Source organism: Euprymna scolopes, chromosome 16 (genome assembly GCF_053919585.1).
Source record: "Euprymna scolopes isolate OS-2025 chromosome 16, ASM5391958v1, whole genome shotgun sequence".
Lineage (NCBI taxonomy): Eukaryota > Metazoa > Mollusca > Cephalopoda > Sepiida > Sepiolidae > Euprymna > Euprymna scolopes.
The window spans coordinates 83,927,894-84,072,072 of record NC_136497.1 but is presented as its reverse complement, the minus strand read 5'-3'; positions in this window follow the sequence as shown (position 1 = coordinate 84,072,072).

Genomic DNA, 144,179 nt, shown 5'->3' with positions numbered 1-144,179 from the left:
CGATTTTTTATTTTATTTTTCTACATATTATGGTGATCTATATCATGTGCTTACTAGCCTGAAACCAATTTCAGATTTCAATTAAATTTGAACAAAACATGATATGCACACACACACACACACACAAACGCACACACACACACATATATATATATATAGTAATATGAACATAAACGGTATGGCTAATAAGCTACACAAAAACAATCATGATTCATCATAATATTAATAAGCACTACTTTCTTACTGACTATATTGAAGTAAATATTGAACTATATAATACATCACATTATAATATTATGTATGTAAATAACAGCATTATATATAGATATATATACCAGCATAAATGTATATTAATTTAAATATGTTACAGAAGATCAGAAAAATATCCGTACCGTTGGTTTCAAATCCAACGTAAAAGGACCAATCGATGCCCGTTTATGTTGGACTCTTTTTTTTATATCTGTTTCACTAACGAATCCTTACAGATGGTTGAAAACTCTGAATAACTGTATAGCTTATTCGCCACATATATTTTCATATTTTGCAATATATATATATATATATATATATATAAATTTCACATCCAAACAACGTCGCAGCCCACAAGAGCCATGACAGTCAAAGAACCGGAAGTCCAAGACTAGAGTTTCGCCCTCATTTGCGCTCATCAGTTAGACACATGCGAACTCAGGATTCGAAACCCGAGCCTCTTGCATGCAAGGCAAGCACTCTACCAACTGAGCAACCGCCCTGCACACAAGAATTTCAATTAACCAACACAGATCAAGCAAACCGCGCCGAAATCCGACTGTGAAATGAACCTACTTCGGCTCAACAAGGGACGCGGTCATCCAACCAGCCAATAACCCCAAGCTGATGTCTCACAAGTAGGAGTTTTAACTCGAAAGGATGATGCCATCCAGCAATACTAACCAACGAGCAACTTATGATAGGATTTTCAGAATGTGAGAGAGTGTATATAATAAATTCCACAGCCAAACAACGTCGCAGCCCACAAGAGCCATGACAGTCAAAGAACCGGAAGTCCAAGACTTCACTTTATGTGCTAATCAGAAATATATATATATATATATATATATATATATATAAATATATATATATATATATATATATATGCTGTACAGAAGGTCAGAGAAACATTGGTACCGTCGACTTCAAGGCTAACATAAGGGGAACTAGTTAATAGTAACTAATGTTAGGCTCTCATCAGCCATATTGTTTTCTGTTTATCTTTCTGAGGGAAAACCAGGACCGTACACATTATCTATAATGATGTTCATTTTTATTTAATTACAGCTTTCTTTCCCTATTTCTATATAATTTAATTTAATATTTACTTTTCAATTTTTTATTTAATATATTTTTGTGAATATATGTTTAAATTTGTTTTGTCCAACTCTGTTCTTAATTAGCATGGCTTCCTGTCTTGATCTTTTATTTCTGATAGGTTCAAGGAAGGTAAGTAATTTATCTTATTAATTCTTTAAACTTTCGATGCCCTTTTTTTATTTTTATTAATGAGGGGTAACTCATGAATCTTTGCTGTTATATTTTATTATATTTTTTGATATATTTCTTTATATATATATATATATATATATATATATATATATATATATATTTGATTTTTTTTATGCGCTTTTAATTTAATAATAAAATACTTGCAAAGATATATAACTTTTCTCAAGTTTCAAATTGAATAATTCTGTAAACTTAAATGAAGTATAAATATTAATACAAATATTTATGGGGGAATGAAAAACTCAATATTCGAGATAAAGCATAGGTAGAAGGAATAGAATTTAAACTCTCTAAATTAGAATTTACAACAAAGTTATTATTCGGCGATGAATTCAAGTTGAAAACTTAATTCTTTTTTCGTTATTCCATGAAGTTTCAACGAAAGACTCTTATCCCCAGAGGCAAGTAGTTAAACAAAGTGATATTCATATACAGACTATATTTTTCTGATTAGCACATAAAGGGAAAACTACAAATTATAAAAAAAATCAAAAGTTGTATGAAAGTTGATGATAACACAGAAATATATACGTTAAAAGAATATTTAAAGAAATTATTTACTTTCCCCAGCAAATGGGAGTATACGAGATTACTTCTCTTTTTGATTAGAAAAAATTCTTATTTTAGGATAAAACCGTTAAGTGAAACTCAATGGAATAAGGAAAATTTTAAATTTCTTAACTTGTATTCCTTGTCAAAGAATAAAGTTGTTTTAAATTCTAATTTACAGTGTTTCAATTTAATTTCTTTGTATTCTTATATATATACTAGCATGCCGACTGCATTGACCGGTCACAAAATATGCTTAAATATGATATTTTGATAAATGCCGAATCGTATTTAATATTTATTTAGTATTATATTATATTGGACCCAATACAAAGTAATAATTTAATAAGTTTTTTTTTAAGTGACTCGTGTGCCAACACCGAGAGTTGAAACTAAAACGATTTACTCTTTCTTTGACGTTAATGAGTGCCCTATGAAGACATGTTTTCTGCAAGGCTAAAACTTAAAACATGAACCAATAGATATTATGTTACACATGCATCCTCGTAAAGCTGTTGTTCGACCATCACCTGGCAAATTCCATTTTTTTTTGTTAATTTTTACACTTGCACAAATTTTCCCCGGATAAAATCCAAATATAAAGTTTCGCATGGGTTCGAATATCCCATATATAAAGTTTTATGTCTGTAGATAAAAATCTGATAGAGGAGTTTGGTAGACGAAATGCTTTAAACAAATATATATACGCATACATGAATATATATAGAGAAAGAGGTGTGTGTTTACTATAACTTTTTACGCAAATATTTCGCAAGTATAAATAATGTAGAGTATCTGCACGTAATAATTAACAAAAAATGAGCATCTCATAAGAAAACCGAAAAAATTCAATAATAGAATTAATTAAAATGAATGTTTAAAAGAATATGCAAATTAGCTAGGTTTTTTGCAGAATGAATGCAATTGGACGATTCATATATAACAAAGTTGTATTTTATTTTTAAATAAATGGAAAAATGGGTTTTTAATATGAATATAAATACACAAAAAAAACAAATTCATAGGAGTGTATATATATATATATATATATATATATATATATATATATATATATATATATACTAGGTAAAGTACCCGTCGTTGACTGGGTTAAAAAACAGCCTACAGAAAATAGACTCTGATTTATGAAAATATGATAGGTTATGAAAAGGAAGGGTTGTAAAGAGATAGCTTCGAATTTGGGGGTATCAAAACCAAAGCAAAATATGATGAAAGTAAAAATAAAATAAATAAACCCCATAATTTATTATACCATACCTGTTCACACTGAAACACTTATCACAATATTCTGTGGATTTATATTGAAAAACATTGTTAAACTTTGTGACATATTTCCATTCTATGGGGGTCAGGCGCGAACGAACACCCCATAATTTTATTATACCATATTTATTCAAACTGAACCATAATTATCAAAGTATACTTACGCAGATAGTTATGAAAAGTCCGTATAAAAGTTTGTGCCTATTTCCATTCTATGGAGGCCAGGCGCGAACGCAGACCCCACAATTTTATTATACCATCCCTATTTAAGTTAAAACATACTTATCAAATTATTATTATGTACATCTATATAAAAAACACTTGTAAACGTTTTTTTTTAATTTTTTAAATTGTTTATTTCCATACTTTGTGGACCAGGCGCGAACGCAGACCCCACAATTTTAATGAACCACCGTTCTGCCAGACTAAACATACCTATTTCTGTGTCTCGATGCATCTTTTATCATTATATGTAATCAGTTTTTTTTAAAGTAGTCAACCATATAGGAGCCTATTCGTGACCACACACACACACACACACACACACACACACACACACACATTCAGCTTTATATATATATATATATATATATATATATATATATATATATATATATATATATATATATAACACTGGGACAATTATACTAACAGTATTTAATAACTAACCAGAAACTAAATGAATAAACTATAAAATCAGAAAAAAGAAATTGAAAATAAAAATAATTCGCCCCTAACCTTCTTGAACCTACCTTTATTACAACAGAAAAAATATAAATACACTAAGCCTCTAGGGGAAAGAAAAAGAAACAGATAACAACAACAATCGCTCTAGATGATAATCGGATGCACCGATGAAAAGCGCTTTTTTACACAGAAATCACCACTTCCCGGAGGTCACTCGAGGATAAGGGTTAATGGGTATACAATAGTCAATGTGATTATTGCGTTTTTAACATAGGTAGTGGGATTTTTGTATGTTGGATTACATAGGGTTCATCAAGAACTGGTTTACATTGGACTTGAAGAGAATCAGATTTAGGTCACCTAGGAATCAGGCCAATTGAAGGGGGTTCCACAGGCGTGCAGTTCTAAGAAAGAAGCTCGGCTCATGGCATCTACATTTAGGTTTAGGCACAGATAAAGAGTGTGGGAAACTATTGGTAGTGGTTCTGGCTAGACGAATGTTTTTCGTGAAAGTTTGGCGAGGTGGGACCATAGATTGAAGCTCAGACGAGCATCTGCCATGGAAATAAGATAAAGCAGAGACAGGCTCGCGACGTCTCTTCTTTGGGAAAGAGGTTGCAGGGAGGAGAAAAGGGCAAGCCCCGCTAAGCTAGGAAGTCTGTTTTGAACTCTGTCAAGGCAGGATAAGCTGCTTCAAGCAGCTTCAGCCCAGATGTGGCAACAGTACTCCATCATTGGCTGTACCTGGCTTTTATATAGGTAGAGAATTGCATCAGGTGTGAGATATCTACTGGAGCGGTAGAAGGATCCCACCATCTTTCCAGCGACCTTGGCAACGGATTTCATATGTGTGTTCCATTTCAGATATGGAGTAAAGGCCAAGCCCAGAAAATTGTCAAAACATGAAGCCTCTCCAAGACGAAAGCCATTTATTTCAATTGAAAGAGCGTTAATGATGTAAGGATAGAAGCTTGGTTTTAGATGCGTTAAAAGTAACCAGAAACCTCTTTCCCCATTGTACCACGAACTCAGAATCCGAGGAGAGAAAATCAGAGAGAACTTAGTCGTTTTACGGTTTTTGATGTGCTACCATAGATGGTGGTGTCGTTAGCATAAATGTCTATAAATGATGTAGGGATGTGATTTGGAAGATCATTGATGTAGATTAGGAAGAGAGTTGGGCCCAGGATTGACCCTTGAGGGACCCCAGCGTTAACACCGAGAGCTTCTGATTTCTTCCCGTCAGCGACTACTCTTACGAACCTATCAGAGAGATATGATTTAATAATTGAGAAAACATTTCCAGCTATAGTACAGCTGGAAATCTTTGAAGTAAACCTTTGTACCATACCTTATCAAAGGCCTTTGATATGTCAAGAGCAATTGCCATGTAGAGGAAGTCTCCATCGAAAGATTCACTAATTCTGTGAGATAAAACTGTAAGCACGTCTGCTGTAGATCTAGCAGAAAGGAAACTATATTGCATGTCATTAAGAAGATTATTTTTGCTGAGATGGTTGACTACTTTTTTATACATATTCCAGTAACCTACTCATGACGCACAGAAGACTTATTGGTCTATACTGAGAGGGAGATGGACGATCACCTGAATTCTTCATCCTACTGATGATATCTTCCATTGGATTGGGAAATATGGCTTAACAACAATATTTGGGCTCTTTTTTTACAAATGCCGGCTGAAATTTAAAAAAAGACCGCTCGGTGAATGCAAAAGACATCCAGAAATATAAGAATAACGCTGTTGTGTTCAATCAGATGTGCTTGAATATATATATATATATATATATATATATATATATATATATATATATATATATATTTCAGAGGAAACATATGTGTTCAATCAGATGTGCTTGAATATATATATATATATATATATATATATATATATATATATATATTTCAGAGGAAACATAATTTAATTTAAATCAAAAAGATAAAAAAAAAACAAAAAAAACGGGCAGGTGGAATTGTTAAAATTTCCTTAAGGCCTTATCGTCTGACCCTCTAGGAGGAAACGTCAGAATGATAAATTAAAAGCTAAGAATCGAATGAGGAAAGAGGGAAAATGGGTTTTTAATATGAATATAAATGAGGGTCAGACGATAAGGCCTTAAGGAAATTTTAACAATTCCACCTGCCCGTTTTTTTTTTGTTTTTTTTTAAATCTTTTTGATTTAAATTAAATTATGTTTCCTCTGAAATTTCTCCTTCCATTTTGCTGTACCAAGAATTTACTTATATATATATATACGTTTTATTTTTTATTACTGTATCTTTCTGTTAAGTTACATTATTGTTTCAGCTACCCGGCCGTTTTTTTGGCCGTCTGTAGCTTCCTCAGACTTTTAAAGAACAGTATTGAGCACTTTTTTCAGTTTGTATTAATTACCATTTCTACTATATATATATGCGTGTGTGTGTGTCAGTGTGTCAGTTTAATGTAAAGGCATTGGCTGTTTAGCTGATTCCTTTATTGTTAAAATTTTATTTAATTTTTATTCTACATTTTTTTTTTTGTCTTATGTTCTTGGCGTTTGAATATCTATATGAAACAAGTAAGGAACTGAACATTTTAATGGTGTGGTGCATTTAATTTTCCACTTTTATACCGAACAACATGTCTCATACGTCATTGTTTAACTCTAAAATATAGATAAGATAAAAGGATCTCACTAAAATACGTAATTCCATGCAAACATAATTGATTTAAATGCATTTTATTTTAGTCTGCTTTAAGTTATTTTATCTATGTAGATATGTGACCTAGTACAGTATTCACATTGAACAGGTTAAGCCATCTTTATTCGAAATTGGAAGTTTCTAGGGAATATTTTATTTACAAGCGATCCCTAATCACATATATAGGTATCTCGGTTAGGTGAGATAATGACGTTAACTTTGGTAGTATAATGCTTAATGAAGTTGATAGTTTGTTAGATGAATAATAATGAATATGATGAGAGGATTGAAAATGTTGAATGAGATGAATAAAATCTGATTGCTTGTGAGGACGGTTTATGACACTACATTTGAAAAAAATATTTTAGTGAACATGAAAGCAGTCCCGGTATGTTGTGTTCCACAAAAGGAAGTTCTTGAAAAGAACCTCTGTTCATCGAAATTCCGTTTGATATTAGGTACACAGAGGAAAAATGTAAGTTCTTTGGAATTATAACAGAAAGGCGAGTTTTTTGTTGTGAATGTCTTACAAGGAGGATCAAAAAATGTTAGCTCGATTGAGAACCTGGCTCCGAAATAAGGATAGAGTGGAGAAAGTTTAGCAATATCTCTTTCATGAGAACGCACCTGTAGTAAAGAGACAAGATCACGAGTCACTAGATTGCGAAACAGATTTTTTGCTGTGACGAGAATTGTATATAACTATTGTTTCTGGAATGCTTCATATTTCTAGATTCTTTTATATTCATTCTTTACCCTTTTAATTGGCTCAATTCAGTTATTATGCAGAGCACTGACAAATTAAGCATAATAAGAGTAGCAAGGACACGTGCTTTAAAAAATAAAACGACCGCAATGGTAGTTACGTCCAGATAGATTTGGCTAAAAAGATAAGAACTATAAAAAATAATTAAGTAGGAAATGGGACAAAGTTAAGTTTGAATTTGTTCGTATCCTTTATGACTACACGTTTACATAAGATTATTGGCTGATAACTGCCGACGTGTCATAAATAGAAACGCTGTTATATAGTCGACTAACACTTATTTAATTTTTTTTCAGCGTTTATATAATTTCTGGTTATACCTTTGTCAAGTGCGTGCAAAATCATATACACGCTGTTAGTTAAACTAAGACGGCAGACGCACAAATAACATAACTTAGCTTTGTTTACAAGTCTACAGACATCACTGAAGTGACGAGTGGTCAACATTGAGGTATGCGGTGCGTTGCACAAATATCTTCACTGCTCGATCGTTGTCGAATTTCTCCCTTGCTCTTTGTTATTAGCCTTCGTTTGTTTACATTTCATTAATCAGAATTCGATTGTTCCTTTGTTTCGCGTCCTACGCAATTCCAATACATGTTACAATGCAAGATGCCGCATTGTTTCCGTTTTTAAGGTATTTTCCAAGACTCCAACTTTCGATCTCTGGTATTGTATGTGTGCGCCTACATTCGATATTTTCCGGCGTTACACGTCACCTATTCAACAAGACCGAAGATGCACAGAACATTTTTTTGTTGCATTGTGGGCACACCTCTCTGATAGCTTTCAAGGAGTCGATCTCATGTGCTAGGAATCAGATTGAGGTTGCTGTTTAAGCTGATATGATTCGAAACCTGATTGTTTCGAATTAATTTAATGTTTTCTATTTGTTTTAGATTAATGCTTTGGTTCAAATCCAGAATGCATCCCTATTTGTTTTTTTAAATACAGAGAAAACCTTTATGATGTACGCTTCACGCGACGAAGATATATTAAAAAAAATCACGTAAATTGATAAAGTATTTTTTAACAAAGAAAAGTAAATATTATGAGGAAGTGAGTATGCCTCGGTTCGCCATCTTGGAAACTCCTTACTGGTACCCCCTCTTTAATCACCTCTCCAGAAACAGGAGATCAAAACAACCTTGTAATAGCTACGATATACCATTAATCGGCAAAAATCATAAGTTTTGATTTTCCTAGTTAAAAAACTACTCACAAACTATTACGTGATTTGGGGAATATGATATTTTCGTTCCCGGATGCGTACGTAGATTCTAAAGATTTTCTGTATTTTTTTCTATCTGGACTTGCAATTCTTTTGTATTATATTTTAATATTTTGCCCTTTATGTTATGCAACATTAGTATATCCGACTTGGCTTTATCCGGGAGTGACTACTTTTTTAAAAAAGTTTGTTTATTAAGTATTATTTGTAAATATCTTTTATGTTTTATTAGTAAATAAATTTAGTGTTAATGTATAAAATTCCCGAAGTTAAGCAATGTTAATCCTGATGAGTATTAAAATGGTGACAATTTGGAGATTCTAGGTGCTGTAGGTGCTCTCCATTTATCTCAGCATTATTTGCAGTCGTCCATGTCTTCTCGTTGCCATTAGACTTAAGCGGTGCCGATCAAGGAGAGCAGTGGTTGGGATTGCGCAACCTTGCCTCAAAATTACACGCGCAGCTATCATTATAGTGAGTATCCAATGTCTTTCGATTGAACGGAGTTTCCCTTTAATATTTAATTTATTTCCCGCCCTTTTCTTTCCTATTCAAGGTTTAATCTGCCTTTCCACCATTTTGAATTTTGATTTTTATCCCGTCCCTTACATTTAATTCAAAATTGATAGCCCAGAAATCAAAGCCATTAAAAAAAGATTAGGTTTCTTTTTCTTTTTTTTTAATGTTCATTTTGGCTTTTCTGCTTCACTTTATTTTTATTTCATCGGTTCCGTTTTGTTTGCTTGAAACACATTTTTTTTCGTATAACATTTATTTAAAAAAAAAACTTGCACGTTGTTGTCTTTTATTTTTCATTGTGTTAATTTATGGTTTGCACTGCTTTATCGCCTGTCTTCCCCATTTGTATATTGCCCTCCTATTCAATTATTCGAACGCCGTCCATAATAAAATAAAATGTCTAAAATAAAGTAAAATACTTTGAAAGGGGAGGAGGAATTGGAAAATAATTTACGTTTGTGGGAAAAATATTTTTAAATGAAGATGAATTAACTGTATGTTGACAACCAGAGTTCATTTTTTTTTCGTATGTCATCGTCTTTCTCTTTTCTGTTCAAATTTATTGAATTTTACATTAATTTTTATTTCAATATGTTTTGTAACATTTTTGCATGTTTTGTAACATTTTTGTATTAGCCTCAAGAAAAAAAAAGTTGGGGGGGTGTTATTCAAAGAAAATTGAGAAATGGGAAGCCTTCCTTCTGTATTTGTCAATTTAAAAATGTCTATTATTTCCTGTCATTTTGTTTTTCGTATAAAATTTTGTATCTTTTTTTTTTTCATCCATATTTTTGCCATTTGCTTACAACTGTATGTCTCCTGTCAGAGAAAAACGTCACAATTACAGTGAATGGATTTTATTTGGTTTTATTTCTGAAAAGGTTGAGTGAGTGTTGAATCATTTATGGTACGTCGACCCTCTCGAGAGGTTATATAATTTCAAAGTAAATTACCTATTGAAATAATTAATTAAATAAAAGTGCAGTGTTTTTTGTCAAGTTTTAAAGTTAGAAAACTTGTAAGACACACCCACACAAACGCACACACATATGTAATACAATAATATATATATATAATACATATAATAAAATAAAAGTGTACGATCGATCTCTCTCTCTCTGTGTATATATATATACATATATATATATATATATATATATATATATATATATATATATATATATATATATATATATACAGACATTTGCTACACTGACATGACAATATTTCGATGTATGCCTTCGTGTGGCAGCGGGTGTGAGGTAGACACGATTAGTGATTTCATGCAATTTCACTCAACATGATGAACCTTCAGTTCGGCTAGGCAGAGGATGCAATAAGAACATCCAGTTGTTCTATTTGTTATATCACATAGAAGATTTTCATCGGGAACAAAAGTTGTCTGTCAGAGAGCGTTTTGCTGTCAGCAATGACTAATTGAGAACTCTTGAGTTCGAAATTGATCATTGTTTTACCTACATTGACCGGCGTTCGATAAATCATCAACAACAACAACAACAACAACAACAACAACAACCAAGATTATAAACTGTTAACTAATCTGCACTTCTCTTGAAAAGTCTACCAATTCTTCCGCTAATTTTGGGTCTAAACACTTGAAATTGGATATACTGGTTCCTTTGTCATGGATCCAACTTTTACGCTTAGTTTGAGCCCAAAACAATGAATGTTAAGTGGTTACAATTGAAGTCAAATTAGAAAAAAATGAACTCTCAGCCAATTTTTGGTCTAATCATTTGAAATTTTACATAAATTGTATTCAGACATAAAGCAAGATTCTCAATCGTTTTTTAGCCGAGAATTTGGCTGTCACAGGGTCAAAGTTAAAAAAGATTTAACCGTTGCGGTCTCTAGCAAACTATTTAGCCAAATTTTTGTCTAAACATTTAAAATTTTACATAAAGTGTATTCAGACATGCAGCAAGCTTTTCAATCGTTTCTTGGCCAATCATTTGGCTGTCACAGGGTCAAAGTTAAACATATTTTACCCTTGCGGCCTCTAGCAAACTATTCAGCCAATTTTGGGTCTAAACATTTGAAATTTTACAAAAATGGTATTCAGACATGTAGCAAGCTTTTTAATCAGTTTTTGGGCGAAGATTTGACTGCCAAGAGGTCAAAAGTTGAAAGAGTTGACTTTAGCAGACTATACCAAACTCCTAAGCCAATTTTGGGTAAAACACTTGAAATTTTAGATGTAGGTTATCTGAACATGACTCAAACATTTTCATGTATATATCCATATGCACATAAAGTCATGAACAGTACATAGGGACCGAGAAAAGTCAGACTGAACTGCGAGTATATGATAAAAACGGACCTGAAAAGACCAAAAATCTCGGAGACGTTTTGCTCGTTTCATGTGAGCTTTTTAAAGAGTAAAATTGTAAAATGCACACTGAGAGGAAAATTAATTAGGAATATATTGAGAGAGCCTGCTTATTGTTAATTTATTTATTTCTATTACATATTGTATATACACATGTAAATACGTATAGTATACTGTCCTCTCCAGCCTTTATTTATATATACTTTTGATTAATCTTCTTCTCAGTGATCGTTTAATTTTTTTTATCTTTGAAAAAGCCTGAACTAAACAGGCGACACGCCGTCGAGTGTTTAGGTCTTTCCACCTCCGTTTAAATCATATCGTTGGATTTGTTATCCTATTTTAATCATATATATATATATATATATATATATATATATATATTGCATTTTGCATCAACCAGAGAGGTGGTTTAATGAAAGCTGAAATTATGCGCGCTTTTTTATATATAGAGTTTTGTAAATATCCAACATTTTTCTGCTTTTTATTTAGCAATTTATAACTACAATAAATTGCGGTTTCACTTAATGCCTTAACTAGCGAATTCCCGCATTGCTACAAATATTATTTGCTGATTTCTTTATGTCCTCTGGTGAGAATAAAAACAAGAATATCATTCTTTGAAACCCCGCGAAATAAGGACTTTGTAAATTGTTTTTTGGAGTATTCAGTCGAACAATAAATTTGGATTGTAAAGTTCAACTTACAGTTTTATTTTTTTTTTCGTATATATATATATATATATACATATATATATATATAACTATTTCATTTACTCACATAAAATTAATATACGAAAGTATAGATTTATGCGTAAACTTTAAGTATTTTCTTCAAAAGTGCTCAATACGTAGGTAGAGCAAGTTAGTAATTTATAAAATATATATGGCGATTAAGCTACACTGAATATTCGGCGTTTCATCCATTCTAGGATTCGTCAGGCTTATGCGCGAATTCTGTGGTTGTTTATCGTTTTTATATGGTCCTCTTCTATTGAGGATTTTAGTTAGCCAATCAGCTTTCCAGTATCCACTGCGCCCCTTCCTATCAGCCAATGGGCATGCATTTTATCGAACAAAGGATCTGTTTTAAAACTAGTTTAGTGGTTTAAGGCAAACATTTATATATATATATATAAATATATATATATATATATATATATATATATAAATATAGATATGTGTACACACATATATGCACATATATATACATATATATATACATACATATATGTGCGATCGTTTATGTATATTCATGTTTATTTAATTTATTTCTTTGTTTATTTTCTATTGTTTTTGTTAGTTTTAAACCTATTTTGTATCGCTATCCTAGAGTAAATTTTATTTCGTGAACACAGTTATTTGCTATTTCTCTTCTACAGTTTAATAGATTTGGGGGTTCTTTGAAGTACAGGATAGCAAATTTTTCATGAAGGCATAATTTATATGGGTCGTCTAAATGCCTACACGTGGTAGCTTGTCTTATTATTTTCCATTCGACTACCGGCGAATATCCGCTTTCTTTGGGTTCCCAGTATTTATTCGCTAGTGTTTATATATATATATATATATATATATATATATATTGATTTGCAGGAATGGCGAAGTAAAAATAACAATTTGGCAGGTTTTCCTCTAATTGACTATTATAATGCCCGCTTTTTCTTGTATTTCCCCATCGCCTGGGATTTTATGATTTTCATTTTTTTCTCAACTATTAGTACCGTTTTTTCTCTGTATCATTTGTTTGCAGGTTTCGTGTGTAGACGTTTACACAAGTGGCAATAGACTACCTTCTCCACATTGTTATATTCCTTTTAGTTTGCTGCATTCATTTATTATGTAGTTTACTATTTCATCTCTTTGTCCACAGAGGCGACATTTAGTTTTTTTTATTATGTTTTGTCTATCTTATTATTTATTTGTAGTTCGTTTTAATCCTGTTTATTTGTAACTTTTACCAGCAATTCCGTGGTTTTCCGTCACCTGTGTGTTTTTCTGCGCTATTTCTTTTGTTAGTCTTATAACCACTTTGTATTACAGCAACAGTTGTTAAATATTGAATTCTCACTGATAGCGCCCATTGACCTTTTCTTGAATATGCCTGGCGATTTTGAAATTATTATTGCCCTTTTTTTTTTTACTTGCGGTCCAACATTCCCTTTTTCCTTTCTTCTTTTAAAGGTTTTACATTGCGGTCATTTTAGTGGAGGTTTGGATCCTGCAGTCTCTCGCCAACCTTTCTATGGTCTTAGTTTATTTTCTGTAGCACTAATAATTTTTATTATTATTGGTAAATTGTTAAACTGATTTTCTTTTGAGTATCTATTGAATATTCGACATTTAAAAAAGTATTACACAGAACATTTGAAGTATCGACATGCACATAGCATTCTGTTAAATATTTCATCCGATTTTCTCCCAATATATCCACATTTTACCATTATTTCTGAATTCATTGTAAAATGCTACTGTTCTTTGTCAAATCGTTCAACTGTTTTGTTTTTTTTTTTTTAATTCGGGGGATGTTTCACAAATAATGCTTCTTAATGTTTATTTCGCCCGAATGAATGAGAGGGTTGAAAATTGCATTGGTCTGATGACTAGACTTATGCATTAATAACTTGAACGTTTCTGTTTCTCTATTGCAGATATTAACGGTGAGCAACCACTGACATGGATACACCCCTCACATTTCTACAGATATTTAAGTATATCTCTTCATGGGAAACACTGTACGTCATAATGCGTCTTGACCTTCAGGTTAGGTCATAATGTAGTATCCGTTCTGATACCACACTTCCATTTTTCTACCATCGGTCAGTATAGGAGAAATCCTTCATGATCGAGACAAATGTTATTTTTGTTTCTATCCAGAGCGCCCGGTTTGAGAAGCTGGATTTTCCCCACATTTAAAACCGACCTTGTGTCTAACTCTGTCCTCGTGGGCAGGCAAATAAATAGGAAGACTGTAGATCAAAACCAGGGGTGTATAATTAAATTTATGACAAACGCGCATTGAAAATTGTGGTGACTATGTGCAAAAATAAATTCTGGACCACAAAAAGCCTCTCATTTTAATGCTAAGACCGTCTTTGGAGCTCTTCACTTTTTTTATTAAAAAAATAAGAGGGTTACTTTTGAAACAGCCCTCATGTGACAGAGCACGCTCTGGGCACCCATGCACAGCCATCGTTCATCGCTGAGAAAAGTTAATTGAGAACGGTGGTGACTAGGAAATAAATACATTCTGAAGCGCAAAATGTCAATAGTTTAAATGATACTACTCCCATCTTCGTAGTTCTCCAACTTTTTTTAGTTCCAAATAAGAAGCTTTACTTTTGGGACGACCCTAGTATATAATTACTCTATTAGGAAAAAAATTCATTCAGGCTTTTGAAATGTACCTTATTAATAAACGTCTAGATTTACGAGAAATAAAATGTCAATCCCAGTTGAAAATGACATTCGTCATTTTGAAATATTCAATTAAATCGCATCATGCTTCTGTCTAATAAAGGCGTTAGTCTTAATTTTTCCAATATTTTGCTAGAGCTTTTCTCCTTTAAGAACCTTATTAGTTGTAGCATTCTTATTTGCATGCCCATTTAATTTCAATATGTTTAAATTTATTAGTATGTCTTTCAAAATTGTCTTTTCATTCAGTATTCAATCTTTATCTTTTTTTTATTTTCGATTTTATCTCCTGGTTCACTCGTTTATTTATTCTTTTCGTTTTTATCGTTTTTTTTATTGTTCACTTTTTAAATTTTTTTTACTTATTATTCTGTTTAACTCTATATCTATCTATCTATCTATCTATCCATCTATCTATCTCTCTTTTATTTATTTCTTCTTTATATCTCTACACAGTTTTCAATTAAATGAATTGCAGTTATTGCTTTTATACTAATTTTATGCATTGCTTCATTGTTTTGTGTCCCGTATTTTCGTATTATTATTTCCTTTATTTCTGTCTTCAGTTTTTATTTATATTTCACTCAATTCTTTTTTATTTTGTTTTACATATTATTGTACTCTTTTTTTTTTTTAAATCTGTCATTCTGGCAATTTCTTAATTTGTTTTAATTACTACGTATTTTATTGTCACTTTCTTTTTATTTATTCGGTTTGCTGTTATTTCTTTCAGTTTTATATTTTCTACCTTTCATCTACGTTTTCTTGTTTTCTTTAGTTTCGTATTTTGTATATTTCGTTTACTTTATTATTCTTTGTTTCCTGCTACATCTCATCCTTTTCCTTTATCTTATGCTAATGTTTTTTTCCTTCTTTATTTCTTTTTTTCGTTGTTTTTTTTTAGTTTCTTATTTTCTTTCTATTGTATTGTTTTTTATGCTATCTCTATTATTTTGTTATATTCTTTTTCATTCTTTTCTTAATTTCTTTCTTTTTTTAAAGTTTTCTTCCGTATTCATGTTTCATTAGTTTTTTCTTTAGTTTCGTTTTTCTATCTTTCATTCTATGTATCTATTCATCTACTGCTACTCTGTCACCCTCTCTTCTTTTTATTTTATTTTCCTTCGCCTATTCAAGCTATATTTATTTCTCCCTATTTTTTTCTATTTTTTTAAGCTTCGTTGCTTCTTTTTCTTTTTTCTTTTTGTTTCTCTCTTTATCTTTGTTTTATTTCTGTCCTTTTCTCTTGTCATATTCTCTTATCGTTCTTTCTTTTTTTTTGTGTGTCTTTTCTTTTCAACAATTGATTCTTTATGCTTTCTTTCATTCTCCCCGTCATTTCTGTCACATTAAATCATTGTTTTCAGTGGTGTTGCTCTGTTTTCTTTCTTTTTTCATTCATTCTCACTTGTCATATTGCCTTGTCATTCTTTATTACTTACTACTTGACTCCTTCTTTGTTTTTTTCCTGTCTTTTCAACAGTATTTATTCTTTATACGTTCTTCCTTATCTCTGTCAGTTTCTTTCGTACTAAATGTTTTCTTTCTTTCAGTTCTTTTGACTCTTTCCAGCATTTCTTTCTTTTTTTTCACATGTCATTGTGTTGTCCTTTTTTACTTTGCTATGATCTCTCCTTTACCTTTACCATATTGTCCCTCCTTTTTTCTGTGTTTTTTCTTTCTTTTCTTTCTTTCCTTCTATCTTATTTTCTTTCTTTCTTTTTTTTTCTCCGTCACTCTTACTCTTATTAATTATCTATTCGTCCTAGGTTTTTCTACCATTTAAAAAAATATTAGTTTCTTTTTACATCTTATCCTTTATTTATTTCCCTCTGATTTCAATCTTTTCACCACTCTCCTTATTATTTTATTTAGTTATTTACTTTTACGACCTTATTTACATTTTTGCAGTTTTTTTGTGTTTTTTACAATTATTTATTTTTACGGTTGTTTATATTTTTTCAGAGTTTATAAAATACAAACAACAGCAACAACGTATTTCTATTTTAATTGGTTTTTGACATTTCCCCTCTTACTGACAAGATGGCGTATCGCATTATTTTATTTTACTTTAAATTCCCCCATACCCTCTGTTGTTGCTACAATCAATAAAACATGCAAAAATAAATAAACCAATTAAAAAAATAATATAAAACATGCACTCTTAAATCAACAAAACCTTTAAAACATGAAACATTTCAATGAGAAAAAAAGTATGAAAAATAAAACCGAAAACAAAGTGTGAGTATTAAAGTGGAGTACATAAATTCTGAAAATGAAACGCATAAATAAATAAAAAATAATGTCTAACTTCCTTTCAAAGAAAGACATAAATAGAAAAAAAATATCCCCCTAAAATGGAAACCACAAAATAAAGTACAATGGAAAATTAAACGAAAAAAAGTGAAAAAATGTCTAAAATAAAATGAGAAAAAATCTAAAGATGGCCGACAATAGGAAAAGTAAGGGAGAAGTAAGATATTTCAATTAGGTTCAAACATGTTTCGACAAAGGTTGATTGATCATTTACAAGGGAAATATGTCGTGATTTTTTGACAAGGGTTTTGTCATTTCATATTCATTGGCGGTTTATTTGCCATCTTTGCAGTTAACTACATCTGCTGGCGAGTGTCGTAATTTGTGGGTGGAGGGAGGTGAAAGCTGAGAAGAGTGGATGAGATATGATACGGAGGAAATAGGGTAGGATAGTGGGAGACAGAAATAAAAGAGCCCTATAATGGAGATAACGATAGAAGGCAGACAGAAGGATCAAGGAAGGATGAGAAGAAAAATGAAAAAGGAGTGGAGAACGACAGAATAAAATTACGGGTGAGAAAAGAGAGGGAAAAAGGGATTACAAGAGAGTATGTATGAGATAAAGATGAAAATAATAAAAGAGTGAAAAAAAAAGGACAGGGAGATAAAAATACAGAAAGTAAAAAAGAAACACAATAAGAGTGGAATATGGAAGAAAGGAAATATGAGAATAAATAAAGAGAGAAAGGAATGAGAGAAAAAAGAGGAAAAAGGAGGCAGAAAAGAAGAATAAGAAAGTAAGGGATGACGGAGGAATGAGAAGGATGATAGGGCGATAATATAGATAGACGTATAGGAAACCAAGACGAAAAATGAGAGAAGAATGATAACAAGAAAATAACAGAGAATGACGTTAAGAAGAAATAAATAGGCGAGTAGAAAAGAAATAAATAAGAAAGTGTGAAAAAAAGAGAAAAATATATATGAAAAAAGAAAAGAAAGAATAAAAATTAAAACAAAATGAAAGAAAATGATGATGACAACAATGATGAGGAAAACATAAAATTAAGCAAATAAAAAAATGTAATGAGAAAGGAAGAAAAGGACAACAATGCAAAAATGAAGTAAAGACATCTGAGAAGAACGGGTAAGAAAGAAAAATGAGATACAAATTTTTTTTTTTAAATAAAAGAAAAAAACAAAGAAAAGAATGACGATAAGCAAGGGTGAAAGAATAGGCATAAGTGAAGGTAGGAAGAAAGAAAGAAAGAAAGAAAGAAAGAAAGAGTGACGAGAAATGAAGAAAAAGACGAGATATAAATATAAATCTGAGACGAGATATAAATATAAATCTGAGAAGTAAAATAAAGCAAAAAAAAAGAAGAAAATAGAAAATAAAAGAGGAAAGGAAAACTGACGCTAAGAACAAATAAAGGATTAATAGAAAGAGAGAAACGGAATAGAGAATATAATGAAGGCCGAGAGGAAATCAAAATAAGAAAAAACGGTTGCGAAGTCAGAAAAAGACAGACAAAAATGAAAACAATGAATAAAGAAAAGTAAAATGTTAGAAGAAAAAAATTACAAAGTTGATAAAAAAGAAACGAGAGAAATGGGAATTAGAGTAAAAACGAAAGAAAACGACTATAAAAAAGGAATAATTAATCGAACGAAAGAACAACGAAAGAGCTAGAAGAAGACAAGAAGCATAAAATAAGAAAATAAGAAAATGCAAGATGAAAGAAAAGAAGAATGATTCAAATGTAAAAAAAATAGTTCGAAGAGTGATTACAAACAAAAGAAAAAAAAAGCATATGTGAGTGAAGAAAGATATGAAGGACCAATTGAAATGAAAACAACAACAGGAATAAAAGGAAAGAAAGAACAAAATAAAAAAAATAATACATGCAAAGATTGAACGGAATACTGAAAAACAGAGAAAGGGTATGTAATTAGAAAGAACGCAGAAAATAAAATGTTAAAAAATGAAAGAATGGATATGAAATTGAAAGCAAATGAGAAAGAAAGAAAGAGACGAGAACAGGCAAAAAAGATATAAATAAGAAGGATAAAAATGTATGTGAAAATAAAATAAAGAAAGAAAGAGTTAAAGAAAAGGTGAAAATGAAAATGAACGATAGAAAAAAATGAACGAAACGTGGACAAGGAAAAACGATAAGAAAGAAGTAATAAAGGGAAGGTGTGAAGATAAAACGGAGGATAAAAAGATAAAAGTAAACGAGAAAATATAAGGAATGATGGGAAGAAAGACAGAAAGAACGAAGGAAAAGCGATAAGATGTAAAGAAAGAAAATACTAGAAGAAAGAACATGTTTCAATATTATTAAGAAATGAATGAAAAATGAATGACAAGAAAACAAATTAGCGGAACAGAATGATGATCCCCAGAAGGAAGAAAGCAAGCATACGAAACAAAGAAAGAAAGGGTGATGAAAGGAAAGAAAAATACACGAAATAAAAAATTCAATTAAAAGAAAAAAAATAGGAAAGTCATGACGAAAAAAGAAGTAGATAAACGAAAGAAAGAAAGAAAACAAAAAAAAACAATGGAACAAATAAGAATAAGAAAAGGAAAAAAAGAAAACGAATGCAAACCTGGAAAGGAAAGGTGTGGAAAAAAACAGAAAGATTAGAAAAAGAAGGAAATATAAAAGAGGAGAAAAGAAAGAGGCAGATTAGGCAGAAAGGAAAGAAGAACGAAAAAAGGAGGAAAATGGGAAAATTGACGATAATACAACAGGATACAAAGAAAAGGGAAATAGTAAGAACAGATAATGAAGGATAAAAAAAGTTAAAAGAAAAGAAGGGAGGGAACTAAGGAAAACGAGAGGAAGAGGTTGTAGAAAGAAAAAACGAATAAAGTGGTGAGTAGAAAACGCGAAGGAAAGAGAAAGAAACGCAAGAAAAGGACGATAATAAATAAAGGGAGAATAAAGAACAACTAAATATCAAGAAATAAAGAAAACAGAAACCAAAGATTAGCAGGAAAAAAAACAAGAAGAAAACGGTGAAGACAAAAAGAAATGGCGGAAATAAAACACGATATAAAAACATAACATCGAACACAAAAAGGAAAAGAACAAATGAAATTAAAGAGAAAAGGAAATTCGAAAAGAAAGAGAAACCACAAAGAGGAATAAAACAATAATTAAAAAAATAAAACAATTGTTTTAAGATTCTCGTCAAAACAAGGTCAAACATCGAGCGAATATAATGGCTTTCAATATATAGAAGTGTGAAAGAGGGCATATCGACCAGATAAAAAAAGATAAGATAAATATAAAGATAAACGTAAAGAATATTAATTTGTTGATGAATATAAAATAGTATTGGGAGAATAGACCTGCAGGGGAAGCAGTGTAGACAACAAAAAGTCGGGAAGAGGGAAGAACAAGCTTAAAAGATAGGCTCTGGGGTTTAGTTAAGTTAGATATAACTCTTTAATTGAAAAAAGCTTTTGAGGGAGATTGAAGGCGAGGAACTATGATAATGAGAAGGAAAATGACGTGAATCGAAATAAAAGGAGGAAACATGGCAATCAGGAAAATAAATGATGTAAAGTGTGAAATTTGAAAAAGAGATGAGCGAAAGGAATGTTAAATAACGTGTGACAAGAAAAAAAAAACACGTATTCGGTGAACGATTCAACTAATGAAAGTGTCCGTGAAGAATGAATTAAGTATTTAAATCGTTGCAGTAAAAATTAGTTATAATGAATAGACATGGGGAATAAGGAGAACGTGAAAAGGACAAAAAGAATGAGAAGAAAGAAAGGAGTAAGAAAAAAGAGAAAAAAATGAAATAAAGATGAACACAAAGAAAGATAAGAATAGCAAAGAGGAAAAACAGGAAGATATATGAGATACGAATAGATTGAAAGACTATGGCCAGAAAGGAAAAGAAAGAGGCAGATAAGAAAGAAAGAAGAAAATGAAGAAGAACAAATAAAGAAATATAGAAAAAGAAAAACAAGGAGAAAGAGGACAATAAAATGCAAAATTAGAAGAACAAGTAAAAAAGAAAATGAATAAGTATGAAACATATAATCAAAGTTAAGAGAAAGGACTAAAAGAAAGGAAAGACAAGAACGAAAAAAATAATGCATTGAAAGTAAAATTACATAGAAGGGGAAACATGAAATTAAAGCGAAGAAGAAGAAGAAGAAGAAGAAGAAGATAGAATAAAAACAACAATAAGCAGAAAAAAGAAATATAGATAAGAAGAAGTAGAAGAAAAAGTAGAAGAAAAATAAATAAAAGAAGAAATATAAGAAAATGAATAGAAGAAGAAATTTGAAAGGTAAGGGAAATATGTAGAAAGAAGAAGAGGAAAACAGGACCGACAAAGAAAAAACAAAATGAAGGAAACATAAAGAACAGAAGAAGAAAAAGATGGATGATAAATGGGAAAATGAATGATGCTTGATGATAATAATAATAATAATAATAATAATAACAACTAGAGGGACCTGTGGAAATTCCACAGCGGCATTTTTCATATGCAATAAATTCTTGGATATGGTACTAATTATGTCGATAATTTTTCATCATTTGTAACTCACCATTTCACACACCTTACTAAAATAATAACTTTGATATATTGTATAGGATAATTATTTCATTACAAACACATATTAATTAACTCACATTTCATCATTTTTCATTTTTGGATATGTTACTAATTTCAGCAATATTTAAAAAAATATTTTAAGCAACATTATCGTCCAACCTTACTAAAATAATAACTTTAATTTATTTGCTGGGTTGCTTATTTCATTACAAACACATCAATAAAATAACTCACATTTCATCATTTTTCATAATTCTTGGATATATTACTAATTTCGGCAATCATTTTTTATAATTAAAAACCCACATTATGCCCCCTCCTACTAATATAAGAACATAAAGAACTTTCATATATTATCTGGGCTTATTATTTCATTACAAACATACCAATCAAATAACTCACATTTGATTACTTTTCATAATTATTGGATATGTTACTAACATTGACAAGAATTTTCCTAATTTAAACCCACTATGTCGCTCCCCCTTACTTCAATAATAACTGTGAGATATTGCCTGGGATGATTATTTAATTACAAACACTTCAATCAATTCCAGGTATTCTCATAGTATATATGTTTCACCTATCTTATCCAATCCCGGGCGACGCCGCATATTCTGCTAGTATATATCCTTTACCTATCTAATTCGATCCTGGGCGACGCCGAGTATTCTGCTACTATATGTTTTCCACTTATCTCATTTAATACTGGGCGACGCTTTCTGCTAGTATATATTTGCGCTTATCACATTCAATCCCGGGTCTGACTTCATGTCCGCCACACCACTGTTAAAAAATTTACATGAAATAAAGAAATGTTTTAATCGTAAACTGTTTCAGCCATTTCCGGGACTGACTTCATATTCCCAACCCACTGCTGAAAATATACATGAAATAATGTAATGTCTGAATAGTAAACTGTTTCAGCCATTTCCGGGACTACTTCATATCCCGCACCCCACTGTTAAGAATATACATAGAATAAAGTACTGCTTAAATCGCAAACTTTTTCAGCCATTCCCGGGACCAACTTCTTATCTCCCATCCTACTGTAAAAAATATACATTAAATAACGTAATTTATAAAACGTAAATGGTTGCAGCCATTTCCTTGACCGACTTCATATACCCCATCCCACTGTTAAAATATACATTAAATAAACTAATGTTTAATGCGTAAACGGTTTCACCCATTTTCGGGACTGATTTCATATCCCCTACCCCACTGTTAAAAATATACATGAAATAAAGTAATGTTTAAATTGGAAACGGCTAAAGTAATTTCCGGGACTGACTTTATATCCCCCACCCCACTGATTAAAATATACTTGAAATAAAGCAATGTTTAAATTATAAACTATTTCAGCAGCTTTTCGAAATTAATACATAAAAACATTAACACGGTTAAGGATTAAGCAACCATTGCTTCAACATGAATTTCTGAGTGTAGTATCAGTCTCAGCATTCCAGTGACTTAAATCCCCCTTTTTTGTCTTGGTTAATGGAGGAGAAATCCTTCATTACCGATACAATTTTTATTTTTGTAAGTGATCAGAGTACCCCTTTTGCGCAGCTGGTTTCCCCAAACATTTTGAACCGACCTCATGTCCAACTCCGTCTTTGTGGGGGGAGGGCAAGTAAATAAAAAAAAATCAGAAGGGACATTTTCCAGGGCATCTTATAATTAATCAGAAGGGACATTTCCAGGACATTTTGTAATTAAACCAGAAATTACTTTTCCCAGCAACTTTTGTAATATTAAAACTTTGTTATATTAAACGTAGTCTCTATTCACAATGCCTCCCTACGGGACACATTAAGACACCAGAGTCGATTTTTTTACGTGGAGAAAAAATTGTCTTAGAGACAAAAGAATTTCTCTTCCACTAAGAGAGAAGAAATTGAAATGCAGCATCTGAAGAACAGATGGTATTTATTTGCTCCCCCACTGAGCAAATTAGGCACAAGGCCGTTTTTAATGTGAGGTAAAAACCAGCTCCCCTAAAAGTAGGCAAAAAGGGGGCACTCTGGTTACCAAAAATAATAATTGTCCCAGTATAGAGGGTTTCCCCTCCATTGACTGGTACAAATTATCTTAAGTGCAGCATCTGCCGGAACAGATACTACACTTTGATCTTGGCCCGAAGGCCAGGAAAGACAAATCATTTTTATTAGCTTTACGTCAACAGCGACAGCAATTTTTTTATTAGTATTAATTAGGAATCGGGATATTCCACTTTGCTTTTAAGTGGGTACAGGTTTTATTTGGAATATTGCACTTTCCTTTCCACAGTATAATAACGGACGGAGCGATAAGCGTAATGATACAAGCATAATACTAATAATCAGAATACTACTACTACTACTACTACTACTACTACTACTACTACTACTAATAATAATAATAATAATAATAATAATAATAATAATAATAGGAAGAAAACAATGAGAAGAAAAAAGAAGAAACGAAGAAGAAAAAAGGAAAAAATAGAAGAAACGAAGGAGAGAATATAAGGTTCTTCAGTAGAGGCATAAAAGGAGAGGGAGGGATTAAATATAGCTAAATAGGATTAGAGTAAATAATAAATTAGAAATTAGATAGAGAGGAAAAAGAAGAAGAAGAAGAAGAAGAAGAAAATTATAATGATGATGATGATGATGATGATGATGATCATCATCATCATCATCATGACGATGTAGAATTAGAACCAAAGAAAACAAAATTGCATTGCATGTAATGACATAAAATCAAAAGTAAGAAATTTCTCTGTAATAAATATTCATAGAATACGTAGTACAGAAATGTGGTAAAAATTAAAGGGAAATGAAATATGCAAAATCCGACATCAAGTGAAATAAAAATAGAAATTACATAAAGGTGAAACTGAAAGTGAAAGTAAAATTATGGCATATGGGAAATAAAGTGAAAGTAGAATGAAAAGACGCACAATAAAGTGAGATTAGGCGAAACGATCGGTGGAATCGGATGTTAAATAATGGAGCATTTATTAGAAACTAAGTGTAAGAAAGGGACGAAAGAAAGTAAAAGTTAAATTATGGATGATGGAAAAAGAAATTAAAGTACAATTAAAATAGTAGTGCGGAAAATAAAACTAATCAGAGAAGGAAAGTTGAAGCAACTAACAATAAAATGAACCACAAAGGAAATAAAATACGTTTAAATAATAAATAAAATTGCAAAAGTAAGTAGAAAAATATGGGAGATAGCGAACGGTAGAAATATGAAAGGAAATAAAGTAAATAAAGAAAAATAGAGAAACAAACACAAATGAACGAGAAAGTAGAATTGTGAGAGAAAATATTGGCAATGAAAATTAAAGAAGAATTATCAGAGAAAAATGGTTATTGAAGAATAAAATGCCAGCATGAAATGAAAACATGAGAAAATAGAAAAATAACCACATAATCATTAAAAGAAGAAAAATGAATTATGAAAATAACATGAAAATGGACGAGAATTGAAAAAAAAGAAATCTATCTAACTATATATATATGACAGTGAATGTGTCTGTGTGTCTGTGTGTCTGTGTGTGTACATTTCCCTACGTAATAACTCTGTCAATTTCCAGTCTACAGACTCAAAATTTGATATGCAGGGTACTGAAAGTTGGGAAAATCTATGTAATCCGTTTCCGGCCAGAAATTTGGCTATTATGGGGTCAATGTTCAACGATTTGACCTTTGAGAACTCTACCAAACTCCTCCGACAATTTTGGGTGTAAACAATTGAAATTTTAGATATAGGTTACTTGGACATGGATCTAACTTAATAACTTGATCTGAGCTTAAAATAATAAATGTAAAGGGGTCATAATAGGGGTCAAATTAAAAAAAATTAGACCTCTTCGGTCTCTAACAAATTACTCAGCAAATTTCTGGTTTAAACATTTGAAATTTTACATAAAGGGTATTCAGAGATAGGGCAAGCTTTTTAATCGGTTTGGGTCGAAAATTTTTAGTTACTAATATATAAATGTATGTATGTATGTACGTACGTATGTTTACATGTCTGCCTAAAACTTTCGACAGCGGCTTTTCCAAGATCAGTATCATTTTGAAGTCCGACCTTTCAGACGACAAATATAGAAAAATAGGCTAAAATCATTAATACTTCACCTTCAACTGGGCACTTTTCTACAGGGGGGGGTCCATTTTTTCGCCGATATTTTCGAAAGTAATCCTCTCCTTTCGATTGTCTAGCCTTAATTTAAACCTACGTCACTTCCGGTTTGGCGGTGGTCGTAACATCAAAGACGTCAGGTTTTTTCCTCGTTCTTGTCCCCCTTCTCGGTACGGGTTCGAGCCTACCTTGCTACTACCACTTTTTTTGCTCAGTATACACGTCCAAACACCCGGGCAACGCCGGGCTGAAATGCTAGTATATCCATAAAAATGAAAATGCCTTTGTGTGTGCGCCTCTTTGCATGTCTGTTTGTCTGTGTACATTTCCCTGACAAATACCCTTGTCAATTATCGGTTTATAGACTGGAAATTGGACATACCGGGTTATTGAGATTTGGGAAAATCTTCTTAATCGAGGTTCGGCCAGAAATTCTGCTGTTAAGGGATCAAAGTTCAACGATTTGACCTTTGAGAACTCTACCAAGCCCTTCTGCCAATTTTGGGCCTAAACACTTGAAATTTTAGATATAGGTTACTTGGACATGGATCTAACTTTTTAATTTGATTTTAATCCAAGACAGTATATGTTAAAGGGTCCAAATGTGGGTCAATGTTTTAAAACAATTCATCTCTTTTATTTTCCCCTATAATATGCTTTACTTTCAATTGTGTCGGTATTGTTTGGGATAAATTCATTATTATACAAATAATAATATTTATATTAAATTTAAGTTAACCTCTGATTATATATTATATCGAGTAAACATTTCTTTTCCGCTGTATTGATAGTTATATATATATATATATATATATATATATATATATATATATACATATTAAAAGATGTATGTACGTATGTATATATATATATATATATATATTACAATATGTATATATGTATATATATTACAAGATGTATGCATGTATATATATATATATATATATATATATATATATATTACTATATGAAATGCGGACGCTTTTGTTTAGCTTAATTTCTACAGATATATTTTCATACCTCATGCACACACACACACATATGCATATATATATACATATATATATATATATATGCATATATATAGTTAAAAAGGGATTATGTGGATACTTTATTGCACTTCCAATGCTACCTAATAAAAAGATCATTAAATATGAAATTAATTATTATGTAAATTGTTATCATGATAGCTAATGTTAATTTATAATGGGTAATATTAGGATCGGAATAATGATAATAATGCTCGTGACCCTGAAAAATGAAGAATTAATGACAGGGCGTAACGTGTGAGAATGATAATATCAGCGTTGGCGATCTCAAAATATGTTTTTCTTTTTTATTATTGAAATAATGATCTTTTCTAATAGGAATCATAATTAAGTACTAGAGTGGCCATTACACCTGCTAATAATTTGGATTGGAATCGTATTAGCAACAACAACAACAACCTTCGTGGAAATAATGGAGTTGCTAATAAGTGTAATGAAAGTTAATACAAGTCATTTACATTTGCCTAACTGACCTCAATTATCTCTGGCCCTGAATTATAATCATCGCCGGCTCATCAATGTTCCAACCAATTAAATCTAAAGAGGAAACTTTATGAGATGAGTCCCGTTCTGATTGGTCATTTCCCTACTGTTCATAGACTTGGGTTGATAAATTTAATAGACTATTTTTGAAAGACTGAAATATAAACAAATGCATTAAATTAAAAGGTAGTGGCGCAGATTGGAAACCAAACAAAAACCGAAGTGGTTTTTTTCCTTACCTTAAACTAACACACAATTAAATTTTAATAACCTTAAACAAATCATAAAATAACTTTAATATGGCATCTAAACTAACCCAAGATATCTTAACATTACCTTAACATAGCCCTTAACTAACCATATAATAACCTAAACATAACCATAAAATAACCCTAAAAATGTTAACTAACAATTTAATAACCTAAACATAACCTCCAAACTTACCCTAGAACATCCTTAACATAAACTAAACATCTAAACATAACTCTAAACAAATCATACAATAGTCTAAACATAACACGAAATTACTCCCAAAAATTTAAGCATAATCCTAATATAACCTTAAAATTACTTATACATAACTCTAAAACAAGCTTAAAACAAATTTAACATAACCCATAACTAACCCAACCTAAGCTCCATCTACGTCTAAACTAATCTTTGTGCGGTAAAAAACTTAAACCTCTCCTCTCCCGAATATATATAAAAAATAATCTTATTAAGATTAAGAAAAAAATCTTTGGACTATTAACGGCATAAACATTGATATATATATATATATATATATATATATATATATATATATATATATATATATATATGCATGCGTGTGTGTGCCTGCATGCGTATGTGTGCGTTTATTTGTATATATATTTATATATATATATATACATATTTATATATATATATATATATATATATACGTATATGTAAATATACATATGGGAATGAGAAGAATATGGCCTAAAAACAACAACTGCCCACTATAATATACAACATGTCAGCAAAAAAAAAAGACAGCTCGGCGAATAGGAAAGTTATCCAACAAATTCGAAAAAAAGATGTCCGACGTGTTCAATCAGTAAAGGAAATGAACAGAAGAGGAAATTTAAGCAAGTACAGAAAAAGAAAAAAAGGAAAAAAGAAAAAGAAATCAGAAAAAGTATAAGTAATCTTGCTAGAGTCCTAGTCATTTAAGAAAATGTAATCGAGATTTAGGACTCTGCTTAAGGAGATCCTCAAGAAAACATGACATTAAGTTTGCATGAAAAATATTTGCATGCATATCAAATAGCATTTACACGTGCAGTAATTATCCGACTATTGTGCACATTGTAGATGTTGAGATATTCAGTAGAGAACCTTAAATTCATCCAAAGAAAAGCTTTCTATATTTTGTAGGTGGCTGTTCATGTTAAGATTATATGGAACCAAAAGTTGAGTTAATAAAATATGTTTTAGATTAATAATGACGATTGAGAATAGACGAGGGGGAAATTTTAAACAAAAATGTCAGTGTGGCGATTATGAACGATCCGAAGAGTCTACAAAGAGAAAAAATAACGAAAATAAAACTGAGTTTTAAAAATATAAAAGCAAAATAAAATGAAAAAAGAAGAGAGAAAAAGGGAGGAAAATAAAGTGAAGAGATGGTATACAAGGATATAAATAAGGAATAATGAAAATGATGTTTGCTTTTCTTTAAATATTATTTCAGTCCTGAATAGTCTTGTAATTTCGGTAAAAAGTATTGTTACTCTGAATGAATATCGTAGTTCTGTGGATTCGGTCCTCTTATCAGAAGTTTGTCGAGCACGTGTTGTGTGCTGTGTAGGTAATATATCATTGTTGGCGATCTTAAATATGTTTTCTTGTTTTTTTTTACTGATCTTTTCTACACCAAATTATATTAATCACACACACACACACACAAACACACATATATATATATATTCATTTGCTTTACATTATCATTTATACGTAACTACACATTCATGAGCGTATTTGCGTCAGTCAGTAATAAGTAACTAGAGGCGATAATGCTCATACAAGAGTCTGTAATAAGAATTTTCATAACGGACTCTACTTCTGTATATATATATATATATATATATATATATATATATATATATATATATATATATATACACACATATATATATATATATATATATATATTGTTTTAACAAAAACCAAGACTTCAAAGAATAGGTTGATAGCAACAAATAGTGTGTTTCATCGTAAGTTACAATTGTTTCAAGATTATTCGGACAAATCCAAACATTATGTCGTTTGAAAATTTTCACTAGAACAGACTCTCTTCAGACTTATTGAATAAAAACACACATTAACAAAAAAACAATTATGGAAACCATTTCCTTTATAAGGAAACGAAAACAAGCGAAAGAAGTTTACTTATATCGCATCCTTGCAAAGTATTTTTTAAAGATTTATATATTTACTTATTTTCGTACTTCAATTAAAAAAAAATTAAAACAAAGTATCATACAATGTTACCACTAACCCCCATATATATATATATATATATATATATATATATATATATATATATATATATATATATATATATATTGCAGACTTTTGTATGAGCAGCATCGCCCGAAGAGGTTTCTAGTGACTTGAAACTAGCTGACCCAAACATGCTCATGGTAACATAAATTCTTATGTAAAACAAATAAAAAGTATATCTTGTCCTTCTTCGGTATTAGCATTTGTGTATGAAACTCATTTGAATTAATTGGTTGCCTCAACTCTGGAAAATATTAAATTGGAATATAAAGATATATGTATATATATATATATATATATATATATATATATATATATTCCAATTTAATACTTGATATATATATATATATATATATATATATATATATATATATATATATATATATATATATATATTCCAGTGTAATATTTTCCAGAGTTGAGGCAACCAATGAATTTAAATGAGTTTCATACAAAAATCCTAAATACCGAAGTAGGACCAGATATACTTTTTATTTGTTCTACGTAATGATTTATGTCACAATGAACATGTTTTGATCAGCTAGTTTCAAGTCACTAGGAAATTATTGATAGTGTTTCCAGCTAGACGAATGTTTCTTATGAAAGTTTGGCGAGGGGGGACCATAGATTGAAGCTCAGTCGAACACTTTCCATGAAAATAACGATAAAGCAGAGACAAACTCGCAACATCTATTCTGTGAGATAGAAGTTGCAGCGAAGAGAAAAGCACATCTCCCACCATGCCACGAAGTCTATTTTAAACCCTATCAAGGCAAGACAAGTCTTTTCGAGCAGCTCCTGTCCATATGTGGCAAGAGTATTCCATCCATGGACGTATCTTGCTCTTATATAGATAGAGATTTGCATCAGCAGTGAGATATCTACTGGATCTATAGAAGGATCCGACGATTTTTCCAGCAGCCTTGGCAACAGATTTGATGTACGTATTCCATTTAAGATCAGGGATGAAGGTCAAGCCCAGAAGCTTGTCAAAACTTGAGGCCTCCCCAAGACGAGAGCCATTCATTTTAATTGATGCCAGATGGGGCTGCCAGATGCGGATCAGAACGTTGATGATGTAAAGATAGAAGCTTAGTTTTAGATGCATTAAAAGTAACCAACCACTCCTTTCCCCATTGTACAGCGTGATCAAGATCAGAGGAGAGAGAATCGGAAAGAACTTGGCCGTTTACTGTCTTAGATGTGCTACCATAGATGGTAGTATCGTCAGCAAAAATGTCTACGAATGATGTAAAGATGTGATTTGGAAGATCATTAATGTAGATCAGAAAAAGGGTTAGGCCCAGCATGGACCCCTTAGGGACTCCAGCAGTAATACTGTGAGCTTCTGAATTTTGCCCATCAACTACTACTACTACTCTTATGAACCTATCAGAGAGAAATGATTTAATAATTGAGAAGACATTTCCAGCTATACCATAGCTGGAGATCTTTTGAAGTAAACCTTTATGCCATACCCTATAAAAGGCCTTTGATATGTCAAGAGAAATTGCCCTAGAAAGGTTGCCTCTGTCGAGAGATTCGCTAATCCTATGAGATATAACTGTAAGCACATCTGCTGTAGATCTACCGGCAATCTCGTAAACCTTCTTTCCTCCCTGTCTTTTCGTTTAGTTCTAACATTCTATAGCGATATTTTAGACAAGCAAACAAACATTAGCTGTTTCCTAGGTTGGCTGCTGTTTGGAGTGGGTTGTTGAGATATTTCCTTCCACTATATAATCGTCACAAACGGTCACCAACATTCACAACGTTTAGTGCTAAATCAGATATATTATTTATAAATCAAATGTGCTGTGCGATATACCGTCGTGGAAAAACAACCCCCAAAATAGCGTCAACATATTAGTTTAGTAAGCTAAGATCTGAGATAATTTGCCTGGTGAGGCATTAATGTCCTTCGGTTAAAGGCATCTTTTCCCGGGTTTGTCCCATTCTGCAGTCTACCTCACCCCACTCAGGTCTATCTCTATTTGCCCGAAGCCAAACTTTTTCGGAAACATCCCCGAGCCATAAATTGCTGCAGATATATTAGCCTAAGACGAAAAACCCGACCAGATGAATTTATATATTAGATCTGCATTGCAAAATCTTTCAATAATATAATTTATATACTGCACGCAATGTTTCAAGTTAACTTTAACATTTTTTGTATAAATAACTTCGTTAAAATCAAAGGCGTTTGTCTTTTAATCAGTCATATTATTTAACTTGATTGGCATGGATTAATTTGCGGTTTAATTACTTGAATTTCGTTGGCTAATGTTTTCTTTAGAAAGTTGTTTACTTAGACACAACATGGATTGGTTCAGCGTGTTTATATTTCGCTTGATCCATGTTTACCCTTTTCCTTAGACGTCTTTGTCCTGAACAATTAGCTGTGTTTGCCTTTTGTTTGCATAATAAATACCAACTGCAAAAAGTCAAACTTGATCTAAGAGTCAAGAGTCTTTTATTTTGCAATATATTTTTTCCTTTTTTTTTTGTTTTTAATCAGGGAAATCTAAAAAAATAGTTTACAGTAAAAGAACTTCGTTCTGATTAACGAGACATAGACTATAAATAGGACAGACTTTTCCTTTATTTTTATTTAACAATTATATATGATTAAAGAAGTTGCAAAGTGTTTGGATTATATAGGGTCATTTTTTTTTCAGTTCAGAAAAAGAAAAGGAATTCCGCAAGGAATTCCCTTTTTTGTATGTTTTCCATTAAAGAAAATCAAAGTTTAAGGATTGTTATGTACTTTTTAAAAAGTCGAGTTCTGCACACTCTCTCTTTCTCTCTCTCATACTCTCCCCTCTCTCTCTCTCTCTCTATATATATATATATATATATATATATAAATAAATATATATATATATATGTGTGTGTGTATACAAACTGTTTCACAAAACAATCAAACTATAGTTAAAAGTGTTAAATTAAAAAAAAAAAGTTTAAAAAATATATGTTAAAAATAATAAGTTAAAAAATAATATATAGCATACATTCTCTCCATGTTCTTTTTTTAGAGGCAAGCATCGGATTGTACATCGTCTCTACCCTCTGCGCACTACTGGGTGCAGGATGAACCCGATGATTACAGGTACAGACTATAGAACCAGCTGTGCCGAGATCAAATTTATCAGATGTATTACACTCTATAATAAAGAGCAATATGTATTTATTTATAAATACGTATCTACCTCCATCACACGAAATCTTCCCACTGAATGCGAGAAGGGAGTATAACAAAAGAGGCAAGAAGGGCACAATCAATTAATGAGCTCATCCTCGCCGGTCGGTGCGCTCCGTACATTACGCAACACAAATACACACATCAATCGAAATCTCAAAGCAAATTATCATTATCCCTTTTTCTCGGAAATATCATTAACCAAAGCAATTATTTATTTGTATGTTTGCGTGAAAATATTTAACCGATAAACTCTAAAACTGCTGGTCACATAACACTGGAATTAACAGAAAATAGTAATCATACACCAACCATGGTTTACAATTAGAAAAATATTTGTTTGGGTGGATAAATAACACGTACAGAAGTTGTCATGTTTGAATGATAAATGTTTATTTCAACTTGACAACATGTTCCTATTAGTTTTGCGCATGCGCGAATTCATTCACAGCTTGAAGTAATTTAAATTTGAGAACGCAGCTGAAGGACTAAATGTTTTGGTTTCGATTTAAGCTGATGACACCCAAGTCATTTTTTTTCCAAAACTTTTGAAATCAGTATTATATATTAAGTACAATATAATGTTAAATACAGAAATGGCTCTGTAATTATAAATACGATATCGACATGAATTTATTTCAGCGTATTTTCTGACTGGGCAAAGCCGGGCATCCCCTTTGCCGCTAATAAATAAATAAGTAAATAAGTAAATAAATAAAACTTTTTATTTTGGTTTCAATTTTAGTTTCTTAAAAGGCAGTTTAGTGAAAAGTTTAGTTGATCCTGTTTCCGATCTGGAAAGCTTTTTTGTCATGTCAATCAACGTTTGATGACTACGGCTTTATTTCGAGCAGCTCATCATGTTTATGTTTTGTGAGCCGATGAAAAAAAAAAGCAACGTAAAGGATGCTAATAGTGTGAGAAAAATCAGAATGGAAAGGCAAACGCAATTCGGTGCTCATCGACGAACATTCGCTTCGAAGTGGTTGAAAAGGGGAAGGAAAAACAATACGAAATCGTTTAATCGTTTAAGTAGAGTCAGAGAAAAGTCAATTGCCATGGATGTAATCTTTTCAAAATGTCACTTGATTGTTTGTCTTGGATTAATTTACTTTCAACTTTCTTTTCGGTAAAGGTCGCGCTCAGAAAAGAACTGATAAAAAAATTCTGCATAGGAATTAAAAATGTTTTTGTGTAGTTGTTTGTGTTAAATATTATTAATTTATATTATTAATACATATTATAAAACAAGGAATCATTTCGAGTTAAAATTCGAGTTTCCTTTTTAAATAAACATGGCGTCAGGTCAAATTAGGTGACTATTTTGTTCGCTTCAGCTTATTGACATCACAGTAACATATTTCAAGCGTTCCTTTTTCAATTTTATATGCATAATACTAACTGGATTTAAAATAGAAATGAATATTTATTTTATGCTAGCATTTCAGCTCGGCGTTGCCCGGGTGTTTGGATCTGTATATTGAGCAAAAAAAAAAAACAGTGGTAGTAGGAAGGCAGGCTCGAACCCATACCGCAAAGGACGAAAAGAACGGGGTAAAACCTAACGTTTATGCTGTTACGACCACCGCCAAACCGGAAGCGACATTTTTTAAAATTAAGGCTAGACAATCTAAAGGAGAGGATAACTTAAAAAAATATCGGCGAAAAAAGTGCCTCCCTGTAGAAAAGTGCCTAGTTGAAGGGGAAGATATTAATGTTTTTAGCCAATTTTTCGATATTCATAGTATGAAAGGTCGAACTTTAAAACGATACTGATCTTGGTAAAATCCGTCGCCTCTATTGAAAGTTTAAGACAGACATGCAAACAGAATACATACATATATTTATATATTGGTAACTAAAAATTTCTGAACCAAACTGATGAAAAAGCTTGCCCTATCTCTGAATACCCTTTATGTAAAATTTCAAATATTTAGACCATAAATTGTCTGAGTAATTTGGAAGAGACCGCAGAGATCAATTTTTTAAAAACTTTGACCCCTATTATGACCCTTTAAAATTTGTTGTTTTGGGCTCAAATCAATTTATTAAGTTAGATCCATGTCCAAGGAACCTATATCTAAATTTTCAAGTGCGTAGACACAAAATTGTCGGAGGAGTTTGTTAGAGTTCTCAAAGGTCAAATCGTTGAACTTTGATCCTTTAATCGCCAAATTTCTGCCCAAAAACCGATCACATCGATTTTCCCCAATCTCAGTACCCTGTATATCAAATTACGAGTTTCTAAACTAAAAATTGACAGAGTTATTGCGTAGGGAAATGTACACAGATACACAGACGCACACACAGACACATTCACTTTTATATATGTATATATATATATATATATATATATATATATATATATATACTAAAAACAACATATAAGTTATTGTAGTCTATACAGGATTTTTCTAACATACTTATCTGACAACGATCTTTAAACATTACCTATTTTCTCAAAGTGTTCTTTTGTATATTATGTTAGATGTAGCAGGCCAAAGCCGAAGGTATGCTCGTCGGCGATTGTTATGACCCTTATAATATTTGTAACAATAGAATATAATAATAGCAAAATAAATATGAAAAAATCATTTATTTTATTATGATTAATAGAAAGGGGTGTAGAACATACACAATAATTTAAAATAAATCAACCTTTAGAGTCTGACGTACTCTTCGGTAAGGGCCATTTTCAAGTGACGTGGACTTTAGGTAGAGTTTTGAGAAAAGATACGATGATTTGGTTAGTCAATAATCTGGAGGGAGAGAGAGCTCGCAGTAGAGGAGATCAGAATACATTAGTTAAGGATAATGGGAAGACATCGGTAATAAATGTAGCTGAAAAGACAACCCGAGATTTGCTGATTTATTGTAATGTATCTTCTTCTAACTAGATCAGAGACGGACCAGGTATGTTTCTTCAAAGTGTCCGATATTACAACCACAGAGAACTGTTATTTGTCCATTTTTGTTACGTGTCCGTTTTTTAAATGTATCTGTTGTCGTAAGTATTATACAACTAGGCAATACCCGAGTTAGACTTCTTAATTACATAATACACACCACTCCATATTATACAGAATCCCCCGTCAATATTACATATTCGATCTGGTACCGTAATATATAGAAAACCCGACAACATAACAATTAGGACTAGCCGACATTTGGGTAGATAGTGTCCTATAAGCTTATTATATTCACATGCAGATATAAAAACAAACAATTCAAACACACATAATGCAATATAAAGTTCATGTTGGTGGTGAGCTTTATTTGTTTTATTTATTTTATTTATTTTTCTTCACATGCTTTGATAATGGCAGCGTTACTCCCAAATATCAACATATATTTTTCGAACCCTGTGCAACGGTAAGTGAAATTAGACAAATGAAAAAAAATAAACACAGAAATATCATACAAAACGAGAGCTTTACTAATTTCGTTCGGATCAAAGAATGTCTTTCGAAAAAAATTTTTCTAAAAAAGCTCGATGATCTGAAAAAAAAACCCGGTCAAACTTTCGTTTTTGATTATCCATTTTGTGTTTAATTTGTGTTTCCTTTCGTATTGTTTTGCCACATCCTGTCTACCTTGCGTTTCATTTTATGTGAGTAAGTGAAAGATCTAAAGAAAGAGTTAGATTCAACTTTTAAGTTTTTTATAAAAAAAAGAATAAAACTTGTATCATCTTTCGAAACTGATTACATTTTGTTTCTGAAGTCTTGTAATGAGGATTGATAAATCCGATTATTTGGATTATTTGAATTATTGTTCCTATCTTGAGTGTTATTCGCACAACGTTTCGGCCGATGTGTTACAACAGAAAAGCTTTCTCCTTTCCACGTATGTAAAAAGGCTAACTAGATAAGTAAAAATGATATTAGGAAAAGGCTAGAATCGAGCCCTGTAGGCAAGTGTTAAAAGATAGTGGATAATTGAAATCTAAGGAATACAGTCGATTGTTAACTCTTTTAGAAATAACTAAATATTATTTATATTAGAAAAAGAGCGACTGTCCATCACTAGAAATAACTGGATATTAAATCTGTCTGTTAAAAGAATAGACATTGCGAGTATATAGATAATGATTAAAAATAGGTTAGGTATTATACAATTAAAATTGGGAATTCTTTGTTTGCCAGAAGTGTGTCTGGACCGACATATGTGAAATCCACATGAAATTTAGTCAAGTTGGTTAAAAGCACACCTCTGATGTCACAAACAAATGAAACACTCGATATATTGAGATGGGGTTCGAAGTTAGATGAGGAGATGATAATCACAGTCGCAGTTAGAGACAAGAGTCGGATAGTGACTCTTGTGAAGCTGATACTCTTAGAGGCGAAGCGTGGTAGAGAGACCATGTAGCTGTACAAGTTTAATGAATAAAGAAATCGTCTAATATTTTGTAACGTTTGTCTTCGTGTCTTCATTACTACTGAAAGGTAAATGTGTTTTGATCATCATCATCTTCTTAATGAACATTGTATAACTCCCCCCTTGTGTTTAGAAAAACTGTATAAATGCCGCAGCTCCGTATTAATAATATGATATCCACAAGAATCATCACAGTCGTCATGTGTATAATCATTATCTTATATATTATTAATCATTATAATATGTCATTATCGTCTGTATTATGTTATGAGGTTGTTGTGCGAAGAACACTCAAGACAGAAACAATAATTCAAATAATCCAAATAATCGGATTATCAATCCTCATAACGTTATCTTATATATTATCCATCATTATAATATGTCATTAGCATCTATATTATGAGTTCCCGTTATATGTGTCTCTAATATGAACCCTCCGCTACACAACAGATTATATTTTCGAACTCGGGAATCTTTCTAAGTATGAAACTCCTGTGGATTATCTAAGGTGTTCCATTCGAAAATCCGTACAGACTCGCGAGTTTGACAAACATTCCCGAATTAGGCAATATACACTTTAAAATTGTCGGAAGTTACGTCGCATTGCATACAGCCTTACACACACACACACACACACACACACACACACACACACACACATATATATATATATAATATTTACATATATATATGTATATATATAATGTTTACATATATATATGTAAATGTTATATATAACATTTACATATATACATATATAATTTACATATTAATTTAATTTTATTTATTGATTGAGTTTTACTAACAAGGAGCCAACTATCAAACCATAAAGCCACTGGAGGATAAAGGGGAAATGAGATGAATAGATTGTAGATTGGATGATGAGAGGATATAAAATGATAAACGAACTTTAGGTAGTACGCAAGCCTTCTAGACCTTTTCCTTACAACTTCCCCTGAGCTACGTTCATGTTCCATTCTGCCTCCTCTGGGATCTTCTGATCACTCTGTTGTATCAGATAAGATAAAAATGAAATGTAATAAGTCTTTAGACGTACCTCACTACCTTACTGTATATCGATACTCCACGGCTGACTGGGATAGCTTCCGTACATTTAAATCTGATCTACCTCTGCATTCCATGTTTTAAAAGGATGTGTCATCTATAGTATTAGATCTGACCGAATGGTTAATTGTAGGCATAGACCCATTCATACCATCCAAATAATTCCAAGAAAAATCTAACAGCCAGCTATGGTTCTCCCAGAATGTGCTGCTGCCATCGCGCACAAAAATCACTTTTTCCATAGCTACCAACGTAATAGATGCACTGGGATTAAAGCTGCTTTCAGAACTGTATGCAACCACTATAAAAGAGTAATAAAAAATGCAAGAGAGCTATATCCTCAGTCTGTTCAATCCAAAGTAGCTGAGCAGTTTTGGCAAATAGCAAACAGTATCCTGAACAGAAGCGGGCGTTATATCCCCACCATCATCAAGGGACTCGAGGTCATCTCGACAGCATCAGACAAGGCCAAACTATTTGCCAAGAACTTAGCAGCTAAGTCGACCCTATGCGACGAAGGCCATCAACTCTCCGTATTTCCTCCTATAACAGACAACACGCTATGCAACATACAAATATCTGTGCGTGAGGTTGTCAAGCTAATCAAGAACCTTGATTCCAGTAAAGCAACTGGCCCTGAGGGCATTCCAATCATAGTGTTGAGAAATCTTCAACCAGAACTTGCCCATACTTACAAAACTGTTTAAGCGTTGCCTTAAGGAGAAGTGCTTCCCCACACCAAGGACAACCTCATTAGTATGCCATGTATTTAAGAATTCAGGTTATAAGTCATCTCCCTTTCAGTACAGACTAATAAGTCTCCTGTATGTCATGAGTAAGTTGCTGGAATCCATATCAAATAGAGAAGTAATCAACCACTTTAACAGAAATAACCTTCTTAGTGACATGCAATATGGTTTCCATCCTGCCAGATCTACAGCAGATGTGCTAACGGTTATATCTTATAGGATCAGTGAACCTCTTGACGAAGGCTTCCTTTCTAGGGCAATTGCTCTTGACATATCAAAGGCCTTCGATTAGGTATGGCATAAGGTCTTACTCCATAAGATTTCTATCCACGGTATAACTGGAAATGTTTTCTCAATCATTTAATAATTTCTCTCTGATAGGCTCATAAGAGTAGTGGTTGGTGGGCAGAAATCAGAGGCTCACAGTATTAATGCCGGAGGTCCTCAGAGGTCCATCCTGGGCTCAACTTTCTTTTTGATCTACATCATTGATCTCCCAAAATACATACTTAAATCATTCGTTGACATCTATGCAGATGACGACCATCTACATCAACACATCTAAGGCCGTAAATGACAAAGTTCTCTCTGATTCTCCCTCCTCTGATATTGAGCGCACAGTACAGCGGGGGAAGAGCTGGTTGGTTACCTTTAATGCATCTAAAACCAAGCTCTTATCTTTATATCATCAACGCTCTGTCCCTATCTTGCATCAATTGAAACGGATGGCTCTCGTCTAGGGGATGGCCCTCGTCTAGGGGAGGCTCCATGTTTTGATAAGCTTCTGGGCTTGACCTTTACTCCTAACCTAAAATGAAACACGTACATCAAGTCAGTTTCCAAGGTCGCTGGTAAAATGGTAGGATCCTTCTACCGCTCCAGATGATATCTCACTACTGATGCAATTCTCCATCTATATAAAAGCCAAGTAAGTCCAAATATGGAATACTGCTGCCACATCTGGGCAGGAGCTGCTAAAAACAGCATATTCTGCCTTGACAGAGTACAAAATAGACTTCCTGACTTAGTGGGGGATGCCCTTTTCTCTTCCCTGCAACCTCTCTCCCACAGGAGAGACGCTGCGAGTCCGTCTTTGTTTTATCGTTACTTTCATGGGAAGTGCTCGTCTAAGCTCCAATCTCTGGTCCCCCTCCTCGTCAATCTTTCACGATAAACACCCGTCTAGCTGAAATCACTGTCAAAATTTGTCCCCATTCTTTATCTGTGCCAAAACAAAAACGTAGATTCCATGAACAAAGTTTCTTTCTTAAAAGTGCACGCCTGTGTAATTCTCTTCCGTTTTCCTGATTCCCACCTGACTACAACTTGGGTGTCTTCAAATCCAACATAAACAAATTCCTGATGAACCGCACTCTTAAGTAATGACACTTTATCAAATCTCCAATACTAACGATTACTACGATACTATCCCATTGATTACTGTACATGCACTAACCCTTATCCGCGAGTGGCTTCCGGGCCTTGATAAATGCTGCTTACCATTAAAAAAACGAAATAAACAAAATGTAATTATGGTTTATAACAAGGGTTTGTTGACAGTATATTTGCAGATAACCATACATCGCTCGCAATGAAGCAGCACCGTGGTAATGTTATATAGATTAGGTTTTTATTGCATTTCAATTTTTGCAAATATTTTAAATACGACGAAATACACCATTCGCAGATCAAATACTGCTAAAGATTTAATCATTAACAGCAGCATCATTATCGTTATCATCATCAGTATCGTCATCACTATCATCATTATCAGCAGCAGCATTGTTTTAACAGGCTAGCATGCGTTTAGAAATTTACTTCGATACTAATATATCTCTGGCCAAGTATTTATTTATCCCCTTTCTACCAAGACCATCTTTATCACTTCCTACCATGTTTTCCTTGGCATTCCTCGTCCAGCTGACCCGGTTACCTTATTTTCGTACGCTTACTAACTTACTAACCTTAATACTCTTATCCATTCTTCCGATATGGCCATACCATCGAAGTCTACTGTTCTACACATATAGTGACCACATTCATTCTTTCTCTGAGTTTGACAGATCTAAGCTTGGATTTGTCACCAGATAAGCATCAAAATTTCATCTTTAATTATTTTCCCAATATTTATGAATTAATCTAGTTTATTAAGACTATTGGTGCTAATATAGAGAGTTATCCGCGCTATTTTTTAACGTTTAATTAAAGTTTTATGATATGATTTTTTTTTTATTCAATTGTAAGGTTAAAGTATAGAATAGTTACAAAATACACTCCCCTCCCCATGTTTTATTTTATATGCTGAGCCAATCTGCTTTTGTGGTAATAAAATGTTGTTGTTTTTTAAATAATAACGTTATTTCAGCACGGATCACTCTCTGCATGAGTACCAGGCTATTTTTACTTTATTAAGTATTTTGTTAAAACATATGTATTATTAGAGAAAAAAGTTCAGCTTGTGGGTTTAGTTTTTTGTGATTTTTATTGGCGATAATTGTCTTGAGCATTGATGATTTTATTTAAGCTACTGATTTCTTTTTACATTTTAATCAATTATAGGAATCTCCAAAAATTCACGATCTATGAAAACAATGTTAGTAGTTATTTAAAAACGGTAGTGTTTGATTATGTTGTTAAGTGGCAATTTTAGTCATCTATAACTGCTATAAAGTTTCACCGCTCACTCATTTTTGGACGAAAGTTCAAACAATTACTACAGTTTATAAATCACTTTTTCTAGCTCTATTTTGAAAATATTTTTTTAAAATTTTGTTCAGTAAAACAAAAGTTAGGATGAATTTTCTGGTGTTCAACATCGTAAAAATATATAAGGACGTGAGCGACGCTTTTTATGACTGGTTTCCATAGTAACCACATCGCTTCAGCAACTACTGTTGCTACTAATTCACTGCTGTTGCGTAAAGAGAAGTAACAAGTGAAACAGAGAGAATGAAAGCATGAAAGGGAGTTAATTGGGTGAGTATTGAAAGCAGACGAGTGCCGTACATTGTTATTACATATATGTTTATGGGGTCAAACAAATAAGACTGAAATTAAAAAAAAGAAAAAGTGAATTTATTGGAAGCCTACAAAAATCGTGGATCTGTATCGGAATGGCTTCAATAAGTATCTATAATCGAAAATTTGAAAAATCCAGTGAAAGAAGGAACAGGGGATTTTGTCCGAAGTAAACACCTTATATAGCCTAACATCATAAGTGGATTTGAGAAATTTTATTACCACAAAAGCAGATTGGCTCAGCATATAAAATAAAACAGTAAGTTCTGTGATATGTTACTGGCTCGTGCGAAAGAAATGTTATTGTTTAAATCACGACTAAGCCATGTAATCTTCCTTTTTCTTTTGAAGCTTAAATACATTCCATTATCACCGCAAAGCAGTAACGTCAATCATAAATTTAACAGCATACTCTTTGATATTAGGGGCTTATTCGATATAGAATTTACTGTTTAGAGCACAATTATGTCACGATACTTCATGTTAACATTTTACACTCTAAGTCAAGCCGTTCTATATAAAAATAATTTAATGAAATCAATAATAGTTTCTTTACAGTGAAATGTAAACTACAATTTATTGCCGATTGCACCGCGTCGTGATAGTTTCTTAACTAAAGCAGGTTGAACAATGTGAGCATGAAAAGTAATATGGTTAAGCTTAAACATGGAAAGCTAAAGGACTAGTTGGTAAAATTGGAAAGGAAAAAGACATTGTTATGATATTATGATTATTTGACTCTTTTTATTTTTTCTTCTTTCATTCTCCTTTCTTTTTTTCCTGTCTTTTGTTTTTTGTCTATTTTCATATACACTTTTATTCTACACCATTTTTCTTCGAGAAAGAGAGAGAGAAAGAGAGGGTAGGGGACAGAGCTATAAAGAGAGGGAAGAGATATATAAATAGATATGTAAAAAGATAGAAGGAAGAACGATATTGCAAAAAATATACAGATCAATAAAAAGACATAGAAAGGTATAGAAAGGTAGATAGATAGGAATATATATATATATATATATATATATATATATATATATTGCAGTATAAAAATGCGAGCATGAAAAGTAATATGGTTAAGCTTAAACATGGAAAAGTAAAGGACTAGTTGTTAAAATCGGAAATGAAAAGGACAAGATATTCTAGTAAAAAATATTAAAAAATCTATAACTTAAAATATTGCAGCATTAAGATTTTTTTTAAATTCAATTTATAGCATGTAATCGATTCTACATGTTTTCTGGTGTGCCTACTGAAATGCTTTCGTCGACTTCCCCGTCCGTTTTCCCGAACTGGTTAACTCAAATTCCCCCTGACTAACTGACTACGTGTATATATGTAAGCAAAGCAGACCGAATTACGCGCTGTTCACTTAAGCTACATCATTGCTTACTTTACTAACCAAATTTCAATCTACTTTAAAATTACTAAATTGAGTATATTTATTTTATTTGTCAGTATTTAAATTCCTAACTAAACATTCCAACACAACAACAGATAACAATTGTATTACCATGCCTTGCAATATCCTCGGCGTTGCCCCGTAATGCTAACATAATACCGCACAAGCACTATATTGTAGCCTGTAGCAACGCTGTTTCGTAGTAATGTTTTCCCAAGACGTAGGGTCCTTGGAAAGGAACTCTGTAAACAGCAATAATTTTTGGTAATACGTATGAATTTATTTCATAAGAACATAAATACACGGTATGTGTAAGGTTTTGAAAGCCGCGAAAAATATAAAACAGCAGGCGATACTTAACATTCGAGAGGTTAGGTTAGGTTAAGGATCTTCTTAGTTAAAAAAAATAATTCTTAAAAATATAAAATATAAAGTTATATCATTAAAAAATGTGCTTTCAAATCGTAAACTGCTTCAGCAATTCCGGGACGGATCTGAGATTCCTTGTCAATACTCGAAACTGACTCCGTAAGTATTGCAATCATATTGGGTCCTATTCCTGAAAGAACTGTATGTATATATATATATATATATATATATATATATATATATATATATATATATATATTATGTATATTAAGCTTGCGCATTGTGGGTTCCTGAATTTCGTACTCGATGACTTTGAACCTGAAGTCACAGTGTCTGCCGGGCAAGACTACAATGGAAGAAAGCGTTCGTACATCTCATGTTCTTCTTCATACGGAGGTTTGGAGGTTTCTCTGTTTCCTAGAAGAAACATTTTTTTTCTTCTGTCTTTTACTAGAAAACAATGGTAACTCACAGTGACATCAAAAAAGACCTGCCAAGGGGGAAAAATTCATAAAATCATAAAATAAACATCACAATAAAAACATTGAATGAAAGTGCCATCAAATAATTGAAATCTGACAGAAAACACACACATTCAAACATATACAATATATGTTTAGATGCGTGTGTGTACGTGTGTGCGTGGGTGTGCATATTTATATATATTACATATATATCCCTGTATATACATATGTACGCACATAGAAACATACACAGGAAAGTGTTTATAAAATAGATTTGGTTATAACGCGTATTATTTGAGTTAATCAGTTCTCATCTTGGGTGTTATTTTCACAACGTTTCGACCGATGTAACCAGTGACCTTCTTTAGGTGCATCTTGTCGGACTCAGGGATCTTTATGCCAAGCTCGGGAATTTCGACTGGAACCTTTTATTTAGTTCACGGAGGTAGCATGCTCTCGTTTCTTCAGCTATGATTGGCTAGTAATTCTAAGTAATTCGCAGTTACACCACAGATCCTCATGGGCAATTTTAGTATGAATTTTGGAAACATAATCCCTTCGGGGACCGGGCGACAAGATCAAAGTGTAGTATCAGTTCCGGCAGATGCTGCAAGCAAAGACTAGCTATGACTAGCAAAGACCATATGTGGGGGTAACCCCACATATCTGAACTTGGTCAATGTAGGGATCACCCTACAGACCACAGTTACCATCCAGCTCCCATTTCCAACCTTTCAGGAGCTGGATCCCCCTTTCCCTCCCCCCTCCCTCCATCTCCACATTAAAAAACGGCCTTGTGCCTAATTTGCTCAGTGGGGAAGCAAATAAATCAACGTTTGTTTACGTTACATTTACCCTTATGCATAGATGTACAGTCAGGGAATCAGGTCGCAGGAAGGGAATTCCAAAGTCTAGCTCTTCGAGGAAAGAAACTATGAGAGTACAAATCTTCCTGGCATTAAGTACCTCAACTTTTAAGGGGAGTGAGTTTGTTGCTAATTGAGGTGACTCCGTTAAAAAAGATCACCCATAAAAACATATAAAAGACATGTAACAATATAACTTGTTATGGGTTTTTGGTTTGGAGAAAAGTGTCTTCGATTACAAGACTTCATGACAAAAATAACTGCCGAGCCAAAGAACTACACAGGAAACTGTTAACAACTACGTGTAATAAACCGTCATCATCAGTCATTAATTTTAGTTTGTCGATTAAACATTTAAAATCCTCTCATAATGTTCTTCAGAACTCAACTGACAATCTCACTAGTACTCTTCCCCGATTAGTTTTCTAGCCTTGCTAAGTAGTGTTTTGTTAGTTAACAATAAGAAAGTAAATACAATTTTAAAGCCTGTATGCAATCAGATTGAACATCGGAGCGGTGGAAATCGTAAATGAACAAAGTATATGAGCTGAGAAAGACATTAAAATAATTTTCAATATAGCTTATTTATTTATTTTCAAATTTGCTATATATTTTTACTTACTGCGTATACCGTCTGGAAGGGTAAAAAATATGTATATATTTATCTTAGAAGAGTAAAACCTAAATAAACAAATAAAAATCAATAAAGCTTGAGAACACCATGAACTATTGATTGCTGTACTAGTGGAAATACATTTCGACGTTTTGCCTTGATGACCGGTGACTAAGTAGTAGTGTTAGAACGATTAATGAGAATCGCGAACCGAGAAAATCGGAACTTTTGGTGAGTATCGGAATCTAAAAGTGGTTGCCTATTTTCCAATTCAAAAACGATTCTTTAAATTGTGTAATTTTTACGTTTGTTTAAAATTTAATTTTCCATTTCTACAAATAAAACATTACATATGTTTTCAACTACTACTAAAACTAAAAGCTTAAGATAGCTACTACTCCCGAGTGTGTTTTACGTTACCATAAAGGTGTGCATATATTACACAGGTATTTACCATTATCCGCCTCAAATATAACTTTAAGGTAATTACTCATCAAATGTGGAATTTTTACTGAAAAACTCGCCGAACTTAATTGACGTTAATCCTAGTCAGTACCGAATGTATGACCATCTAGGGATCTTAGATGTTGTATGACATCTCCCTTGATCAGGTTAATTTGTTGGTTGTCCATTGGATCTAATGATGACGTTTTAGTTTTTGGCTCTCATCTATAAATACGGAACTGGCTCTGCAGCCCCAGCCTAGAGCCACAAAGTCTTGAACAGTGGAGACATTGGAAGTTAGTTGTTGTGATCACTGCTAAGGGTGCTCTGTGGTGTCTCTCTCTGGCAGCAGTGAGATTCTGGCATCGAGGCTCTTCAAAATTGGCACTAGGAACTGAGCCTCGCCATTTTAGTCTATCCATGACATAATCCTTCAAGTCATTCGGTTTAATGTAGAGCAACTGGAGATTGGCTTTGACCGTGTCCTTATACCACAGTCTTGGTCGACCTTGGTTTCGTTTACCAGCTTGGCGCTCCTCGTACATCAGGCGTCTCGGTATCCGGCACTCCTCCATTCGAATCACGTGTCCGACCCATTGAAGTTGAGCTTTGATGATGGTTGTTTCTATGATGGTTGACTGCATGGTCAAGGACCTCTAGATTGGTAATGCTGTCCTGCCACCTAATTCTAAGGATGGATCAGTGAGCTCCCATGTGGAAGAGCTCACGTTTCTTGATACGCCTGCAATACAATGTTCACGCTTGGCAACCATAAAAGAGGGAGAAAAGAACTACGACATTTTAGACCTTCAGTTTTGTAGATAGGCGGACGTTGTATTCATTGAGCACTTGGTTGCAGAGTGTGCACAATGCTTGACTTGCTTTCCTAATTCTAGTGTTAATTTCCCTGCCCAAAGAGCAATCACAGGATGGTGCTCCCTGGATATTTGAAATGTTTCATATTTGCAAATGGGGTGTCGTCAATGGTGATGGTGAGGCGAGGGGTTGGTAGCATGATGCAGGCTGGTAGAGCGCCTCTATCTTTCCAAGATTGATTGTCAGGCCGAAGAGCTTGGATGCCTCAGTGAAGCGGCCTAGCATCTGCGCAGTCATCGTCAAAGATAACCTCTTGAAGGAGAGTTTGTAGGCTCCTCGTCTTAAGTGTTAGTCATCGCAAGTCGAATTGGGAGCCGTCCAAGCGGTAACGAATGTACACTCCTTTCCCCAGATTTTGGACAGCATAGGACAACATACAGGTGAAAAAATACGTTAAAGAGGAATGGGGCTAGTACGCATCCCTGCTTCGCGCCATTACTGATATTAAAAGTCTGCGTTATATTGCCATTGTGTGAAGGCGTCACTGTCACATGTCACCAAATGTGCCCTTTCCAGGTCACTGGAAACAGGTGTGAACCCTCACCGATCCCTAAACAGGGATCTATTATCGCATGCGCGTCGTGATCGTCTTTCACAGGAAATTTTCCGCAGGTTCTCTCGGCGCAATGGGATCTCGTTGGTTGGCTGGTTGGTCAGTGTCGATTTCACCCTTGGGTTGATATGCCGTCTCACGCTAGAAGTGAATAGAGTTTCATGTACACAAGAAAACAAACTCAGATATCTCTATTCTACGAATTAATTCAAGTCAAATTTACAAAATATGATATAAACTTATATACAATTTGCCACTGCTAATTTTTTTACAAAACACACTATTGAGTCTTACTCTCCGGTTTTGCGGTAGCGATGGACAGTGGAACGGGGTGTGGCGACGACTCTTCGATTAGTGTTAGATTCTCTCAAGACCCAGCTTCAACTCACCGATTTTGGCCCGGGAATGCGCTTATATAGTGAGGTGATGAGGTATGGTAGGTTGTTCCCTAAACCAATCGCCAATTAGTACGTCATCCCGGGGAATCCTCGATCCCCTGCGTGTGTGCTGGTGATTCTGAAAACGTTCGCAGTTTTTGGTTCCTACGACTAGGGAGGTTAAACCCCGTGACCCTTCGTCTGGCCCCCAAAACGAAATTATAATCGTTATGTTCTAAAAACGACATCAAATTGTCACTTTTCCGCCAACAATAAAATGTATATGTCGGTTTCACAAAAAAAAAAATAAATAAAATCCACAACTTAACTCTTCCTTCCAGAAAAGTTGGCCGCCGTTGCCTGGGTACGCAATAATGCTTAACAATTAATACAAGCATAGTTGCCTGACCTTCCTATGTGTTTCGGAAGTCTTAATCCCCCTCAAAAGGGAACCCCACCGCTACCGGCAGCGGTTACGCCACAATTTGAGAGGACCCAGTCAATCATGCTATCATGGAAGAGCCTGATCATCCACACAAACTTTGGAGAGCACTGGATGAGCTAAAGGACTGTTCAAAGTACGTTCCTGTTGACTGCGTCAAATGCTTTTGCCAGGTCGATGAATACTGAGTAGAGGGACTTGTTCTGTTCAATGCATTTCTCTTGAAGTTGTCTCACGGCGAATATCATATCTACAATGCTTCTCCCAGGCCTGAATCCGCATTGTATTTCTGGAAGGGTCTGTTCAGAGACTGTGATGAGTCTGTTTAAGGATGACCCGTACTAAGATCTTTCCGGCAACGGAGAGGAAGCAAATGCACCCGTAGTTCCTACGACTCGACTTATTTCCCTTGTTCCCATAGAGGGAGACGATCAGAGCATCACAAATGTCATCTGGCATTATCTACTCCTCCCAGACAGTGAGCAGGACATCGTGGAAGGCCCCAAGGGCATTGGGGCCTACTGCCGTGGAGATCCCAACGAGGATGCTATTCTTCCCTGATGCACTACCGGAGACTGTCTAGTGAATAACCTTGATCTACTCGATGGTAGGGGGTTTGCGAGCGAATCTTGTATGGACTGTTGGGGAATCCGATTCAGGGCTTCCGAGTCAACTGACGAGGATTGGTTTAGCAGTGCTGAAGTGCTTCTGCCATCGCTTGCTGAGACCCTCCTGGTCTTTGATAAGTGCTTTCTCATCTGACGATAGTAGTTAAGCGTTGCTTGAGATATGTGAGCTGGAAAAGTTTTTGGTGTTTTAAGTGTCAGCATACTGTAAAACTTCAGCTGATGTGTCCCGCCACCACTGGTCCTGTATTGCTCGGAGATTAGTCTGGACTTCGTCCCGGAGGGCCTTAAACTTCTCGCGCTTGGAGCTGGAGGACGAGTCATTCGGCCACTCTATGTAAGCCTTGTTCTTGGTATATATTGTTTCTTTGATTATTTTCGTCATTCTCTTCGAACCAATCGGTGTGGATTCTGATCCTTGTCCAATGACTTCTTTTGCAGTTTCACAGACTGTTTCCTTCCTTCGGTGGTTACACGATCTTGGAGCTTCTCATCTAGCACTTGCTGAAATTGTGACCGGTGTGGCGACATTATCCGAGATCCTGACAGTATTGTGTCGGTTTCCGTGGGGGGGGCAGTGCAAGCGCTGACCAATGTGTAATCAGTCCTGCACTCAGCGCTACTCATGAAACAGGTCAGCCTAACCTCAATGATGACTCGTTGGCAGACGATGATAAAATCGATCATGTCCAAGTGTTTCGAACTCGGGTGCCTCCAGTTGGATTTGTACTTGTCTTTCAATCTTGAAGGTTTTGGATTGTGCAAATGCTATGCTCTGTACAGTTGCTGAGGAGGAGCAGGTCTTTTTCATTAATACGCCCCTCATATAACTTTAAGGTAATTACTCATCAAATTTGGAATTTTTTATTAAAAACTCACTGAAGTTAATTAACGTTGATTCTAGTCAGTACCGAATGGGTGACTATTTAGAAATCTTAGGTATTGTATGTAATCGCCCTTGATCAAGATATACATGCAGCTAGAAACCTCATGTGAATTTGATATTCCGTAGAAAATTCCTCTTTTGAAGGAAGTCAGATATCCATTCAGGGCAAATAGCGCACCAGATATTACTGAATAAATTATTTGTTTATAATATTCTGATTGTTTCTTCCTTAGTTTGACTATACATTATGCTTTGTAAACAACACTACATCAAAGGGAGATATTCTTATATTCTTGCCAAAAGTTGCCAGATTGACCTTTTAAGACAAATTTCGTGAATTTGGTTATTTTTGTAACAGGTCGGCTTGCAAAACATGTATTAATATTAATATTTTTCCTCCAGTTTCTTTGCAAAACTCAATCATGTTTAGTTAAGTCAGAAACAAAAACTGTAAGTTTCCTCTACGAAACAAGCAAACACCATAAATAAATATTCTAAGATATAAAGAAGCATGAAAAATGTTCGTTTTCTAAAATGACTGCATTAAGCATTAACGTAACTGAAAAGGGTTTACATGCTGTAAAACAAAATAACCAAACCAAACTCCATGGATAAAAATTTGAAGATTTTCAGGAATAAAATCTTTTCCCACCATTACTGAATTCGACGTTAAATAACCTGAAAGGTGTTGATATGCCGTAAAACAAAACAACCAACCAACAAAAACTGCACGAATTATGATCTTATATTAGGAATTTAGAAGTGAAGAAAGCTTGTCTTTTTATATGAAATAAGCATTGAAAAATTGTTTGAATGTTGATGTATGTAAAATTGAGAATCTGGGAAGTGATGATTGCTAAGTGGTAAAAGACACAAACTGATACCTTAGTTGTGTCCAGTTTTAATTTACTTCGATCCACAAAAACACTTCTTTCTAAAAAATAATGCTAACTAGTAAGATATCGAGGAAACCAATGCCAAGAATAGTATTATCTGATTAATAAGAGATGAATAAAAAAAATAATCATTTTGTGGCCGAACGTACTTTAAGGTCTTTTTTGAAACATTTGGAATCAATAGTTAGTGTATTGACTTAAAGGCAGTCAATTTTTTTTAAAGTCATTTTCTTATTGCAGGCAATATTTGTATAGATCGGATAGCCTTCCTAAGCCTACCCAGTGCTTTTATCGACGCATACTAATTCTAGGCGATTGCCTTCCAAGGCTAAAAGTGCTTCATCAGCCGTTTTGTATTTTTATGATCCTTTTTCATGAAATACTAGAATTATTCAGTAATTATGCGTTCCCAAACTTAACCAACACACTTCTGTTGGAAATATAGCAAGGGAAAATGTCAAACGCCTTGGTTAAGATGGGGAAATTCAGATAGATTACGCGAACTAAGGACAGTTTTGAGTGACATCGTGTAACGTTTTACATACGTCTTACTCATGTGTTAACACGTAAATAGCGTTGCAAGGAATAACTCTACTCAGTTGGGTTAGATTGGAACAAGACATTTATTCCCGGATACTTTCTCCGATTAAGGCCTTGTCTTTGTTTAAAATTGTTACTTTCGACCCACATGTTATCTTTATCTTCCGACACGTGATTCTCAGTCTGCCCGCACGTTTTTTCTGTTTATGACCTTTTTCTTTCTTCCTTGCCATGATGTCACCTCGCAAACGGCCCGGTCGTTAGTATACACCTCTCATACATGCGTCCGCGCTCTGTTACAAAAACAACTTGACAACGAATATTTAGACATATAAGGCAGTAGTTGGAACGATGGTGGAAATTCATTCAATGAAACATGTGGAAGGAACACCCTATTAACAATGAACCACTATGAGTGTGAAATAAATACGATGGGTGTGCAATAAGTAATGCCCCTGACCCACTTCCCGTTGTTTGATCTAGCTGAAATTTTGCATGTGTAATGATTTATATCTCTACGGGTTATATGGCAAATTACAGCTCTGAACTAATTGTGGTTTCTGTTTTACAGATGTTTGAACTGAGCCAAGTGTGAAATGGAGCCTGTTGAATGTCGAGCAGTGATCCGGTTTTTGTATTTGAAAGGACGCACACGACAGGAGACTTTTGATGAAATGAAAGAAACTTATGGTGATAATGCCCCATCATATGACCTTGTAAAACGCTTGCATCGTGGACTCAAACATGACCGGAAGTCTGTGGAAACAGCTCCCAGACCTAGTCGCCCCCTTCTGCCATTGATGAGGCATCTGTCCGTCAAGTTGAGGCTGCCATTTTGGGAGATCGGTGCATTACTATTCGCTAAATAGCCCAAAATGTCAAGATTAATACAGGATCTGTGGAAATTATCATTCATGACAATTTGCATATGCATAAGGTGTCTGCCAGATGGATTCCCAGGTTGCTCACACCATTCCAGAAGCGAGCACGCGTCGAGGGCTCGAGGATGAATTTGGAGATATGCCAAGAAGATGAGTCAAAGTTTTTCAAAAGACTGATTACACAGGATGAAACCTGGGCCTATCACTATGATCCAGAGACCAAAGACCAGTCAATGCAGTGGAAGCACTTGGAATCACCACCTCTAAAGAAGGCAAGGGTGCATCCCTCCGCTGGCAAGGTCATGTTCACAGTCTTCTGGGACCAGGACGGAGTAGTGATGGCAGCTTTCCTGGCAATGCGTACACCGATTACAGGAGCCTATTATGCTTCACTTTTGAGGAAATTAAGGGAAGCTATCAAAATCAAGAGGCGGGGCAAGATCAGCAAACATACCCTCCTCCTGCAGGACAACGCTCCGGTCCACAACTCGCATGTCGCCAGATCAGAAGCACGGGCGTGTGGTTATAAAATCCTCCCCTATCCTCCCTACTCTCCTGACCTTGCACCCTCTGACTTTCACCTCTTCCCAGCCATGAAGTTGTTTTTGAAAGGAAAGCGTTTCCCAGATGGTGCAGCCTTGATTTCTGAAGTCACGTCGTGGTTGGAGGACCAGCCTGGGGTGTTCTACAAAAACGGTCTCCAGAGCTGCATCAAACGATGGGAGAAATGCATAACTCTGGGTGGTGCCTATGTAGCGAAAGACTAATAACTGTGGCAAGTTTCGTTGCTCTACTACTTTAAGAAGTGGGTCAGGGGCATTACTTATTGCACGCCCCTCGTACATCTCTTGCTTTGGAATATTTACTAGTTAAACACACACACACTCTCTCTCTCTCTCTCTCACACACACACACACACACACACACATATATATATATATATATACATATATATATATATATATATGTATATGGCCATTAAGCTACACAGATTATTCCGCGTTTCATTCTCGTGAGAATTCGTCAGGAAAGTTGTCACTTATATATCTTCATAACTTACTACCTAGCTTTACCTATGTATCAAGCGCTGTTGATGTAAATACTGGAAAATACACGCATAAAATTATATCTTCATATTTCAATTCATGTAATGAAGTAATCATGTATATATATCTATATATGTATATATATATATATATATATTATGTGTGTGTGCGCGCGTGTGTGCATGTGTGCAAATTAACTGAAATTTTTAAATACCGTCAGATTACCGATTGCATAAGTGTAAAATCGAAGTCACTATAAATATAAGTGTCAATATTCATAAGACACTCCCAATCATATAAAGAAGCTCAATATAATCTTGGCTTTTACGCTTTTCATGCAAGTTTTTAATTTCCCAATCTGTGTGCGAAATAGCAAAATTCATGAATACCTATCAATATTTCCTCTAATGACATGAGCCATTTATTAAAACTCCATGGATTAAGGAAAAAACTCTAAATGTTTTTATTCTTTGTCGAATAATAATTTTGTCGTAAATTAAATTAATGAATTTAATTCAAAACTTTCATATATATATATATATATATATATATATATATATATATATATATATATATAATTACACATAACTTATTAATATATCTATAGAAAGCAGAAGATGTACGTGTGAGGACAATTCCCAACTTATATACTCAACAAATTGTTGATATGCATACATATATATATATATATATATATATATATATATATATATATATATCAATAGATACATATATCATATACATATATATATATATATATATATATATATATCATATATACACACATATATGTATATGTTTTAAAATCTTTCTCCATTTCTTTCTTTGTTTAGTTGTTTGTTTTATATTGAGTGTAGTCTGATTGACATGTTGTCTTGTTTAACGGAATAAATTATGTTTGGTGTGTGTTGGTGATATTCGAGGAATAGAATGTGAATAGCTTCTTTTTTAAAAGGTTGAAAAGATGTGCCGCCACATTCATATTTTGTACCTAAGCTGAACGGTGGCTAAGAAAAGGTTTTATTTATTTACTTACTTCGCATGTACGAAAGACAGACAGTTGTAGTTGTTGTTGTTGTTTCTATTTCTAAGATCGAATAAAAACTGTTCTGTAACCTTTCATAAAAAGAGGTAGGAAGAAGAGCGAAGGTAGAAAAATGTTTTTCTCCTGATAGACACAATGAAAGACTATGATGAATGAAAAAAAGAAAATAAATCAGCTTATGTTGTAAAGCAATTCTAGTATATTTTTTATTCCTTTTATTGTTTTGCCAGCAGCGCTACCCGACGTTGACCAGAGGGGAGAGGGATTAATATCACATGCAACTTGACAGGAAAGTTAATGAGTAATATTTACATCTACAACAATAATTTTAGGATGAGATTGCAAATTACGTTTCGATGAAAATTAAAATTATGGATTCTTGACCTGCAGGTTTTCTTTCTCTGTTGCAGATATTAACAGTTTTAGACCCTAAGAAAAGAACCCCTGTCATGAACGTGCGCTAAAAGCAGAGATGTGTCATGGAATTTTTGGCGAACGTGCATGGAGAATAGTGGTTATTATCTAGAAAAGAATATCGTGACCACAAAACGTTACTCGAGTTTATAGTACGACTCCCGTATTCGTAGATCTCCAACTGTTTGAGTTAGACAAAAAAAAAAAAAAAAAAAAAACGATCTTCGAAATTAAACAAAAATAAGTTGTTGAGGTGATTTATCTTAGTGTAAATATATAATACTCGTACACTAAGATATTACCTAAGGCTGTCTGATATAGGTTGAGGCAGAAATAACAGATGTTTTTGTTTTTAATTGCTATTATAGGAGTTGGGCAAATAATGGAAAGACGGGGGTGTAAGGTGGGCAGAAAATGTTTTTTTTTTCTATCTCAAGAGCCGCAGAGACATTCCTTGGACCATTGAAGTGTTGAAATTAATGTTTTAACTCGTAGAAATAAAACCGCCGTTCGTGCTAACACGTACTAAAATTATTTCAATTGCGTAAAACAATCTTCTTTTGATTTCTCAACTCGTCATCGTCACAAAATTACATTCTGACCCTCTTGCAAAAAAAAAAAAAAACAAAAAAAAAACACCCTTATATCCAACCTTTTAATTGCGTCAGGATCATAATTTTCATATCTTTCCTCCCTTCTCTTTTCTTGAACTCGACGGATTCCGGGTTCAAATGGCGGTGGTTCTTGTGCACATCATTTTGTAACGTCAGTGTTGTGTAGTTCCGTTACACCCCCTCCCACGTAATCTGATGATCACATAGACTGCATCCCTGCGGTGATCGTCTTTGTCGGGTGCTTCGTCGCAATTGTGGGGCCTCTTAAGAACCGTGAGCTTCCTCAGAAGCACGCGCGTCTTCTACTCCTGCTTCATGAGCATCTTCTGAGTCTGTTTCGTCATCGGATATCAGATTTTCTGACATGCTCTCCAAGAATGTTGTGCTTTCGGAATCTGACGAGAGTACACGGTATTGGGGGCGTAGGTCCTTCACGTGTCCGGGCATCCCATCCACCAAGACGGATTGTGGACTGATTATCTCGGTTACCCAACCCTGGCGAAACGTCGTGGTACATCGATTCTCTAGAGCCTTCACCCACACGTAGTCTCCAACTCGGTATTGACCATGCTCGGGACCTGCTACTAAGGGCATACAGTCGATTCCTTTCATAACGGTATATGGCATTGCCTGGGGATGCCAAAGTTGACTCGTCGTCTTTTGGAGTCACTTTATACGAGTAGACCGTCTCTGGTATTGAACAGTGCATTCTAGTCGAGGCTGCATTAATATCTGCAACAGAGAGACAAAACTTTCAGGTCATGAATGCATAAGTTCAGTCATCATAACAATGAATTTTGCAATCGCCTCTGATCCAATCGAGAAGAATAAATAAAAATAGGAGGCATTACTGTTGAATGCGCCTCGTACATTGACATCACACTTTCAGGATTTATGTATTCCTTACCTATGTTTAAAGAAAACTGGCTCGTAAGCATAATCGAATGTTTAAAATAAATCTAAACTTTTGCAAATGTTTTGTTATTTAATTTTTACAAGGTGTTTTTCATCTGCTATAACCGTAATTTTTAGATTTAGTCTTTATTTTTTTCTGACGTCAACTGCATTTACTTCGTAAACGTTCTACAACCGCCGGTAAATACAAAGAATATTCCTTAGTTTGATTGTTAATTATTCCTCTGACCTGACTTTGTTTTTATAGTTATTTCTTACTACAATGGACAATTCCACTGCATTCCTGGAATTGTATCTAAATGACAATGCGTATTCATTTTAATTTTTGATACTGAATTCGATTCTCGTATTCTCCTTAAATAATAATTATCTTCGACCCTAATTACTTTGTTTCTAACTAAACTCCGGGATCTGTCATCATTCAACATACAACAATAGCAGTAGAGTATATATTTTTTTTTTTTTTTTTTTTTTTTACAAAGGCGTCACCACATTATCAAGGCCCAGAGGCCACTCAAGGATAAGGGTTAAAGAGTGTACAGTAGAAATTGGTCAATATAGTAATCATTAGTAATGAAAATTTGGTAAATTTAATAACTTATATGGAACGGCTCATCAAGAACTTATTTACTTTAGACTTGAACACAACCATATTGTAGTCAGTCGGAAAGCAGGAAAACGGAAGACAATTCCACAGGCGTGCAGTTCTAAGAAGGAAGCTTTGTTCATGGAATCTACGTTTAGGTTTAGGCATAGATAAAGAGTGGGGGAAATTATTGATAGTGTTTACAGCTAGACGAGTGTTTCTTGTGAAAGTTTGGCGAGGGGGGAACCATAGATTGAAGCTCAGTTGAACACTTTCCATGAAAATAACGATACATCAGAGACAAACTCGCAACATCTCTTCTGTGAGATAGAGGTTGCAAGGAGGAGAAAAGGACATCTCCTACGAGGCTACGAAGTCTATTTTGAACTCTATCAAGGCAGGACAAGTCCTTTCTAGCAGCTCCTGCCCAGATGTGGCAACAGTATTCCATCCTTGGACGTACCTGGCTCTTATATAGGTAGAGAATAGCATCAGCAGTGAGATATCTACTGGATCGATAGAAAGATCCCACCATTTTTCCAGCGGCCTTGGCAACAGATTTGATATACGTGTTCCATTTAAGATCAGGAGTAATGGTCAAGCCCAGAAGCTTGTCAAAACTTGAGGCCTCCTGAAGACGAGAGCCATTCATTTCAATTGATGACAAATGTGGATTAGAATGTTGATGATGTAAAGAGAGAAGCTTGGTTTTAGATGCATTAAAAGTAACCAGCCACTCCTTTCCCCATTGTACTACGTGCTCAAGATCAGAGGAGAGAGAATTGGAGAGAACTTGGTCGTTTACTGTCTTAGATGTGCTACCATAAATGGTAGTGTCGTCAGCATAAATGTCTACAAATGATGTAAGGATATGATTTGGAAGATCATTAATGTAGATCAGGAAAAGAGTTGGGCCCAGGATGGATCCCTGAGGGACACCAGCATTAATACTGTGAGCTTCTGATTTTTGCCCCTCAACTACTACTCTTATGAACCTATCAGAAAGAAATGATTTAATAATTGAGAAGACTTTTCCAGCTATACCATAGCTAGAGATCTTATGAAGTAAACCTTTATGCCATACCCTATCAAAGGCTTTAGATATGTCAAGAGCAATTGCCCTAGAAAGATTGCCACCGTCGAGAGATTTGCTAATCCTATGCGATATAACTGTAAGGACATCTGCTGTAGATCTAGCAGAACGGAAAACATATTGAGTGTCACTAAGTAGGTTATTTTTGTTGAGATGTTTGATTACTTCTGTATTTAACACAGATTCTAGCAACTTACTCATGACGCACAGGAGACTTATTGGCCTGTACTGAGAGGGGGATGAGCGATCACCTGAATTCTTAAATACAGGGCATACTGATGAGATTTTCCAGGGAGATGGGAAACTATTCTCCTTAAGACAACGTTTAAACAGTTTTGTAAGTATGGGCGCTAATTCAGGTTGAAGTTTTTTGAGTACTATAATTGGAATACCGTCAGGGCCAGTTGCTTTACTCGAATCAAGGTTTTTGATTAGCTTCGCAACATCACATACAGATATACGTATATCACATAGCGTGTTTTCTGATACAGGAGGAAATATTGGGGGTTGGCGGTCTTGGTCGCAAAGGGTAGAATTAGCTGCAAAGTTCTTGACAAAGAGTTTGGCTTTGTCTGATGCTGACGAGATTACCTCAGGTCCATTGATAATAGTTGGGATGGAGCACACGCTTCTGTTCAGGATTCTGTTTGCTATTTGCAAAAACTGGTGGGAACCAAGCCGCTGCTCAGCTACTTTGGACTTAACAGATTGAGCATACAACACTCTTGCGTTCCTTATTACTTTCTTACAATGGTTGCTGGCAGTCCTGAAAACGGCTTTAGTTTCCATACATCTATTACGTTTGAAGCAGTGGAAAAAGTGATTTCTGTGCGCAATGGCAGCAGCACATTCTGGAGAGAACCATGGCTGGCTGTTAGGTTTTTGCTGAAACTTTTTAGAGGGTATGAAATGGTCAATACCTATAATTAACCATTACTGGACTTCAAAACACCTATGCTGTAATTAGCGGAGAAACAGTCCAATAGTACTCTATTCTAGAAATCGGAAGTTCTTGGAGAGAAGAACGGCCATGGGAGTTCTGTATACATAGACGATGACTGGAAAGTTTTTGAAGTGGAAATAGCAAGACTAGTACTTGCTATGAAGATTTTACGGGGCGCAGTAAATTGTAGCGCTGCACCATTAAAAGAACGATGGAGTAGAGAAAGATTACCAATGCCTGTTCTGTGAGAAAGCGATCGTAGAAGAAAGAATGGATTAGCTTCGAACTATTTTTCCATGTTGATTTTATACTCTGTCAAACTAAGAAAGATTGCTCTAAGCGGTTCTTCCCGGGCGTGGAACAGTACTCGGTCTTAGGACCGTATCTGAGACTTATAGAAGTAGAGGGTAGCGTCACGAATAACGTACTGTATTGAGCGGTAGAATAATGCTACCATTTTTCAAACAACCTTTGAGTTTAGATTCGATCTAAGTCGTCTATTTCAAGTTCAGAATGAAAGTTCATACTAAGAGTTTGTGTATATGCGTGAGAGAGAAAGGATAGGCGGGCAATATTAATCCTGTATGTGCTCATGATCTTTACTGTGTATGGGAGAGAAGTAAGTAATTATGATTACTTTTTAGTGGAATTCGCTTCAGACAAGGTGCTGAGGCAACTTGGTGCATGGAGCTAACAAAAACAAACGATGATTTTTACAAGAAACGAGATGCATATTGGCCTTCATCTTGAAAAAAACTAAGACTATAGGAAGGTGGAAAACAACCAGAAGGAAGAAATTTCCACAAGCTGCAGTTCCTGGAAAGAAGCGACTGGAATAGAAAAATGTATTACAGTAAGGTATAAAACAGCAAATTGGTGATCACTGAACTAATAAGTCAAACGAGCTGGAAAAAAGGAAGCAGAGAATAGATAAGATAATTCTGAAGAACACATGCCATAAAGTATTCATGGGAAAGACTAAGACAAACAACATCATCTCTTTGATAGAAATTGTACAAAAAAGGGGAAGGGAAAGAATGCAGTCAATCAAATATTAGATACGTTTCTGCACTTTATCAAGTGGAAGAAAGATTCACCAGCCCAAATATGACAACAGTACTTCATACCTGATCTAAACGTACATTTGTAAAGATAAAGAATAGCCTCAGGCGTGTTTAGAGTAATAGAGAGTACCGACTTCTTGGGAGGCAGATAGAGCAATAGATCTTATATATGAACTACAAGAAAGATTTGATGAGAATAGAAAGGCCAAAAAGTTTCATTTAAGAGTTTGTTATTGTTTTTTTTTTTGCAAAGTTAATTGAATTAAATTTTGATCCGTTTCAATTCTTTTTAACTTCGATTTAAACTGTTACTTAAAAAAGGGATTGTTTTTTGTTTTGCTTGCTGTTGTCTTTTCTCGTATTTATAGTGCAATAAACCAAAAGGGTTGATATGCTGTGAACAATACTTTGTCTTCAATTAAGTGTATTGTGTTTTGGCTCTACATGAAACCAAATTAGTTGATACGAGCCTGTGTGCCTGGCGTTGCCCTGGTGTTAGGAGGTGTGCGTTGAGCAAACAGAAAAAGAAAAAGAAAAAAAGAAAATGGTCGTAGGTAGGTAGGCTCGAACCCGTACTGCGAAGGAGGAAAATACGCGGGAAAAAAGTGACGTCTTTGCCGTTGTGTCCATCGTCAAACCGGAAGTGGCGATGGTTTAAATTAAGGCTAGTCAATCGAAAAGTGAGGATGACTTTCGAAAATTTCGGAGCAAAAAGCGACCCCTTCTTGTAGAAAAGTTCTCATTTGAGGGTGAAACAATTAATGTTTTTAGCCAACTTTTCGATATTTGTCGTCCGAAGGATCCTGCTTCAAAACAATATCGATCTCATCGAAATCCATCGTCTCTATCGAAGGTTTTTATGCATACAGATACATACATACATTTAAAGAGATAGGTGAGGTTTATATTATAGATGATATAATTAGTTGTCTGAAATCTATAAAATGTTTAGAATAAGCACTGTTTAAAAATGAGTTAATATGCCGTAAAGCAATATATTGCTGTTAGTGTTGAACATCATTCCTGATTATTATTTATTGGTATTCGTTTCCCGAATATCTTTCTATTAAGAATTATTTCTAGAAGGATACCAGGTACTTACATGAGAGACCACGTGAAGGTTGCTAACGTTCCTAAGTGAAAGTGTTTCTGTGGAACGAACTGGGTTCGAACTTGACACACCGAAGTTGTCAGCTCGCTTCGTTTACAAATGAAGCTACCGTCACGTGGTTGGTGTTGGTACAATAAGACACTGTTAAATATACTAACGGAGAATAGATTACAAAACATCAAATAAAAAAGTACGCAAATCTGGACGAAGATGAAAGAGGGAACCACAAAGATATAAAAAGTGGTATTATTATTGAGATGTGTTTTTGTGTAGATATTGAAGACTAGCGGGATGATAAGGGAGGAGTGGGTGAGAGCTATGAACGATGCGCTATAGGTAAACATTGCCTTTATCATTGATGTTGTGCATGATTCAAATGGATCTACTTACTTGAAGCGAATAAGAGAAAAGGAAATAGGGAGAGGGGAAGAGAGAGAAAGCGAGAGGAACATACAGACAGTGTAGAGGCAGAGAGAATGGAACAAAACTAGTAATAATATTGGCAGAAAAATGTCAGCTGTCCAGGTGTTCAGAAGAAGGAGGAAAAACAGAACAAATGTCTTGTAGTATTCATTAATTGATATAAAAGTAAGAGCGCATTACTTATGCATGTCTTCGTACTCGGTATAGTGCTGGCTTAAAGGGGCCTATACCTCTCCCTATTGACGACAAAGTGGATCCACTATGATTGACGTTTTGTAAACAAACTAATGCATCAGGTTTTTGTAATCGCAAGAAAAGTGGATTTCATCATCATCATCATCATAGTCGTCATCATCGTCGTCGGAGTCGGAGTCATCATCATCATCATCATCATCATCATAAACATCATCATCATCATCATCATCATCATCGGTATAACGTCTGTGCTACATGCTGGAATAACGTCTGTGCTACATGCTGGAATAACGTCTGTGCTACATGCTGGAAGGGCTCTAAGACATTTGACTTCGAAACTAACGTGCCTCAGGTATTTAATTATCCCTCTTTCCCTCAAGTTCATCCTTATCACTTCCTCCCATATTTTCCCTGACCTTCTCTTCTGAATTTAATCGGCTTCCCTAACTGTTGTACGTCTGCTAACTCACGAACTACCATATATTCATTTAATATGGCTATACTATTAAAGTGTTCAATTTTTTTTTTTTTTTTTTTACATAGGCATCACCACATTATCAAGGCCAAGAGGTCACTCAAGGATAAGGGTTAAAGAGTGTTTTTTTTTTCTTTTTTTACAAAGGCATCACCACATTATCAAGGCCCAGAGGCCACTCAAGGATAAGGGTTAAAGAGTGTACAGTAGAAATTGGTCAATATAGTAATCATTAGTAATGAAAATTTGGTAAATTTAATAACTTATATGGAACGGCTCATCAAGAACTTATTTACTTTAGACTTGAACACAACCATATTGTAGTCAGCTGGAAAGCAGGAAAACGGAAGACAATTCCACAGGCGTGCAGTTCTAAGAAAGAAGCTTTGTTCATGGAATCTATGTTTAGGTTTAGGCACAGATAAAGAGTGGGGGAAATTATTGATAGTGTTTACAGCTAGACGAGTGTTTCTTGTGAAAGTTTGGTGAGGGGGGACCATAGATTGAAGCTCAGTTGAACACTTTCCATGAAAATAACGATACATCAGAGACAAACTCGCAACATCTCTTCTGTGAGATAGAGGTTGCAAGGAGGAGAAAAGGATATCTCCTACGAGGCTACGAAGTCTATTTTGAACTCTATCAAGGCAGGACAAGTCCTTTCTAGCAGCTCCTGCCCAGATGTGGCAACAGTATTCCATCCTTGGACGTACACATCTCCATATACTGTATAGATGTAATCTCTCTCCGAGGTCATCAACACAAAGCCCATCTTATATATATATTAAAAAGTTTTACTCGTGTCCCGGTAACCTACATCTAAAATTTCAAGTGTTCAGACTCAAAACTGGCCGGGCAGTTTGGAAGAGTCTGCAAAAGTAAACTCTTTCAACTTTGACCCCTTGGTAGCCAAATTTTCGGCCAAAAACCGATTAAAACGCTTGCCCAATGTCTGAATACACTTTATGTAGAATTTTAATGTTTAAACCAAATATTAGCTGAGTAGTTTGGTAGAGACTTTAGAGGTCAATTTTTTTTAATTTTTACCTTAATTTTTACCTTTTTATGGTCCAATAGTCTTGACATTGCCGTTCTTCAATTAAAATCAGTTCTCTGGACGTTTTTGTTTTTGAAGACTGAATCTCTACAAATATATACACAACCTGCTTTTAGTATATCCCCGTATTGGAAAGCTTTTACATGTGTGTATTTAATGTATTACTTTTGAGCACAAACAAATCTTGTTATATTTTTATGCATAAGGCTTTTTAGTTTTCTTCTGTTTATAAGCACTTATATTGTGATATGTAACGTTATGCCTTTCAGCTGGACAATGCCAGGTAGCCAGTCCTATCCTTAATAAAATGAAAATAATTAAGATATGAGATCAGAAAAGAGATGCGGTAGTGGAGAAGAGGATGAGAGGAGAGCAGCAATAAGTAATTGAAAAAAAAAACATGTTATAGAAGATAATAAATCAAATAATAATGAAAAGGACTTGGTTAACATCATTAACAACAAAAACATTCCTCCTCCTCCTTTCCCCACTGATTATCATGATCAGCATCATCATCATGATCAACAATGCAGAAGTAAGAAAAACAAGAAGAACAAAGATGGGATGAAACGTATTGTTGTGGGATGAAGGGAAAAAAACGAAAATTAAAGGAAACACGCGAATCCCGACAAATGACGAAAAATTAAGAGAAGACTAACACGAGCGAAAATCAGAACTTTTTTTTTTCGCAGACGACAAGAACAATTGTTGTCAAAGAAAAAAAACACATCAACAACAACAAGAGCAACTGTGATAGACTCCAACAGGAATGAATCAACACCACTAATATAGATCATAAAAAAACAAATAAAAGAAAAGGCAATAAACTCAGCGAGGCTGGACATTTTTGGTGAAGATGTGTTTATTAGTTTTTTTAGTCTGTTGTTTTGTAATTCCTTCAATATTTATCTTCTTTTTAGCCGCTTTTTACCTGTCTCTCCATGAAGCAAAGTTAGACATAAGGTTGCTTTTTATGTAGGTAAGGGACGCTCTGAGTTGAGATAAAAAGGAACATGGTCTCAGTCTAAAAGTAGTATTCGTTTCGGTATTTCACCTAGCCAAATTTACTTTTATTTTCTAAATTTTTTAAAGTTTTTTTTTGTTGTTGTAATTTTATTTTATATATTTATATAACTAGTTATAACCAGGGCTGTGGCAACAGCACATTCTTATCACTGTTTTGACTCTAGAGTATTTATCCGTTAATCTATATAATACTAAAAGTCTATGGATCTTGTATGTTTGCAATCAGATTTCCGGTTTTCAACATCCGGTTGCGCATGCGTAAATAGCAACGTCTTCAATCCGTTATTCCAATTCCGGAATTTTTATATCGCTTTTAATACAAACAATTTCATTTAATTTGATCAAATAGTTATTTATATATACAAATAATACATAGATTCATAGATAATTATAATATATATTATAAAATCTATTTATCTATGAATCTATTAATAATATGAAATATTACCCTATACAATTTATGGAAAGAAAACACCTCTCACTTTCCCTCTAATAGATTTCAACACTCCTACTCCCTCTGTTTTCGTTACGTACGCGAGAAATAGTTACGTGTATGTGTGAGAGACAGAAAAAGGGAGCGATGTAAAACTGGATAGAGTTATCCCCCTTAACTAATGCAGACCTTTTTACTAGAGGGCGTTATTACAAAAAAATTTCTTTTTCTTCTTCCCATGTTTTTTAAAGTCGTCTGCTTACATTTCCAAACGGAAAGCTGAATCGGTAAATGCACACATTTCTATTACATTAAATAGTGTTTTCCTTTACACAATGGGTACTGAATGTTTGCTTAAATTAAATGAAAAAAGTTACATTTTATTTTCATTTTGTATTTAAAAAGCCATTATTAACATGTGGAGAGTGTTTTTTTTATTATTCTGTACTTTCAACTAACAATTTCATTTAAAAGATGATATATCAAAATTTGAATTTAACTATAATAAGGATTATGATACCTGTTCAGTGCATAAGTATGACCAACCACTTATAATTCAGTAACTGTAATTTAAAAAAAAATAACAATTATAATAAACAGAACGACTCATAGAAATCTATCTATATTCTTTTTTCATTTTAATATACTTTCATAGAAATGCTTCTGTTATGTAAAAAAAAAACTATTTTCTTTATGCCACAAGTGTCACGCTCATACATGAATTCCATAGCTAATATAACGTACTGACTAAACGGGTCACGGGTGGTCTAGTATATTATATGTTTTTATATAGACTAATGTTGTTCATGGATGATTAAGTGTGTCTAACTGTGTCGGATATGTACCCGAGAGTCAAAAGAATGAAGAGAATATTCTGTTGTCATAGCCCTTGGTATAAGTACCCCGTATTGTCCGGTCGTGTTTTTAAGATCAATTTTGATATTTGTTTGCTTTGTTTCATTTAATATACCGTTTTTACCAAATCATTTTTTTTTCTTTTTTCAGAATTGGATTTTGAAAGTGAAATTTAATTATTATAGAATCGTTGTGCTGTTGAATGATTTTAATAAAAGAGTGACGAAAGTTATTAAAGTCTGTATACTCATTATTTTGTTGAAAACTGGTTTTTTTTTCTTTACATCTATTTTTAAAGTAAGGATAACTTTCATTGGATGAGCATTGGATGGCATTCGTAGCATATGAATTGATCTATCAAAATAAATAGCAAAATTTGACTAATTTGCATATTGTGATGTATTGCGGCTATCTTGCATTTATAATGGAAAAATTGTAATTTTCTCATGCTCATCTTAGTAACTTTTTCCTCTTGCTCCAACCTCAGTCTACTAGAGATTTTTATTCTTGCTCCCCCAACACCAATAGAGATTAGACCATTTCTGTAATGACCTGGTCCCTGTTGATTGCGCTGTAATGCTAGTATTGTGTAGTTCTAGGAGGTCCACCCTCCCAGGCTTTGCCTCCTCTCTTTAAGCAAGTGTTAGTTTATTGCTGATCGCGTGGGACGTCTCCTCTGAGGCATTGACTTCTCCATCCTACTTTGCAACCGTGTTGCCACAGTTCTTGACGCGAGAGAGAACTAAATACCCTCTAATTTTAATATTTCCTTTCGCGCCAGTTTCCCTTTCTACCCTAAGATCTATTTTCTGACAGCCGCGCTAAGAGGGTCAATCTCTGTTTATAAAATCATGGGATGAAAATATTTTTTAAAACCTTAAATCGTTTAATGCATAAGTTTTAAAAAAGAATTTTAAAACCTCAAATAACATTCAATTCAACACATTTCATTTTAAAATCCAAAAAAAGTAACAAAGTAAGTCCTTGGCTGATATTTTTTTGCGACTAAATAATATGCATTGTAGTGGATGTTATTTAGCAATTAAACTATATTTTTTAAGTTCAGTTTAGTACGATTATATATTTATTAAAATACGACGCCACTAGGATGAACTGTTGTGTTTCTGCCTGGGAAACCTAAAGATGACTATCGAGAGCCATGGTAATACTTTAGTGTTACTAGCAGAGTATGCAGAAAAAATCGATATTTATAGGTAGTGGTTGACAACCATTGACAGCTTTTAATAAGCAAATTGCAAGACGAACTGCCATTGTGAAATAATCAACTCATAATGTTTATTGTAGTGCGTGGGAGTGCGAACATAAGGTAGTATATGGTAGTAGTTGTTGGTGTTGCTGTGTGTGTGATGAGCATCATTTATGATGATTTTTGTTGGCATTCGTGTCCCCAATATCTTTCTATTCAGTATTTTTCTAGAAGCATATTAGGTATTTACAGAAGGTACCAAGAGAAGGTGAAATTTAAAAAAAACCCACGTCGTTTACAACTCAGCCACAATCATCACCTCGTTGCTGTGTTGAGGATCATTCATTCATTTCGAATGAATCAGGTAATTATGATTGGCATTCGTTCCCTCGATATCTTTCTAGTATCAATTATATCTAGAAAGACATCAGCTACTAAGGGACGGTATCATGTGAAGGTTGCTAACATCTTTAAAGTAAAGATGTTTCTGTGGAAAAAATCTAGATCCGAACTTTGCATAACCAGGTTGTCAGGTCGTGTCGTTAACTACTTAGCCACCGTCACCTCAGTTTATGGTAGTGTATGATAATGCAGAGCAGTGGTAGTCTGTGACCTCTTATCTCGTCCAAATCACTATCCTGGTCAACAGCGATCAGATGTGAGCTTTTCATGTAGCAGAGCCCCGTTGGTCGCACTGGTCAGTCTTCAATTCAATTCGCGGCCGAATGCGTTTCAGTTCTTCTCACGCCAGGGTTGATATGCAGTCGCCACGCTGGTCGGTCGTACGCTAAGCAAAAGAAATAGTAACTCAACAATTAGCCCTCCGGTGGTAAGACAATTCAATTCACAAGGAAAACAACCAAACTAGTTTTCCTTCTAGTCTATTGATTATATATATATATATATATATATATATATATATATATATATATATATATATATATATATATTTTAATTACATTTTCACCCCAAACAAGGCATATTGCCACTTTGGTGTAGGGGGCTACTATCAGGGGCAACAACTACCGGGGTACTATGTAGGGATTTGGGCAGCAAGGTGTCGATTCACGTTACACTTGAACTTTTGCACGTCAGTACTGTTGGGGAAGCAGGGACCTGGAATGGAATTCCAGAGTCTAGCGGTTCTGGGGAAGAAACTATTGGAGTAAAAAGATCTTTTACATCTAGGGATCTCTACAGTGTGGGGGTGGGATTTAGCAGCCTGTCGGGTTTGTCGAGGGTGCTCACGTCGTGGGGGCACAAGTGATTGCAGTTCGTCAGAGCATTCACCACTAAAATACTTGTAGAAAAGGCAGAGGGATGCAACATTTCGTCGATGGGACAGAGGCTGAAGCTTAGATGCCAGTTCAGGGCCTATCAGGTTTGCGACTCTCTTTTGAACCTTGTCAAGGAGCGAGAGACTAGTAGCAGATGCACCAGCCCAGATGTGGCAGCAATACTCCATACATGGGCGAATGGTGGCCTTATAGAGGTACAGGATACTTTCGGGTGTTAGTAGTTTTCTAGCACGGTAGAGAGAGCCCACCTTTCTTGCAGCGGCCCTGGCAATGCCTTCAATGTAATTGTTCCAACTCATGTTTCATGTGAACGTTAGGCCAAGGAGTTTGAAAGATGGACTCTCAGATAAAGAGTCGTTGGCCATTGCTATGGGTGGTAGAGAGGGTTTCTTGCAATTATTGAATGAAACTAGTTTAGTCTTGGCAGCATTGAACGCGACCAACCACTATATATATATATATATATATATATATATATATATATATATATATATAATTGTTCTTTGCAGTAGAAAAGTTTATGAATCCGTACATGTCACGACTTATTTAAGTTGATAGTTAATCTCTATGCTTTCTCTTTTTTGTTTTAGTCGTGCGGTGTCAGCGAAACAAGGCGTCGCAGAGATGAGGGGGAAGCGATTTTCAAGCTCAATCAATTTCAAATCTCAGAAATAACTGCCGGTTTCGGCGGTGCATTCGATTATATATGTAAAATTCAGAGTGGCGCAGTGGAAGTGTGCTGGGTCCATAACCTCTAGAAGTGTAAGCCATTTTGAGTTTCAGAACAGTTTCAGATGGTTCGCTGTTACACACAAGTCCTGGGAGGTTACGTATTTGTAGTAGACAGTTCCACAGAACAAAATATTCTTACCGTGTCTAAACCCGGGAAAGAACATGTGAAATTGCTCCAGAAAAGGTTTAATATTTATGAAGCAATTCTGGTTTCTGATTGGTTGGTAGCAGAACGTGAATTAATTTGATTCGTCAGTTCTTAGCAGCATCGTTTATAAATAGAATCGTCCGACTATGTAGGATCACACTCCATTATACACCCAAAATATTGCAACAATATATGTCGGGGTGAGATGAAGCGGTGTGATCCCTTAACCTAATCAACCACGACAGTGTCAGCTTCCGGCATATTTCGATTAGTCTCCTCAGAAAGTGGGGATGTTCCTCATGAATTGCACCTACGAGTTTTGCGAGCGGGTTCTCATGGCCCCGAGGTCGTGATAACTGTATCCAAGGTGCAAACATTCTCCTCCTGAACCTGAGTATTCACCTATTTGCACCGGCTCAAAGAATATTCAACTTTTAATTTTTTAGTTCAACTCTAAAAATGGTATTTAAATATTGAAAAAGTTACGTCTGCCCGTTTTCTCTAGTAAATTTTACGTTTTCGTTCCGTTTTTGGGAAGCTCAACCCCGCCCCCTGGGACGGTCATATCACAGTCTATGGTCGTGAACAACTGGGAGCGTAGACAAAGTTTATATATACATATATATATATATATATATATATATATATATATATATATATATATATATAGGTAGATGGATATATAGATAGATAGATAGATAGATATGAAGAATCTCGCTTAATGTCCTGTCTTTGTTTTAAAGGGTGTTTCTCTATATTCAATAAAAAAAACATGTGGTTTCTTTTTTTTTTTTTTTTTTTTTTTGCTCAGTTTGAAGGACCACATTCTTATACATCTGGCTGGTATGATATTTTTCAGGTTTAATCCTGTTACTAAAATTATGTAAGTTTTTGCATGGCATTGCAAGTCTTTATCTCCTCTTTATTGTCTTCGTCTTTCACTTTCTCTTGACTCATCTTTTCACATTCTGACAGTTGTGTTAACACAGTGATTAACATAAGTCTATCTTGATATCCATTTTATATTTTAACAATACCCGTAACCACAACAACCCGATCTTTATAGTGTATGCTTCCTTTTTGGAATCCTTTGAGATGAGGCTTCATAATTTATGTATTCATTCTTTGGCGGACAGTTATCCTCATCTTCAAAGTTGTTGTTTCACCGCGTTTCAGCCAACTCATCCTCTGTCCTAATTCAGATGATTAACCACGTTTTTAAAATTCAATTTATAACATAATATAATGCCAGCTTAAACTACAGAATTTACAGTTCTAAAATTATTATATTTTTTAGTAGAATATCTTGTCCTTTTCGTTTCCAGTTTTACCAACTAGTCCTTTACTTTTCCATGTTCAAGCTTAACCATATTACTTTTCATGCTCGCATTTTTCTATTGTAATCCATGATTTTCCAGACTCCAGTAAATTCACTTGTTCTTTGTGTAATTTCAGTCTTATTTTTTGCCTCACAAAGCATAACATACACATATGTAATAACAATTTACGGCGCTTGTCTGCTTTAAAAAAATCCCAAAATTATCTCCCTTTCATTATTTTATTATCTCTTTCAATTTTACTTCTCTTTCTGCGAAAACGGTGAATTGGTAGCTACAGGAGTCGCTGAGGCGACGTGGTTGCAATAGAAACCAGCCATAAAAAACGTCGCTTACTTCCTTACGTGTTTTACGATGTTTAACACCAGTACCTTCACCATACTTTTTGTTTCACTGAACGAAAATTGAAATTTGTTTTTTACAATATAGCTGATCTATAAACTGTTATAATTGTTTGAAATTTGGTCGAAAAATGAGTGAGCGGTTAAGCTCTAAAGCAGTTTTAAATGACTAAAACTACACAAACTATGTTCGCATGTTTTTCATTTCTAATAAATGCATATATCTACCTTTTCTTTGTAATGCTGTTTTTCTCTTCTTTGTGATTTTATATTATTTGTCTTTTTTTATATACTTTTGCTTTTTTTTTTTTTATCGGAACAGAAAATATAAGTCTAATCTTAGGTGTTAAAGATATACTTCAGTGATCAAATATATCTATTATTATAAAGTCGTATTCCTTTTTGTTAGTTCACATTTTTATTAATATGATATATTATACTAAATATACAAAGTAATTTTATACTGAAAACGGGCGTTCGTACACTTTCATTCCATCATAATTTCTATATATGCTATTTAGTCAAATGAAATCTACATTCTATAAATAAACCTCATTTGCATTTTACATTTAAAAGAATTTATTTTAATTATAATCTCCAGGTTATTAATTGTTTGTTGTAATAGAAATGCCTTCATTGTTCTACTTAGAAATATTATTTAAAGTTGATTCGCTAAATTTCTTTTAACTTAAGTTATATTTAATTCAACTTATTTTTGAATTATTAATAGATCGTACCAGTTTCCTTTAAAAATGAGAAGTGTGTTTATTTATTTAAGCTGTGAGTGTTATTTCCCCTTAAAACTATAGGAATTATTTCCAGTTTAATTTTCACACACTAAAATACACATGTTTTTGCATCTATAAATAGGTGTGGTCCTTTCAGGAAAATCGCAAAAAGTTAGGATATTCGGTGTATCTTGAATAGTATGTGACTGAGCCCTCAGCCCGCCAATATGGTCCAACATGACAACGCCGAGTATAGAATATCAGTATATATATATATATATATATATATATATATATATATATATATATATATATATATATATAAGAACAAGTTTATTTTAATGTATTAGTAAATACATTAATGCAATTTAAAGAAAACAGTTCTAGTTGTAATATAGATAAGCTCGATAAGCATAGATATCCTAGTGCTATTTTAATATTGAGTAAAATGATTCATAATTTATAATATTAAGTAAAACGATTCATAATTTATAATATTGAGTAAAATGATTCATAATTTATAATATTGAGTAAAATGATTCATAATTTATAATATTGAGTAAAATTATTCATAATTCATAATTAAAAATCGGTTTCAAATCAATAAATTGTACAATCGTTTCGGAAACAATGTTTTTATTGAGATGGACAATACGTTTTGAACAATAATTTTATCATTTGATTTTATAAAAAAAAGTCTTCTCATCAGGAAATGATCGTAAAATTATTGATTTTGTTCCTACTTCCTTTTGAAACCGATTTTTAATTATAAATTATGAATCATTTTACTCACTATATATATATATATATATATATATATATATATTCTATAATATAAAATTTGGTGCACTTTAAACACATTGTCTTTCATCTAGCAATTAATGATATAGATATAAAATTTTCAATGATTTTTTTTAAAAGGGCAACAGAATGTACATTACATAAAATAAATCCAAGATAATTTTTTGATCAATTTAAATTAAATTTTTATACCTTACTTTGTAAAATCTATATAAGTGCACTTTGAAAATAAATACATTTTAAATTGAATCTTGTAACCTTACTTTTAAAGCCTATAGTAAAAACATTTTGTTTAACAATTTTCGTGCCTTGGCCGAAAGTCTTTTATAACTTGTATATATGTATATATATATATATATATATATATATATATATATATATATATATATATATATATAAACACCCAAAATACAAACAATTAAGAGGCCAAGAAACCATTGGGTGAACCTGCCGTAACAGTAAGAGAACGTTCTGTATCTGCAAACATGATGATTCCTAGTGATGCTGTAGAGACAACAGCCCCAAAGAGAACTTACTTCAAGAAAACTGTGGTTGTCGATAAAAGGGCCCAAGGTTTAGCTACACATGTCGCAGCAGGAAATTGGCAAGAAAAGTTGGTGCGCCTCTGCCAAAAGTGGACCGTCGGATACAATAGGGTGTTGATTAGATTGACTCTAGGGGAGGAACAAGAAAATATAAAATTACGCAAGAGCATAAAACTTGCACTAAATTCATATCCCTCTATAATTAACTTAAATTTCTTTGGAACGTTTCTATTATTTTGTATCCCTTTGAAATAAAAATCAAAGAATAAATCTTAAATTTATCTGCATTATATTGATTCTCAATTTTGACATGATTATTTCTTATTTTGAAGTTTATTAATCTATTTTGAAATTGATTAGTTCCCGTTTTGAAGTTAATCCATTTTGAAGTTGATAAGTTCTCATTTTGAAGTTGTTTTCCATTTTGCAGTTGATTGATCCATTTTGAAGTCGATTTTTTTTACTTGAAAATAAATCCATTTTAAAGTTGATTATTATTATTTTGAACTTCAAATGGTATAGAATCTACACAGAATTTTGACCGGAATCTCCTTGTTTAATCAATGGGGGTAGTATGCTCACATACCGTTAGTAGAAGTCCTATGTAATTCACAATTGTATTTTTTAGTCATCCGCACTTTAATCATGCTCGAAGAATCTAACTTTTACAACTGAATTTCGCCAAGTACTTTATCCACTACACTACAGGTTTTTCTTTTTTTTTTTGTCAGCAATTACTATATTTTTATACATTTTTGTAATTATTTTACACGAATTTTTTTAATAATATTTTAAATCTATTTTTGTTTGTATTTTTTTTTTCATTCGCGTTCTGCCCCTCCCTCTTTGTATTTAATTATTATTTTTAGCTCCTGTCGTAATTAAATGCTTAATTATTGTTTTTGTTTTTGTTTTCTTTTTTATCTAAGTGTTTTTTATCTGATAATGCTTATCTTTTTGTTTTATGCTTTCTTCCTGTACATCATTTTTATATCCTTTTCTTTTAATTTTCTTATTTCTTATTTCGTTTCCGTTTTTTTTTTTAATATCGTTTTTTTTTTTGTCTTCTTACTACAGTAATTTTTTTTTTCTGTCTATCATTTTTTTCTGTCTATCATTTTTTTTCTGTCTATCATTTTTTTTTCTGTAATTTAAACCTCTATCACTTTATTATTACCTCTTTTTTGTCTATCACTTCTTTTCTTCTTCGGTATATCGTTCGTTTTTCTTTTCTATCCTTTTTTCTATCCGTTTGCATAGTCTTTCTATTTTTCATTTTTGTTTCTTTCTATCTATCGTTTTATTTCCTTTCTCTCTACGGTGTTTATTTTATTCTTATTTATTACTGCTATCATTTTCCTTATGAAACTTTTTCATTCGAAAGTAAATAATATCATTCGTCTTTATTATTACTTTTTTTTCTTTTTTTTCTCTTGCCTTTCTTTTTACTTTCCATTCTTTTCTTCTATTTTTAGGGCCTTAAATCTTTTTTTTTCCGAAGACCCAATAATGTCTTAAGGACTTACTGCAAATCACCATCGTTAGATATTCAAATCCCTTGGTGATTCTTACCGAATAGAAATAAGTACAAATAAATAAAATTACAAAGAAACAAATGTCGAGTTGGCGGGTAGATATCATCACGAATAGGCCAGTAAAGATAATATTATATATATATATATATATATATATATATATATATATATATATATATATATGTATATGCATATATATATATTTATATATATATATATATATATACAACAAAAAGAGTAATAAATTGACAATGTTTTTTTTTCTTTTTTTTTTCAATGGGTGTTGCCTGATACAAATAGAGCAAACAAACATTGATTCAGATAAAACGAACGCATAGAAATAAGAGAAAATAAAACCATCTTTGATTTGTGCCATCAAAATGGCCGCTTGTAAACAATATTTAATCAATTCATTTCCAATGAGTAAAAAAAAAATCCAGAATGAGGCAAGAGGCACAAACAAAAAAAAATCATTAAAAAGTAAAATAAATGAATAAATAAAAAATGTAGATAAGTTATTTGAGTAAGTTTACTCTGGCCATCCCTATTACACCCAGCACAATTTCTATTGCTTTGAATAATAGCAAGGATTCATAATTCAAATATTCTTCTGCATTTTCAGCTATTTACTTGCAGGTTTTTTTTTATCGTTGATATTTCAAGTCGACTTATACGAAAAGAGTAATGAATTATATCCGTCTTGCCCATTAATACGGAGAACGTTTCTATTTCAGGATACGCAACTATTGTCCGATTCTTCTTCGGATCGCTTTGCTAACTTCTAAATATAGCAGAATATTCGTTTATGAGCTCAAACGTTTATTGCAACAACTTACAGGATTCACAGAAACTCAAGGATGTATTTTGATAATTTACAAACAGAGCTCGAAGCAGACGTAAAGGCATTGTCTTGAATTTTCATACAGAGTTGAATGGTTATTACACACACACACACACACACACACACACACATATATATACATATATATATATACACATATATATACATATACACACACACACACACACACATATATATATATATATAATGTGAATGTTTAAACAACCTATACCTCATTTGATTCGGCTTATATTCCGCTATAATTTTACCTGTTCATATTTTACATTTAATTAAAATATTCACGTTAATTTTTAAAAATTAACTGCAAATGGAGAAGATAAAAAGGAACTCTGCACAATGTGAAATTGTTATTTAAATGAAACTTTAGAACGTTAATGTAACACAAATAGAACAGGAACACAATGAGCTTGTAAATATTTAATAACATAGACCTTCTGCAATCTGTCAGCCTGCAATCCTTAGGGCATTAGCCTGCGGTAATAATCCGGGGAGAGGGCATCTTAATTCTCTTTAATTTCTATCCAAACTTCTTTCATATTTGAAATTTTATCATGGCGTAGCTGTTGCTTGATATAATGGCATACATTTTCGGTAAGATTGAGGCCTGCAGATTGTGCTAGCCAATCCAAACACCTCTTGATATTGCCAGCCGTGTGAATGAAAGCATTTTCCTGTATGATGGGATTATCATTAAAATTCTGGCCAAATTAGGGTAGAAATGCTTAGTCAACATATTAATATGTACTTGGTCGAATTAGTTCGATCTTGCAAGCGAACTCTAGAACCTGGACCATTGGCATTAACAATACCTCACACCAAAACTGAACCTCCACCACTTTACAACGTTGAAACTGTGCACCTAGGATTAAATTCTTCGCCATTCCTCCGACGGACTTACCATCACTGCCTAGCCTATTGAATTTCATTTCGTTGCTCAAAATTACTTTCGACATATATAAACAGTTATGGTTGTCATTGCATTTGACGAAGACCAGAGGTTCTTTATGTAAATCATTTATTTGCGTCCTGCAACACAGCCTTGCAAATTAAATTCATTTAATCCGTTTTTAACTGGAGAAAAATAACATTTTTAACAAGATCACACTGTTGTTGGATTGTCATTATTCCTATAGAGGGTGCCCAAATAAGCTTTAATCTCTGTTTCTTCTTTATAAAAGTTTTACAGCAAGAACTCGTCCCTATATCGACGCCTTCGTACAATCTCAAGAGCCAATGGACAACGCATTAAGAGTAGCTGTGTGCGTAAACGTGAGCAAGAGTTTACAATTAGACCACAACTCTCTTGAATCAACACTGTTTGTGTCCAATGGTAAGGATACGCCCACAAGTGATTTGAAACAATGCCGAGATAAGCGGAGAGCACATACAGAATCTGAAATTCCCAAATAGTCACCCATTTTAGTAATTACCGGTCTTATCTTTGTGATCTGACAGGAAACATTGTGTTAACATGCCATTTATCACCACTGCAAAAAACATTATTTCTTTTCTCCGTGTGATTAATATTAAATAAAATTCCATGACCAAAGTTTATTTCCAAGAATTTTGCATCTGTAAAATACGATTCTAATAGATTTCTTCCCTGAGAATTACAACACGGTTATCTTCAAATCTTATGTCGATAAACACTTGTCATAAACCAACCCCCATTATTCATAATAATTTTATTTATTTCATTCATTATCGTCATTCCCATCATAATAGTTATCATCATTTAACAGACAATTTGTCCATCTCATTAATTCTTATCTGTGAATAAAATGACAATTTTAAATTATTCAGAATCAAACAAGGAAACATATGCTGGAAGAGAAGGGGAAAGGCGGTTTTGTGTGTGTGTATATATATATATATATATATATATATATATATATATATATATATTTCAGAAGTGACTTGTCTAGACACCGAATGACATGCTTTTATTGATGTCACAATGCCAAATGTCATCTATGCTCATAACTATTATTTAAAACTATATTACCTTGTTCTTTAATTATATTATCCATTATTGAGCTCCTGCTGAGACGATTAAAGTTAAAATGTAAATTGATCCGCATAGGACCTTTTAATATACATAAATATTACTTATAAAAGATCTATATATGCATTGAGCACTTTTGAAAAAAATATTAGATTATAGTTAGATCCAATTGAACTTATTTGAGTGTATATATATATATATATATATATATATATATATATATATATACATTTATATATATCAAACATTCATAGGTCATTTGAGGAAGAGTTATGCTCTATGTTCTTTATAGCCTCAAGTAATATATATATATATAACTTAATTTTAGATAAAGATATTAGTTAAACACACACGCACACACACAGACATATATATATATATATATATATTATTAATTACTATAATATATATATGTATACATATGTATGTGTGTGTATATATAAAGTTCTTTATAAAATTTCCTTATATCTTCATGATATAGGTTAGTTTTTTAAGTATATAATAATTAGTTAACAATAATTTAATAATTTAAAATGTAATAATTATTATATTAAATAATTATATATATACATATGTATTTATATATACACACATATATATTTATATATACACACATATATATACATGCATACATACAAACATATGGAAAACAGTTTATCTTACTATTTAATTCTTTCAACATGTCAAAACATCCTCTCTTGACAGCATCTGTTTCGTAAACCAGAAGTAATCATATAATTATCATATTCATATTGCATATTTGCCGCCCTGGCTCATCAGTAAAGTAGAAACGTTTTACATCTGAATATAAAATTGTGATAAATACCCATGATCATATAAATTTGAAATAAACTCGAAAATGTTTGCTTCGTGTGTTATAATTTATAGATTTATGTTTTATTTAATATTAAAGCTAATCACGTTTTTCTTTTCGTAATAATATAACTTTTTTCTAGTGTTTCAATTAGCGCTAAAACTCTTTATAATTATTTTTATTTATTATTTAAAAATATTTTTATTTATTTTTTAAAAATAACTAATATTTATTATCTAAAATTATGTAAACAAAAGTCTACAATGAGCGCATTTGGGATTTTTATACTAAACTAACTTTTATTTCATAGATATGTTTAGATTTTTTTTATTTATTTATATCATTCAAACAAAGAAGCGTTTAAATATATCATTCAAACCCGGTGAATATATGGTTATGAGTTAGTTTTAGTCATTTAAAACTGCTTTAGAGCTTCACCGCTCACTCATTTTTCGATCAAATTTCAAACAATTATAACAGTTTATAGATCAGCTATATTGTAAAAAAACAAATTTCAATTTTCGTTCAGTGAAACAAAAAGTATGGTGAAGTTACTGGTGTTAAACATCGTAAAAAACGTAAGGAGGTAAGCAACGTTTTTTTATGACTGGTTTCTATAGCAATCACGTCTGTTGCTACTAATTCACCGCTTTCGCAGAAAGAGTAGTAAAAAGTGAAGCAGGTAATAAAATGATGAAAGGGGGATAATTTTGGGATTTTTTGAAAGCAGACAAGCGCCGTAAATTATTATTACATATGTGTATGTTATGTTTATGAGGGCAAAAATAAGACTGAAATTAAACAAAGAACAAGTGAATTTACTGGAGCCTGGAAATCATGGATTACAATAGAAAAATGCGAGCATGAAAAGTAATATTGTTAAGCTTAAACATGGAAAAGTAAAGGACTAGTTGATAAAACTGGAAAAGAAAAGGTCAATATATTCTAAAAAAAAGTATAATAAATTTATATCTTAAACAATTGCAGCATTATCAATGTTTTTAATTCACTTTATAACATTATATAATCAATTCTTAATCCTGCAATATTTTAAGTTAAATTTTTTTTCATATTTTTTACCAGATTATGCTGTTCGTTTCTTTTCCAGTTTTAACAACTAGTCCTTTATTTTTCTATGTTTAAGCTTAACCATTCATGCTCTCATTTTACTATTCTAATTAATCTATTTTTTTATTTTCGTATGAACTAAAAATATTGGTCATTAACTTAACAATACCAATTTATTTATATTAGGGATACAGTTATGTTTTAATAAATATGCATTGATAAATACAATTTTAGTTAGACTTATTAACATTTTTTCATTTAAAGAAATGCAGAGTTCATCTCCACCACCACGTTATTATTATATATATATATATATATATATATATATATATATATATATATATATACAAGGTACCCACTTAAAAGTATATATATTTATATTCTATGGAGGTCAGGCGCAAACGAACACCCCATAGTTTTATTATACAATATTTCTTCAAACTGAAACATAAATGAAAATATGATAAATTTTTACTTAAAATATTGCAGGATTAAGAATTGATTATACATAGATATATACAGGGTGACCCAAAAACAACAAAAAGCTAAATAGAGGCCATCTAGAGCATATGCTATAGAATGGAGAAAAAAAGTTCAAAGACCCTAGTGTTTTGATGTGATGTTTTGAATATAATAAACTAGTTATGACCAAAGTTTCATTTCATTCGGACAAAACACTAAGAAACGGGGCCTAATTAGAGTTGGGCGCCGTTTTTTGGGGTCACCCTATATATATATATATATACATATATATATATATATATATATATATATATATATATATATATGCTATAAAACTGAACGTCTGTGTGTGTGTGTGTCTGGCCGGGAACACACTTCTATATGATTGACTATTAAACTGATCAGATATAATGATAGACGATGTATCAAGACATAGGAATGCGTATGTTTGATCTGGCATAATGATGATTCATTAAAATTGTGGGGTCAGCGTTCGCGCCTGGTACACAAAGTATGGAAATAAAAAATTAAAAAGAAAACGTTTAAAATATTTTTGATATAGATGTACATAATAATACTTTGATAAGTATGTTTAAACTTAAATAGGGATGGTATAATAAAATTGTGGGGCCTGCGTTCGCGCCTGACCTCCATAGAATGGAAATAGGCACAAACTTTAATAAAGATTTTTCATGCTTTGATAATTGTTTCAGTTTGAAGAAATATGGTATAATAAAATTATTGGGGGTTCCTTCGCGCCTGACCTCCATAGAATGGAAATATATCACAAAGTTTAACAAGGTTTTTTAATATAGATCCACAGAATATTGTGATAAGTGTTTCCGTGTGAACAGGTATGGTATAATAAATTATGGGGTTTATCTATTTTATTTTTACTTTCATCATATTTTGCTTTGGTTTTAATACCCCCAAATTCGAAGCTATTTCTTTACAACCCTTCCTTTTCATAACCTATCATACTTTCATAAAACACTTTTCTGCTGGTTGTTTTTGATCGCAGTCAACGACGGATAATTTTGCTAGTATATATATATATATATATATATATATATATATATATATATATGCGTGTGTTTGTGTGTTAGATATTATATATATATATATGTGTGTGTGTGTGTGTGTGTGTGTGTGTGTGTGCCTGTATGTGTGTGGATGGGTGTTGATTGAAAAACACCGGTCAGTACTCAGTGACCATAGCAAATATTTTTAATTTACAGACTGTAAGACAAAAATACTAAATTCTCAAGTACCTTATGCCATAAAAACCAAAAGATGGGATAGATTGAGAGAAAGGGAAATGGAATAGAAGATGTTTGTTATCTTCAAAGACCTCACTTGTCCTCTCACCGAGTTATGACTACCACCCAGGTTACATTCTAACTTTACAAACGAAATAGGAAAATGTTTTTTGATTGGAATATCAGTTTTCGACGGTAATTCTTGGCCTGAAGACGTAATCCCCCAACGCGGGTGATTACAGAAACATGTATGCACATATGTAGCCATTAATGTTTGTATAAATAAATTATATATATATATATATATATATATATATATATAAGTGAATTTGTGTGTGTGGGTCTGTCTGTCTGTGTATGTGTGTCTGCGTGCATTTGCCTACCGAACTAGATTGTCAATTTTCAGTCTACAGACTCGAGATTTAACATAAGCAGTATGGAGATTTGGGAAAATCTTTTCAATCGGTGTTCGGCCAGAATTTTGGCTGTCAAGAGATCAAACTTCAACGATGTGACCTTTTTAAAATCTACATAACACCTCCGCCAATTTTAGGTCTGCGCACTTGAAATTTTAGATGTAGGTTTCTTTGACATGGATCAAACTATTTAATTTATTTGAGCCCAAAACAATAAATGTTAAGGGGTCAAAATTGGTGTAAAACTTTTTTAAAAATGTGGGGTACCAAGGGGTCAAATGTCAAAATATCTGACTTTTCGCTCTCTAGCAAACTATTAGGCCAATTTTGGGTCTAAACCTTTGAAATTTTATGTAAAATGTATTCAGATATGCAGCGATCATTTAGATAAGTTTTGGGGTAAAAAATGTTACTGCCAAGAGGTAAAAACTGTAGTATATATATATATATATATATATATATATATATATATATATATATATATATATATATATACAGAGAGATAGAGAGAGAGAGAAAGAGAGAGAGAGAGAGAGGAACGCTTACTTAAAAGTACACCAAGCTTACTAATCTTTAAATTATCATTTTTTTTTTAGATTAAGCAGCCCACTTATAAGTAGCCAAAACATTCTAAGCTTCCTCTTAACGAACAACTGGCAAGACAAAATTCAATTCGTGTTTTTAACAAGATGGCGGTGCATGCCAGATGTTTTACAGATCTCTAACATGAGTTCATGACATGTTTAGGGAAAAGAGACCAATAATTAAAGGGTTATAGTCACAACGTTGTCAGGATTTTTCATCATGTGATTTTTATCTTTTAAAGGCTTTAAAACAAAATAAATATGCAAATAATTTTCACAATCTAGACCATCTAAATGAGAACATTGCCAACGCTATAAAGAGAATCACCAGAGAAGATCTTCAGATAGTAAGTGCAAACGTTATTAAACGTGAATAGACGTCAAGCTTTTGTTTACAACTCTTCTCTACTACATTTTCTGAGCTACTTTTAAGTGGGTTCCTTGTGTGTATATATATATATATATATATATATATATATATATATATATATATATATATATATATATATATATATAAACCCCGTGTGTCGCTTTATTGAACGTCGGTGTTTTTCAAGAAGAGAAATGAAATATGGTGCACTGGAAGAGCATACCAAGGTGCCATATTTCCTTGATCTTTGTGGGATTTGAACAAATATTTGGAAAACTATGCTAATTGTCCTATTTTCTTGTAATTTTATGTGTGATCACTTTATTGCAGATCTCCCAAAATGCCTAAAAGAAGCTAGTGAAAACACGTATTGTTGCAGGCGTTGCAGAAGACTAGTCTCTCGTAGATCTAGCCAAGGAGCTTGGAAGAGATCGAAGGACATTGAGTTTCTTTGTTGAAAATAAAATATCAAACCAAATAAGGACCAAAACACAAGAAACTCAGTTTCTGCTTCTGATGTTATAAAAATTCGCCCTAAACTTATCGAGCAGTCGGGTAGCAACAGTGACGTTATTTTTGACAAGGCTGGAATGGAATACCTTCCTTTTCTAGAAAAACACGCTGCAATGTCTTCAACGAAATTGCAAGAAGCATTAAAACCATAGCAAGACCTGTTTTTAATCAAACTCATGAGGAATAAATTTGGCTTGAGCGCAGAAATAAATGAAAACCAGCTTTGAAAATGTTCTCATCACTGATGAGGCGAGAGCAACCCTTGATGGATCAGATGGGTGGGCTTAAGTTTGGAGTTCTTTTGGATTCTCTACATCTCATCGATTCCCTCGTCAGCATGAAGGTGGAGATGTTATGTTTTGGCCCGGAATAATCTGTAATGAACTAATCGGGCCATTTCGAGTTACAGAAGGTGTCAAACTGACAAGCCAGTCTTATATTTTATTTTTAAATTTGCATTTGTCACCATGGCTTGATGACCTTCCATTAGCGCATCACCACAAATTGATTTTTATGCACAGCAATGCGCCATCCCACTCAGCCAAGGCTACGACATCCTACATTAAGTTATTAGGCATTAACGGAGAAGATTTGATGACATTGTTCACCAGATATAAACACAATTGAGCGGCTCTGATCAATAATAAAGATTATGAAAGAGGTGTTCAATTTTTGTTGAAGGATGAACTTTGAAGGAAGATTTTTGGAAGTTTCCTAGAACGCCACATCATCTCAAATCCGCCGATTGACATCATCACTTGACAAGAGACTATTCGAAGTGATTTGGAAGCATGGGAGTTATGTTGATAAATATTTCCTTAAACAAAATAATGTTAAATTTGTTCTTGATTTTAATTTATATTGTTACTGGATATGTTCTTTATTCCGTATAAATAGAAATATGAAGTTAGAATATTGTTTTATTACCGAAAATATACATTTTTAGACACTTGAAATAAAGTGGCACGCACTTAAAATTTGCAGAAAATTGTAAAATCAGCATAACTTCAAAATATTTGTTAAAATTCCACAAAAGTCAGGTAAATAAGGCACCTCGTTATGCTCTTCCAGTTTACCAAATTTCACTTCTCTGCATTTCATAGCAATTTTAAAATTAAAACTATATTAACCTCTAATAAAGCTATACGCAGACTTTATAATGAATCTATATTACTTGAAGATATAAAGGATTTAAATTGTCCCATAAGTGTTAATACGCCAGAAAACAGAATAACCGATCTAAAACATTTTAAAATATTCCATATTTTGGTTTTAATTGTATGCGAAACAACTTTTTCTGGAAATCGCTCGGGACAAGGATGGAGCCACTTGATGCAAGGAGCTAACAAGAATGAAAGTTGATCATTGCAAAGACAGAGAATGACAATTTGCTTTAGTCTTGAAATGATAAAGGCTTTATGCAGGAGAAAATGGTGAGAAGGAAGAAAGTTCCACCACCTTGCTGTTTTGGGAAAAAAAAGCTACTGTAATAGAAAGCTGTATTATAATGAGGTACTAAAACACCGAATTATTGGACACCACTAGACCAACGAGTGAAACGAGCTGGGGCAAGAGAAGCAGAGAATTCTGAGGAACACATACCCAATTACTATTTGTAGAAAAGACTGGACCTAGAAATATTACATCTGATTAAACTTAAAGAAATCTATATTATTTGATAACAATACTCATTAGCTAACCTATGTAAGTATAACACACTAAGAGAGCAAATATAAGATACACTTTTTTCCTATTAGCGTGGAATAATATGATTGATATACAGTTCAAGTATGTAAAGAAATGTCCATAATTTAAGGCATTAAAGACAGTTTGGCACGAATGTCAAACAGAGATGATATAATGCAATGAGCAATTGACAACAGCGTTTCTTGCCTTTGCCTATTACAAAACCGATTTTGCAAACTAGTAGATGACCCCTTCTTTTTCCCTATAGAAGAGACGTTTCTATTCTTTCTTTATTATAGCGTCATTTTCGTGGTAGATGTGCAACTGAGCCCCAATCTCTGGTTCAGCCTGTAAAGCATTCACAGTAAATGCTAGTCTAGATACAACAACTGTCAATAAATTCTTTATCTATGCCTAAGACTAAACGAAAATTCCATGAGTAAAGTTTATGTCCCAAAAGTGTCCATCTGGTGCTTCCTTTCACGCGATCGTTTTCAAGTTTAATCCATATAAGTTCTTGTTTAGCTGTCCACTTACATAATGGAACCTTACCAAAGTTACTGATCATCACGGTGGTGGCCCACTGTCTACCCGACACTCGTTCAGCTTTATCCTCGAATGGCTTTTCGGACTTAATAAGCAAGGCCCCGTACCACAGTGTTAGCTGCAGAAGTAAAAAAAAAAGGTAAAGGTGAATGCGTTTCGAAAGAGAAGAAGAAGTAAAAAAGAAAGAGAAGATAAACCGGAGAACGAAAGGTAGGAGCCAGATGTGAGAAAAAAAGGGGTGGGAATTAAAAAGAAGGAGAACGTGGGGTTTTAGTAAGACGGACGAAAGAAAGGAGGAGGAGGAGGAGGAGAGTAAATATGGGAACGGACAAGAAAGATGGCCGACAGTGTTTCGAAAGAAGTTAACAAGAAAAATTGTAAACGTTAGGCAAGGTGAATAATGAAAGATATAATTCAAGGAAGGAAATAAGAAGAATGGAAAATAAATAAAAGATGGAGATAATAAAGTTGTTAATAAATAATAAGGGTAAGGGACAAGGAAAATGGCGGTATACACCGGAAAGGAGATTCAGAAAACGGGGTAAAAGGGGAACCTACATAAAAGAAAAATTTAAAACACTACAATGAAATGCAAAAAAAAAAAAAATCAATAGAAAAACACAGAAATGAATAAAATAAAATAAACTGAAACATTTACTATGAAAAATATCGGAAAATAATAAATAAAAGATGAGAAACAAATAATAGTGTCAAAAAAAAAATAAGAGGAAAGCAAATAAAATACCGCAAAATTGTTGAGAAAATTGAAAGATGTCGGATGGCAGGGTCGGATGTGTTGGAAACCATAAAAAAAATAGAAATAAAGAAAAATAATGGAAAAATAAAAACGAGAAGTGAATGAATAAATAAAATGAACCGGAAGATGAAACGGGAATTACGAGACTGTGCTAAAACTTAAAAGCTTCTGATTTCTCACCACAAGACGTTGTTATTGGAGAAGATGATGTTGCATGTTAAATGCCACGGGGCTTATTTGTATAATTATGAACTTTTCGGTCAAGTGGGGTTAAGAAAAAGAAAAGGAGATACCTTTCCTTTTCATATTTATTCCGTGTTGTTATTCATGTAATATATATATACATAAATATATACACACATACAGAAACATACACACACATATATATATATATATATATACATACATATATATACATATATATATATATTTACACACACATATGTGTATATGGAGAGAGATAGTGAGCGAGAGAGAGAGAGTGAGAGAGAAAGAGAGAGAGAGAGATAGAATGACCGATAGAAAGGTAGAGCGAGAGAGAGAGGGTGTGAGAGAGACACGGAGAGAAAGATACGGATAAAGATATGGGTATAAAGTAAGGAAGAACGCAAGATGCGCAAAAAATTAGTTAGCAATATAAGAGAGAGGTGTACGGGTGTATACATGTGTATCTACATGTATATACATATATATATGTATATATATATATATATTAAAACACATATATATATGTATATATATAGAAATCGTGATAGATATACTTATATTTCTATTAATATGAAAAGTTAATATAAATTGCATATAATTGTTGTTTAGTATTTACTACAACGGTATAAGTACATGAATATAATTTAGTAACAATAAAAAAGTAGTAGTACTCGTAGTAATAGTAGCATGATCCTATTGATAAAGTTAAATGCCATTATTCCTGTTTAAGTAACTTGGCAGAGAGAGAGAGAGAGAGAGAGAGAGAGAGAGAGAGAGAGAAAGGGGGGATAGAGAAAGGGAGAGAGAAAGAGAGTGAGAAAGAGTGAGAGATATTTGTCAACGTATATACTCGGGCATATATTATGCACACATATCTTATTATATAATATATTATACATGGAAGAGAAAGATATGTAGAGAGAGAAATAGTCTGTGTCGATATGTACATACATGTACACGTTTGCATATAGACATATACATATACATATGTGTGTATAAACCTTGAGATAAATAAAAAACAGAAATAGGTATATATATATATATATATATGCATTCACATCTATCTTTTGCTTATTTTTAATCTATCTTTATATATATACGCACACACACACACACACACACACACATATATATATATATATATATATATATATATATATTCTAAGACTAGTATATGATCAATTATTACCATCTCCTGGTATATTGTTTTACTAAACATGTACAGAGTGAATGTTTCCTCATATCTATGTTAAGAACTTACTCTCTTTGACACAAATGAAATCCTTTCCACATATTGAAACTCTTAGGCTATAGTTACAACAACGCATTTGTTACTTCCAACGTAACTTCGAAGTTTGATATCACTGCAATACACTTTTACACATAAACTATCATATCTAAAAGTTTCTCATGTATAAATATACATATATATATATGTGTGTGTGTGTGTGTGTGTGTGTGTGTGCGCGCGCGCGCAAATACACACACACACACACACACACACGAAGGGATAAATATACATAAACGTGTAGGTGCATGTGTGTATGCCCGAATATTTCACTTTCCTAATCAATCCCCCAAGTTGTAATTATATGTACATGTTTTATATATATAAATATATATGTGTGTGTGTGTGTGTGTGTGTGTGTGTGTGTGTGTTCATATACAGTGAAACATATTATATTATATTTTTTTATTTTTCCTTCTCTTTCTTCTTGTAATGCATAGTTAGAAAAAAAAGCTCATTTCAAGTAATGCCGAGTCAGGAATGTTTCGATGAGGTGAAGCAGAAAAAACATTTAAAAGGTCATGTGGGAATAGGGTAAAAAAACCCAAATAATTACCTTTGTGAACAGTTAAAAGCATTAATAATTTTTTCTATGTTCTCATTATATTTTGAAATGTGTTCATCAGTCAATATTGAGATGTTTGTTTCATCGAAGAGATTGAAGGAAAATTTATGACAAAATTGAATACATGATTAACTGATCGCTCTTTCTCACGTTCTCCCTCTCTCTCTCTCTATCTCTCTTATATATATAACCACTTCATTTACTCACATAAAATTAATATACGAAAGTATAGATTTATGCGTAAACTTTTACTAATTTGTAAAATTTACTTCAAAAATGCTCAATACGTAGGTAGAGCTAGTTAGTAATTTATAAAATATATATGGCAATTAAGCTACACTGAATATTCCGCGGAATGTTCAATGTAGCTTAATCGCCATGTATATTTTATGAATTACTATATATATATATATATATATATATATATATATATATATATATATATATATAAGCTTGCGTGAAAAAAGTAAAAATAAAAATAAAGAATGCTATTTAAATTCCCAGAAAACAAAAAAAATTCAACCTATTGTAGACTTAGCACTTGCATAATCCGATTATAAAATGTCTACAATTATAAAATCGAATTGCAACTATATACGAAAAAAAAGAAGCTTACTTAACTAAAATTGTAAAATAAAAATAGGCTTAGTATAAACCGACTTCGAAATGTTTACAGTTATAAAAGAGGAATTACGCATATAAAAATCAAAAAAAGAAAATCTTAACTAAAATGTGTTGAATAGAAAAAAAGGGACCGTCAGCTGCCTACCATGTAGCTGTTTCGGAGATTTAAAATAGACAGTTATTATATATATATATATATATATATATATATATATATATATATATATATATATATATATATATATATATATATATATATATATATATATATATATATATATATATATATATATATATATATATATATATATATATATATATAGCAGCCGCCAATAGCGTAATGGTTAGAAGCCTTGACTGCCGTACAAACGGTCGGGTTTCAATACTGGCTTGAGGTAGTTGCCTGTCTAGCCGCACTGATGAGCTGTGAAACAGCGAAACAGTACTGTATGTGGATGACTATAGTGCTCCTCACCTTGAGTTGAGCATATTGAGAAGTGAAACACGAATTACCATTAGCATATAAGCGACGCTCTTTGTGTAAACAAATCGAGCGGAGGTATTTCAGACGATATCAAAACATCGTTAAACTCACTACTCGTTCAAGCAGCCGCCAATAGCGTAATGGTAAGGAGCCTTGACTGCCGTACAAACGGTCGGGTTTCAATACTGGCTTGAGGTAGTTGCCTGTCTAGCCGCACTGATGAGCTGTGAAACAGCGAAACAGTACTGTATGTGGATGACTATATATATATATATATGTGTGTGTGTGTGTGTGTGTGTGTGTGTATAAAAAATGAGTACATCCCTCACATTTCCACAGAAGTATATCTCTTAATGGGAAAACACTGATAAAATGACACTTTGACACAAGGAAAAGTAGAATTTTTTTGCAGCTTATATAACAGAGTTAATTTACTTTTCCTCAAAATATCTAAAAATATAACCATTAAAATCTACACCTCTGTTAACAAAAGTGATACACCTTTAGGGAAAGTTGGTAATTTTAATATATGCTATGTCATATGTCAATATTTTGTGTAATCACTATCAATATTCAGACCTGCCTTTACACTCCTGGGCATGTAGTTCATCAGAGCTGCATGGAATGCCGTTGAAATGCTGTTCCACTTCTCCATGGCGATGACCTCGTGGAGATGGTTGATATTTGAGACTTTGCACACCTCCGCCTTCCGCTTGAGGTTCCCCAAAATATATTCTATGGGGTAAAGTCTGGAGACATGCTTAACGAATCCATTATTTTTATCCTTAGACAATTCAGTAAATCAGTGGTAGACTTGAACGTGTGTTTAGGGTCATTGTCATGGTGGAATACTACTCTGCGACCCGGTTTTTGAAGCGATGAGGATATGCTCTGCTGCAGTATTTCACAGTACATGTTTGAGTTCATGTTTTTCTCAATGAAATGTAACTCTCTAATACCTACAGCACTCACGCTTCCGCAGACCATGATATTCTTACCACTATGCTTGATTGTAGGCATGACACTCTTATCGTTGTACTCCTTACCTGATCGCCGCCACACATGCTTAAAGACAACGCAACCAAACAAATCTTCATCTCATCAGACCATAGGACAAGGTTCCAGTAATCCATGTGATTTGCTGACATTTCTTCACCAAACAGTTTGTAGGCTTTATTGCGCATTATATGGTTTGAGCACAAACAGACTGATCCCCCCACACACACTTCTTCACTCTCTGTAACAATGCTGAAAGCAATCCTAAGCCAAATTTTCAAAGAAAGCATTTGGATGAGACGCTCAGCACGTGTGCTCAGCTTCTTTGAGCGACCTTTTCTGAGTTGACTCTGCTCTTTTAAAATACTTAATAATCTTAGCCACTGTTCGCAGCTCAGTTTCAGGTGTTAGAAATCTTCTTGCGGTCTTGGTTATCTTTACGTAACGCAACAATACTTTTTTTAAGATCCTCAGAGAGTTCTTTGCCATGTGTGCTATGTTGAAACTTTCAGTGGCCAGAATGAAAGAGTGTGACAGCTGCACTACAAATGTGAACACACCTGCTTCCCTGTGCACACATAAGCCTAGTAACACTAATAAATCACATGATATTTTGAAGGAGAAATGACAATCAGTACTCAATTTAGCCAATTAGGGATGTGGCTTCTTAGATGTGTACTCATTTTTGTTCGCAAGTGTAATTGTTATATTTTGAGTAATTTTGATGGGAAAATGAATTAAATCTGTTTATAAGCTACGCACCGACTACCTTTCAGTATGTCAAAGTGTCATTTTGTCAGTGTTGGCCAATGAATAGATATACTTAAGTATCTGCAGAAATGTGAGGAGTGTACTCACTTTTGTGTTACACTGTATATCATCCGTTCTATCTCAAGAGATTTCGGATACTCCTGTAATTGTGAAGCAAGGGTTGGGCAATCTCCAATTACACTTCTCCTTAATCGACACCGCTTCGGTCAAGTGGCAAGGAGAGGCCAAAGACTAACAATAAAAAAATGCCGAAATGAGTTGAGTGCAATGACATCTAGAATTCCCAAATGGTATATATATGTATATATATACATATATATATATATATATGGATAGATAGATATATGTGTGATTGCGTGTGTGTATCAATTGATTATTAGTATAAGCAATATATATATATATATATATATATATATATATATATTGCTAGTAGTAATGATAAACTGATACATATATATACATATATATATACACATACACACATATATACATATATATGTATATATATATAAATATATATATATATTCATAAAGGCGAATGAACCATATATATATATGTATATATATATATATATATATATATACTTAATTTGCTCACATAAAATTAATATACGAAAGTATAGATTTATGCGTAAACTTTGAGTATTTACTTTAAAAGTGCTCAATACGAAGGTAGAGCTAGTTAGTAATTTATAAAATACATATGGCGATTAAGCTACACTGAATATTCCGCGTTTCATCCACTCTAGGACTCCTCAGGCTTATGCATATATATATATATATATATATATATATATATATATATATATATATGTGTGTGTGTGTGTGTGTGTGTGTGCGTCTGTGTGTGTCTGTGTATGTGTTGGGATGTAGAGGGCTCCCATAAGCCGTGGTGAAGGCAACCTTTCTAGGAGAAGCAAATCTCTGATTTAAAAACTATAAAGCCGGAGACCAGTACCCGCATTAAGCTAGTCTGCAGTTCAACTTGTTGCTGGCTATCTTGTTCTTGCTTGTCGCTGGATCCCACCATTTTCAACCGAGAGAGAGAGACTTTGCTGTCGTACAAAGCTAAAAATTTGTAACATCATCTTTGTATAGCTACTCCCTCAGGCATTTACGCTCATGGACATCAAGTGTCTAAGGGAGTGCCACTCGTCTGAAAAGACGTTGCAGACATATATATATATATATATATATATATATATATATATATACATATATGTGTGTGTGTGCGTGTGTGTGTGCGTGTGTGTATATATATATATATATATGTATATATATGTATATATAAGAGTATAGTTACGTTACAAGATCCAAATATTTATTTTTCATGCAAACAGCTCCTCCTACATATAAAAATTTCAGTATTATTTTTACAGATTCGCTTAGTTATGCAGAAACAAACGGCCATTATTATGTCAATACCGAATCTATTCGTTAATAAACTCTTCGGAAAAATAAGAATTTCCTTGCTAAGATAAAAATTAATAAGAAAAAAATCCAAACATTGTGTGTTTGTTCTGGCAGCCATCTTTCTTCATATTGTAATTTGAGCATGCTGAATGAGCTGCTTTACATGAAAAATAAATACGTGTATCTTGGAATTTAACTACACTGTTATTCTCTCTCATATATATATATATATACATATATATTACGAAATATATATTGTATATATTCTTTTATACAAGCTCTATTGTTATATTTAACATACATTGAGCTTTGTATAAACAAAATGGATTGGCATTCACAAAGAGTGAAGTATAATTAAAAAACATACTTTACCACGCATATATATATATATATATATATATATATATATATATATATGTCCATAATAAAACCCCGAGATGCGGATTTAAAAATTAGTATTAAAATATAGTACAGTATATAATATACACATATATAATCAATAATACAATAAATAACATGCTAAGGCGGGGCAAATACCGTAACCAGGGATCTAAAACCATCGTATTTTACATCGTAACCTGAATAAAACCGTATCCAAAGGGTACCATAGCACGGGTGTGTATCCTGTATATATATATATATATATATATATATATATATATGTGTGTGTGTGTGTGTGTATGTGTGTATATATATATATGTGTGTGTATTTATATATTATTACATAAAAATCCAGATAAATTACACTAGGATTATAAAATAGTGGTCAATAGTAAATATAGCTTTATATATTAATATTTGTCCGTATAAACATAGTACATATCTATACAAATAAAAATAATGTGTATGTATATATATATATATATATATATATATATATATATATATAAAACCTTATTATGCATATGTGTGTATCAAGCCATGTAAATGGTAAGTTAAATACAATATAAAGAAGAAATAAATGTAAATATCACTGAGAAATTACAACATTTCATCCTTCCTTTTTTTCTGTTAATGATATATTTAATTCTTTATCATGTGACTTTCTTTGCAAAAAAAATATGATAAAGTAAATCAACCCAATTTCAAAGAAGAATGGAACTGCATTCGAAAAGAAAGTGGCTAAAATAAAAGAAAAAAATAATGAGTAAATTAATTTTTGTTTTACGCCATAAATAATACACGTTTTTTTTTTATGTCTTACGGACTTATTTACCAAGAAAAGAAAAACAATAAAGAATGGCAACAGAAAAAAAAATACGAAAGTACATGCATTAAGACCTTGGGATAGGCTTTTTGTGGTTTTATCACGGAGGCCGTTGGAGAGTTATTCGTGTTAAAAGATGATATAGTCAAAAGAGAAATAAAAACAAAGTAAAATTAATAAAATTTCTGCCAAAACTTAGTTTGCCAACATGATCCTCGTGAATCACAAATGCTAACAGATATAATGAATGAAAAAAAAATGTGAATCATATTTCGCTGACGAGCTTAGGTCCAAAAATTAATAAAAACAAAATAAACGTAAAAAGCATATGGAAAATTAATGCAGACGGAATGAATGAATCAGAAAAAAAATTCAAACAAAAGAAATATCGAAAATAAGTTCCACACAAAACAACCCTTTTCTGTTCTCTTAAATATATACATACAAACATTATGATAAATATAGATTTTAATTTACGCCCACATATACATGTGTTTTATTCTTTCTGGGAATCATCAAATTGGAGGATGAGTCTTCTGCCGATCATATAATACGATAGCCCGATCCAAGAAACCTTTAACTTTAAACAGCATATAGTATGACGATAATTAAAATTCATTCATGTCCATACAGACGGACATATTTCACTAGTCATAACAGTGTTCAACAATCAAATTGAAGTGAAACCCGTATTACGCAAGGAGTCATTTGCCTTACGGCGTTATTTATAATGTTATTTGGTTATATACATCTCTATTATATCCATCCATAGACTTGAGCCCCTTTAGGGGCATAGGCCATCTACAACATTTTGTAGATGTTTTTTGTAGCGGGGAGTTCTTTTTACAGGGTGATAGTGCTGGCCCCACGCCAACCTTCCCAGTAGGTACATAGAGCGCCTAGCTTTCCCAAATGTTCATCTATCTGGTACTGGCCAGGCTCAACGTTGCTTAACTTCGGTGATCTAGCGAGAACCGGTGTGTCAACGTGATTGTGTCCTACTCTCTATTATATACTGTACTGTATTTTCTTACTAATTTTTAATACCGTATCCCGGGGTTGGGGAATTTTTTCTTACATAAGTATCAACACTTATCAGGGCCTGGAGGCTACTAGAGGATAAAGGTTAATGAGTGCACAGTAGTCAATGAGACAATATTGTAGTAATCGTTAGTAGGAGAAATTTGGTAAATTAGATTACTTAAGGCGACGGCTCATAAAGAAGTTGTTTATGTTGGACTTGTAGACGACCATATTGTAGTAGCACCTGTTTCATAATGCAGAAACAATAGTTATTTTTCTGTAAATACTGAATCTTTTCCGGGTTGGCTCAAAAAATGTAATTATTTTACTTTAAAAAGAAAAAAGTTAGGTATGATCACATAAAACCAACAACACTGGATATGTTTATACGTACGCTATCTATGCTTAATAATTTACATAATATTATTTAATGAATATTTGCTGTAACTATTAAATAGTTAGTATTAGTTATACTATTATTATATGTGGGTAAATTAATTGGGTCCTGCTATTTTTATGTTTTAGTCTATTTATATATAAACCATTACTTTACATTAAGGATATATTTAACAACCACGCACTGAAATTTTTCTGGACCACCATGTGTGAGTAGTTCCAGTGGGATGTTGTCAGCTCAAGGGTTTTTGCCAAGTCTCGTGCGGTTTAGGGTTAGGTTAAAATCCTGGATGGCAACGCCATCCAGTGTCGGACAAGCTATTGCGGGGTCGCTCGCAAGAGGTTGTTCGGGGTAACAGCCTTGTCAATGACAAGTTTCTTAAAGGGTACCTCCATCTTAGTAGAATTGTCATCGGTGTCGGTGATAGTCGTGGTCCCATCCAGGTTTTTTAAACTGGTGACCGAATGAACCTAAAATTTCTTTTGTTGCTGCATAGAAATTTCGCAAGTCTCGTCGGTCAGAATACCTTTGTATTTCCTCAGTTTTCCTTTGCCCCCAGGTGTTCTGGCTTTCTCGGATTCATTTTTGGCACTCAGCTACAGCTTGTTTTAGAGCACGTTCATTAGCAGTTGTGGGCTAGTTCTCTATAGTCCGACGTGTCTGACGTTTGGTCCCGATGAGAGGAGTTATGATGTTCTCATCTTCCTCAAACCAGTCCTGATTTTTCTTGCTTGCGTAGCCGATGTTTTCCTCCACAGCACGGTGCATGGCCTCTCTAAGTCCAGTGATGCTCTACAGTGACCTGGCCTACAGGTTCTATAAGGTAGCGTTCCCAAGTTTCCTTGAACTTTTTTGCCAACTGTGGATCGCGGAGCTTGTTGCAATCATAGCATCGGTGTGGTACGGTGTTTGGTATCTTTCTAGGTGGTTGAGGGGTAGTCACCGTCAGTCTGGAGATCAGTCGCTTGTGATCCGTCCATATATCTATATATGTGATTAAATACAATACTTATTCTCAATAAGTTGTTTATTTAAATGTATTTCATAAATGTTTACCTATCAATTAATGTTTCAGTACCAACCATGCTAGGGTTATTTAATTAAGCCATTCTAACTTGATATTTTACCCCCCCCCCATCAATTTCCTTTTTTATTAAATAAATTATTAATATATACTAAGGAACATAATATGGGTTTAACCGAGACAGAGTGTACATACTTCTATGCATACAATTTTGAACCAAGTCGTGTCTTTTATTTAGTAAGTTTTTCTAGGACATTATAATATTATTTGATATAACGTTTTGAAAGTCCCAGACTTATTTGGTGGGTATTTATTAGCACTTTGTATTCCATGTTATTTATTCATAGCTCCCGTACCCATTTAGCTAAAAACGTTGTTTTCTTTTGTTATTTTTTTTATATTAGATGTTTTAAATGATGCTATATGATTATGGAATCTATCTTTGAAATTGCACTGTGAATCCTATATGTGTTATGGTTCTAGTATTCTCAATGACTTCAAATTTATTTACTATGTAAGAAATGTGACATTTTGCTTCCAATAGTCATTCCTTAATATTGCTATGATTACAAAGTGATTCATCTTCAATACTTTGGCTGATGTCTGATCTACCCTCACTAATTTTCTCATTTATTTTTGAACTGTCAGAACGTATTATAGTTTTCGATAAGTAAGTAATTGTTGAGAATGATAATGTTAAATGTATTTTGGGTTAATGACTATTCCTTTAGGAAAGTTCTTATCGGGAATTTCATAAAATTCCTTCGGTAAATCACGTTCGATGTGTGCGCTGTAAGGTGCATTTGTATATGACCTGTTGTAAAATTTAACATGCATCGAGCTGCATAAATAAATGGATTAGTATAAATAAAGAGTGTAATATAAGTGAATAAACATTTCTTCCATTTATACACACATGCATACACACACGTATACATTCATACGCACGCACACACACACGCCCACACACACACATATATATATATAATTTAATATAGACCAACATTAGTTTTTAATTTATTCTTTTCATTGTTTTGTCGCTAGAGTATATATCCGATATATATATATATATATATATATATATATATATATATATATATATATTTCTCTATCCTATCACATTATCTGTTCAACAAATCATGTTTTTTTTGCTTTTTGTTTTTTTACATGGAGGTCACCACTTATCAAGGTCCGGAAGCCACTCGGGGATAAAGATTATTGCGTGTACAGTAATCAATGGGATGGTATCGTAGTAATCGTTAGAATTGGAGATTTGATAAAGTGTCTTACTGAAGTGAGCGGTTCATCAGAAATTTGTTTATGTTGAACTTGAAGACATCCAAGTTGTAATCAGGTGGGAAACAGGCAAACGGAAGAGAGTTCCAATCATGTTTTCGTATTTTGTTAACCCTACTTCCCGCATTCATCATTCTCTAAGAAGGTGATATAGTCATACATTTCCAAATTGTATTGTGGTAAAAGGTAATGCAATACATATGCTTAGACTTGAATGTCGACTAACCAATTCTATAACCGAGATTGGTTTCTATTACATCAACGTCGTCGCATTTTTACCCAAATGAAAGGTATTTACCGAAATTTTACACAATGAACTTATAGCGGCACATATTCATAGCTGTTATCGACATAGGAATGATTCTCTGCAAATATGTCCCACAAATAACTTTCTCAACTGGCCGGGTCTATTAAATACACGAAACACGAAGAACCATCGTGCATTAATCTGCCTCTTTAGGTGCCCCTTCGTCGTCATTATTCCTGGTGACACTTCGCATATCTCCCGACCTACCAAGCCTACAGGATATTCAATAAAACTTCTTGATACCCCGAACATGGGCATTTTAAATTTGATCATTTAGAATAGTTTAATAATAAAGTAAATAGATTTATTCTACTATTATCAGGCGGCCCGGAGTTTCCCAGTCATAAAATACGCATAAATATTATATTTTAATTCATACAGAAACTGAGACGTGTGCATAGGGGTATTATTATCTTTTCTTTTTAAACAGTTCACTTCTTGTGAGTACACACAAAAATACGTGAGCTGAGATCGAAACCAAAGCCTAAAGCCAAGTATGATAACCATTAGACCAGCTTGACACAATTTTTAAAAAGTATTTGAACCCCCTATTTATTCTATAAATAAGGAATCTGTCACGTGAACGATTCACGTATGGGCATTCGTGAAACAGTTGACAAACAGATAAACATCTAATTACCCCCCACGTTCCAATTTTTCAATTTTGACGCCTGGGCATTCTTTTATTCGGATGAAGACCGATTAAAATCTTTTCCACGTGTTCGAATACTCTATATACTGAATTTCGAGTGTGTATATCAAACATTCGTTGAGTATATAGGTTAAGAAGTGTCCTCACACACATGCATTCCAACCTTTATAGATATATAGATAAATATATTTTATTCTAATATAGTTCTGTGAGAGTTTTGCCAATTTCTAATTTTAATAGCTAGTTGATTAGAATGAGTGTGTTATGTTAAACTCGTGATTGAATGTGGTCAAATTTGTGCTTATTCTTGCATTAAATACTGATTCCTATCAATATTTCACGAAAAAACACCCGTCTAGCTGAATCCACTGTGAAAAATTTCCCCCACTCTATATCTGTGCCTAAATCAAAACGCGGATTCCATGAACAAAGCTTCTTTCTTAGAACTGCACGCCTGTGGAACTCTGTTTCGTCTGCCTCCTTCCCACCGAACTACAGCTTGGATGTCTTCAAGTCCAACGTTAACAAATTCCTAATGAACCGCCCCCTTAAGTAAACACTTCATCAAATCTCCACACTAACGTACTATACTTGCAATAACCCTTATCCCTGAGTGGCTTCCGGGCCTTGATAAGTGGTGATCACTGTGTAAAAAAATATCTAACTGTGCATTGAACGAATACCATAATACTTTATCTGGTGCACCTTATCATAACAAAGATCTATACAAAATTACAGCCAAATCCGCTCAGTAGTGTCTGATAAAATTTCTACAGTAAATGTAACTAATCCCTACTAATACCTAACTGTGCATATCATAATACTTAGTTCGATGCACATTCTCATAACAAACATCCATACAAACTTTCAGTCAGATCCGCCCAGTAATTTCCAAGAAAAAGTGAAACGGGCAGGCAGGCAGACAGACAAACAGACAAACTAAGAGAAATATTATATAGACTCTGGAGATTTATTTGCAAAGCAATAGAAGTAAAACAAAGGTTTATTAGTCCAACTCGAGAGACAAGCCGCATTTGGCCACTTCATACCAAGCACAATATATACTATCATATTCGAACAGCTTATCCAACTCTATTATCTGCATTCGAATGCATTAACCATTTTCTTCTCTCCCCACCCCCGACTCTTCAGAAAACGAAGCATATGCCAAAGTCCGACATAGTAAACTCTAGTGTCACATCTTTGGAATTGCCTTGCAGCTAACTGATTTCGACACCTCTGTAGATGTCAATTGAGAATAAAGTTTTGCCGTTTTTTTTTTTTTTTTTTTTTTTTTTTGTCTTTAAAGCGTATATGTCTGACTCGGGAAATATTGAAAACCAAGTCTCAGATCTTGCGAACTTGCTCTAGGCCTATCTGATTTATGTAGTGTGTATATATATATATATTTTTAATAAAAAGTATTATATGTAAAAATCCATGCTTTGCAGAACAAAGGATCATCTAAGTAGTTTCTTTTTGATGTACTTAAAGAATGTTTAAATCAATAATCGGATTTAGAAACAACTGGTTCCATCAATGATGCATTCTCGACACTTATAATTCTATCAGCACTGTTTTTAAGTTACAATCTCGGAATTTTTACTTTTTAAACTCTTTTTTTCATCCCTATACAAGTCATATTGCTATTTGGAACGTAAGGAGTTACTATCTAGGGTCGTGTCTAACAGGAGACTGTGAAGAGTTGAGCAGCTACATGTCCGTTCGCATTACATTTAAATGTCTGTAGCTTAGTACACTCAGGGAAGCAGGAAACAGAGAGGGACTGCCAAAGTCTATTAGAGTATAAAGCTTTACTGAATTTATGGTCCTCGGCAGTAAAGGGGTGGGATTTTGCTGCTTGTCAGGTTAGTCGGGAGTATGTCCGTCAAGGGGGCGTAAGTACCTTGAGTTCACCAGGACACGTTCCATTAAAGCAATTGCAAAACAAGCACATGGATGCAACATTACAGTGATGGAACAGGGGTTAGAGCTTAGCCGATAGTGTGAAATCTATTAGGTTTGAGATTGTCTAAGAGGGAAAGATTAGGGGTAGATGCACTAGCCCAGATGTGGCAACAACATGTTATGCATATGCGAATTGTGGCTTTATAAATATTTATGATACTCTCTAATATAAGTATATTTTGCAAAGTACAGGGACTCCACTTTCTTTGCTGCAGCATTGGCAATGTCTTCAATATATTTTTTTCTAATTTATGTTGTGGAAATGAGATGTGCATTGTTATCTATTTAGGCATCGCTTATTTTAACCCCAAGATTTAAAGATGCGTTGAATTTGTTTTTGTTTTTTTTTTAAATTTTCTAATTACTGTAAAATCGCTATGCAAACATTGAAAAGGTACATTTAATGCGAAGACCATTATATGAGTAGATCTTTCTAAATATTTTTTCTCAAATATTTTCCTTGTAATTGATTGAAAATTGCATGACAACTAAAGATTTGTTCTGATTTTAAAACAAAGCCGATTTGTATTAGGTTGACAAGAAGATTCTTGCATAATTTTTAATTTTGATTTCAAATAATGTTTCTTAAAGGTTTCCTGTATAATATCTTTATTTCATATAACATTTCAAAGAGCCTTTTTCGTTCCATATAATCCTTCTAATGACAAACGTTTTAAAACAATTATGTCTGCTTTTCAGAACTTTCAATACAAGATGAAAACAAAGCAAATTCGAGAAATTTTCTTATTTCAATTCAAGCTAGGCCGAAAAGCTGCTGAAATAGCTCGTGATATCAACGAAGCGTTTGGCTCAGCAACTACTACTGAACGCACAGCACAATGGTGGTTTAAGAAATTTTGTGGCGGCGACGAGAGTTTTGAAGATGGTGAGCGTAGTAGTCGGCCATCGGATATTGACAACGATCAATTAAGAGCCTTAGTCGAAGCCAATCCATGCACAATTGTTCAAGAACTTGCGTTTGAATTAGATCTAAGACATCCGGCGATTTCCAACCACTTGAAAGAGAGTGGAAAGACAAAAAAATTATAATTAAGTGTCTCGCGAATTGAACGACGACCCCCCCCCAAAAAAAAAACGCCGTTATGAAATGCCATCTTTTCTTTTTCGCAAGAAGAACGACATGTTTGTCGACCAGGTTGTGACTTGCGATAAAAAGTGGGGGTTTTACGACACCGGCGATGCTCAACTCAGTGGTACCTATGTGTGAATCCGTTGAAAATCTTTTCAAGAAGAAAAACAAAACAATTATTTTAAAATCGGCAACGAGCAATCTCCTCCCAACATAAATGCAACGTAAAAAGATTATAATATCCAGACTAATCTAATTTTTTTTCGAAATGTTTACTATTTCTTTACCACTAACGCTCAATCCAACTATTAACGGTGTAAACTTGTCGTAATCGCCTAAAAAATGTTAGAGCCCGCCGCCTAAAAGCAAAGAAACTTTCAGAATCTATCTTATATTGAAGAATAAAATGTTTTTGCTTACCTACTTTAAAACGCTAGAATGTGTCAGAAATTTTATGTTTTATATGTGTAAACTCTAAATTCTAAAATACATCGTTTTAGATTGCATTTCATTTGTTTACAATTATCACTATTGTGTTTATTAGAATTTCTTTTCTTTGCAAAACCGGTTTTATTTCATTTAAATATTTTGCAGGTACTTAGTAATATACTGTACTTTATAAAATTGTGAATGCTTGTTTCTTGTTTTGTTCCCCCTTTTCTTTTCTTTTCGCCACTTTGCAATTAGAAAATTTTGCTTTGAAAGGCAATAAGGAATTATTATACTTCTACGCCTTATACTAATTCATCCAAAAAGAAAATTGCAATTTTTCCATTTTTAGACGATTGCATGCAAACAGCCCGAAAAACTTTGTGCTAAAAATATATAAAACGATATAACATCCCACCTGCTTATAAATCAATCTGTACTCCTATAAATTCGTTTGTGTGTGTGTGTGTGTGTGTGTATTGCTATTCATATTAAAAGTTCTTTTTTTCTATTTATTTACAAAGAAAATACAACTTTCTTATCTATGGGTCGTGGAATTGCATTCACTAGCAAAAGATCTAGCTGTTTGCATATTTACTTAAACATTCATTTTAATTAATCCCCTATTAGTTTCTTCGGTTTACTTATGGGATGGTCACCTTTAGTTACCTATTACATCTAATTATATTCATGTAGATATTCTACATGATTTATACTTGCATAATATTTGCGTAAAAAGTTTATAGTAAACACAAAACTGTTTCCATATATATTTGTGTATACGTATATATTTTTGTTAAAAAATTTTGCCTACGAAACTCCTCCTAGAGTTTTTGGTCTACATACATGAAACTTCATATATAAGGTATTTGAATCAGTGCGAAACTTTATATTTGGGTTTTAGCCCGGAATAATCGTTGCAAAAGTGTGAAAATTAAAAAAAAAGAAATTTGCCAGGTGAAGGTCGAACGCCGGCATTACGAATGCATAACGTAGTAGCTATTGGTTCATGTTTTAATTTTTAGCCTTGAAGTAAACAGGTCTTCATAACCCAGCCAATGACGGCAGAAATACATCATGAGCTGAACATTTTGGTTTCGATTCTCGGTGGTGGCGCACGAGTCTTTATTTTTACACTTATTCAATCATTACTGTATATTGCGTCCAATATAATTTATAATATAAATCTTACCTGTCTGTTTAAATGTATGTATGCATGTGTCTATGTTTGTCTGCCTAAAACTTTCGAAATAGGCGACAGGTTTTCAAGAGATCGGTACCGTTTTGAAGCGCGACCCTTCTGATGACAAATATCGAAAAATTGGCTAAAAGGATTAATTACTTAACTCTCAACTGGACACGTTTCTACCAGGAGGGGTCGCTTTATCTGCCAATATTTTGAAAGTCATCCTCTCTTTTCGACTGACCAGCCTTAATTCAAACCTATGTCACTTCCAGTTCGGTGATGGGCGCAATTTTTTTTTCACATTCTGTTCCTCCTTCGGGGTGCGGGTTCGAGCATGCCTGCCTACTACCACTTTTTTATTTTTTGCTCAACATGCACCTCCAAACACCCGGACAACGCCATGCATCCAGGCTAGTTTAACATAAAATGATCATCTCTTCAGACCAGACAGTGTTTGAAGAATATGAAAACAACTTTGTTTATTTTAAAACTGGGTTATGTTAATATTCCTGGTCAACCTTAGTATAATATTTGCCAATGTTATAAAATACTTACTCCTTCCTATAACTGACTCTAAGCTTTGGACTTAATACAAAAAATAATGCGATAATATATGGCTTTATGACTTTACCGATCGGACTTAGGGTTAGTGGCAGAAGATTTTGACAACTGCTCTAAAGTTTGAATTACCCAGGAAAAGGCAACCATTTAACGTTAACTTTATATGTGCAACTACTCTCCACACTCTAAATCGTAATTTTTTTTTCAATGTGCTCATATACAATTGCCTGAAAATGTAGAATATCATTTTTTTAGGAAAGGGGACTTCTAATGTAGATATAATCTCATTTTTAATGTCACAAACACCTAAATGTTAAGCTCATCCTGCTATTTCCATGCATGGTTTTCCCTTGTGCTAAAGCCAAAAGAGTACAATATAATATTACTTCAGAGATATGTGCCAGACAACTATCAAACCCTAGACGCCAGAAAAATAAAAAGGAACAACTTTTCTGAGCATTTAAAAGATTTAAATATTAAACTGTGAACTCTCTATGCGGCCTCATATAGGCGTTTAGCAAATAGATGTGAAAAGAATTTCAAAAGGCTACCCGTTGTAACCCGTTCACTTAGAATGAGTGCTTTATGTCAAATTGATTGTAGAATATGGTTAAATTAATATTCCTCCTTGCATTAAATACTAATCGATTTTAATCCCTATTAATCCCTGTGTATCGGACGGATACCATAATACTTTGTTCGCTGCACATAATCCTTACAACGGTCCATGCAAAATTTCACCCAGATTTGATCAGTAGTTTCCAAGAAAAAATGAAACTTAAATACTATCCCTATTAATCCCTAACTGTTCATCGACCGAATATTATAATACTTAGTTCGCTGTAGCATAATCGTCAATGCAGAATTACAGTTACATAGGGCCAGTTGTTTCTGAGAAAAGTTAGACTTCCATACTCGTCCATATTAATCCTTATAATCCCTGAATGTGCATCGAACAGATATCATGATACCTAGTTTGCTGCACTTTGTCATAACAAAAGGTCATAAATATTTGCCAGATCGGTTCAGTGGGTCTCAACAAAAGTAGAATAGTTACACAGACAAATAGACAGATAGACAGAATAAGATAAATCTTATTTATAAATTTCACTATGTCTTTATCTGTCTGTCTCCATTTTTCAAAGTACATCTCCACTTAAACGCAGGTCCATTGCGTTAACTGACCGTGTATGGCTGTCTATTTGCCTGTGTAAGAAACGGTCTGCAAAACTAGTCTGTTAACTTTGGTCTACATATTAAAACCTGATAGATTGGAAGAAATTAGATTTGTGTTTTAGTCGGTAAAAAAAACTGTTCGGATCAAAATTGTAAAAAAAAAAATGGAACTTGGCAAGCATAAGTAGACTTATAATGCACTTGTACGCATGTGCAAATATACATCTATATGTTAAAGTCCGACTATATTTAACTATTTCTTATATGTCTGACAATAGCTGAAACGTTACGGATGGAGCACTAAATGTTTCGGTTTCAATTTGTTCTCTCTCTCCCTCTCCCTCTCTCTCTCTCTCTCTCTCTCTATATATATATATATATATATATATATATATATAAGTAGAGGAATATATTGACTGTTTCAAAAAGCTAAGAGCAATGCGGAAATGACTGGAGCCACAAGAGGAAGGAAAGGAAAAACAACAACAAAAAAAAAATAGCCGCATATGTTCAAGTAGAGAAATGTCTAATTATTTATTCATTTACCTTTCTTTACCTTATTATATGCAACCACGTTACTGGTATGTCCGGTGTATATAAAGTTCCATACCACCAATGGACTTTATATACACCGGGCATGGACATACTAGTAACTTGGTTGCATATAATTATGTAATGAGAGGAGGTGTGATAAATGAATAAATAATTAGACATTTCTCTACTCAAACATACCCGTCTATTTGTTTGTTTGGTTTTTCTTTTCTTTCCTCTTGTGGCTCCGGTCCTTTCCGTATTGCTCCTGGCTTTTTAAAACCTTCAATATATATATATATATATATATATATATATATATATATATATATATATATATATATATAGAGAGAGAGAGAGAGAGAGAGAGAGAGAGAGAGAGAGATGTGTGTGTGCTTTTGTTATTGGCATTTTTAGCGATATTAACAACTTCGAAACGCTATAGTTTTTATTTTTTCCGCTAACTTAGCGATTTTTTAAGAACTATAAGCTCTTATTGTTATTCATATATATGAATAGATCACCCTTATTTTTTAGGGGACGTATTTATTTATTTTTTTATTATTATTAAATATGTTTTTACGTGCATGAAAGTATACCTATGTACACACGTGTTTCTAGTTTTTTAGCCTTCGTCAACACAGCTCAGAACCGAACTCGTGGCATCAGTATACACACACACACACACACACACATATATATATATATATATATATATATATATATACTTTTGAAACCACTACTATTTTTGTGTACAATATAATAATCAATAGAGAATTGGCTCCATAATAATAGATACGAATTCTGCGTAAATTAAAATAACATATTTAAGAGTATTTAACGACCAAACCACGCCGGACGACCTACTGGTGTAATATCGAAGACAGATTATATTCTGTCTTTCTCCTATCCTTTCATCTTTATTGCATTTGATTTCCTATCTTCATATTTTCGTATTTTCAGTTCTTTTCCCACCCTTATTTAAATGGAGTAAACAAAAGTTTCTCGCCCAGTAACATTTACCAAATTTGGAGTCTCAAACCAGGAATTACGAACCAAAAGAGATTTTTCTTCTCTGAATATTAAAAACAAAAAATTTAAAAAAAAAGATTTTTTTTCCTTTCTTATCCCGCTCTCCATGACTTTAACCAGATGTCCGTTGCCACAAATTTGTCACCATCTTTCACCGTTGTCTTCTGTTCATTCACAAGCAAAAACAAGAAAAAAAAGCACTAAGAAATCAAAATAAATTTAAAAACACTAGAGAGGAAAAACACACAAAAAAAATAAAAACAATGTTTTCAAGTTTCCTTTTTTTTTTAAATATATTATTATTATTATTATTATTATTATTATTTTTTAGCATTTATTTCTTCTCTTTCTCTTCTTGTTGGATGGTCTCCACCTTGAGGTGTCCATATGCAGTTTCCCCCTGACTCCTTCGACAAATACATCGCTGTCACAATCTGTCAGCAAGCATTGCTTCTGCGTCTTGTCTATTGGAGCAAAATCCATTCCACCACCGGCCATCGACCGACCGCCAAACCTTTCCTCAATTTCCCGCTCGCTCACCTGACTTGACTGAGTGGAGACTTTCATGTGTCCCGCAGGATGGTCGACTGTCATACTTTGTTATTTACCCGTGTTCTATTCTATCCTGCTTCGCGCTGCTTCTGTTTTGTTAGTAACTTCAAATCTACGGCTCGCCCCCATTTTTTATTTTTTTTAAATTTCTTTGATTTTTTTTTTGTTTGTTTTGTTTTTGTTTTTTGTTTTTTGCAACTGACATCTTTCATCTTGTCTTTTTGTTTTTTTCGTGCTTGAGCAGGTTCTTCTTCCTTAAAGGCTTCTGGATCCTTATATTAGAGACATTGGTATTTCAGCTTTGAATAGTCACAGTGATATTGTGTGAGATGAAGTGGCTCTTTGGAAGAAGACGAAGAAGAAGAAGAAGAAGAAGAAGAAGGAGAGGGAGAAGAAGAAAAAGAAGAAGAAGAAGAAGGAGAGGGAGAAGAATAATAATAAGAAGAAGAACAAGAAGAACAAGAAGAAGAGAAGAAAATGTAAATATTATAGTATGATAGTGTTCTCCCCGCTGTGCCTTTCTTTTCTTCCGACCCCTTTTCTTCTCCCTGTCTCCTTTTTATTCAGCATGTTCCATTCTTTTTTTTATGAAGTTGGTTTGCAAGAAGCGAAAAATACAAAGCCCAAAACCAGTTCTGTATTAAAATTTTTTTCTAATCTTCTAATAATGGTTTTTCTGTTATTCTTTATTATACCGTTTTCCCCCCAAATTCTTTTACGGCCTTTTATCTTTTGTATTTCCTTCAGCAATATCTTCCATATATATTTTTATAGATTTTTCTATTTCATTAATTTCATTTTATTAACCATGTAAATTTTTGTTCAGATAATTTCCTTCTTCTATTTTTAATGCTTCTTACATATTCAATCGTAATACATCTGTTCCCTTGCAATAATATCTAATTTTCGGATTTATTTCATCATCCGCAGTAACAACACCATGGGACATGACTTCGTGTAATTTTTGTACACTCTGTAATTTTTTGTACACTCCATTGGGGTTTTGTAATTTTATGCTGAGAGCCCTTTTCATAGAATACTAGAAATCGTAAGTATTACATACAGGGTATATAAAGACACAAATGCGTGTATTTACATGTATGTTTAAAGTACATAGTGCTTTGCCGTTTTGAGAGTAAAGAAACGTCCATGTAATATACTGCGGATCAATGTATCAATACGTGGTGTGTTTGCGAGAGTGTATAGTGAGTGTTAAACATACGCAATAAACATATGAGCATGAGATGGTTCTTTCAAACGGGCTTCTAACTCAAGTTCACAGAAGGTATGTATAATTAAAGGAATAAGAGTTCAACAGTAAACAGTCACATTTTTTGTACAATTTCCAATATAGCTTTATTTCAAATTTTTGACATCATGTTAAGTCGCAATTCTTAGTTCTCTTCGCTCGTCTTTACATCTTAAGTCATAACGTCCCTTGACTCGAGAGCCTAAAAGAGCCGATGTTATCGCTAAGCCAACAATTTTATAACTGAATAAAAAAAAAACCTGCACCGATCGGTCATTAACATAAAGTCAGTTGTTCCGAAACCCCAATTGCGTCATCTTTGACGTTTATAAATGAAATCATTTACATTGTTTATTGTTATCGCTTGTATATTGTGACTGGCGAATTTTTGGTCTGTAACATATTTATCTACTTGTCAAAACTGGCTTTTTAACATTCCTTGCATTAGCTATGCAAACTGCATTTTTATCTAGCTAACCTACTCGCTAACTATTGTAGGGCACCAATCTATTATATTACGGACTTATTATTTTATTCATAGTTAATATTTCTTGTAGTTTGAATAGGACCTTCAGAAAAAATAAAATTTGCTTGAGAATTCTACCCAGTCATGGTTAACAGACCAAGAAAAATCTACCCTCGTGTATTAAATAAAGAATTTAATTTGATATTCTATAAAGATTTCCCGAGTTTATCATAAACATTTTCTTGTTCAATAAGATGCACCTAGAGAAGTTCACAGATTACGTCGGCTAAAACGTTGTGAGAATAGCATCCAAGATGCGTAAAGTTATAATCCAAACTAGCGGGACATGTGGAAATTCCACAGGAGACTGATTCATATGTAATATATAGATGTTGGCATTCTGTAGATATTCAGCGTAAATGGAGTCGCTCTGATATTATTGTAGCTATTTTGTTAAAATTGCAAAAGTATTTATCCAAGGTAGCAGGGACACCCGGTTTAACAAGGTCGTAAAATACGCTTAAATATGATATTTTAATCCTTGCAGATTTCGTACATATTGTTATAGAGTAAATGTTCTATCGATTTTTATATATCATAAAGTTGCGATTTCAAAAATAAAAAATATATGTATATGACTTAGGTTCATCAGCTTGAATCGAAACCGAATCCCAAACTTATATATATATATATATATATATATATATATATATATATATATATAAGAGAAAGAAAATTAATACTATAAGTTGAACTTTAAAATCAAAATTTATTGCAAATTCTAGCAATGCTACAAATATAATTTGCTGATTTCTTTATGTCCTCTGATGAGAAGGATAATAAGAATATCATTCTTTGAAATTCCGCGGAATAAGGACTGTGTAAATTGTTTGTTGGAGTATTCAGTCGAACAATAAATTTTGATTGTAAACTTCAACTTACCGTTTTCATTTTCTTTCTGTTATAATAAGCTCTACTCTCTATTGCGTATTGAGCTTTTTTAATTCATTTTGGGATTAAATTTTCTATATATACATACTGTTATTTATATTAGTTTGAAGTTTACTATTGCGTATGCCAGGTAAACACTACATCCATTTGTTTATATTAATATATATATATATATATATATATATATATATATATATATATATATAACTTTAGTTCCTTCAACTATAATCGAAACCAAAATTCAAACTTATGAAGAATTCTTGATAAAATTATTTATAAAAGAAAATAGGTTACTAAAGTGACATCAGCTAAAATCGAAACCTAAGCCAAGACTTATGAAGAATTCTTGATAAAATTATTTAAAAAAACAGATCAGTGTCCTTAGCTATAATCAAAACCGAAACCAAAACTTATGAAGAATTCTTGGTAAAAATATTTATAAAAAAAATATAGATGACATAAGTGCCATCAACTATAATCAAAACCGAACCCTAAACTTCTGAAGAATTCTTGGTAAAATTATTTATTACAAGAAATGGAAGTGGATAACAATTAAACGACCCGAATGTAAGCGTGACACAGAAAATAACACACACGCTATCGTATTGATATATAGATAATATTATTTTCTTCTTTCTTCTTATGCGTTAATCCCGAGATAAGGTTAGGTTCACAATGTTGTTTGCCCATCACACGATTTTAGGTCTGGTTTCGATGAAGGTCGGCTTGTCAAAGATCTTTGTGCAGGTTGTCTGTCCATCTCATCGTCAATCTTGTTAGAAAGGCATCTGTTCCAATTCATGTTGCTTGTGAATGTTAAGCTGAGATGATCTCTCAGTTAGGCTTTTAGTAATCATGACTATCGGTAGTTGGGAAGATTTCTAGTAATTGTTAAAGATAGAAACTTAGTTTTATTAGCATGACATAATCATCTATTTAGGGCTACATTCTACGACAGACAGGAGGTTGTTTGACTTTTATTAAAGCTTTTTGCAAGTGAATAAGATATGTGTACATTTGGTTTTCCTTTATATCTATTATAGAGTATTCTGTAATCAGTAAATACACCAATCCCAGACATAATTTGATGCCTTTGTTGTTTCAGGTTGGATATACTTTTAGAAGCGAACAAATCATTCGCATACAATGGTTTCCAGGTCAAAGCTCAGTGTGGGTTCTTGGTGATGTAATTCATAACTAGGATAAGAAGTAACTGACAGAGGGCATATTTTAGTGTACTCTAATCATGATGGGGAAGTATTTAGAAACAGCAGCAACAGTTCAAACCATACTCTTTGATGAGCAAGCTAATTAGCTTCTTGTAGACATCATGGTGTTGCAACATGTATCAAATCACAGCATGTTACACATGGTTGAAGATTTTTTCCAGGGTAAATAAAAGCAATATGCATCTGTATCGATTTCTAAGCAGGCTTTTTCTATGAAAACCCATACAGCATAAATGGCATCTGTTGTGCCACAGAACTCTGCACCGATTTTGCGTAGTCGTAACAATCACCCATGTTCTGTGGTAAACAATTAACTGCAACACTTTAATTGGGTGTGATTTTGTTGATTATCGATTATGGATGACGTACCGAGAATCAAGCTACCTTCATTGATTTGAGAATTATTTTGCTAGGGATTCTATACGGATTTCAGAGTTCCAAAAATAATTTTTGAGCCGCATAAAGATCGAAGTTTGTATTAACCATAACATTGTGAAAATAACATCGAAGCTGAGAGCAGTAGTATAAAAGATGCAAATAATACAATCAATCTTCATCTCAAAATTCAGAAACATATTATTAGGGCTGTTACAACAGTATATTCTTTTCATTCTTTTGACTCTCGGGTATATATCCGACACAATTACACACACTGAATCAACCGAAAACCACATCACTCGATATAAAAATACAATATATTTACAGATATATACTCAAGCATCAAAACAAAATGAAAAGAATATGCTGTTGTCACAGCCCTTCATATTATCTACTTATTGCAATGATTTATGCATCTTTAAAATTTTCTGTCCGCCTATAAATTTAAGAGTTCAGATATTTAGATTTATTTTTAAAAAAATTTTTTCCATTTTTTCCCCCTCGTCAAACATTGAAGTTGTAAGTATTTTTTTCTAAATCGCCATTTTCTTCCTTTTATCATTACTCTTTGACTTTTTAACCTATCATTGAAAGTTCCTAAACAGAACTTTGACTTGTAGCCATTTTTCCTGTGTGTGACAATTCCATATTTCTAATTTTTTTCTTTTCACAATTTGACATTTTAAGATATTGTCCTTCTTTATTTTTCATTCATCGTTTTTTTAAGGTTCCTTAATTGCTTACAATTATTATTTTTATGTTTTGCTTTTCGAAATTTGGCCCTTTAAACGATTTTCTTTACTTTCTTTATTGTAAATTATTTTATCGTTAAAATTTTCCCAGGAATAGGATTTTTTTTTATCTTATCATTTTCTTTTTGTACTCAGTTACTCTCTCGTTGAATGTGATTTTTCTTAAACACACACACATACACATATATGCATAATATATGTATGCATGTACTATATATATATATATATATATATATATATATACATATATATATATATATATATATATATATATATATATATATATATATATATATATATATATATATATATACAATGCCGGCTAAAAAAAACTGCAGGTGAAATTTTTAAAAACAGCAAATTTAACTAAATTTAATGTAAGTGTTTAAACAACGCATACCTCATTTGATCCGCCTTTTATTCCTTTATAATTTTACCTGTTCATATTTGACTTTTAATTGAATGTTTACGTAAATTTAAAAAATAACTTCAAATTGAGGAGGCAAAAAGAAAGTCTTCAAATTCGCTTAAAACCAGCTTAAATTATCACTCCTAAATCAATTTAAAATATCCGCCAACAGGAAGCAAAGCATCTCTAATCGTAATTGTTGCTGTTCCAGGTTATACAACGTAACAGTTTGTCCATATGCTACTACATTCTCTTAGTGGTTATCCGGAGCTCATTAATCTCCACCTTTCTAGTTTATCCAAACGAGATCTGCTGGAACAGATACTACACTTTGATCTTGGCGCGGAGGGGGAGCAAATATACATATATCTTTATATATAAGTAAAAGATGGTGTAAATATCACAAAATGCAATTCGGTTTTTTTGTTTGTTTTTTTCCTTTAATGTTAATGAGTTCTTATTCTTCTAATTAGGTGAGGTGAAGAATATTTAAAAGTTGACATAATAATTATGATAGTTTTATGAGAATATATCTCCACCAATAACTGTTACTACACTTTTCTTGATGAATAATTGAATCCGTGATTGCAAAAACAAATAATTAAAAAAAACAGGAAGATGGCATATAAAACGTACCACCCTACATACGATAGTTTGACGGACATACATAATGAATTATCACTAATCAATAACAAATTTGCCGCCGTCTGCGTTTTTTCAATTGATTTGAGCAAACTGGGCCTCTTAATCCAAAAATCACATTGGTTTTGCTTAATCAGGTAAAGTTTTTGATCTATGACCACATATTTTGTTTGTTTTTTTTACGTTTTTGTTCACATGCTTGTATGTGTGAAGCATTTTAGAATTGGGTAAAATATCATTTTGAATAATTATTTTGATGGGCAATGATTATTTTAATGACAAGAAGTCCGATAGTCCTGGTTAATTATGTAAATAAAAATGTCAATTTGAAGTTATAAAATCTTCAAACACTTGTTGCAGCTAGGCATAAAGTTGATGGATCAAAATGTGTGCCTTGCAAAGAAAAGAACGTCATCAACGACCCTCTGAAGGACAGCGTCAGAATACTCTTCCAACAATTGCACATCAAGCTGGGCTTAATTAAGCAGTTCACTATGGTTCTGGACAACGATCGTGACTACTTCACTTCCTTGTGCCAAGTTTTTTTTTTTCAGTACTGATCATGAGAAAAGTTGAAAGCTGGCACCTTTGATGGTCCTCAGATGTGGAAGCTCAGCAGAGAGGCCGAGTTCCAAAACTCTGAGCGAAGTGAAACTGGAAATGTGAAAGGCATTTGATCTAATAGTGAAAAACTTTCTTAGCAAGAATAAGGCCAGGGACTATGCAAAATTTGTCAACAGACTGCAACGTGAGCATCGGGATACACTACCTATTTTCACATATGGACCGGTTTTCTGAGAACCTGGGTTTAATGAATGACGAGCGGGGGGGGGTAAAATCCCATCAAAATCTGAAAGAGATGGAGACCAGTTATCAGGATCGCTGGGATGCAGTAATGATAGCTTATTACCGTTGGATTCTGACGAGAAACCTCTCTGTCGCTGTTCATTCCAAACGTTTGAAAAGCGAAAATTCAAGTTTGAACAAAGGTGAAACAACATGCAATTTATGTGTACTTACCTTAACTAATACCCATTATTTATGTTACAGTAATCGATGGTTCTATCAGGCAATCCGGATATGTTGTTGGCAAATTATTTTTTTCTCTTAAAACCATATTTGATATCATATGTGTTGACAAAAATCAACTGATGACGCCACAAAAATGGAATTGATTTTCGCACAAGATCTGCTTTGTTTTTCAAATCAATGTAGCATAAAAACTTGATCGAATGGAGAAAAAACTGATGCCATTTCCTGATTCAAAGATACAAACATATCCGATATAATTTGTATAAATTGAAAAGTTGTTATCCCGTGTAATCTGAAATATCGAAATAATCAACAACAAAAAATAATCAAACAAAAATATTCCATACTATTCAATAATGTTGGTATAAATAAAACCATGCTGCATAAACACACATGATATATATATAGCCTTACAGTTTTTTGCATATATGTGAGATCGTGTGGAGTGTAGTACGTATTATGTAAGCACTCTGGAGGCAGTCGTGTATATTTGTGGGAGGAGGAGATAGGGTCAGCAATTATTTGCCTATGAACATTCACATATTTACTTGAAAAGCCATGGACCAAAACAACAAGGTGCTTCTAGACGACAGACTGGAAACCCAACAAGGATCACATCAGAGATGCCTCATGGAGTAGTATCTTTCTTCTTTTTACAAAACAGTGTGCAAATGAACTTAATGAATGGTTCAAAGCAATGATTGAAGCGTATTTTCTCACACGATATATCACACTCTCCCCCATGGTTCACTTTTACTTGTCCAGCTATAATTACTCAAAAACAGCATGAACTCTGCTGACTTATGACATAAGTCCAGTACAAATAGACAAAAGTTTGTAGAAGTTAAAATTAAATGTAAAAGCGAAATAGCCACAGACAAGAAAAGCCATACCAAAATCACCAGAAAACGCATTGAGTCACAGAAATTAGGAACTCGCAATTTCTTGAAAATTTATAACAGTGTGGTAAATAATGGGCAATCAATAATTCACACATTATTCAACAACTTTGAGTGTTTGCACAGCAACCTGAGAAAACTAATCTGCTTGCCCGACGGTTTGTCCCCAATTCAACTTTAGACCGAACAAACCACACCCTCTAAAATTTCCCTTTGCAAAAAGAAGTCACTCTTTTCCCCATGTTCATGATGTCATAAAAACTTAGACCCCTCGAAGGCATGTGGGTCTGATTTCATCCTTGCTATACTATAAATATGTGTTGCTGAGGTTGCCCCAGTTCTCTTCAAAACTCTTCAACAAATGCCTTACTGAATCTTGTTTTCTTGACTGCTAAACATTGCTTTTGTGGTACCAGTTTTTAAGATTTCTGGCGAAAGAACTGGCCAACTAAATTATCGCCCCATCAGCATCCTCTGAACTTTTGCCAAAAATGGTGAGTCCTTAATTAATCAAGTACTTGCCCACCAGCTCATATATGCTAAACTTTTTTCCAACCGACAGTATAAATTTAGGCAAGCCACTCTACTGCAGATATCCTAACTGTAACCTGTATACACATATACCACACACTGAATAAAGTATAGGATGCTAAGGCAGTAACTCTGTATATATCTAAGGCTTTTGACAGGGTTTAGCATGATGGTATGAAAATAAAATAATATTACTGGGCTTATACTTAATATAATCAAGTCTTTCTTAGATAAGAGAGAAATCCAGGTTGTGTTCAATGGACATACCTCAACGCAACATGATATGAATGCGATGTGCCGCAAAGTTTTATCCCTATATCTGTATTATTCCTCATGATCATAAATTACCTTCCTGATAAAATTGTCTCCAAGATGGGTATATTTGCTGATGACACCACATTCTATAACAGACAAGAGGGGAAAACGAAGGAACATATATCTAAGGAAAAAGTTGAAACCTTGAATGATGATCTCCAATCTGTAGCAGAATGGGGACATAAATGGATGGTTACATTTAATGCTGCCAAAACTAAGCTTATTTCTTTTATTTATTACAAGAAATTTTCTCAATCACTGATTGCTTTGGCTAACGATACGCTACCTGAAAGTTCTTTCTTAAAACTTCTTGGCTTAACATTCACAGGCAACATGAATTGGGAAAATACTTTGAGGCATTATCAAGGCTGCTGCAAAGATGGTGAGCTCCCCCCTACTGTGCTAGAAAATTACTTACATATGCGTGCATCCTGTACCTCTACAAAGCCACCATTCATTCTATTCATGGAATATTGTTGCCATCTCTGGACTTGTGCAAATTTTATTCTTAGAAGAATCTCCATGTAATAGGTTTCACTATATCAATCAGACTTTTAACCTGTTCCCATCACCAAAATATTGCATCCCTGCTTTTTTACAAGTATTTAAAAGGAATGTGCTCTGACAAACTTAGAGCAATTGTACCCCATATCTATGACTAATACAGCCAGCAGCAAAATCCCACCCCACAGCAAAATACACTGTAAAGATTCCTGCTGAAATAGTTACTTCCTTCGGACTGCTAGACTTTGGAATTCCTGTACTGACATGCATAAGTTCAAGTGTAATGTAAACAGACATCTTGCACCAAAATAGTATTTATGTAAATTTGATTCCGAATGGTAGTGCCTTGTTTGGTTGGTCGGTTGTTTTTGCTTTACGGTATATCAACCCTTTTCACGTTATTTAATACCAAATCCAGTGATTTTGAAGACACATTTTTTCAGCAGAATATATTTGTTTTATTTTACAGTCGGTTTCTATTCAACCCATAGTTGGGACCCTAACAGGTACTATCAGTCCAGGTCAGGATGGACTTAGGAGCAATGGCTCCACACTTCCCAAAGCCCCCAAGCTGGGGGCTCACTATCGGATATAGTTTTAGGTGGTGTCCAGGACCGCTTGTTTAGAGTGAAATAACAGTAAAATATATGTGTACCTCTCCGATACATACTTCACATACCACATGGCCATCTTCCTGCACAAACGCATCACTAGTGTCACATTAACAAATAAGAAATCAACAATCAAACAGACAAAAACAGGAATACAGACTTATTATAATGTATATATTGGAAGTCTTTAACCTTTAAAACTATACAAAAAAAAATTATCATTCGTTAGACACCATTTAGTCAGTAAGTCATTCAATCACCTGCAATCACTGCATAAACTTACTCTCTCGAATTCACTACAGTACCAGTAATAATTTATTTTTTAAGGGATCATCAGTTGTTTACCATTAAACACTCTTTTGGGGATCTAAAAACAAAACAGTATATTACATCATGGCTCCCCAGCAGTGTTGATCAAACCCCACCCCTTAATCTTAGGAAAAAAACAGGTTACAAATATTAGATCTAGTTTCCTATTCTTTAATTACTTTATCTAACCTTTTCATGTTGTAAAAATGAATTTCTTACCTGTGAGATTCATCTGTTTCCAAATTCAAAATGGATATATTTTTTTAATTTACCAGATTTGTATTTATGAGATTTGGATTAATCCATTTGACTACTTATCACCTCCACTATGGTTAGTATTTTGTATATTTGTATTCTTATTTATTGAAAATTAAATACATATAAAGGTTAAAAATTTTTATATATATATATATATATATATATATATATATATATATATAAACATAAGTCCAAATTTAATCATGGCAATTTTGAAATTACATAGTTATTACTTTTACCTTTTATATAGATATATAATTTTTTCTTCAACTTTATCGTTTCTTTCTACATACTTCTTAATACTTTATAATTTAGTAATCCTTTATTTTAATTCTTTATTTCTTCTTTTCATGGCCGGTTTTTTATCTACATTTTTTTATCTGCAATTTCTGCTTTATTCTTTAAACTTTCCTATCTATCTAATATATCAATCTACTCACACTTTCATATCTTGTATGTATATTTACTTATATTTTACTATATGCATTTACTTACTTTCTTTCTTGCTTTTTCCTGAATCTGCAGATACCGGCCATCCTCTCCCCTTAAATAATTTTTAGTTTTTATTTTTTTATATTTTTATTTATTTATTTATTGTTTATTTATTATTTTCTATTTATTTATTAATTTATTTAATTTATTTTCCATTTAGTGTCTTCTAACAACTCTTGCTGACATTTTTTTAAGTGATGACCTGTACATTTCAGTTGACCTATATTATTTTGCCCTATATATTTTTTGCGCCTTTTAACATTTCCTGTCTGGGTCATTTTGACATTTGTTTTTCTATTTTATATTTAATTCTATCACTATTTAATTTTTTCCTCTTCTTCCCATATCTTTCTTATTTATATTTATGTCTCGGCAGTAAAGTGAAAAGCATATCTTATTTTTCTTTTATTATTAGAATTTTTCCCCTTTTTCCCTTGTACACATTTTTGTGAATTATTCCATGGATTTCTGCCTTTGGATTATTTTGGACCATCTTCCAATTACGGGATTTCCTTGGAATTTACTTGTGCAAATGGAAATTCAATTAACTTTCTTGAAGTTATATATTTGGATTTTACCGTCACTGGATTATTTATTTTCCACCAGACTACCCATTCACGTGTAATCACCTTTTTCTTCTCTATATTCCCTCTGCTTCAATTTTTGTTATCAAGTAAGATCTTTGACTTACTTGTTGTTTCATCAAATACTTCTGCATGCAAAATCCGATCCTGTATTTTGCTAATTCCTACCCTCTGATGAGAAGGAAAGTATTTCTTCGAAACTCCGCGAATTAAGGACTATCCACTTATGAAATGTTTCCTTTTCAGATTAAATATGTTTTTAACCCTTTTCAAAGTGTTTTTAACATGTTTTATTAACTGTTTTCTCATATATATATATATATATATATATATATATATATATATATCCAACTGAATAGGTAAAAAATATGCTTAAAAACTCTGTACATCACGGAATAGTGTTTTATGTAAACGAATAGTATTGTTCACGCCAGCATTCATTTCTGAGTAAGCATTTTCCATTGTGATGCAATATAATTGGTTAAACCTTGGCTGGATTAGGTTATAAAGTTCCCTCCTACCGTCACCATATATACTGAGGTTACCTTGGTGTTTAATAGATGACGCTGTTTCATTTGATACAACCTAGAAATTGTTTAATATCTGTTTTTCTTTTATTATTTTGTCTGTTATTTGGATGTTGTGGTAATCTTTTGGTTTGTTCGATTGTTTTTTTTTTGGGGGGGGTGTTTTTTTGCCAAAGGTAGAACATGCTGGTTAGTAGAAGAAAAAAAAAGAGAAAAAATAAGGCAGGGTTTCTCTAAACAGAAAAAAATTCCAGATATTAAAGAAAGGAAAGTATAAGTCTTGCACCGAAGATAAGGGCAACCAATTATTTCAAAATAAATAAATAAATAAATGGAGGCAAGCATTCTTTTTCTGTTTTAAAAAAATGAGTTTCTTATTATATATATATATATATATATATATATATATATGTGTGTGTGTGTGTGTGTGTGTGTGTGTGTGTGTGTGTGTGTGTGTGTACACCTACACGTTCATATATATCTTAAGAAAGAAAAAATGATTATCAAGGAGTGATTAGGTTTGATGTTGACCAGATAAATAAAAGCAAAAAAAAAGGAAAACGAACACACCCCTCTCCCCCGTTCAAACAATAAATAAAACCCCCAAACACAGGAATTCTCTTCCTCTTTACTATTAGACTAGCTGATTAGAACAAAGATGATTGCAATGAAGATTCTAATTGTTCAACAGACTTAAAGAAGAAGCGATTATAAAAGGAATTATCCGATTCGACATCTGAGGAAAAGACAAGGAATTTTCCCCTTATTTATTTATTTATTCGTTTTATTTTTTATATTTCTCAAAATTAGCCAAAGAGATGATAGAAAACAACATGGAATTGATTAGAATAGAATTTTTCTTCCCCCCCCTTTTTTTTCGGAAAATATTTCCAATATGTGGATCTTGTGGTTGTAATTGCGGAGATTTTAATGAGAAATTTCTGGCTATGGGAACAAAAAAAAAATAATAATAAATAGACGTTTGATCTGATCTAAATGTTCCCATCATTCAAGAAAACTTCATCTTGCTTTGGTTTCGTTTATCCGGTTTTCGACATAACATTTATACTAGGATCATACCTTTTCCAGTAGTATTTGTCCCTTACTGAATTAAATGACACGAGAATAATACAATGGGTGTGTATTGTGAGTTTTAAAGACGGGATTAATTTTGATAAACTTGCAGGAAGATCAAATCTATATAGTATGATTCAGTATGTGTATGTAATCTAATATAATAAGACCGTATTCCTGTCTGTTTGTCTGTTTGTCTGTTTGTTTGTTTGTTTGTTTGTTCACAATTTGATTAATATGTACAAAAGGTACACTGTTTTTGAATTTTTGAGATGAGGATTGGTTATTCGTATTATTTGGAGTCATTGGGCTACTATTCTCATCTTGAGTGTGATTTTCACAATGCCTCGGTCGATATAACCTTCGACCTTCTTCGGGTGTATCTAATCGAACTCAGAAATGTTTCTGTCGAACTCGGGAATTCGGATGGAATTTTGAGTGGAATGCTTTATTTACTTCACGGGGATAGTGTGCACTTGTTCCCTCAGCCATGACTGGATAGAGGTCTTCAGTAATTCGCTATTGTAGTTTTCGGTCGCTCACACTGAGGTCCACAAGGATCCATGGCGCAGTGTTTAGAGTACTTGGAGAAATTAATTGTAAAAAATAATATATTCCTGAAAATTGAATGTGCTATCCTCAGCGTGGGCAACTAAAAATATAGTTGCAAATTACTTAGGATTCTATCCAGTCATGGCTGACAGAACAAGAGAACACTACCCTCATAAAGCAAATAAAGGGTTCTGCTTGAAATTCTGTCCAAATTCCTGAGTTCCACAGAAACATTCCCGAGGTCAACAAGATACACCTGGAGAAGGTCGGAGGTTATATAGATTGAAACGTTGTGAAAATCACACTCAAGATGAAAACAGTAGTTTAACGAATCCAAATAATACGAAAAGGTGCACTGTTTTCAAAATTAATTTTCACAGTGAAAACGGATGTTTACACACTTTCGTCCTAGCATATATATATATATATATATATATATATATATATATATATATATATATATATATATATATAATATTCATTCAAAAGTAATGTACATTCAAGGAGTAACTTCATTTTCATATTAGATTAAATCTATTTTACTAAGTAACTTAGTAAAATTAATTGTTTGTAGCAATAGAATTGTTTTAATTGTTCTATTTAGCAATATTATTTACAGTTTATTTATTTAGTTTATTTTTAATTTAATTTACACTTAATTTAATTTATTTCAAATTATTATTAGCCGACACTAGTTGCTTTTAAAGATGGAAGTAAGTTTATTTATTTAAGCAATGAGAGTTATTTCCCGTTTAATTTTCATAGACGAACATGCTTTTATAAATGCAACATGTGGTCCACTTTCAAGAAAATCATAAGAAGTTAGGATATTCTGTGGATTTTAAATAACATGTGACTAAACCCCTTGCCCGCATATATGTTTCCTTCTGGCAACGCCAGTTGTATACAACTAGTTTAATATAGTTGCATTTACTTCTGGTATTACTAACTAGCAGAGCATTTCTACTGCCAACCATGAGAATAGTCTATCAGGCATGAATGCAATATGGTCGTGTTGCATATAAACAGGTTCTATATAATTGATGTATCTTTAACGTCGTGATATATACAGTGTGTGACGTCTAGTAGTTTTTTTTTGTCTTTTTAGTTTGCACAGGAGTTACCACTTTTCAAGGCCACTCAAGGGGAAGGGTTAATAAGTGTATGGTGGTCAATATAACAATGTCGTGGTAATTGTTAGTAGAAATTTGGTAAATTGGATAACTTAAGGGGAACGACTCCTCAAAAACTTGTTTACGTTGGATTTGAAGACGACCCTAATATAGTCAGCCAGAAAGCATGTAAATGGAAAGGAGTTCTACATCTGTGCAGTTCTGAGAAAGAAACTTTGTTCATGGAATCTACGTTTAGATTAAGGTTTGAAGTGTTCTTCTGTTATTCTATGTATATGTGTCTGTTTCACATAAAATGAAACAATTCATTGATATCAGTCTGTGTAGTGCACAAAGAACATACCTCTTTCCATTGTATCTTCGTTTCTTTTCATAATTCAAGTTCACCCCCCTCTGAAAAAAAAACAAACAACAATAGGTTATATATTATATACATATAATTTTATATAACCTTTATTCTTGACTTCCAATCGGAGCTGCAAAACATTGTAATTTTCTGTATTATGCTTAAGTCGCGTTTTTTCCAGCTTCCAAAACGCGAAGACGATATCTTTGTGTGTACTTGTCCGACTTTTTCCTGTCTGACTCCAAATTCTAAACTAAACTGCACATGTCTCCTAATCTATCTTATTATATCATTAATACACCTAGCATTAAGATCACCTGATTCCATCATTAAAATCATCTCCATTGTTTATCTATATGTCTATAAAAGTAAAAGTGTCTGTGTGTGTATGTGTGTGTGTGTCTGTCTGTGTACATTTTCCCTACGCAATAATTCTGTCAATTTTTTGCTCAATTTACCCCTCAAAATACCCGGCCAACGCCGGGATGAAATGCTAGTATTCTAATATTCTTGTTTGTTTTAACATTCCCACCTTAACTTCCCTGATACATTTTTACAATAAAATTTTTATCCTAAAAATATCTTTCGTCTTAAGACATATTTTCTAGACACTAAAAACGATCACAATAATAAGCGTTCAAATTACTTGGCATTGCTTAATATAACATGTATCCACAGTGAGATGATGTAGGATAGAGAGAAATGATACGATGGACGTGCAATGTGTCTTATAGATAGGTTTAGTTCAGATAACCTCAGAGGAAAATTAAATATGGGCAGTATAGAGAGACGTGCATAGAACAGGAGACTGGATCATATGGCCATATTGAAAGAATGGGTGGTAGATTTTGGCTTAGTAGATGTAGAACAGTTGAAGTAACAAGATAAATTAGCAAGAATAGGGGCAAGGAAACCATGGTAGGAAATGATAATGACGGTCTTGAAATAAAGACGAATAAATAAAGACCTGAATAGGAAATAGGTTGGCTTAGAAGTCAATTTCTAAAAGCTGCGTAACACATTCCACCGAACTGTAATCTTGGCTTTCTACGCCTATTGATTTTTTTTCATGTGCTTTTGTTTATATTTTCTCTTTTTCAGGTATGTTCAGCTTTGATCACTGAGGAACAAGTGTTTAATAAACTGGCGGTAACAAGCACCATATTCACCTGATCTTGCTCCTTGTGACACTATTCTTTTATCCTAAGCTCAAGGGATCACGAAGTGAACCCATTTTGAAGGCGTGGTGGTCATCGAGAACATTTTAAGTAGGTATTAACCATTCTTTGAAAGATGTGGTACAAAGTTGTAGAGAGAGAAATAGATTGAAAAAACAGTGCACAAGAGGTGTGTGTGTGTGTGTGTGTTTGTGCACTATGGTCGTCAAAAAAATTCCTGAACAGCCCCAAGGACATTTGCTGTGAGAGACCTTTCAGATGATTAGCAACAAACTAATTCCTTCCTTAAACGAGAAGGTAAACCTTGTCAGGATGCACCTCCTAGTATTTCTCAGAATCATACCTCAGTTAAACAGACGTGAGGGATTCAAAAATGATTGTATCTCTGTCGAGGACGTCATCTTGACTTGGTATGAACAAAACCTATTCAGGCTGTGCCAGGAATGAGTTATTTTCTATGGAAACTGATAAAATAGATCAACTATGGGGAACCATTTGGAGGACGATTCCATGGTGTTTGCTGTCGGGAAGTGCATCCAATGGTGAGGCCCTAACTTTGCAGACGTCCAACCTGGCATTTATTTAGGAGTGTAGTGTATTATCTGTTATGTTGTCATAATACCATCCTCCAATTCATTACCTCTTCTATCAAGAGTGGGGTTATACAAAATAATGGAAACAAGCTGTTTCTATTATTTTGTCCAGCATCTGTATGCCTATTCGTCATGATATCATTTTCCCAGATATCACCTCCTACATTACAGGACGATATATAGTATATGTTAGTTAGTCATTTTTCCTTAGGTTTCACCTGCCAACTGAACCTGATATCTCAACTAAGGCAAGCAGTTTCATTGATTCGTTCGACATGTTTAAACTAATGAAGTATCCCACTCTACACAACGCCCTATACTATTAAAATATATTGACTGGATTCATTATGGATGATAATATTTAATGCTACTAAGATTAAGCTTCTTTACTTTAACAATTATAAGAAACCTTTCAAACACTGATTGTCATGGTTAAAAGCACCTTACCTGAGAGTCCACTATTCAAAATGTTCGACCTGACTTTTACAGATAACATAAAATGGAACAAATACATCGAAGATATTGCTAGGGCTGCTGCAAGGAAGATGGACTAAAACATTTCTCATGCCTGCCAGTGTTATATATTTCTTATAAAGTATACATTCGCCCATTCATGTAGTACTTTTGTCACATCTGGGCTGGTGCTCCAAGCACTAGCCTCAACTTGATGAATAGAGACCAAAAAGTGAGTTTCTAATCTAATCGGTTTCACACTATCTAAAAAGCTTCAAGCCATATCTAATCGTTTCAAAGCTGCATCGCTGTTTTAGGAGTATTTTAACCGAACGTGATCTGATGAAATGCTACATTCGTACTCCCGACGTAAATACCCAAAGTTGGAGGTATCAAGTCATGCAATAGTAATTAGAGCAGATTGAGAAGTATGGGTTAGTTTCACGTAGCACTAGGATATTTAGGAAGTTTATTAAAAGAAATGATTCTATTTCCTCTAGATTAGTTCAGGACCAAGGATATTTGTGAATGCTAACCCCAAGGGAGGAAGCAGTTATGTTTTGTTTGATCATTTTTTTTCGTTGTTGTTTTACAAGTATTTTAATAGAATGCGCTCGTCCGCATGCTGCACTAGTGCCCTTAATGTAAATACACTCAACTAATCCATCAGTCAGGAAGATCCCACATTTTTACTGTAGAAATCAAATGACTTTCTAGACTAATAGCTTCTTTCCTGGAACTGATCATCAGTTTTAAATCTCAAAAGAAAATAGGTGCCTCTTATAACAGTAGCTGTGCATATGTTGTGCAAAAAAGCATTGCACAATCTCCAACCAAACCTTTCCTGAATCGGCACTGCTTGAGTTTAGTGGCGAGATGTCCAGGACGACTGAAAACAATGCAGAGATAAGTAGAGAGCATATACAGCACTTTTTTTTTACAAAGGAATCACCACTTATCAAGGCCCAGGAGTCACTCGAGGATAACAGTTAAAGAGTGTACAGTGGTCAAAAGGACGGTATCATATTAATCGTTAGAAGTGTAAATTTGGTAAATTAGATTACTTAAGGGGACGTCTCATCAAGAACTTGTTTATATTGGACTTGAAGACGGCCATATTGTAGTCAGCTGGAAAGCAGGTAAACGAAACAGAGTTCCACAGGTGTGCAGTTCTTAGAAAGAATCTTTCTTCACGGAATCTACGTTTAGGTTTAGACACAGATAAAGAGTGGGGAAAATTATTGATAATGTTTACAGTCAAACAAGTGTTTCTTGTGAATTTTTGGCGAGGAGGGAACATACGAGCACTTGCCATGAAAATAACGATAAAACAGAGATAGGCTCGCAACGTTTCTTCTGTGAGAAAGAAGTTGCAAGGAAGAGAAAAGGGCATCCCCCACTAGGCTACAAAATCTATTCTGAACTCTGTCAAGGTAGTATATGGTCTTCCTAGCAGCTCCTGTCCAGATCTGACAGCAATACTCCATTCTTGGACGTGCCTGGCTCTTATATAGGTAGAGAATTGCATCAGTAGATAGATATTTACTGGATCGATACAAGGATCCATCAGTTTTACAGCGATCTTTGCAACGGATTTGATGTACTTATTCCATTTCAGATCAGGAGTAAAGGTCAAGCCCAGAAGCTTGTCAAAACATGGAGTCTCCCCAAGATGAGACCCATCCATTTCAATTGATGCCAGATGAGGATCCTGACGTTGATGATGTAAAGATAGGAGCTTGATTTTAGATGCATTAAAAGTAACCAGCCACCTCTTTCCCCATTGTGCCACATAGGAGTCTTATTGGTCTGTACTGAGAGGTATATGAACAATCGCTTGAATTCTTAAATACTGGGCATACTGATTAGATTTTCCAGGGTATTGGGAAGCAACTCTCGTTAAGACAACGCTTAAACAGTTTTATAAGTATGGGACCTAGTTCTGGTTTAAGCTTTTTGAGCACTATAATAGGAATGCCGTTGGGGCCTGGAATCAAGATGTTTTATTAGCTTGGCAACCTCACGCACAGATATTTGTATGTTGCATAGCGTGTTTTCTGATACAGGAGGAAATATGGGGGATTGGCGGCCTTGCTCGCATAGAATGGAATTAGCTGCAAAGTTCTTGGCAAAATGTTTGGCTTTCTAAGTTGAAATTTCCAAATGGTCACCCATGTTAGTGCTGACCAGCTTTAATGTTGCTTAACCGGTGATCTAACAGGAACTGGTATGTCAATGTGATAATGTCTGGAACTGATAACCTTTTGAATTCCCTCACTGTTTTCTTATTCTCTAACTACATATGTACAAGGTGGACCACTTAAAAGAAGCGCAGAAAATGTAGTAGAGAGGATGAACATTATTTTATTGTTTGAATTACCTGTAGTGTTATAAAAGATGCTGGAAGTGCTCCCCGTTGACATTCATGCATTTCTGGGTACATTAAACTTCGTTCGCAGATACTGACTGTCGATCTTCTCTTGTGATTCCCCTGATAGCTGTGGTAATGTTTTCCTTTAGTTGGTCTAGATTGTGAGGATTATTTGCATAATTTTTTTGTTTTAAAGTCCCTTCAAAGATAAAAATCACATGATAACAAGTTTGGGGAATCTGATTGCTATAACCCTTTGCTTACTGTTCTCGCTTCCATAATCATGTCATGAACACATGTCAGTAATCTGTGTTACGTGGTGCATATAGCTCCATCTTGTTGAAAAAAGAATGTCATTTTGTCTCGTGGTGTCAGTTGTTCGTTAAGAAAAATATTAGAGAAACCGAGCTACTTTTAAGTGGGCCGCTTAATCTGAAAAAATAAAAGGAGAGAGATTGGGCTACTTTTAAATGGGCCACCCCATAGAAGTTAAATGTAATGTGAACAGGTATCTCGCAGTATCACTCCCCGCTTAAGATGTACCTAATTCACATCAGGTCCTTACGTCTCAGTGGCACTGTGCTTTGTTTCGGGAGACCGAGATGAAATATAAATGTAAAAACTCACAAAGAACACCTAGCACTCAAGTCTGTCACTTTCCAAAACAAATTCCTACACACGTTGATAACCACACACACTGATAATGATGTTCAGAATTTTACTACTAAGACTTTAAAGGAACTTGATAACTCTACGAATTAGCAAGGTCTTTAATGTGTTGCGATTTTATATATGTCAATATATATCATAATTCCGATGTATTACCTTTAATTTATCATCACATTATAATTCTACAAGAGATGTCCAAAGAGAGTGCGAAAGTAAATATATCTAACGATGGAATGTGCTTGGAATTTCTGTCGGCACATTTTTGACAAACATTTGTTCCCCAACCCCCACCACATTTTTTATTCTATTGTGCTTTTCATAAAACTAAAATGTGTTCCATTCTGTTGTCGATGGGGTTACTGGTCCGTGAGGTCTTTGTATTACTAATGAGATTCGAGTTGTTTGGATTGAACGCCATTTCACCTTCCAATGCTTCGGATAGTGACAGTCGCGGCCCAGTAATCAAATCACTCAATCACTCGTGCAGTTTTCATTTCAAGAACCCCACAAATGGTGCCATTCTTAATTCCGCGAAACATGCATCATCGCTATCTATCGGTGACCATAAATATCTTACAAAACTTGAACGATAAATCTTAGCTTGACCCTAAGATTAAGATAATCAATCCGTTCTCCGGTAATTTCCAAGTCAAATCTTTGTCTACATTTCATCATTTAACCAGTTTGTCTCCTGTTTTGCATTTGTCTTGTCACTAAAGAAAACCACCACTTATCAAAGCCAAAAACCACTCGAGGATAAGTGTTGATGACGTAGTAATTGCCAGTTTAATAATGAAGAATATTATGGGAGTACTGACGAACTGAATAAACAAAATTTGATTACTTTTGGACAACGGTAATGAGAAGTATTTGTTACCATTGGATTTGAAGGTGACTATGTCATAGTCTACGGGGAAGAGGACTCGTGGTAATGTGCTCCATAGAATGGGAAGTTCTTCTAAATAAATTCTGTTCATGAAAATTCCGTTTGGTCTTAAGCACCTGAAGGAAGAAAGAAATGTTTACCCAATTGTGGTGACAAGATGAGATCTTGCTGTGAATATTTTATAAGGAGGAATGAGAGATTGGAGCTCAATCGAGTACTTTGCCTGGAAATAACGATGAAGTAGAGGAAAACTAGCAACGTCTCCTCTGTCGAAAAGGAAAGATTGCAGATATGATTTTGTACTCCAACAAAAAAAAAGATCTGTCTCACATTACATATCATTCTCATATCGTTTCTCTCCATGCAACGCATATCCTCAAACTTCACTGGCTAGGTTTCACTTTCATACACGCTCACGCCTGATCGACTTCTATCTTGGTTGAGAATGGTAACGGTCTCTTGGTCAGTTAATGGCAGAAGTTCCGTGACTTTACTGCATCCACACCTAATTCTATCCTCCAATAGTCTCACCAGGGTGATAAAGTTCTTGACAACCTTAATAGCTTTGACTTCAGACTAAGATCAAAGTGTAGTATCTGTTCTTCAGATGCTGCATTTCAATTTCTTGTTCTCTGTCAGTGGAGGAGAGATCCTTCACGACCGAGACGATTTTTATTTTTGTTTCCTGGTGTCTAACTCTGTCCCGTGGGGAGGCATTGTAAATAGGAACTTCAATAGCTTTGGCATTCAGATATACCACTGTATTTCAAATATTTTTTTACTTTAGTTAAATTATAAAATATATATTGAGATCGTAGAAAAATAACGTTATAAGGATAATATCCCCCTCCAAATGGATCATCTTTTACGTTTTATATATTATATTTCTTTTTGCCTGTCTTTCTGGCTGTTCAACATTTCTCAGAACCTACTGAGATAATCCGGCTAAAATTTTGTATGAACCTTTGCTATGATAAAGTGAAGCGAACCAAGTATTATGGTATCTGTTTGATGCACAATTAAGGATTGATGAGGATTAGTAGGCATTAGTCACATATACTCTAGAAGATTGATCGAAAACTACTGGGCCAATCTGGCCGATATTTTGTATGGACTTTTGTTATGATACGGTGCAGCGATTGAAGTATTAGGGTATCCGTTCAATGCACAGTTAGGAAGTAGTAAGGATTAATAGGGATTAGTCACCACAATGTTTAAGTTTTCTTGGAAACTACTGGGTCAGTCTAGCTACACTCTTACACGCTTGCTATGATAAGGTGCAGCGAACTAATTATTATGGTATCTGTTTGAGTAGAGTTATGGGATTAATATTTAAATGCCACTTTTTCTTGGAAGCTACTCAGCAAATCTGGCTTAAATTTTGTATGGACCTTTGCTCTGATTAGGTACAATGATATGCATTATAATACCAGATAACATATTCAAACATGAATTTGGTATTAATCACTCGTTATAATCAACGGGTGGTAACTTTTGCTTTTCAGTTAGTTTAATTTATATATCATACATTAACCAATAAAATAAAAATCAGAATAATAATCACAGGAATCACCAACCAATTTACAGATTGTTGTCTATGCGCAGCAATAAGTTTCGGAATATTTGGTTCCATATTTGATAGAGAAAGTCTTAGATCACCAAGATGTTAACGTGCTAAAATGCCTAGTCATTATCTAATAATCTAAATGGCAGATGGATAAAAATTTAGAGAGGATTTACCTCGAGGCTGAGTAAAATTTTAGGAAGCCATGGCCGTTCCTTTTGGTTTTATTGTCTTACACACTATCAACTCCTTTTAGGTTGTTTGATGGCGATTTTATTTACTTTGGCAATGGTGATTTTATGCCTCAATTTCTTATCTTAGTAATATATTAGCTAGAACAGGGTTTCCCAACCAGAGAATGCGTTATGAGACTTCAAATGAGCGATGGCCAAATTTATTGTATAGGGGGTCACCGAGATTCTTTAGTGGGTGGTGAAAGACTGAGAGTTTCTAGTAACATTACTGGGCGTTTCTCAACCTATTTTCTTTGTGATTAACAATTCATGAGGAAATTGATTGCACTATATTTATTTTTAATTGGAAAAATTGATTCAAGAATCATAGCCTGTTATGTTAACAAAGCTTCTTAAGTGTTTCCTGAATCTGATTGATTTCTGATTCACATTTTCAACAAGTCTTTCTCATCTATCGCATGGGTCGTCGAAATAGAAACCGAATGGATGTAGTGAAACGTGGTGATCTAAGACTTTTTTCTATCAAATATGGAACCAAATATTCCAAAACTTATTGCTGATCATCAACAACAATCCGCACATTGATCTGTGATTCCTCTGATTATTATTCTGATTTTTTATTTTATTTATTATTGCATTAGCAATGATATGATAGATTAACTGAACCAATTGATTTATAGTTGTTACTGTTCCCATTCGATAGACAGTGCAAAATTTTGTTGAATAAACTATATGAATATTCATCTATTTATTTTTACTTTTATTATGTACTGCCAGCAGAGAGGGAGGCGGGAGTAAGTACTATTGTTGTGGGGGAGGGGGACACTGAAAAGTTTAGGAAACCCTAATTTAGAAGTATACTCGTTCCAGGACAGGTAACAGTAGTTTCTGAACACAAGTTTTCCACCACTTATTTGTTCAATGTATGTAAAATTCAGTTGTAAGTAACACTCTTCTTGAAGTTGCGGTTTCAATCTTTAGTGCAGAAGAATACAAAGAATACAATTACAAATTATTTAAGACTTTTACAAGAGTGTGCAACGCCCACGGAGTAAAGAGGATTCCATTCAAAATTCTGAACAGAAAGATTCCCGAGTTCAACGGGACACCTCAAGAAGGTCAGAGGTTAAACGTTTTGCGAATAATATTCAAGATGAGAACAGTGTTTATGGGGGGATTATACAAGGAGATGAGCGGTTTGTTTACATTACATGTAAATTTCTGTCAATAGCGTCATGGAAGCAGGAAACAAGGAGGAAATTCCAAACTCTAGCAGACCAAACGAAGAAAATATTAGAGTAGAAAGTTTTCCGGCATGGAAGACCTCATAAGTGAAGGCGGGGATTTTTACCGCTTAATAGGTAAGTTAGAGTATGTACATCAAGGGAGCACATGTACTAAGGGTTCATCATAGCATATTTCATTAAAAAACTTATAAAACAGGCGTGTGACTTATTAAATTTGGACTTTTTGGTCTACCGCCTCCCCTCTCTACACGCATCCTTACATAATGATGGTAGCAGTAGTGGTAGGACATAATTAAAGTGGAAATAATCCAATAATTCAAATAATCTACTTTTTGTGTCGCCTTCCAGATATTAAAGTCAGGATCTAAGCATACTTAACCTTATGTCTAGAATTCTTAATCCAATTTTAATCAAAATCCACACAATGATTTTGATTTTGGAAAATGTCTTTTCATGAAGAAATTTCAATCTTTGTCCAATTTTTTTTTTTTTTGTGCAATTGAATATATCCCACATCACTCACTCTTACACCTGCGGATTTGTTTCAAAGTTTGCAGTGATCGGTCATTTAGGTTTTAACTGAATCTAATACATACCAATATGTGAACAAATACACATTCCCAAATTTTATATGAAATAGATGCATTTTTTAAATAACATTTTTTGCAAATGTACTTACTTTCTATTTAAAACACAGATACAGAACTAATACACGGAAGACATTACCAAGATTTCTGCAAAGAAGGTGGAGTCCTTGTTCTATGATAGAAAACTACTTACACGTCCTGTATCTCTACAAAGCCATCAATCGCCCATACATCGAGTATTGCTGCCACATCGGGGCTTCTGCATATATCACTAGTCTCCTCCACTTAGACTAAAAAGTCCAAAAAGGAATCTACAATTTAATAGGTCCCACGTTAGCAACCGAGTATGAACCTTAGTCCCACTGCTACAATGTTACATCCCTGTGTCTGTTTCATAAGTGCTACAAGGAGAAGAAATAAATATTTAAAAAAATAAAAACAGATACAAATATTTTGAAAAGATTTAAGAAATTGTGAGCAAGGTTGGGTTTTGAGATGGGTTTAAGATCCTGCCCAAGAGTGATAGAGTATCATGTCGTCACCTGCATAGCTTTAAAGCCAATGCGCGAGTATATACAAATATTGCGCGAGTATATACAAATATTGGTAACATTCTGCTTAGAAGCCACGCCAAATTCTAGTAAGGATGTAGCCCCTAGGATTCTTAATGCTAATCTAAATAAGAAATATCAGGAAAGATCGAACTAAGGGCCCATCCAAATTCTAGCAAGACCATAGTCCGTAAAATTTCTAATGCCTCTGTAAATAAAGTATTGAGCAGGGTTTACACAGAGGCCCATCCAAATTCTAGTAAGGCTATGGTCTGTAAAATTGTTAATGCCTCTGTAAATAAATAAAAAAAATATTGAGGAGAGTTTATGTAGGGACCAATTAAAATTCTATATTGCCCGCAAAAATGCTAATACCTCTGTAAATAGAAAAAAATATTTAGAATCGTTTACGTAGGAGCCCAAGCAAATTGCAGTAAGGTCATGACCCGGAGATTCGCTAATGTTACCTGTATCAAACTGTGATGCTCACCTAAAAAGGTTCTTCCAAGGTTGAGTTCTGCATATTATTGTTATTCCCTAAACTACTTAAATATCACTTCATTCTTTTTTTTTCTATGTTATTGATTCAAGCCAAGAGAGATTATTTTTTTTATTTGAGTTCAAGTCAACCATCAATCACTTGATTCCCTCATGATTATTTCCTTAGAACATTTGCCTCGGAAATCAAAGTTAGAGGTCTTGCCAAATAGATAAATCAAATTCTTTACTCTTCACCTTTCTCTTCACACACACATACACACACACACACACACACACATACATACATACATACATACATACACATACATACATACATACATATATATATATATATATATATATATATATATTTATATAATCCTTTATTGCATTTTGCCCCCTATGGATTTAAGTATATATATTTGATCTCCGAATTACCTATCTTGGTCATTGGCTTTTTTTTAACACACACATATACACTAAAAAATAATACGCAGACAAGCAAGATCAATCATCATTTACTTGTTGAAGTATGATAATAAAGTTAGACCAATGTATGCAAAGCAGGAGAGAATGTCAATACCGATGAACGGATGTGGAAAGAGATACTTTAAGCAGTGCTGTGGAGGCCTACTTAAGTTTTAGTTTTCGCTCCTTTATGTAAAACTAATCTGGGTGCCCGGCGTTGCCCGGGTGTTTGGAAGTGTGCATTGAGCAAAAAAACAAAAAAAAACAAAGTGGTGGTAGGCAGGCAGGTTCGAACCCGTACCGCAAAGGAGAAAAAGAATGTGAAAAAAAACGTGACGTCTTTGCTGTTGCGTCCATCGCCAAACCGGAAGTGACGTAGGCTTAAATTAATTAAATCAATCGAAAAGAGGGGATGACTTTCGAAAATGCGGCAAAAAAGGCGACCTTTCCCTATAGAAAAGTGCCCAGTTGAGGGTGAATGAATTAATGTATTTTAGTATTTTTTTCGATATTCGTTGCCCTAAGAGTCGAGCTTCAAAACAATATCGATCTCGTGAAAATCCGTCGCCTCTGTCGAAAGTTTTAGGCAGGGATATATACAAACATACATACATTTAAACAGACAGATTAGATGTATATTATAGATGTTGTCGGAAAAAATAATATTGAGTTGTTTTTAACAGCAACACAGATCTTTTTGATTTATAGAAATCGCTTCAGACAAGGCGTGAAGGTACTTGATGTATGGAGTTAACAAGAAGAAGAAATTATTATCCAAAGAGAGTCGATGCCTATTAGCTTTGGAGCAATCAACTAGATTTAAAGGAAAATAATGAAATATTGTAGACACATGTCCATAAGTTTCTATACAGGAAAAAGAAAAAAAAAGAAATGAAAAAGAAGGAATTTAAAAGTCAAGGTCACAAGACCCGATTTTAAATAGATATTTAAAAAATCACCGTATCATGTTTTCAGAAAAGTGTGGTCTATTTTTACATTTATTAGAGGGGGGCACATGACTTTCTCCCGTCGTAAAATACGCTCAATGTCGAGTATGTGAGATAGTCAAAAACAGCTTGTCATCGCTATAAAATGATTTTTCTTTCATGTAATAAATAAAATAAGTCATATTTATATGTGTCTTATCATTCTTTTCTGGGCACGTTAGCATCTCTCTGTCGATTTTTGACTTATTTAAACTTATGCTGAATAAACATTCAATTTTTTCCTAGTAGAACATAATATATTATTTTGAAAAAGACTCCATTTAGAGATTCATAAGAATTCTGTGTTAAATGGTAATATTACATTTTGTTATTTAGTGTAGTAGTGATAGCAGTAGTAGGAGGAAGAGAATGAGGAGGAGAAAGAGTAGTGGGGGAGAGGAGACGGATTTATGATAATTCCTTTCTCACACTGAAAGAAATGGATGGTTGGTTGGTTGTTTTTGTTTTACGGCGTATCAACCCTTTTCGAGTTATTTAATGTCGTATCCAAAGATTTTGAAGAACATTTTTTTAATAGAATATATTTGTTATTTTCAAGTCGGTTTCTATTTAACCCATAGTTGGGACCCTAACAGGTACTACCACTACGGGTCAGAGTGGACCTGGGAGCAATAGCAATTAAAGGGTGGCTCCACACTCCCCAAAGCCAGCAAGCTGTGGCCTCACCACTGGAAATAGTTTAAGATTATATACAGGACCGAAAGAAATGGAGTTCCAGTCCTTATCTCTAGTCGGATTTTGTTAATCGAATCGAATGTACGGCATAATCAGGTTGACACACCGGTTCTCGTTAGATCACCGAAGTTAAGCTACGTTGAACCTGGTCAGTATCAGATGGGTGACCCATTTAAGAATTCCAGGCACTTTATGTAGGAGGACGTCGATACCTCCCTGCAAGAGTTGTAAAAACCTAACGTCATCATCTCACCTAATGGGGATACACATGCGACTGGGGACCTCTTGTGGATATTATACTACCATGGAACTTCCTCCTTTAGAGGAAGCCGGTTAATCCCGCATAGGGTTAGTGCTGTTTACAATCGAATCGAATGGCCAGCCCTATCTCCATAACAGAACAGTAGTCTGTCACCGGTTAGATTCTCAGTCAGACTAGAGCCATCTTTACACCCAAAGATTGTGTTTGTTTGCTTTGACTTCTTCCTCGCTTTACTTTCTTTTTTTTACTCTTTCGTCTTATTTTTCTTCTTTTCCTTTATGTTTTCCTTTTCACTTTTTCTTTTTTTTGCACCCTTTTTCTTCTAGATTTTTCTTTTGATTCTTTTGTTCTTTCTTTTTAAATGGTCCCCCAACAAAAGGAGGGTGGACCTGTAAATTCACTCGTGTCCGTTCGTCCGTCCGTTCGTCTGTCCGTACTTTTCTCAATAACTACGCCTTGGTATGTTTTGAAATTTTGCACAAAAGTAAACATGATATGAGTAAAATGTGACAGAGCAGATTTTCCGGGAAAACTCCGGTTACCCCCCCCCAAGGTTGCTTTCGGGTTAAAATGGCTAAAATTGACACAATTGATGCCTTGGATTTTTATAAAATTTTCTCAAAAATTGTTACTAACTGATTTCTATATAATTTTGTTTGTTTTTACTTTACGATAACTCTTGGGTGTGCCTTAGGGGCTTTTTAGGGCTAAAAACACTCCATTTTTGGGACTATTTTACCATATTTGTCCAAAATTTTCTGAGTATATCTATTTAGCAGTTTTGCATAGTGCAGAACTCAAATTTAAATATTTTGAGGCCGTGGGGACTTTTAGGGCTAAATGGGAGGGGAGCAAATGATGGACTCAGTAATTTCTTCTTTTTTTTTGCATGGTGCAGAACTAAAATTCAAATATGCTATGATATAAACCGCATCCTTTGTTCATTTTCACCAGGTTTTGATGTCGCTTGGGGACTTTTAGGGCTAAATGGTAGGGGGTGCAAATGATGAAATTAGTCATTTCTAGTTTTACATGGTGCAGGACTCAAATTTACATATGTTAAGGCCTAAAACTGCACCGTTTGTGCATTTTCATCAGGATTTGACGTCTCCTGGAAACTTTTGGGACTAAATGGGGGGGATGCTGAACTTTTTTTTTATGCATCGTTCACTGTGCACTCACGGGGGACCATGCACGCTTCACTTGTTTATAATGTTTTCATCCCTTTCTTATTTTTTCATCTCTTTCTCGTTCTTCTGCCATCCTCCTCCCCCTCATCATCTTCTTCTTCTTTCTTCTTCTTCTTCTTCTTCTTCTTCTTCTTCTTCTTCTTCTTCTGCTACTACTACTACTAGTACTGCTACTTCCCCCCCATTCTTCTTCCGGTCGTCTTCTTTATGGTATTTATTTCTCTTTCTCTTCCACACGAGAAATGTTACACTAGGTTGAGAAAGTGAGATTTAAAAAGTCAGCGCCCCCAAAAGAGGAGACCTCTGATCCTGACAAGGATGCCTGTGCAGCCTCGTCGGCATTCTCTCGTAGAAATACATCATGCGATTAGCAATAAACGAACCCTTTCTCAAAGAAGGCAAAGCTTGAGAGGTTGATCCTACTAGACCTGCAATGGAGCAACTTCTACACCGCAATCAACAGGAAAAAAATAATCTAGACTCTGTTGGTGTGCTAAAAAGCTACAGGGCTTATTTGCAATATAATTTGCACAATGTTTATTTTCACAAATGATTAAACCAATCGTTTTTCTGGTTAGTCCACATCTACCTTCATACAAATACTCTGTGGAAATGCATGATATATATTGTTCCCTAGTGGTAAATATATGCGCTCATATATGAGCATGACTTATAATTAGGGCTGTGACAACAGCATACTCTTTTCATTGATTTGACTCTCGAGCATATACTCGGCACAGACACAGTTAATCAACTGAGAAGCACATCACTCTATATAAAAGCATATAAGATATCAACGGATGCACACTCGAGAGTCGGAATAATAAAAAGAATATGCTGTTGTCCTAGCCCTAATTATACTGATCATTACGGTATTTGATTCACTGTACAGAAATTCTTTCAACTAATTGAAAGTGGCTTCATACCTTTCTCAAGAAAGTATTAAATACTAGCAAGACGACCGACGATACTCGGTCGTAAAATATACATAAATATTACATTTTCATTAATGCAGAGTGCTTATAGACTATTATAAATAGAAATACTGTAAGTATTAAACGTAATGTTTCATTTCTTTTTTAAAAAATTAAGTAAAAATAAAACGTAAAGGAAACGAGACATGTGCATGCGAGTATTATGGGTTTTTTCCTGAACAGTTAACGTCTTGTAAGTAAAAAATGTACTCAAGCTGAGATCGAAACCAAAACTTAGAGACAGTGCGGTAACCATTAGCCTAGCGTGACACGTTCGGAAAAAGTGTTTTCAAACCTACTTATTCTTAACATAAGAAGTTTGGCATGTGGACCATTCACACATGCACATTCGTGAAATAGTTGACAAACAGATAAAAATCTGATGACCCCCAAATACGTACTAATTTTTTTTCGTTTTTACTCCTTAGCAACCTTTTTTCAGATAAAACGCGATTAAATAGTTTTCTACGTGTCTGAATACCCTAAATACCAAATTCTAAGTGTGTAGATAAAAAATTCGTTGAGTATATAGGTTGAGAAGTATCCTCAAACACACACACATCTTCACTTTTATAGATATAAAGATAAGAATACATCATCAGCAGCAGCAACATGATGACCAGCGTCATCATCTCAACAACTGACATTTATCAATTCGTTCTTGATAACTGACAAAGTGATACTCGGATGAATTATGGATTCGCAAACAGCAACCTGATGGGCGCAGGAGGAAGACTTGATTTTCAGGACATAGCACATGTATATCTAAAAAGCCAATGCAAAATTAAAAAAAAATCACTTCAGGAAAGGAAAATAATGACAAATGTGCATCATTTGTGCAGTGGTCGTGCAAGGACAGGGTTGTGTAGATAGGTGGCACTTGTGCAGATGGGTCTGAGAGAAGGTAGCACATTTAGAATGGATATATTCGCGTTCGGGATTTTTGAAATGAGGATTAAACATTCATATTATTTTGATTATCCGGACTACTGCTCTCATGTTGAGTATGATTTTTACAACTTTTCGGTCGATATAACCTCCGACCTTCTTCAGAATTATGTGCACATTTCTCGAGTTTGACAGAAAATTGTTCGAGTTCAAGAAAAATTTCCTAAAAATACCTAAAAATGTAACATAGCGTGGACACACATATGGGGGTTGTATGCAAATGTGGAGCTGTGTGCGAGGTGACGTCACAGCAAAGAACAAGAAACAGATACAAAAGAGGGACGTGTGTTGCAGATTGAGGATCAAGTTAGGAGTTACAATCATGTTTTATGATGGAAGGTACTGTTGTATTATGTGTGTGAATACGTGCTATAACGACGTGCATGTTGAATTTTTATTTTATTTTTGATTTTGAATACATATTAGTTTTTTTTACATATAACTAAATTTAATTAAATTACAGGCGTCCAAAAGTTAAGAAACGCTGAAAATTAATACAATCTTTAGCAATTTTAATAACAACTTAACGAAATGTCGACTCTGAATATTCTAAAAAAGCTAACTATACAAGAAATCAGCTTATTTGTGACCATTATAATGGAAAAAGGTCCATAGGGGGATTGCTAAAATATTGAAAAGTTCTTAAAGCGTTGTTTTTCGGGTTATTGAAAATGGAAAAAAAGGTTTACCATTGACTGGAAAGAAAAAGAAAATTACAACTAAGAGGGACGATAGAAAAAGCACTTGATCATTTCGTTTTGATCGCTTTAAAACTGCGGCTTCGATATCCCGGGATTTTACATCCAAAACTGGACAAAAAAATTTCCCGATAACCAATCTCACGAAGATTAAACGAAGTTGGATCATTTTCAAAAAGTCCATGCTCAAAGCCTTTAATTTCTTAATTTTATTTATTGCGAACTATTATCCTCATCTTTCTAAGTTGTTGTTTCATGACGTTTCGGATAACTATTTCGCTTGCCTTCGTCAGTTGGTAACCACGACGGGATAGGAACTCCGAATCTCCTAACTGCATCCTTAGCAATTACTGTCTTCCATAGTTGTTGCCGTCTCACTACGTTTTGGCCAAGTAAACCTCTGGCCGGTTTTGCGTAGGATTGAAACCGCTATCTTCAGAAAATTCTCACCTGGGATCGTAGAGATTCAACGTCTCTATCAACTGCGCCACGGGCACCGAAGGACGATCAAGGTTGGATTTTTGGGTCTCATAAATCCACGTTTATTTATTATCTGATCTTCCATGGTCGTGTCCGTGCCGAATGGTATATATATTATTTTAATTGGAATTCATTATTGCGATGAGTATTATTTATCAATTTATTTATTGCGGACTATTATCCTCATCTTTCCTCAGTTATTGTTTCGTGACGTTTCGGCCAACTATTTCTCCCCTTTCTTCGGGTGGTAAGCGCGACGAGATAGGAACTCTGAATCTCCTAATTGCATCCTTAGCAATTACCGCTTTCCATAGTTGTTGTCATCTCACCATGTTTTGGGCAAGTAAGCCTCTGGCCGACTTAGGGTAGGATAGAAAACGCTATCTACAGGCAAACGTCGTGAAATAACAACTAAGAAAGATGAGAATAATAGTCCGCAATAAATAAATTAATAAATAATACTCATCTGAATAATGAATTCCAATTAAAATAATATATATATACCATTTAATTACTATTAAAAATAAGCAGGCAAAATTGCTATTCGTCGAAAAACATGTGTTTTTGAGAGAAACACATGGAAAAAGGTTCATTTTAATGATGAATCTAAATTCAATCATTTCGGAGCAGACAAAAGACCACATGTCAGAAGAAAAATGAAGAAAGGCTGTCCCCTAAGTGCGTTAAAAGTACAGTAAATTTTAGAAGGGGCCGTATATTGATATGGGGCATAATATTTTCAAAAGGAACTGCCCCCCCCTTGTGAGGATTCATGGAAAAGTTAATGTCGTAATGAACAGAGAATTGATTAGGGAACATGTGGTTCTAATCTTTCTGATTCTGATATCTCTATGCAAGACAATGCACCGTGCCATAAAGCAAAAATAGTTTTATAAGAGCTAAATAGATCCAATATTTGCGTTATGGATTAGCTTGATCAGAGCCCCGACCTAAATCCAATTGAAACTGTTTGGAAAATTATTGGTGATAAGATCACAGAAAAAAAACCCCAAAATCTTTATGATTTATGGGAATGTATAAAAAGTCCTGGAATAATATCTCAACTATAACATCTGAACGATTGGTTCTTCTTGCAGCAAAATATGCTATAGTGTGATTAAAGTAAGGGGCTTTTCACTAAATACTTAAAGGATTCTTTATTTTTTCATTAATAATTTGCCCCGTTCCTTAACTTTTGGACGCCTGTAATTTAATTAAATTTATTAATATGTAAAAAAAAAACTAATATGTATTCAAAATCCAAAATAATAAAAAAATATTTTTTATTTAAATACCATTAATAACTTTTGGACGCTACCGTATGTGCCATGGTTTTATAATACGTTCATTCATATGTACTTTATTTGAATAATAAAATGTAATATATGTAATATGTAAAAAATAAAATATATTATAATACTAAGATCTGTTACATGTAATGTGTTTGAATAATACATTTTATTATATTTAATGTGTCTGAATAATAAGTTCTTTGATATGTAAAGTGTTTGAATACAAGTTCTATTAAATGTAACGTGTTTGAATAAGAAGTCTTATTATAGCTAAATGCGCTGAATTGTTTTAGATTGTCTGTTGTGATGGGCGAGCAATGCGACTTTGATATATTAGTCAGTTAGATAAGAATGCTCATGTGGTCAATATTTATATCAGCAATCATTTAGAGGATAGGCAATAAATCACGTTAAAAGAGTTGAATTATTAATAGAAAGCGGAATTATATAACGCTAGATGTTTATATATATATATATATATATATATATATATATATATATATATATATATATATATATATATATATATATATATAAAAGATAGACTTTACTCTAGGATAGCGATACAAAATAAAATTTCGGCCCTGTGGTGGGGCATTGGAATACACCGACTGCCCCCCTGCAGGGGGTAAAAGTCCCTCAATGGGGGTCCTGGATATGACCATAAACTATATCCAGTGATGAGGCCCCAGCTTGCGGGCTTTGGGGAGTGTGGAGCCACCCTTTAATTACCATTGCTCCCAGGTCCACTCTGACCCGGAGTGGTAGTGCCTGTTAGGGTTCCAACTATGGGTTAAATAGAAACCGACTTGAAAACAACAAATATATTCTATTAAAAATTTTTTCTTCAAAATCTTTGGATTCGGCATTAAATAACCTGAAAAGGGTTGATATGCCGTAAAACAAAAACAACCAACCAACCAACCAACAAAATAAAAATTGAAATTGACAATAACAACATATATATTAATGAATAAGTCTCTCTCTCAATCTCTCTCTCCCTCTCTCTCTCTCTCTCTCTCTCTCTCTCTCTCTATATATATATATATATATATATATATATATATATATATATATATATATATATATATATTCAAGCAAATATTATTAAATGCAACGGAGACAGTTTGCTTTATGATTCTTTTTTTTTTTTTTAATTTTTCGATTTTCCGTATAATCTTTTTTTTGCATCAGATTCAAAAATATTTTAAAAAGTTCCATAGTTGTTGTTGTCACGAGCGCTTTCGATTCGTCCACGAATCATCATCAGATGTTGAATAAAAGTCCGAAAGAGCGAAAATGAGAATTAAAAGTGAAAACTAAAATATACAGTAAACGGTGATGAGTTAAAATATATAGAGTCGATGAAAAGTCGATTAAAAATAGAGGTCGATTAAATATTCGAGTATTAAAATCAGCAAGTTCGTGGATACTGTTAACAAAATCCGTCTAATACGAACTAAGCAAGACATTTTAGAACGTTACTGCTTTTCCCGAATGCAATATCATTTATGATGTGTTAAAGCGTTCTAATATATGACGCTTAAAAGTATTTTCAATTTTTTAATATTATTTTTTATTTTATTTTTTTATTTTCATTACATTTTCACCCCAAACAAGGCAAATTGCCACTTTGGTGTAGGGGGCTACTATCAGGGGCAACAACTACTGGGGTACTATGTAGGGATTTGGGCAGCAAGATGTCGGTTCACGTTACACTTGAACTTCTGCACGTCAGTACTGTTGGGGAAGCAGGGACGTGGAATGGAATTCCAGAGTCTAGCGGTTCTGGGGAAGAAACTATTGGAGTAAAAAGATCTTTTACATCTAGGGATCTCTACAGTGTGGGGGTGGGATTTAGCAGCCTGTCGGGTTTGTCGAGGGTGCTCACGTCGTGGGGGCACAAGTGATTGCAGTTCGTCAGAGCATTCACCACTAAAATACTTGTAGAAAAGGCAGAGGGATGCAACATTTCGTCGATGGGACAGAGGCTGTAGCTTAGATGCCAGTTCAGGGCCTATCAGGTTTGCGACTCGCTTTTGAACCTTGTCAAGGAGCGAGAGACTGGTAGCAGATGCACCAGCCCAAATGTGGCAGCAATACTCCATACATGGGCGAATGGTGGCCTTATAGAGGTACAGGATACTTTCGGGTATCAGTAGTTTTCTAGCACGGTAGAGAGAGCCCACCTTTCTTGCAGCGGCCCTGGCAATGCCTTCAATGTAATTGTTCCAACTCATGTTTCCTGTGAACGTTAGGCCAAGGAGTTTGAAAGATGGACTCTCAGATAAAGAGTCGTTGGCCATTGCTATGGGTGGTAGAGAGGGTTTCTTGTAATTATTGAAGGAAACTAGTTTAGTCTTGGCAGTATTGAACGCGACCAACCACTTTTGTCCCCATTCCACTACAGATTGGGGGTCTTCCTCTAGTGTTTCTGCCATTTCTTTAGAAATGTGTTCATTCGTCTTCCTGTCGTGCCTGCCATAGAGTGTAGTGTCATCAGCATATATACCCATCTCAGAGGCAATTTTGTCGGGGAGGTCATTTATGAATATCAGGAACAATAGAGGTCCAAGGATAGAACCCTGGGGCACCCCCGCATTTATTTCATATTGTTTAGATGTACGACTGTCGAGGACAACCTGGATTTTTCTCTTATCTAAGAAGGATTTAATTATGTTAAGTATTCTACCAGTGATACCGTATGATCTGATTTTCCTGAGGAGACCCTCATGCCATACCCTGTCAGAAGCCTTAGATATATCTAGAGCTACCGCTCTACCCTCCCCCGCTTTGTCCAGTGAATGGTATATACGTTCAGAGATCACAGTTAGGATGTCTGCTGTGGAACGGACTTGTCTAAATCCATATTGTTTGTCAGTCAGTAGTTTAGCATCTGTAAGATGATGGACTAGAGCATGGTTAATTATGGTCTCAAATATTTTGGCAAAAAGTGGGAGGAGGCTAATGGGGCGATAATTTGATGGATCTGTCCTTTCGCCAGAATTCTTGAATACTGGTACAACAGAATCAGTTTTCCAACAGCCCGGAAAGCAAGCTTCATTAAGGCATTTGTTGTAGAGTTTGGAGAGAACTGGAGCTACTTCGGCTCAGCACTTTTTTAATAGCACAGCTGGGATAAGATCGGGTCCACATGCTTTTGAAGTGTCAAGGTTTTTTATGATAGCATGCACCTGAGCAGGGGTGATTTTCAGATCGTCTAGCGTGGCGTCTGTCCGCATAGGAAAGTCAGGTAGGGGGTGGTTGGAAGGGTCCAGTGTGGAGTTGGAGGCAAACCGACTGGCAAGCATGTTAGCCTTGTCGGTTGCTGAGGAGACAACCTC